Consider the following 128,620-nt stretch of genomic DNA (forward strand, 5'->3'; position numbering starts at 1 on the left):
TCGCCCCTCCAAGGATCAGGGAGTATCTTAAAAGGATGGGTGAATGAAAGTAAGAGCTAGAGGAAAGGGGAAAGAGCTGACTTCTGGGCACCTATGGCTGTTGTACTCTTAAACTCACTAGAGTTGTGATCACCTAGACAAGAGCTGGCCTGTCAACATCCTGTCATTGAGTGTGTGAAGCCTACGGAGGGTTTATATATCATTAATAATTGATGGTAAAGGAAAAGACTTTCATTAAAATTCTATTCTATGATTACTGTGTTTGGGTGCAGGTTCAAGACTGGTGTGGGTGCATGTGTGCCACTGTGCACACATGAAGATCAGAAGACAACTTTGTGGAGTTGGTTCTCTTCTTCTACCTCTATGTGGGTTCTAGGAATGGAGCTCATGTCCTCAGACTTATACAATAAGAAGCACTTACTGACTGAGGTATTTCACTGGCCCCAGGGCTTGAAGAAACACTTTCTTCAGTGGCATAGAATAGGGGCTCATGCTTCTTGTAATGGCTATTCCTGGTTGTCAACTTGACTATATCTGGAATGAACTACAATCCAGAAGTGGAGGGTTCACCTGTGATCCATATCTTGAGACTGAAAGACACAAGTTTCCAACCTGCACGGAGGAAGGAGATGGCATGGAGATCTTGAGGCATAGTACACACCTTTCATCCCAGGAGACTGAGGCAAGGAGATCTCTAAATCCAAGGACAGCCTGGGACAAAGCAAGTTCCAGATCTAGGCATGGTGGTACACGGATATGCCTTTAATCTGGGCAACACCTTCAGCTGGAGGCCTACATAAGGACACTGGATGAAGGAAGACTCACTCTTCTTTGACTGCTTACACTTACTTGCCTATACATTTATTGGAACCTACAGAAGACCAGTTGAAACAACCAGTCTTATGGTACTGAGAAACTACTAGATTCTTGGATTCTGATCCACAGCTGCCTATTGTTGGGTTAGTTGGACTACAGATTGTAAGTCATCACAAGAAATTCCTCAATATAGAAAGACATTCCATAAGTTCTGTGACTCTAGAGAACCCTGACTAATACACTTCTATAACTAACCCTAATAAAACTGATCAGATTACAAAAACAAACAAAACACTAGCCTAGAAGTGGAAGGGGGTTAGATGAGGAAAGAAAGAAGGAAATCAGTAAAAATGGGAGGAGGGAGGGCAACAGGTAATGGAGAAGGTGACAATGACAGCAATACATTAAACACATGTATACAAATGTCACAATGAAACCCATTATCATCTATGACTGACATGTGATAAAGTTTGAAAACAGGTGAAGAACCATAATTTTGACTATAGAAGTCAAGGAAGTCTTCATCAAGGAACATGTGTTTACACTGGGTTTAGAGGGCAGTATAGGAGTTTAGTGGGAATAAGTAGATGCAAAGCAGTAAAGTCATAAAAAGAGCAACATCTAGAGTCCGATGAGTGACAAAGGATAGGTACAAGCACCTTATTTAAGTATATTGCCCTTCCACTATTTCAAAGCAGTATGTCTACATAGCGGTACTCTAAACCAGAGGCCCTCAAAGTGTGAGCCATAAATAAGAGGGGGTAGGGGGAGGTGTCTCTGAAAGATCAAAGTTAGCTGGATAAGGTGGCCCAAGCTTAATTGCAAAACATGGGAGGTAGACGCCTGAAACTCGGCTGTTAAAGGTTAACTGAGGCTGAAATCTATAGAATTTTCTTTTTAAGATTTATTTTATATGTGCAAGTATTTTGCTCCCAGGTATGACTATGTGCCACATGAATACCTGATACAAGGCCTCATAGGCCATCCCGGAGCATCACATCTGCAGTTATGGACAGTTGTGAGCCACTATGTAGATGCTGGGAATAAAGCCAGGGTCCTCTGCAAGAGCAACAAGTGCTCTTAATAGTGGAGCCATCTCTTTGACTCCAGAGAAGTCTATTTTTTTTTTAAGTTCACAGTTATTTTTATTATAATGTCATTTTTTGTTCTTTTCATCTCCAGCTATTCAATGGTGATTATTAGAGACTACCTGGTATGTGATACCATAAGAGGAAGTATACCAGAAATTACCAGCTAGAGAGAAGCAGGATGGTTAGTAGAGCCCAGGAATTCCAGACCAGCCTGGGCAGCAGATAGTTGATTAATAATATAAAAGTCAAGCTGTCTTGTGTTAAATAGAAAATGGAAGAGAGGCAGAGATGCTCCAACACAATGGCATTCTTCCTATTGACATAGTCTAGAAAGTCACAGCTACTTTTCATTTTAAAATGTTCCTTATGTGAACATGTACATAGGCTATTGTTACTTTTAAATTAATATAAAGTAGTTGGTAGATGTCATATAAATAAATCAGGGTTGTTGTTGTTTTTCAGTTCTCAGTAATTTTTAGGAATATGCGGGGATTCTGAGAGAGGAAAGTTTGAGACCTGTGGCAGAAAGCATTAGAGGAAGCGAGATTGCAAGGTCGGTCAGGAAAATGCTTTTCTAAAGGCTGAAACCAAGCTCTGGGCACATTCTTCCCCTTCTAGCCCCATTTACATTAGAAGTGGCCATGCCCTTGAACTAGATTGAACTTGAAGATAAGCAGAATAGATTAACAGGCCCACAACTCTGCAAACTCCAGGCTTCAAAAGGAGTGGTTCATCTCCTTGCCTCTTGAATCTGGGTCAGTCTTGTGCTTCTGTCATAGGTGTTGACTTGTGTGAATTAGAAAAGTCTAATTCCCACCTAGAAGCTCTTTAACTTCCTTAGCTGAGGTGGGTCCACAAAATCAGTGAGGACTGGACCTCCTGTTAGAGCAGTGGGCTGTGTCTGTCATCGGGAGAGCAAAGCTGTTTCTATGCTCAGGGGGCATAAGAGGATCAATACCTTTGGTTCATTAAAGGTTAGGAGATAAGAGAAAAAGAAGGACAACAGACTCAGAGCTGGTATAAGTCCTTCCTCAGTTGGTCTCCATGGCTCACAACACTTGTTTCCACTTTAGTCAGACCCTTGGTCCTGTGCACTTACTCTGATATGTGGGCTCTGTGTTATTAATGCCCTAACAAGGTTTGTTAAGGAACAAGTTTCCATCGTTCAACTCATAGTCATAAGGTCCCAATACCAGCCCTTAAACTCTTCTCAAGGATTTGAGATGGACCCTTACTCAGGGGGCAAATGAGAGGACCTAATTCACCCATTTTAGAACAAGCAGCCATGTTAGGCTTTTCCCTAGAAAGACAATTTCCCAGAAGAACAGCCCAGGTTCCTCAGAAAAACCATAGCCAATCAGCAACTGCCAACATCTGGCCAGAGGCTTACAGTGGATACAAAAAAGTCCCTATAAGATAACCCTCTCTTCTTCGAGGTATGAGCCAATCAAAAGTATATAAATATCTCATACCCATAAGCTCAACCAATCCTGATGAAGGTGAACCACAGCAACTGGAAACCCCCCTAACTTGCTTTAAAAGGGGCCTGCGAGCTTCTCTCATGGTTGCCTTTGATTGGATGGTTGCTCCCCACATGCTGGCTGCTTCTGCAGAAATAACACTCTTTGTCTTTGCATACTATTTGAGTCTGGTGTCTTATTTCAGCAACTCTCCAACCCTTACACAACAGCAAACATAACCTTGAAGACTATATAACTCCACTGGTAAAGTGCTTACCTAGCATGTACAAAACCCTGTTTGACCACCAGCATCATATAAATTGGGCATTAGTACCCAGGCTTATACTCCCAGGATCAGAATCAGAAGTTCAAGATCATCCTTGGAATACAAGATGCCTTGTCTCAAAACAAAACAGCCTGACATAATCACACTTAAAAAGGAAAAATCTGAAAAGACATTTCTTTGAAGGAGTTAACAAATAAATCCATCACTATGTGAAAAGATACTGAGCATCATTACTCACTAGAGAAAGACAAAGCAAAGCTACAATAATATGATATCACTGCATACCAACCACTATGGCTAGAAAAGATTACAGAGAGTGTTGGCGAGCACGTGGAGACACTGAAATCGTTTTGCTGATACAAAGTGTAAAGGGGTTTGTGTGAATGAGGATAAACCAACAAAAAGGTACCTGTGCCAGTTTGAATGTGCTTGGCCCAGGGAGAGGCACAATTAAAAGATGTGGCCTTGTTGGAGGAATTATGTCACTGTGGGGTGGGCTTTGAGACCCTTCTCCTAGCTGCTGGAGGGACAGTCTGTTCCTGGCTTCATCCTTTGGATGGAGATGTAGAACTTTCAGCATCTCCAGCACCATGCCCGCTTAGATGCTGCTGTGCTTCCTGCCATGGCGATAAAGGACTGAAACGCTGAACCTATAAGTCAGCCTGAATTAAATGTTATCCTTTATAAGAGTTCCCTTGGTCATGGTGTCTGTTTACAGCAGTAAAACCCAAACTAAGACAGTGTCCTTGGTCAAGGTGTGCTGCAAAGAGACAAGTCATACAACAAATCTAACACAGGAAGTTTATTGGGGGACCGGGGAGTTCAAAAGGCCATCTCAGAAGGGGACATGAAGGAGAGGGAGAAAGAGAGAATGAACAAGACAGAGAGAGTGATCTGGGTGGTCAGGACCTTTTAAGAGCACACTTGTTGCTTTACAACTCCTAAGGACAGTGGCACTGTGCCACATCTGGGGGGATGGATAATTAATGACATTAGCCCAATGCTTGCTGAAAGGCAGGCTGGGCCTGATTTACAATAGTTTGGTCCTTATGGAAATCATCCCGCAAATCTTTACCTCCCCTCAGCTTCACCTAATCCAATCCCCCAGTCTCATCCCCAGTCCTGCAGCAGACCATGTGCTGTGCCGCCCCTCCCCCACCCTAGTGGATCTTTCCCTCCAAAAGTTCTTTTCTTGACTCATTGCTTTATCCCAGCCCCCAACTCTAATGGGCATTCCCTGGGAACCCTCAGGCAATTCCAGCTACAGAAACAGGTAGTTAACTACACAGCACTCCCAAACTTATGGGGCACTATGAAAAGCAAGTTCTTTGGGGAGAATGAGGAGGGGGCAGCATTTAGGATAAATAAATAAACAAGTAAATAAATAAAGCAAGTTCATAGCACTAAGTGCCTACATCAAAACAAAACAAAACAGAAACAAAACCCTGGAGAGATCTCATACTAGTAATTTAACAGCACACCTGAAATCTCTAGAACAAAAAGAAAAGAAAACACACACACACACACACACACACACACACACACACACTCAAAAGGAGATGGCAAGAAATAATCAAACTAAAGGATAAAATCAAAATTTTGAAAACCTGTACTCCACCAACTTGGGAAATCTAAAAGAAATGGATACTTTTCTAGATATATACCATTAACCAAAGTTAAATCAAGATCAGGTAAGCAATTAAAACAAATCTATAACCCCTAGTGAAAAAGCAGTAATAACTGAAAGCCTCACAAGCAAAGGAAATCCCTGAGCCAGATGATTTTTTTTTGTATAGAATTCTATCAGACTTTTAAAAAGGGGGCAAAAAGCAATACTTCTCAAATTATTCTGCAAAATAAAAACAGAAGAAACATTGCCATATTCATTTTATGATGTCACAGTCACTCTGACCTAAACTATAAATAGATTCAAAAAAGAGTTACATGTTGTATTCCATAGCTGCCTGCAGCTATATGAACTGGGTTGCTGGAACAGAAGCTGAGGGATAGATGGGGAAGGGGCGAAAAGAAAGAAGGCCAGGACAATATTTTACTGATCGAGAGGCCCCAACTTTAATGGTGGTCAGACCTTTTAACAGTTTGGGCAAGACCTTCCCCCCAGACTCCGGGTTGAGTTCCGGTTGTCTAGCTTCTCCTAGCCGGTCCTTGTCTCGGTCCTTGTCTCGACCGCTCTGGCAGCTGGGTGGGTCACCTGCTTAATTCAGGAATTCGTAGACCTGGAGGAACAATGAGCTTAACCTTCACTCTGAGCTTCTCCACCCTAGGATAAAAATTCCTGCTGTAACCTACTTCCCTGTAGTCATAATTTGTGCCAGAAGACAGGGATTGTCCTTGGCTAATGTCAAGTTCCTACCATGTGATATGACTCCCCAATATGGCTCTGTACAGTTACAGACCAATTTCCCTTATGAATATACATACAAAAATTCTCAATAAAAAGTTGTAAACTGCCTGGCGTGGTGGCGCACGCCTGTAATCCCAGCACTTGGGAGGCAGAGGCAGGTGGATTTCTGAGTTCGAGGCCAGCCTGATCTTAAGAGTAAGGTCTAGGACAGCCAGGGCTACACAGAGAAACCCTGTCTAGAAAAACAAACAAACAAACAAACAAAAAGTTGCAAACTGAATCCAAGAACACATCAAAAAGATCATCTACCATGATGAAGTAAGCTTCATCCCAGAGATGCAGGGATGGTTGAAGCTATGCAAGTTGATAAATGTAATCTACCTTATAAACAAACAGACAAAAGCCATATGAGCATCTCATTATATGCAGAAAAAGCCTTTGACAAAATCCAACATGGCCTCATGATAAAAGTCCTAGAGACTAGAGATACAAGGGACATCCCTCAAATAATAAAGGCAAATTACAGCACAACCATAGCCACCATCAACTTAAATGGAAAGAAACTCAAAACAATTACACTTATATCAGGAAGTTTGTCTACTCTCTCCACACCTATTCAATATAGCACTTGAAGTCTTAGCTATAGCAATAAGATGGCTAAGGGAGAGCAAAGGGATATAAGTTGGAAAGAAAGAAGATAAACCATCATTACGTGCAGATGCCATGATGTGCCTAAGTTACCCTAAAAGTTCCACTGGGGAACTCCCCCAGCTAAGAAATCCTGTAAGCAAAGTAGTAGCACACAGAATTATCTCAAAAAAAAGAGTAGTCTTCCTATAAACAAATGACAAACCAACTAAGAAAGAAATCAGGGAACCAACCCTTCACAATAGACTCAAATAATATGAAATATCTTGGGGTAACTCTAACCAATCAAGTTTGTATGATGAAAACTTTAAGATGTTGAAGAAAATTTCAGAATACAGAAAGATTTCTAATGTTCATGGAGCAGTAGGATTAATAGAAATAAATGGCCTGGTCTACAGAGCAAGTTCCAGAACAACCAAGGCTACACAGAGAAACCTTGTCTTGAAAAAGCAAATTATGTATATATGTGCTGGAGAGATGGCTCAGAGGTTAAGAGCACTGATTGCTCTTCCAGAGGTCCTGAGTTCAATTCCCAGCAACCACATGGTGGCTCACAACCATCTGTAATGGGATCTGATGCCCTCTTCTTGTGTGTCTGAAGACAGCTACAGTGTACTTACATATAAGAAATAAATAAATTAAATAAATAAATAAATAAATAAATGTATCAAAATTTTCATGTATGTATGTATTCATGTGTGTATATATGTATGTATGTATTCATGTGTGTATGTATGTATAGTGAAAATAGCCATCCTACCAAACATAATTTATAGATTCAATGTAATCATCATCATAATTTCAGTGCAATTCTTCACACATCTTGAAAGGACAATTTTCATCTTCAAACACAAGAAACTCAGGATAGGTAAAACAATCCTGAACAATTAAGAAACATCAAGACAAAAGTATCTCTTATTTCAATTTGTACTACAGAGCTATAGTAATAAAAACAGCATTGTATTGGCACAAAAAACGGACACAATGATTAGTAGAATCAAATTGAAGACAAGACATAAATCCATATGCTTATGAACACCTAATTTTTTGAGAAAGAAACCAGAAATATAAAATGGGAAAAAAACAGCTTCAACAGTTGGTGGTCAAACTGGATGGCTGCATGTAGAAGAATCCAAATAGCGCTATACTTATCATCCAAACTTATCACCCTGAACAAAACTCAACTCCAAATAGATCAAAGATCTCAACATAAAATCAAATGCACTGAGCCTGAAGGAAGAGAAAGTGGGGAATAGCTTTGAACAATTAGCACAGGAAATGCCTTTCTGAATAGACCACCATTAGCACAGGTACTGAGATCAACAATGAATGAATGAGACCTCACGAAACTGAAAAGTTTCTGTAAGGCAAAGGATGCCATCAATTGGACAAGGCAGTAACCTTGAGAATGGGAAATGATTTTTTCTTTTTATCAATCCACATCTGCTAGAATGTTAATATCCAAAATATATAAACAACTCAAGAAACTAAATATTGAGAAAATAACCCAATGAAATCTGGAGTACAGATCTTAACAGAGAATTCTCAAAAGAGGAAACTCAAATGGCTGAGAAACACTTAAAGAAATGTTCAACTTTCTTAGCCACTATGGAAACTCAAATCAAAGTTTCTTTGACATTTCATATTACATCTGTCAGAATAGCAAAGATTAATAAAACAAGTGACAGCTCGTGCTGGCAAGGACCTGGTGGGGACCTGTGGACTTTCCTAAAAAAAAAAAAGTGAAAATAATCTACCTCAAGATTCGGAAATACCACTCTTATGTATAAACCCAAAGGACTCTACATCCTATTATAGAAATAACTTATCATCCATATTCATTGCTGCTCTAATCATATTAACCAGAAATTTGAAGCAACCTCAATATCCCTCAACATATGAATGTATAAAGAAAATGTGGTACATTTGCACAACAAAGTATTACCCAGCCTTTACAAAAAAAAATGACACCATGAAATCTGCATGTAAATGGAAGAAAGTTGAAAAAAAAATCATCCAGAGTGAGACAAATTCACTTATATGTAGATATTAGCTGTTATGTCAAAGATAACCAAGCCACAAAGTATAGAACCAAAGAGGTTAGGTAAATAATAAGGGACTAGGGAAATAGATGCCATCAATGAAAGATAGACTAGATATGGAAAGGGGAGATGGAATGTGAGGATCAAGAGGAGAGGGAAAAGTGGGACAAGGGAGGGAATATGGGGAGCTAAAATGAAGGGATATTTGAGGGATAGTATGCAAACCTAGAACAGTATACATTTTTCATATATATGTGTGTGTGTATGTATATATGTATACATATGTACATACATATATACATACACACACATATATGAAGGTGATCTAAATGAAATCACTAAATAAAGGGGAGTCTGAGTTCAAATGGGACATCTCTTGTCACCAGATGAAGCTTCCAGTACTAGGACTGGGTTATATCCACTTGAGTTGGCCAAAGGGGTCTCATGGTGATCCTCATGAAACCCAGAACTACAGGTTGTTCTCTACAAACTTACAGCAAGGCCCCACTGCTAAAGACACCAACACAACTCATGGAGAAATTGAGATGGTGGCTACATAGAGCCTTCATCACTACATGCTTAGCAGTATCTTTGGTACAGAAAGGTACTTTGCACACTACTAAAAGAGAAACATAAGCACCAAGCCAGCCAAAACCCTCTAATGTAGAATGCTGTCTTACCTGCAAGATATGCTAGCGCAATGGTGGCACAAGATTTGTGGGAGTAACTGTCTTAGGTTATGCAAGACACCATGACCATCACGATGGCTCTTACAAAAGAAAATATTTAATTGCAGGGTGGCTAACAGGTTCAGAGCTTTAGTCCATTATCATCATGGGAGGAAGCATGATGTAGGCAAGCAGACATGGTACAAGATCGAGTAGGAGCTGAGGGTTCTACATCTGGATTGGCAGGCAGCAGGAAGAGAAAGAGAAAAACTAGGCTTTCATGAACATTTGAAACCCCAGAGCCCACCCCACAATGACATACTTTCTCCAACAAGGCCACACCTCCTGATAATGCCACTCCCAGGTGACCAAGAATTCAAACAGGAGTCTATGGGGGCCATTTTTATTCAAACCACCACAATAACCAACCAATACCTGACTTGACTAAAGTTCCCCACCACAAGATGGAATCCATAACTGACACTGTTTATTTGACCATGAACCTGTGATTAGATAGCCCACAGACCTAGAAACCCAAATACTACCATTCAAACAAACAACAAAGTAGCAATAAAATGACTCCTAATGACATTCTGCTATATTCACAGATCAGTGCCTTGCTCAGCCACCAGCAGAGAAGCTTCCTGCCATAACAAATACAGAGACCCACAAACAGACATTATGCAGAGAATGAAAGAACTTGGAACACTCAGTCAACATGGGATGCCAACGTCTCTCCAAATTCCTCCCTTCGGAGCTCAGGGAACTGTGTGGAAGAGGAGACAGAAAGAATGTAAGAGTCAGAGGGGATGGAGGACACCAAGAAAACAAGGTCCTCTAACAGCACAAACAAAGCTCATTTGAACTCATGTGACTGAGCTGCATGCACAGCATCCACATAGGTCAGCCATGGCTCCTTGCATATATATCAGGACTTCCAGTTTAGGGTGTTTATGGGATTCCTGAGTGTGTCAGCAGGTCTCTGATTCTTGCGCCTTTTCTTGGGCTATTTTCTTTCTGTTTGTTTGTTTAGTGTTTATCTTATTTTATTATATACTTTATTTTATTATCCCTTAAAGCCTGTTTGTTTTCTAATGAGAGACAGAAAGGGATGGATCTGGATGCAAGGGGAGATAGTAAGCAGGAGGAGTGGAAGGAGGGGAAACTGTAATTAAAATACATTATTTGAGAAAAAAAATCTAGTTTCAATAATAAGAAAAAAAATCTTACCATATGACCCATGAATTTTACTACTATGCTCAAGAGAAATGCATAGCAGGGTAGTGGAGACATATCTCTTTAATACCAACATTCTGCAGGCAGAGGCAGGTGGATCTCTGAACTTGAGAGGAACCTGGTTTCTAAAGAAAATTCCAGGACAGCCAGGGCTAAATGGAGGGAAACCCTGTCACAAAGGGAGAGAGAACTGGATATATGTTCCCAGTAAAACTTTTTAAAACATTTTAAGTGGCACTATTTATTTTGGTCCTGAATGGAAAGAAGCAACTCAAATGTCCATATGCCGACTAGTGGATAAATAAAAAGTGGTATATCAATACCATGAGATATTATGCATCGCCAAAAAGATATTCAGCACTGATACAAACATGAATGGACCTTGCAAACATCATCTGGAGTGAAAGCAGGCACATATCATGTTATGATTCTTTGTTTCTGAAATATCCAGAAAAGCAAAATAAATAAATAAATGAATAAAAATAAAAAAAAATAAGGACAGAAAGTAGGTTAGTAGTTGACTAAGAATGGAGTGTGGGAAATATTTGGAAAGAACGATTACATTACTTTTCATTGCTCTGCTCAAAATACATGACCCAAGAGCTCAAGAACAATGCCTTTAATTGACTCCTAGTTTCCGTGGGTTCAATTCCTGATGTCCTAACCCTGTGAACTGGAACTGAATGATGTGGTGGTGGGAACATGTGGCAGAGCTTCGTCCTCAGTGTGGGCACAAATCAGAGAAAGACATGAAGGGGGATAGAATGAGGGGTACCCTCAAGGACCTCCCACCTCTTCTACCACTTCTAGCTAGGCCCCTTCACCTAAATATTCTAGAACCTCCCAAAATGGAATTACCAGCTGGGGGAGCTGGGGACCTAATCCTAAGTCTATGAGCCTATGAGGAATACTGTACAGCCACATCGTAACAGGGAGTGACTCCTAATAGGCATATAATTTCTTTTTCTAGTGTCGTGTGTGTGTGTGTGTGTGTGTGTGTGTGTGTGTGTGTGTGTGTATGTATGTGTGTATGATAGAATGTTTCAGAATTGATTGTGGTGATATCTGCAAAATTACAAATGTGTCAAAAAGTGTTGGGTCATACCTTTTAAGCTAGCAAATTATATTAAGTCTCAATAAAATAATTAAAATGAAAATGAAAATGGGGGAGTTTCTAACAATAATATTCGTCCATATTAGGTAAATTTGGCACAAGTTGAGGAAAAACTGAAACGTGGATAATGGAATCGCTGTGACGAGAACATCTGAGCGCTCTGGTCTGGACCTGGACAGAGGATGAGGATGGGAAGGAAGGGGTAATACAAAAAGGCTGCTATGATCTGGGCACTGGCCATGGGCTTGATGCCACCATCATATTGTTTACTAGTATGTCAGGATGTTGTAAATGTGTACTGATCGCTACCTCTGGCTCCTCTTCCATGTGCAAATCATAGAGGGGCGTGCTTTTCTTATTCCTAGATCTCAGCACCCAAGACAAGTCGGAAGAAAGCCACATGTTTTTGTTTTTGTTTTGTTTTGTTGGAGACAGGGTTTCTCTGTGTAGTTCTGGCTGTCCTAGAACTCACTCTGTAGACCAGGCTGGCATCGAACTCAGAAGTCTGCCTGCCTCTGCCTCCCAAGTGCTGGGATTACAGGCATGCGCCACCATGCACGGCCTAGAAAGTCACATGTAATGGTCACTTTTAATCCTCCCAACAAGGAGCAGTGGTTCCCCAGTCTGTTACTTCTCTCAGTCTCTCAGAATGGATTTGGAATGGTCACATAAAGCCAGTTCCTGGAAATTCATAACAAATCTACATGATTAATAACTGTGTCAGGTGCCAATGTCAGTTCAATGACTAACCTGACAAGATCTGGAATAAAGACACACAAGATTCAAAAGGAAAAAAAGTCCTTAAAAACATGCTGAAAGACAGAAGAGATAGCTCATCAGGGAAAGACCCTTGCTGCCAAGCCAGTTTGAATTTCAGCACCAACATGATGGAAGGAGTAAACCAATCCAGCAAGTTGCTTCCTGATCTCCACACCACAAATACATATGTGTAGTTTTAATAATGAAAAGTGTTTTTCTCATATCCTTGCCCATTAAGGAAGGTCTTTTGCATATACTATTATATTAAATGCACCCAACTCTAACAAAGTTTCATTACCACTCCAATCAGGGTCTGTTTGCACTAAACTACATATCCTAAGATGGCTTCCATGTTGCTAAAACCAACAGTAAGGTCATCTGTACTTAGATGATTATTTCTATTGCTCTTACTTGGCTTTTGTTTGTTTGCTTTGCTTTGCTTTGCTTTTAGATACAGGGTTTCTCTGTGTAGCCCTAGCTGTCTTGGAACTCACTCTGTAGACCAGGCTGGCCTGAAACTCAGAAATCTGCCTGCCTCTGCCTTCCAAGCGCTGGGATTAAAGGCGTGCGCCACCATTGCTGGGCTTCTTACTTGGCTTTTAAATCCCAGGTTCGTTCATGGTTCTGCTTCCCCCTTGTGTTTGCCTTCTTTCTGCTATTGTCTGAGAACTCTCAAATCCAAGCCTAGGGCTCATCCATGTCTTTTCTCCAGTCATTTTTCCATATCACTCCCGTGACTTAACTACTATGTTCTGATGACCTAGGGACTCTCTCTGACTTCTCTGTGAACCCCACTGTCAAATATCCAACTACAACTTTCACTTTTCCACTTGGAAATGCAATGTCTGCAAAAATCAAAACCTCTGTCTTGCTTTATCTACCTCTCAGTTGCACAAGCCAAAACCCACTTTCACCCAATTCATCTTTCACTCCACATTCCACATAGAGTGAAAAAGTACCACCCTATCAGGAACACAGTTGGCTCTACCATTAAAATGTATCCCGAATCTGGTCTCTTCCTGTGGCCACCCGTGTTACCACCTGGGTGCAAGTCACCGTTATCTCTTTCATGGAGTCACACAGAACCTTCCATATAGAGGTTCTTGCCACTAACATTGGTGTTCTTGAGACTACTTTCAACACAGAATTATCCTTTAAAATCTATGGTGTTCCATGTTACTTTTCCATTTAAAAGCCCATGCTGGTCCCATTAACTTACAGCAAAAGCCACAGTAGTTAAACTACCTCACAGGTCCACCTGATTCACAACTTCTTCATCTTCCCAGATCCCAGGATCCACTAACATAAGCCTTTTCTATGTTTCCGGCTTGAGAATGGCGCTTATCAATCCCTCACACTGGAATCCCCACCAGGATAGTCTCACCACTCATTTTATTTAAACTTCCTCTTCCCCATGGGGCCTATCCTGACTACTGTGCTTGGTCCAACAGCCTTCAAGCCTCTGCTTATATAGTTACCTTCTCCATCTAGGTCACATATCACCTTATAATTCACAGCATTCAGATGTTTGCTATTAGGTTGATTGGCATGCCCTCCATTAGAATTACCTCTATAGAGGAGGGAAATCTTTACTTCACTCAGAAAACTTAGGACCTAGAAAGATTAGAGATGGCTCAATGCAGTAAGTCAAAAAGTGCCTGAGCAACAATTTACACTCTAGACAAAATTCTACATTCTTCTCATATAATTTTCCTTCCCAATGGCCCGAAACTAGTGAACCCTAAAAGAATTCCAGGCTGGAAAATAACTCCTGACACCTGCAGCATCTTTCTTTCAGCTGTTAGGATCCATCCACCCCTTCCTTCCCTTCCTTCCTCAGTTCTGAGTTTTCATTATTTACTAAAGAAAAGGTCAGTTTGACCTTTTAGGCCTGCCATATAACCCCAAACAGTCCCCAGTCTATCTTATAGCCTTGTCTCCACCATTACAGATCATCTTCTTGGGGCAAATTCCTCTTTATGTTTTAGCCCACTGTTTCTAAGTGTGTGTGTGTGTGTGTGTGTGTGTTTTGTTTTTGTTTTTGTACATACTATTGCCTGTCTGGGAACTCTATGTAGATCAGATAGGCCTTAAACTCACAGAGATCAACCTGCTTCTGCCTCCCTAGTGCTGGAATTAAAGGCCAAACCTTAAGATTTATTTGCAAGTGTAAAAGTGTTTTGACAGTTTTGAGCTAGCAGGGGGATGCTGGGCCAGCCCTAAATATAAATTCTGAAAGGAAGTTGAATGTGTCTCAAAAACACCTTTAGGCACTGGGTAGGGACCTTACATTCTGCTCTGATTTCACACAGCAGGCTTATCTTTATATTTATTTGGCCCTGGGTTTCACTATTAGCTCTAGCCAGCCTGGGACTTGCTATGTACACCAGGCTGAACTCGAACACACGGAGGTATATTTGTCTTTGCCTCTTCATGCTGGAAGTATAAAGGCCTAGGCCACCGCAGCTGAGCAGGCTTAGCTTTGGTGACTTATTTTAGAATATTCTGCCCCAGAAGCTTGTCTGTCACCTCACAAGAGCATTGTGTGTTTCTCCCAAGCCCTCTACAGGAACTCATCCTTTCGTTTTCCATGAAGTCATAAGAATTTTTCAAACGACACTTTCCTCAAAAAAATGCTACCTGACTTCCATCATGTCCTCTACTCTATCTCTTCATTCTACAGGACTACATAAAGCAGCCCAAAACACACATGGTCAGCTGTATCCTAATCTTGTGACCATGAGTCCCTATTACTGTAAAAATAGGGCAGTAATTTCAGGGAAATAGGTAAGGGGCACAGTGACCAAGATAAACACTTTAAAACACCAAAATTAATGCACAACCCCACGACTAACAAAATAACATAATTTCAAATAAAGACAGGATTCTAGGCACTCCTGTTTGGGCTGGAGAAATCTCTGGAGAGCTGCTCTCCGCACCATGCTTGCCAGCCCCCGACTTCTCCCGCACGACCTGTGCAGGGTTGCTGGACTAGAATCTACGCGCTTCCGCGAGAAGGTCCAGGGGGCTTCGCGAGCCCAGGCGTGTAGGTGTGCATTACACAAGCGAGCCCACACGCCTCAGGTCTCGTTCTCGGTAGACCGTGACTCAGGGCAGGGCGGAGTTCCGACCTTGCACTTTGCGCTGGCCCACCAGGTCTCCTAGGGGCCTGGACAACAGAAGCTCCATCTATGTCGTCTCTCAAACTATGCAGGTGGAGCACCAGCTCTTGACAGGGGTAGTCTCTCCGTGGGAGGCTGCAGAGCCCGGAGCTACGTCATCAGACACCCCCCCACCCCCAAGTCTGCACCGGACCCTCCTGGCCCTGAGGCGACGACAGAAAGCCAACCTAGCCCGCAGACCTCCCGGAGGCAGGGGCGTGGCCGAGGGCAAAGCAGCGCCTCTGTGCTACGCCCCTCAAATGCCTTGACCAATAATAGCACTCCCTGAGCTCAGGCCCCGCCCCCAAGCCGCCTCCCGGCCCGCGGCCCCGCCCGGGCCGGTCATAATTAGGCAGCGGGCTGGGACTGCCGCGTCAGCGCGCGTTGAGAGCCAATCGCGGGCGCTCCCTTGAGGTCGCGTCACAGGCCGAGCAGCCAAACAGAAAAGTTTAATAAACAGCGGACGGAGGGCCGGCGGCGGCGGGCCGGGAGCGAGTGGGGGTTCGGCGGCCTCACCTGTCCTCACTCAGCGGCGGCGAGAGGCGGCGGCGGCGGCAGCGCGTCCGGCGGAGAGGGCCGCCGCCAGGTGAGGAGTGCGGGCAGCGGTGGGCGCAGTCTCTGGGCGGCCTGGGAGCCGGAAGCGGCGGGCGGCGCAGCAGGTGGCCTCGCGGAGGCGAGCGGAGGGCGCGGTCCCGGTGGGGCGCGGTCCCGGGCTCCCCGGGCACGCGCTGAGCTCGGGGTCCGGGTGGGCGCGCCTGGGGCCAGTCCGGAGCAGCTACGGCACGCCGGGCTGCGTCCCCACGTCGCTTTTGTAGGTTGAGGCTAGAGAAAGCTCACTGGGAGTCTCCGGGATTCCGAGGGCTCTGCTCCTCTGAGAGCGTTTTCAAGTTTCTCACTGTTGATGCGTAAACAAGCTACACGGAGTGTGGCGTCTGAAGTCAATTTAACTCTATCAAAGCTCAGTGATTTGCCATCATCACCCTGAGTTGTCAGGCGTTTGTGGGAACTGGGGCCTTGGGGTCACCTCCAAGCCTTGCATGATAGCTAGCTTGGTAGTCAGCACCTAGTGAACGAAATTAAACGCCACCACTTTCAAACTATATTCCGAATTTATCTTTTTCCTAATTAAAATGCCACGAAGTATTTTATGGCAGTTGCTGATTTATATATTATCTCCAGGCCTGCAGAGGCATTTTTTTTTTTTTTTTTTGGTAAGCCATGAACATTTAAATGGAGACATTTAAATTAAGAGGTTGTCTTAATTTTACTTTTTTTTAAATTTTACATTAAAAAAAAAACATGTAAGAGGGGTAATAGGCACAGATAGGAAAATTTGGGGCTTGATTGCTGTATTCTGAGTGCAGCCATACCTTACTGTGTTAATTAATGTCAGAACTCAAGAGTTCTATCACAGAGTTTTTAAAGTAATGGTCAGTCCCTGGAGAGTACACAACACAGTGTACTATAAACAGAGAAAAACAAAGAAAATTTCAGACTCCTCACTACAAATCCAGAACTAGAACATTACCCAAACTTGTCTATGCTCCTGAGTTTCTTATCTGGCTTAACCCAGTTTACCGTTTCTTACTGAGGTAAACATTCTAGACTTGTTGCATTTATTTGATCATTCTCTGGCCTTTTTAAAATTAGTTTTGTCACACATTAATCTCTTCAAACAGTGTCATTTTAGGTTCCTTTCCCTTTGAATTTTGGACAGATAGTATATGGTTTGGTTCATACATTTCATTGTTTTTTAATGCCACGTTCCTCTCTTAACCCTGGTGTTTCTATAGTGTTTCTTGTTTTGCTTCTAACAAGTGTACCCTGGGAACTTTTCTTCTTGCAGCTGTTGTTGCACAAGTTGTCTGTCTAAAAGTAAATACTGTAGATCCTGGGAGAACGTTGTAGGCAATCAGTAGTAAAATAAAAATGAAAATGTTACGATTCTGCTTCCTCTAATCAGGAAGACTCATTGTTCTTGTGACTGGTTCCTAGTTGCTGTGTTTGCTTGAGGAACTAAGATTTCTGTTAATCTCTATACTGAATGCCTTCAAACCAGTTGTGGAAAGTCTGGCACTATTTGGTACTTTTCAGGGCAAAACCAGCAAGTGGGAGAAAACACTCCATGTTTTGTAAAGCCACCCTTTCTATTCTCAACCACTCCTCCCCTCCCTTCAGTCTCTGGCAGATTACTGAGGAGTCGGTCTTTGCCTTAAAACAGTCTTGCAAAACAAATTTGTAGTAAGCTTTCTCTGCCTAGTTGGAACAGGCTTTGTTGGAGGGAGAGTCTGTCAGAGGGCAGATCCTTGTCAACCATGTATTGAATTCTTTTTTAGATTTAAGAATGTTCCAGGGTTTGCTTCAGACAAATTACAAAGCAGTATTTTCTTAATTTCCCAAAGATGGTGTGTGTGTGTGTGTGTGTGTGTGTTTGGGTATGCTTTGAATAACTTGTTTTGTTAAAGGCATGAGAGAGGAACTTTTTAATTTTTTTAGATAGGGTCTCTCTATAAAGCCTAGAACTCTCTATATAGACCAGACTGGCCTGGAACTCATAGATTCTCCCACTCACTGCCCCCAATGAAGGATTAAAGGTGTGAGCTACCATATCTGTCTGAGGGGGCATTTTTGATGTTTGTAGTTTGCAGATGTTTTTATAGGGCAGTTGATTTTGCTTTTAAAACTTAGTATTTTATTATAATCGCAGTGGTAGAAAGTTAGGGGATTCCCCAACAGTTTGAAGATAAATAGGAACACAAATACTTCCACAGATAATCATTGTTAATTAACATTTTGTCAAGCATACCTGTGGTCTTCCTGTGTATTTTGTATCTCCTAAGATATTACATGTTTCTTTAGGATTCAGTCTTGATGTACAGATGCTGAGTCAAGCATATGAACATTCATTTTAAAGTCTTTATAAGCATTTCAAATTTTTTCTTAAAAATTTTATCAAAGTGTATATGTGTTTTTATGTGGAGTATGTGGTGTGTGTGTGTATGTGTGTTTATGCCACTGTAGTCCCAGCTATTCCAGAGACTGAGGCAGGATATTGTGAGCTGGCTCCACTTTCAAAACTTACTCCAAATGTAATGTCTCAACTCCTTTGTTTTATAGAAGATGATAAGAGCAGCCATTGTTACCCTTCCTTCACATTTTGCTCCGTATAGTCTGCTCTGGCTACACCAGTCCAGTGTGTAGATCTTTAAATGTGTGGTTTTGTTTTTTTTGTTTTTTTGTTTTTTTTTTTTTTTAGCTTCTCTCTGTCTCTGTCTCTCTCTCTTTCTCTCTCTCTCTCTCTCTCTCTCTCTCTCTCTCTCTCTCTGTGTGTGTGTGTGTGTGTGTGTGTGAGAGAGAGAGAGAGAGAGAGATGTGAAATGTAGGACAACTTTGTGAAGTAGTTTTGCCTTTCTATGTTTACATGGGTTCGTGGGATCAAACTAAGATCTCAGGCTTGCACAGCAAGAACTTTTACCCACTTAAGCCATCTTGCCAACCCTGAATGTGTTTATAGATTATGGTAGTCCTGGGCTCAAAGTCCTTCAGTGACTTTTCGATCCACGAGATAAAATTCAGACACAGTTTTACTGTGGTTTATATAACTTAAACTGGTTGAAATGAATGCAAATTGCTAATCAGAGCCATGTTAATTTAAAATTTTCTTGTGGCCATAGGACAAGGCAGTACTTTCAATATGTGATGAATGTGAGAGATTATTTGTGGGATAATTTGTACTTTTGGAGCTGATGTGTACCATCTACCTGCAGGGTGTCCTAGTTCAGATTGGCCATGATTCAGTGTTTATACTTGTAAGATCTTTTTTTTATTGTGCCTTTTATCTGTCTAGGATAGCAGTCTTTTGCTCTGTATTGCAAATATTTTTCCTGGCTCTTCATTTCTCTTGTATTTGCTTACAGGCCTTCTTCCTTTCTCTTCTCTCCTAACCCCTGTTTCCCTCATTGAATTTTTAAAATGTCTTGGTTAACACTTTTAAAAATTTATTTTGTTTGAAAAGTGTGTGTACAGGCAGTGAACAGTGGTTCCTTGGGGGTCCAGAAATGAGTATTGAACCCCTTGGAGCTGAAGTTATAGTCAAGTTGTAAACTGTGATATGGCTGTTGAGATCCAAAATCAGGTCCTCTTCGAGAGCAGTATGCATTCCTAGCCAATGACCCATCTCTCCAGCCCAATACTTATATTAAAAGAAGTTATTATCGCATGTATGTTGCAAGTGGTTGGTTAATTCGTGCATGCATGGTGTAAATTTTTGTGGAGGTCAGAACATGACTGTGGATCTGGGGCGTCAATCTCAGGCGATCAGGCTTATAGAGCCAGTGCAACATTTTTATGACTTCACTCTGCTTTTATGTTAAGGTGGTCTTGTACCCAGTTAATTTTCCATTCTTTTCAAGTATTTTTATTACATTTTGGGGGTGGGGCGTGGATGTGCATGAGTGCAAGGTGTCATTGGAGGCCAGAGGCATTGCGTTACCTGGAGCTGGAGTTAAAGGTGGTTATGAGCTGCCCAGTGTGGCCATGTATGCCAGAAACTGAACTCAGATCCTCTGTAAGAGCAGTACTGGCTCTTCACCTCTCAGTTCTCTCTCTAGCACTTCTTTAAGGTTTCATTTTTTTCATCCATATTTCTGTTGTTCTGAGATGTGTTAGTTACATAAATGTAAAAGTTGTCCTCTTACCTCTAGATGTGCCCTCTGGCACATGCACCCCCAATCCCAACTCCTTGTGGATGCTTTTGGATTTACACACAGACAAAAACTTTACATTTATCAACAATACCCCCACCCCTTTGTTTCTCTATAATAAAAACACTTTTATTTACATGCTAAAGTGAATACACACTTGATTTGGTTTTGTTTATTCAAAACTACTGTTTGATTTTTTTTTGGTGTTTGTTTGTTTGTTTGTTTGTTTGTTTGTTTTAGAGACAGGGTTTCTCTGTATAACTGTGGCTGTCCTGGAACTCACTTTGTAGACCAGGCTGGCCTCAAACTCAGAAATTTGCCTGCCTCTGCCTCCCAGAGTGCTGGGATTACAGGTGTGTGCCACCACCACCTGGCTCACTGGTTTGATTCTAATACTACCTCTCACTCCAAAAACTTGGTTGTTGGGTGTCAGGCTCTGGGTCTGACTCAGTGGGCAAAGGCTTTCCCTGGGCTTGCACCGAGCCCTGTGTTTAGAAAGTTCCTGTACTTGCATTTTTTCTCTTTCAACACTCTGAGCACCTGATATACACCAGACTTTAAGTGTTGAAGGTACTGCTATGACCAGGATATGTTCCTTGCTTTCCTGGAGTTTGTAAGTATAAGAACGATAGGCAATTAAAGCAACAGATAGGATGCTTTAGATTTTAAAGTGTTTAGAAAGAAAAATAATAGGTACTAATTGGGTACTTTTAGCTTGTATCACTACAGATGAAACAGTTGATCAGTGGTACCAGTCTGGCTTTGGTAGTTGCATAGTTTCATCAATATGATGGAACCTTTTAAAATTCTTGCTTTAAGACATACTCCCTGCTGTGGAACCCAGGTTGGACTCAAGTTTACAATCCCCCTGCCTCATCCTCTTGAGCCCTGGGTATGTATGGCCTAATCTTTCTCTTGGTTGTGTGGCTTATTCAGAGTAGGCATTTCTTTTCGACTCAGTTAGCAATTGGAGTCCATTAATCAAGCATAGTTCTAATGTCTGTTTCTTCCACCAGTGCTGTGCTTGCTGGTTTACTAACTACCAGCCCCTCTGGCTGTTTAAGCAGTTAAAATGACGTAAACTGCAGTCCCTCATTTATATTATTAATCACATTGTACATGCTCAGTAGCCATTGACTTACATTGGATAGGAGAGATAGGGAGTCTTTTGCATGAATAAAAATTAATCTTAATTTATAAGGGTGTGGCTTATGGCCACATTATTTTAATTAAAATAGCTATGCCTAGCAATGTGGCAAGTCAGAATTGAAATACAAAATTAGCCTTTGTTTTCAAACAAGAATGAAAGTTTAAAACAAAATGTGATGGTACATGGTTTTAATCCCTAGCACACCAAGGCACAGGCAGACAAATCTTTGCAAGGCCAGCCTGGTCTACATAGCAAGTTCTAGTACAGCTAGGACTACGTAGAGAGACTTGTCTACAAACAAACAAAAAAGTATGTATTGAATAATGATATATTTTACGAATGTAGTTACAATTTTTATATTTTAATCTTTGACTCAGAAAATTGGAAATGCATGCTCTAGTTAGTTTTCTTTGGACATGTTCTCACTCTTGACACAAGTTTCTAAAGAGGTAAAGACTGTTCATGTTGTTGCTCTTGGCATCCTTAGCAGGCAGTAGTTCCCAAGCTAATGTTCAGATAGTGGTGAGGCAGTAAGCTGACAGACAAGAGACTCTTTTTTAAAGATTTATTTTATTGTCTGATTATGTGTATATGCGTGCAGCAGGTGGGGAAGGGTGTTGTAAATGTGTGAGTGCAGGTACCCATGACTCTGGAAGAGGATGTTAGTTAGCGCCCCTGGAGCTGGAGTTACAGGCATTTGTGAGCCATCCAATTGTTGGTGCTGGAAACTGAATTTGGATCCTCACCAGAAGCAGGATATGTGACAAGAGACTTATCTGTTCAATTTCTACTTTTCAGAAATTAATTGTAAGATTGCTTTGTTTGTAGCAGTGATTTTTAAAAAGAGTCTTTTTTGATAGCTATCTGATAGATAATTAATCTTTGTCTTTTAATCTTTTACTTATATTTTTTGGTTTAGGCAACCAAGTAGGTACAAGGAAAAAAATCAGTTTCTTTTTCTCCATCTAGAAGTTTCATTTAAACCCATGGAACATTTATTTTTTGCATGTTTCTGTTTATTAAATAATGTTTGCCATTTGCATCTAACCTGGACAGTACATCTTTTCTTTCTTTTTTTGTGTGTGTGTTTTGTTTTTGTTTTTTTTGTTTTTTGTTTTTTGTTTTTTGTTTTTTTTTGGAGACAGGGTTTCTCTGTGTAGCCCTGGCTGTCCTGGAACTCACTCTGTAGACCAGGCTGACCTTGAACTCAGAAATCCCCCTGCCTCTGCCTCCCAAGTGCTGGGATTAAAGGCGTGCGCCCACTGCCTGGCTTGGACAGTACATCTTTTTTTTTTTTTAATTTTGTTTTATTGATATATTTTTTTATTTACATTTCAAATGATTTCCCCTTTTCTGGGTCCCCACTCCCCGCAAGTCCCATAAGCCTTCTTCCCTCCCCCTGTTCCTCCATCTACCCCTTCCTGCTTCCCTGTTCTGGAATTCCCCTATACTCTTGCACTGAGTCTTTCCAGAACCAGGGGCCACTCCTCCATTCTTTTTGGACATTATCTAATTTGTGGATTATGTCTTGGGTATTCAAAGTTTCTAGGCTAATATCCACTTATCAGTGAGTGCATTGGACAGTACATCTTAATGCATGAAGTTATGAATGCTTTTTCTAACATGTTGTCTTATTTTGATTCCTATTTAATTTGTGTTCATTGGTGACCTTGTTTAATCCTTTTACAGACCTAAAACAAAGCAGGTTAAACTCTTGTTAAAGAGTTTGTTTCTTTCAGCTTGGTTTATTCTTTCCTATCTGTAGTTTGCCTTTATTTTCTTAATGTTTCCTTTGTGTGCAGTGTATGGTTGAATGGGCCATGGCCAGTCTCTAAGCATATACACTGTGTGCTCTCCTCCACCCCTGGTAAGAAGATAAACCACACCAAGAGTTGCAAAGTAAAGCCCATCCCTCACTGCTGGAGGGTGTATTTGTCTGCCTGGGGAGTATGTTTTGAAAATTGTTTTTCTTATCATTTGGATAGTTGATTTTAGGCTCTATTCTCACTGATCCCAGTATGTTACACCTAAGACAAGAGTGGTCTTTTTTTTCCCCTGACTTTTTACATCACCAGCTCTGTCCAGAGAGAATGGAAGAATTGCTTTTGTAAGAACAACAATGAATACAATTCTTTTTAGGTTTGTTTGTTTTTGTTTTGCGACAATGTGTGTTGTAGTATAGACAGCCCTAACACTGTATATTAATAGCCAAGGATGACCACGAACTTCTGATCTTCCTATTTCCACCTTGTGAATGGTAGGATTATCAGCAAGTCTTGTCTATAGGGCTGGAAGTCAAATTCCTGAGATTCTGGGGATCAGTCCCAGGGCTTTGTACATAGTGAACAAGTACTTTCCAACTGTGCTTTTAGCCTCTCTCCACCCACCCCCAGCCCTGTGTAGGATTATGTTCATCAAAACAGGTGTGACCAAGTTGTTTATTTTGTTCTGTGGTGGCTTATTGTCTTTTTTTTTTTTTTTCTTGAGCTGGTTAGGTTTGGGAAAATGTCTGGACTCCTATAACGAATATACAGTATATTCTCTGACTACTTGATATTTAGAAAATGGCATGGTCACACAGAAAGCTTCTCAAGAGCTTCGTGCAGACTCTTTGTTCTAATCATGCAATATTGTTGTCATGTAGTTTAGACTATGTAGTTTCTGGGTTTAATATGGCTTCCTTGCACTTGTTTTTGTGACCATCTGCTTTTAGACCTAGCATAAAATACATTAATTTTAATCATGTACCTAAAATGGTGATTATCACCTGGATGTTTTTTCTCTCCTTGGTCACCAAGTCTACATTTCTCTTCCTTTTGTTTTTTGTGGTTTTGAGATAGAATCTTGGTATGTGGTCAAGGCTGGCATTACACTTGTGGTTATCCTCTTGCCTCAGCCTCCCTGGTGCTGGGAGCACAGGCATGTGTAACCCAGTTAGCTTATATCTCCCCTCTGTTATCTTGGTAATAGACTAGTGTTAGTATTAGTGCTGTGCTAACATATGATTAGTGTCTTTCTTACAAGTAATTCACTTTGAACTGAAATTGTCCCAGAGCAGTAGTTTGTGTGGTGCTCAATTAATTCCATTCTTGTCAATTTGTAAAAAAATAAATGAATCTTTATTTTATGTGCATATAAGTATATATCTTACTTTGTATGTATGGAGGCAGTATACTACTTGTAGGAGTCAGTTCTTTCCTTCCACTATGTAGGTTCTGGGGATCAGAAGGGCATCAGACTCTGGTGGTCAGTCTTGAGGGCATGTGCCTTTATTTGCTGAGCAATTTTACCAATCTGATCCTGCTTGCCAGTTTTTAACTTTTTTTCTTTCACTTGTAAAAGTTTTGGTTTGTCTTCCTCCATCTGCACTGTAAATGAAATGTTTTTTGTTTTTTGTTTTTTTTTTTTTTTCCTGATTGTTCCTGTACTTCTCTTCCAATGTTGTTTTGCAAAGGGTGTCCCTCACTAGGAAGAAAACCTGAACTTGACTCATGAAGTGCTAGGCATTCAAAGCAATGAGTTGTTGCAAAGGATCTTGGGACTAGGCCTCTGAATTGGCTCTTTCAGTTTGTCCACTTAAAGGGCATAATGGAATATGCAGCTGTTTGGGCTTTACCAGGGTATTGCTCCATATTCATGTCTAGTTGCAATTATGTGAATTTTCAGTTTGTTACAAAGACTTCTTTTTGTATTCAAAACAATTTTGTTGGCTTTCTGTTCTAACATACAATTTTTCTCTGAGGAAAAAATTGTCAGAATATTTTGAACTTTGAAAACTGCAGATTTAAATTTAAAATTCTTTACTGCATAAACTTATTGAAAGCCTTCTAAAACCCACTGTTGTAGCAGGCATGATGCTCCTTGCTCGCAATCCTGGCAGTCAGGAGAGAGGGAGGAAGAGGAGTTCAGGATCAGCTTTGCTCTTTCTCATAAAACAAATAAGAAATCAGAAAAACCCCTTCTAATAGGCCTTGTGTTTATATTATTTTTTACCAGCAATAGTTAAAGTAGTGGTAGAAGTGACAAAATGTATTTTACTGAACATCTTAAATGTTAGTTATTGGATTAGGTAATGCTTAAAATGTCAGAATAAAGTTTGGGCTAAGCTACTAAAATATAAATAATTCTAATTAAACCATAAAATACAGCAAATGTAGCCATGTATAAATGACAGTGGGTCTTTTTTCTGAAAAGTCAGAATCTCTATAGTGCATGTCTCCTAAGAGTCTAGTGAAAATACCATTACGAACAGCTTCTTGGATACTTTAAAGGGAGCACACATTTCATCTACATTTGGTAATAATAATTTCCTTCCTTCCCAGCACTTGGGAGTCTAAGGCAACCTCCTGCCTAGGAGGCAACATAGAGACTTCTGGGCCAGTCTGAGCTATATAGTAAGGACTCTGTTCCAAACAAACAAAAATAATTAAAAACAATACTGGAAAGGGGGTGATGTGAACCTCCCTGAACTTTCTCCCTGCAACTCATGGCAGGGGCTTGGCTAGCATGTTTCAGGCTCTGGGGTTAGGTCACAAACAGATAAACTTTGTTCCTGAATGTGCCAGTAGACAAATTGCCTAGTGTCTTTAGATCTCCTTTTGCGGTGAATGATCAGTTTTAACAGGAAATAGCAGTCTTTTGGGTCACTGAGGACTTCATAGTGTGTTGTGATAACCAACACTGTGTCAGTGAATTTGACAAACAGCTTAGAAGTGACTCTTAGCATTTAGGGTTTAGCTTACAAATGAGTGTTTAGCATTTAGGGTTTGTTTTTTAAATGCAGTTTCTTTTTTTAAGTTAATGGTCCTCTCACTATGTCTTAGAGAACACACAACTTGTTCTCAGCAAAATTTATAGTGGGTTTTTTGTAGATCTTTACCATTTTTCAGACGAAATGTGAACTCTTAAAAGGGAAAATCTGTTTAAAACATAACTTCCGTGGTTCTGTAAAAATGTCACGTTATTTATATTAAAAGTATATATCTTACATTGCTTATCTCCAAGTAAATGAAAGTTGCTTCTGTGAATTTTCATTGTACTTTAATCCAAACAAAAGAAAGCAAATTGCTTATGATGGGAAAACTGAAACATTACAGCCTGTTTCTTTAAGAAACCAGCTTATCCAGGGGTTTAGTCTGTTTAACCTAACCTGCTAGCAAGGAAAAGTTCTTTAAAATAATGGATATTAGTCGTATCCAATCACAGTTATCAGCCTCACTAACAGGGAGGAGATTTGACTCTCTGGCCACTAGAATTGCGGGAGGTGGAGCTTGGTATTCAGGTTTGGTTGCTGTGGAGTACAGCTTCAGTGAAGTTAATCTGAGGTGAAGCAAACAGAAAATTGTGGAGGTTTTGTTGGTAGGATTTTTGTTCTAATCTTTTAATAATCTTATATTTTGTACTTTGGCTCCTTTATGCTTCTGTGTATGCTCGGCTTTGTCACTGTTTCTGTTTTCTGATGCAAACTGAACATTAAAATTAAGCAGGCAAGCAGAACAAAAGGGCTGTTTGAACAGGAAATAGGTGCTCAGAGCATCAAACTTGACTTTATTATTATTTTTAGTTTAGAATGTGAGTGCCAATAAAAACCTTTGAATCAAAATCATCTTCACTAGCAGGCTTTTCGCTTGAATCAGATGTTGAAGCAGTCATTTGTCAGTTTTTATAAATGACATCCGAAGGAGGTCTATTTGATGTCATTTTCCTTACATCTAAATTGTTAATTTGCTAAAAGAATGAGAAATTTGTTCTTTTTAAAATATTAAAATGCCAAGTGTTTTTTTGTACTTAGTGTACCACTCCCCTTTAACTCCAGCTTATTTTAAATTTAGCAGTATGTTGACATTTTAGCATCTCACAATTTTAGCTTTATCTGTACAAAAGTCATTGATAGATGTTACGTATAGTAAAATAAAACTTTCTTTAGAATTCATTTTTTTGAAGGCTGAAGGGATTAGTGTCCCTTTAAAACAGGAAACGGATAGTATTTATTTTAGCAGCTATAGGTGGGCTATCACAACTTGAAAAAAATATCTGTGGATCTATTAACCTTTTTTACCTAAATAATTGGAAACACAACTCAGTACTTTTTCTTTCTTTTGTTCTTTTCTTTTCTTTTCTTTTTTCTTTCCTCTTGTGCCCTTTGCTCTCAGAAATCAAGGGATAAAAAGTTCCCTTTAATAATCATCACAGGTGCCAACCCAGCCCTCCCAGCCAGGGCATTTGTGTTTGCTATGCTGTTTGTTCCAGATCACTCGAAGCCTTTAAAATCCATGCTTTTCTCCTGTGTCTATTGCAAAAACAATACTGTAGTACAATCAGGAAGTCACATGTATGCACACAGTACAGTGCATGGCCTCATTTTCCCTCTACCTCTGTAGCTTATATTCCTGACAATATATTTGACAATAATTGTGAATAATTATGTACTGGACATCTGTTAAGTGTAGTCCTCTAGAGCTGGTATGGTGTTAATCTAGTCTTTTGTCTTTTTCTTTAGATTGTTCTTAATTTTTCATTATGTTAAGTGGTGCTGCGATGACTGTATATCTGTGCATGCTACAATGCTTTACTTTTTTGCAAAATAGTAATTTATTTAGGAAAAAGTCTCCTGCGGAGTAGGCTTACATAGATAATGGATGTCAACACTCACTGGCTAAATTGCTTTCCAGGAAGATTTTGCTTTTTTCTATTGCCGCCCACAGGACATCTTCAGAGTTCCCTGAGAATAGCCCCTTAATTTTTTTGTTATATTGTGCCTTTGGAGCTCTGAGTTGTTGGCTAGTTTTTGTCTAAGCAAATAGCCTATTTTAAACTCCATTTTTCGAGATATAGGTGAATCTAAACTCATTTTCTTGATATTAAAATTAGCTGAAAGAAATTGGGAACATTTTTACCCACTTTAGTGAGCAATTGTATATCTCTGTTGGCTGTTGTATTTATTTATTATGAGTATTGCTCTCAGCATGTTCAGAGCTTAATATTTTATACAGGCTTTGTTGGTGCCAGCTCTCCTGAGTATGTGCTGCTTCTGTAAGCTTATACCAAAAAGACCATTTTCTTCTAAGAAAATATACCAGGAGCATTTTTAGAGAAGGTCTTGAGGAGAGCACTTGTTACCTATTTCTGAACTATATAAGTAAATAACCTTTCTGTACTTGGAGGCTTTAAAAGTACACGTAAGAAGAACTGTACTGTATAGTTCCTGGTTTTAAAATAATGTATCAACACTTAACAGCATTTACAGGTTTTCAGTGAAAGGTAAAGAAGATAATTGTGCACACACAGTGGCCTCAGACATGCCTGTGCTTCGGGGCTGGCTTTGTTTTCGAATGGTGCTGATTCTTGCTGTCAGGAGCTGATCTCTAGTGTGATAAGTTGTATCTGCTTTAGGAGCTGGTGAACCAACATTGCAGAATAAAGAAGAAAGTTGTTATAAGGCAAAATTCAAAATTACTAACTTACTTAATAAAGATAATGGTAGCAGTACTTGAGCACATATATGCTCGATTTCATTTTGCATTGTAAATGAACTGATTTTTCTGTAAATTTTTCTTACAATTTACTGATGACTTAGTATCATTATTTTCACAGCTGCTAGTGGTATTCTTGTCTTGATGTTTGTTTTCAGGAAGGTAGAAGTGTGCTGGCATAGGGGTGGGGAGTGGGGGGACAAAGGTCAATGCCAACTTTTTTTGTTATGGTTGGTGAATAATTTTTCCCCTAGACAATTTTTATTTCTTCAGCTTTGCAATAGAAGAAAAAAAACTTATATTTCTATCATAAATATTTCCCTTATTCTGAACTAGAGAAAATGTTTGATTTTCTTAAGATTTAACCATACCACATTAAGTAGAGATGAACATAATTATATACATAATAATTTTACTAGCAGCCATTTAAGCACTGCCTGTTGATTGCATTTTAATAGTTATAAGGTAAGGATTTACTCGTTTATGTGCTCTGGGGAACACTGAAACTTTGACAAATGATTACCCTGAATAGTTTCTTAGTTTCTCTTCTGTTCCATTGGTCTCTGGTTGAAAAGCAGGGACTGCCCTCTTCATTCAGTAGCTTCAGAGGAAAAGTAAAATTCTGTGACTACAGAGAAGAGAATTCTTGCATTAACTTAGATGTTGGGGAAAGATCTAAAAAGCCAATAGTCATATTTTATTCTTTTAGGGTGGAAGGAAAAATTAAAAATGTAATAATTTTTTTCCTCAATGATATACGGAAAAATTTTAATGGGTAGTAAGTTAGTAAAACTTGAGGCAACTAGAAATTTGATAATTATGGGGTTTCTTTGTTAAGTATTGATTTTAGAGTTTTGAAATGCCTTTCCTGGGTGACTAAGTTTTAGGAGGTAAGCTTCTTGTTGGTAACATAGGATACATTTATTTATGAGCTGATAACTGAGTCTGTTTGTTGAATGTGATTTTCTTGGTGTGGCTGTATTAGTTCACTTGAAGCAGTTTTGTGGTTAGTGTTTGGTAGATGAGCGCAGATCCATCTGTTCCTCTCTGAATATTTCCTTTCTGCTCTACACAGGTACTTGGATCTATCTATTCCCTTCCTAGATTTTTACCTTCCTCAGTGACATTAGCACTTTGGACAGCTTTGAAAATCTTCCCATGAGTTTAATGAAACTATCTGGGCTATTTGTGTCCTTTGCAAATGCGACTCTTTGTAACCATCAAAGAGCTTCCTAGGATTCTTAATGTTTTAATCATTCTAGTCCCATGTCCTTTCTGTTGCTGGTTCCAAGACCTGAGTCTTAAAAAACTGTGTGTGCCCTTATGTGCATAAGTCTGTATAAAATACTTGAGGCCCCCTTGTCATCCAGCTCACCAAATGTACTACCTGTGCTAGATAGAACCTGGATTTCTTTCTGATCATTTGTTTTACCTAGTTAACTGACAAGTTTAACTGTAAACCTGTAGTTATCTCTAGGATTGGTTCACCTGTTTTTCTTACCTCTTTAACACAAGCCACATTGATTTTTGCATAAATTACTAGAACAACTACCTAGCCAACCTCTACATCATTCTTTGCAGTTAAAATATACTGTTGACTGTACAGTCTTGTCTAGCTGGGGATTTCTTCTTGCCTCTGGAGCTATAACTACCTAGGAATAATAATAACGCCAGATAATTCTGGGTTAAACATTCTCTCTGATAGTCTCTAAACAACCTTAAAAGCCATGGATATTAGAAAAGTTAGCTATTTTGTCCAAAGTTGCCTTAGTTAGTGAGTAGCTAGCACAATGGGATTAAAAACAAAATACTTTCCCACCACTAAGATGTGTTCTCTTGTTTTGACGTATGGTCTTATTGTAGCCCAGGGTATCTATGAACAGTCCTCCTCTCTTGGCCTCCAGAGTGCTTCTGGTTAGAGATGTGAGACACCATGCCCTGCTGAGTATCTCTTTCTAGAGCATGTAAGTGTACCTGTCCATACATTTTTCCTCACACTACTCCACTTTATTCTTTAACTAACTATTTACAGTTCTACCCTTTAGGAAAGGCTCAAAACATCCCAAGCCTAAAAATGCTTTAAAGAAAACAAACATTTTCAAAAAAAAAAAAAAAAAGCATTTCTGACATTTTTTTGGAGGAACAGTTCCGAAAAAAGACATGACACTTTAATATCTCCATGATATAAGACGAAGAAAGGGAAAAAAAGAGAGACGAGACGTAGGAAAGGTGTAAAGATAGTTTTCCATATGTGACCTGTTTTGAATTTGTAAACCATTTAATTCCTCACATTTAATAAAGGCTTAAAACCAAGCTGTGTTAAAGGAAGATTAGGCAGAGTGTGAAAGCCCTTTATCTGAGCTGTGGAATTGTTAATAACTGTTTCTGAAGCTGATAGACTGGGCCTTGTGTAAAGGTTTATTATGCACCCAGGTGTGCATAGTGTCGGCTTGGAAGCACAGGGCAAACAGCCTTCCTGGGTAACATACTGTGGGGTAGATGAGGCTTCCTACCAGTTTTTCTGTATCAAATAAGGCATTGCCACAAACAATATCACTTAAAAAAAATGGAGACAAACTCCAAACACATGGTATAATTTTCAGTTAAAATACTTCTTTTCCTTTCATCATACTGTGTCGTGTATGCTACAATGTATGTATTTAAAGCATAGGTCCAGTGAGGAACAACAAAGATTAGCTTTTCTCTTCTTAGTTTTGAAAGAAAAGGTAAGTGGCTAGTGCTTATTTCTTTTAAAGGAAGTGCTTTTTGATTATTATTAGAAATATAGTTACAGTAAATGGCCACTATAAAAGCCAAAAGGTATTTGCTTTTACTTACTCCTTAATTTTTTTTGAAACATAAACTACCATACTTCTCTCCAAAATTTTAAAATAGCATGTTTACTATCCAAAATAATGTTTAGCTAGTTTTTAATAGTAAAAAAAATGTTATAACAATATGACAGTATGTTATAATACATTTTGGTGTTATATAATAAAGTAATATGTAATTTTGAAAGAATTTTATGTAGGTAAGTTAAATACAGAACCTTTAGCCAGTTTCTTAAAGTTAGAGAATTTTGTAAAAAATATATTTTATAAGGAAAATTATTCTCAGACTATTATTAAAAAGGAAAACTTAATGCTGCTGCCTTGTTTTCCTCTGAGTGATGCGATTGCAAGCTGCCCCACAATGCTCTCAGTAGCAGAGTTGACTGAGTAGTTCCCAGAGATCTTAGGTTGTCACACTGCTCACATGCCTTGTGACTGTTATATCAATTTGCCACTGTCCAGTTTTAGGGAATCTCCCCTTTCTTACAGTTTGACATACAAATTAAATGCTCTATTTCACCTGTAAAAGAGTGACCCTAAATGGATAAAAGAATAGATTGTGTTTTGGAAAAAAAAGACCAAAAACTTGTTTTAGCTTATCCCATCTAAAGTCTTGTTGATTAGTAGATGCCATCTGTATAACACTGGCCCAGTAGCTTGTCTCCTCAAGCAGTTCCTGGCGCTGGAAGAAGATCCTGGGGTCCTAGGGTAACTGATGGCGTGAGCCATAGTGAGCTGTGAGAGCTTCCATGCAGGAAAGTAGTAAAAAAGGATTAGGATTGGTTCAGTGACTGCAACTCCCCTATTGAACACTGAAACAGACACTGTTGTGTTTTTGCATGCTGCTAATCTAACCACAAGGCTTTGGGCCTGCAGCAGGTAAGTTCTCTACCACTACCTACATGACCAGCTAGCCTCTGAATCTCTCTTTTTAATTTAATTTAAATTTTTTTTAATTTAATTTTTAAATGTGTTTACTTTTCTTTTCTTTTTTTTTTTTTTAAAGAATACACTGTAGCTGTCTTCAGACAAACCAGAAGAGGGCATCAGATCCCATTACATATGGTTGGTGGTTTCTGGGATTTGAACTCAGGACCTCTGGAAGAGTAGTCAGTGCTCTTAACTGCTGAGCCATCTTTTCCCAGCCCAATTTAATTTAATTTTCTGTGTGTTTTGCCTGAATGTATATGTGATATGTGTGCCTGTTGCCTGAGGAGTTCAGAAAAGGGCATCAGATTTCTTAGAACTAAAGTTGCACATGAAGCGACCTTGTGGGTGCTGGGAACCAATCCAGATCAGATCCTCTTTAAGTATTATTAGCATTTAATTGCTAACAGCAAGGACTGTTAACCACAAAACCTTCTCTCTAGCTACTTGCATTAAGTCTTCATGTGTATGGCTTGTTCTTTGTTTTTACAATTGGAATTGCTTGGTCATATGATAACTCAGTGAGAAATTATTAAACTGTTTTTCTTTCACTTGCATTAGTAATTCATTGAAATTGTTTCTCCTCATCAGTACTTGGTATAATCAGATTTAAATTTTTAATCATCCTAGTGGATAGAGAGCAGATAATTCATTGTGATGCTAATTTTATATTTTTCTATTAGCAATATTCATAGCAAATGCTACTACCCTACCTCTGGCTGGGTATCTTCTCCTGTCTTTCCAGTTCTCATTTTACTGAGACTCAAGACTTCTTGCCTCATCTTTTCCTTTAGCTTCTGATTGCATCTTGAATCCCATTTCTTAACAGTTTTCTTGGTTTGTAAGGCCTGCGACTAGTTCTGCAGTCTACTCTGCTTCTAAACCTCAGCTCACAGAGGAAATTTGCATGTTTATGGTTTTTTACATAGCTATAATTTTTCTGTAATTTTGCAAAATTTTACTCAAGGTAAAACTTTCCTTTTTGATTTTATTTCAGACTTTTATGCAGAAGTTTTCAGGATCTCTGCTGGCCCTACTCTGCCCTTATGTTCTGTCCTCTGTTCCAGTTTGGCTTGCTGTTTCATACTCAGTGTGTGTGCACATGGAAATCATTTCTCAGCAAGTTAAGAGACATGTATCCCAAGAACTTTGTGCTTCCTTTGAACAGCATATTCTCTTAGTGAGTGAGATTACGCTATCAAAATCCATGAGTTGGTGTTTGTGAATAGTTTCACCTAATTTCTCCCTACTCAGCTTTGTCAAGTATCCCAACAATATCTTTTATAACTTACTTACTTAATTTACTTACTTATTTATTTATTTATTTATTTACTTATTTACTTGCTGTGGATCTGAAAGTAGGAAGAAGAAATATCGGGAATAAGAACGCATCTAAAGAGGGGAATAAGATTTTGACCAGAGAGAGATGTTGGGACATTTTGGCCAAAATATATGTGTGTGTGAAACGGCCAAAGAACAAATAAAAGTTACACTGTGAACTTTATAATTCACATCTCATCTTTGGTCCTGCTCTTTCCGTCCTACTGTGTGACTTATTTAAGCTTTTGCTGCTTTGAAAGACTTTGACCATATCTCTCATTTCATAGTTACTGTCCGAATTATCACTGGTTTTTTCTCACCTTTCTGACCTTGCCTTCCTAATTCAATACCTGTACCTTATCTTCATCCCTTTCATGATGGGAGAAACCCATTCCTATTGGCTAAGGAAATTACATGTACAATAGGCCAGTGTTATTTAACACTGTAAGTAATGATAGCTTAAATATAAATTAATTAAAAGTAAGTGAAATTAAAAATCTTCAAAACTCCAATTGGGTTATTGATAACTGTATTTGATAACGTGTGTCTAAGTTCCTTTATTGCCTAACATTTAAAGGATTTTGTAAAAGCTGCCCCTTTTTTTTGTAAAAGTCTTGGGCTTTTTCATCTATTGTCTTCATGTGTCAAACTCTGTGTGAATGTGTGTGTGTGTGCATGTGTGCATGTGTGCATGTGTGCATGTGTGCGTGCGTGCGTGCGTGCGTATGCATGCATGCATGCATGTTATATTTTGGTCATTGAATTACATACATGCTTTCCAGATAGCCTGTCTCTTGCCTTAATCACCTTTACATAGTTCTGCTTGGTATAAATAGACCTTCCTGACAGGAAGATACTCAGATTTACAGCTTCTTTTCTTCACTCATCATACAGGATGGTGGTAATTCAATACTTTGCCTTTATTCTAAATCACAGTACAGTAGGGACTATGTAGTACCTATATTTGTCCCGTCATATTTCACATTCAAACATGTTGAATTGAAATTAGTCTCTAGGTGTTTTCTTTGGGTTTATATGCCATTTGTATAGCGTGGAAGTGACTAGTTCCCTGTAGCCGCTGGAACTCTGCTCTTTACCTAGTCTCCTTTTGACTAATTTGAATTCTAGATGCTGATGTCTGTGTAAAGGCTTGAACTGTGTCTTATTACTTTTTTGGCCAGCTAGAACCTAGCATGTAGGTATTTATATATCAGGAGTAGCAGGCCACTGTGGCTCTGCTTACACGCAGTTGAATCATAGCATTGTATGTTCTTAAGCCCAGTATGTCTGTTTTGGTTTAACATACTAAGCAGGCAACATCCATCATAAACAAAGTAATCCTCTCCTGCGACATAGCAAATGTTCTGTAGCTTTCCTTCCTTGGTTAGGTTTATGGGTTTGTTTGTTTGCTTGATCTGTTTTTGTTTTTTGGTATTGTATTGCGGTTTGCTAACTTACTTTCTTTTTCTTTCTTTCTTTCTTTCTTTCTTTCTTTCTTTCTTTCTTTCTTTCTTTTTTTCTTTCCTTCCTTCCTTCCTTTCCTTTCCTTTCCTTTCCTTCCTTCCTTCCTTCCTTCCTTCCTTCCTTCCTTTTTTTTTTTTTTTCCCTCCCCGAGACAGGGTTTCTCTGTATAGCCCTGGCTGTCCTGGAACTCACTCTGTAGACCAGGCTGGTCTCAAACTCAGAAATCTGCCTGCCTCTGCCTCCCAGAGTGCTGGGATTACAGGCGTGCACCACCACCGCCTGACAAACTTTCTTATCAGAAGGTAATTGTGGCTATTTCTTACTCAAGTCTGGAATTTTTTTTTTTTTTTTTTTTTTTTTGGTTTCTTATATATTACCTGGTAGAGCAAGAATTAGAACCACTGCTTGTGTGCACACATGCTCAGTGTTTGTGTGTGTGTGTGTGTGTGTGTGTGTGTGTGTGTATCTACAAGCAACCCAGGTATGTTTAATATTTGCTCTTGAGTAAAATGTCTCTTGAAATCATGGTTAGCAAGTAGTGACCATGATTCATGCATCAGAATCTGTGTGTCGTTATGTAGTTGCTTGGCCATTTGGATGGAGTCTTTGTGTTCAGATCATTGCATCACCCCTGTAGTGGTTGGACCATTGCTTGAGTTAGAGGTTCAAATATGAGAAACTTAAGTTACCATACTGAAAAGTGTTTAAATTCTTTGGAAATGAGGGCTTTGTACAAAGTAATTGGGTCACTAAGGTCATAATTAGGTCAGAAGGGAATGAATTGGTCCGTGGGAGGGTGAGTCTCTGAGGGTGGTAGTTATAAAAGAGCAACCATGGCTTCATAATCTGGCTTCCTGTTTCATCATGTGACTTTTTTCTGCATGGCTCCTGCCAATTGCTATGCCATCTGCCCTGAGGCCTTCACCAGAGGTCAAACCTCTGGGGTCACCCACTCTTGGACTGTTGGACTCAAAACAACAAGCTGAGTAGCCTCTATATAAAGTGTGCATGTATTTTGTTACAGGGACAGAAAACAGACTACTGCAGTGACTTGCCAGCTGAGTGAAGTGATCCAGTTCTATGATTTCTCTAATTTCCTCACCTGTGAGGTTTCAACCTCCAAAGGACATTGGGAAATTAGAGGGGACAATTCAGGCAAAGCATTTCTCATGAAAGTCCTCTTCTGTTCTAATCTTGCCCTGCTGTGAGTCCACTGGCAACTTCTTCAGTCTGTTCTACCCCATTGTCTCTTTACTGGTAGAGGCAATAAGATACCTAAGTGAATTTCCAGTAGTTTTGCAGCGAGAACCCAGACAGACAGACATGGAGATACATCTGTAATTTTAGTATTGGTGTTATGTAGTGAAAGACCTTCTCTCAACCTCACCTCGCAGCCTCCCCCTAAAAGAATCTGGAGAAAGGTCTTAATAAAGCTGTATTGGAGAGATTTATTAAGTCCTTTCTCCATTAGAATACTGAAATCAGAGTATGGGAGCAAAAATGACAAATAGCAGGTAAATGGGGGAAGGGGCATTTGATTTTTTTTTTTTTTCTAGGAGCTGTATCTCTTTGGACAGCAGAGTCTTGTTTGTTTATGTATATGACTGCTTTGCTTTTATATATGTTTGTGTAATGTGTGTACCTGATGTCAAGGTCAGAAAAAGGCATTGGATCCCCTGGATCTGCCATGTGGGTGCTGAGAATTGTGGGTGCAAGAGCCTTATGTGCTCTTAACCTCTGAACCATCTCTCCAGTTCTAGACAGTATGTCTTCTTTTTTCTTTTTTCTTTTTTTTTTTTTAATTTTTGAAACACTTAGAAATACCTTTTTTTTTTCTTTTTTCTTTCCACATTCATAAAATATAAAAGCCATGTATTCCTGGAGCAGTACCCAACTCCTTTGCTAGACCTGTCAATGGTAGCAAGAAGTAAAGACAGCTGCTCCCTGCTGCCTATGGCAGTCTGAATTGTTTGTTGGTTTGTTTATTTGTTTTCTTGGTTTTGGGGTTTTTTTGTTGTTGTTTTTCAACATAATATTTTTTTATCAATTATCTGGGAATTGTATACCATGCACCCTAATCACATTCACTTCCCAGTCCTTTCATGTCCTTCTCCTACCTTTGTGACCTTCTCCTCAAAAAGTAAATGGGGGGGGGGGCGGAAGAGAGAGAAGGGGGGAAAGTAAGTTCAATTGTGTTATTTGTATACCCACTGGTCAAACTCCATCAGATTGCCCCTATAATAGAACTGAGGTCCTCCCCCACCCTTTACCCCTGCCAGATGCCATCAGTTCTGAGTTCTATTCATATACCATTCAGGTAAGGTTGGATCCTTGACTGTAGTAAGAAATTTGAGGATGGACTAATAATGAGGCTGGTGGAGTTTATTAAAAGGATTTTTTTTTAAATGTGATTTTAAGTGCAGAGAAAGAGAGACACTCAGGGAACGGATAAATCACACCCAAGTATATGTATGAGCCTCTCAAAGTAAAGCTGTGCTTTACTTTGGTCACAGTAATCATACATGTGACTCTTGAGTTTCAGAGCTGTGGTCTTCAAAGGGTTGCTTAGAAATGGAAATGAGGGGCCAGATGGCAGAGGTGCTTCTTGCCAAGGCCACTGATCTGATTTTGCTTTTCAGGACCCACGTGGTAGAAATTGAACTGACTCCTCTGACTTACACACCAAATAAATGTAATACCTACATACAGGAAAATTCCTGAGGTAAAACACAGGATTAGAGTCGATAAGGTCACATTCTAGATCATGAATGTTAGAAGTTCAGCAATCTTCACTATAAACAAAAGTTAATAGTCTTTGTGAGAGTCCCAAAAACTATCCATGATTATTCTTGATATCCTAAATTCCCAGACTTTAAGTCTGGCTCTGTGATTATTGCTTTAACATTTGAAAATATGTCTGTGTAAAATGCATGTTTGCACAGCAAATTTTGTTCTGCGTGCTGGAGTTATTGATTCTCAGCTTACAATAGACTTCATATAGTCTCTGGAATGAGGGACTCCTTTTCTTTCCCTTATCTTCATAATTCTCCTGTGCCTTCTGCCCTACCTCTAATGCACTACTGAGTTTTTGGATTTCCACTGAGTTTTTGGGTTTCCACTGAAGTATTCTTTGATGTTAGGTTACACTTCAGTAGGTTTTGATTTAGGTGTTCTTATCATATCTCTGACTCCATTTGGCAAGCTGAAGTGAGATAGTTTACTTGAGTCCAGGAGTTCAAGGATGAGATGGGCATAGACCCTACTTCAGGGGTTGGGGATAGGCTCAGAAGAATTTCACTATGGAATGTTAATGCTGTCCGAAGTGTCAGGTGATTTTGTGTCAGAGAAGGGTGAGGTGTAAGATGCTGCATATGCTTAGAAAAAGAAGGCGCTCACTGTAGGTGCTTAATGACCTGCATTTTGTTATAACAATTGAAATAGTTTTCTTAGAGTAATCAAAAGTCCCTTAAAAGGACATTTTTAAGGACATAGGTTACCAGGACCTTTTTGTCTATTTGTTTTTAAGCATTCCATTTAGATAAAATGTTTTTATATGCAAAACATTGAAGCTGCGTATAACATGTTAGTTAAGGGTATACCTATCTTACCTACTTTCTATTTACCTGGAACATTATTTAATAATCTTTTATCTCCTTTACTATGTTTAAGGTCCTAACAAATTGCAGGCAGTATCTAATGTTTTCACTTGCAGTAGTACAATATCATCTTTCCTCTTTTTATCAATCAACATTATCGGTTAACATGCAAAGGTTCTGGCCAGTATGAAATGCTCTTCCGACCATAACTTATTTTAAGAAATACTATAAATCTAGATTAAATGACCACACAGTAGTGAGCTGTATAACGCAGTTACTTTGAAAATCAAGTGAAATATTTTAGATAAATTAACATTTAAGGTTACTTATTTGTCTTTAATGTTTGATTCATTCTTCTTAATAAGAAAAATTCTAATGTTAATGCATATTTAATTACATCCTCAGTATAACCATTAATATTAGCAACTGATTGAATTCCTGGGTTTGAAAGTTTGTTTTTCATAATGTAGAAATCTTCTCAGACTACAAGTAAATCATTTACAGAGACTATTTAGTTGACAGATTAGAAACTATTATGCATTTTCAGCACCTTAACTTTTTCAGAGATAGCACTAAATAATTTAGAGTTCTTGTTAGTACAGCTCACTACTGTGTGGTCATTTAATCTAGATTTATAGTATTTCTTAAAATAAGTTATGGTCGGAAGAGCATTTCATACTGGCCAGAACCTTTGCATGTTAACCGATAATGTTGATTGATAAAAAGAGGAAAGATGATATTGTACTACTGCAAGTGAAAACATTAGATACTGCCTGCAATTTGTTAGGACCTTAAACATAGTAAAGGAGATAAAAGATTATTAAATAATGTTCCAGGTAAATAGAAAGTAGGTAAGATAGGTATACCCTTAACTAACATGTTATACGCAGCTCAGCATTTCTATCTTTTTGGATGTTTGTGGATGGAACCCAGGGACTTGTACATGCTGAAGAAGTACTGTGCCACTGATTCACTTCTCCAGCTAAACTGAGAATTTTTCTAAAATCATGATCTCAAGAAATCTAGTTATTTCATCATGTGTTGGCTAGTTATTGTGTCAATTTAACACAAGCTAGAGTCATCTGAAAGGAGGGAGCCTCAACTGAGAAAATAGTCTCCGTAAGTTCAGACTATATAGGCAAGCAAGGCTTGAGGACATTCTTTAAATTAGTGATTGTTGTGGGAAGACCTGTCTATTGTGGGTGATGCTACCCTTGGCCGAGTGCTGTAAGAAGCAGGCTGAGAAAGCCATGGAGAGCAAACCTGGGAGCAGCACCCTCCAGGGCCTCTGTATGAGCTCCTGACTCCTTTTTGAGTTTCTGCCCTGACTTCAGTGGTGAACAGTGATGTGAAATCACAAGCCAAATCAACCCTTTCCTCTGCACCTTGCTTTTGGTCATGGTGTTCATCACATTAGTAAAGCCCTGACTGAGACATATTCTTTACATCCTTTACTTGATCTGAAGTGATTTCTGACTGGGGCAAGCAAACTTCTGATGACTTCATGGGAGTTGATTTTAAAGTTGAGAAAGACAAAAAGCAGTACAAGAAGTGACATAAACATAGAGGTTCTCATTTCTGCAAAGTGTGAATGTCTTGAAATAAATAATCTGAGCACAGTCCTTTTGTAACTTTGTTCTGTAAAATTCTGACTCCTTATGCCAACCAAAGGCAGATCTAGGAAAGTGGAGTACCCATGAGGCTCCCAGCCTCAGACTGCCTACTCATTGTAGCAGACCTGTCTGGGCTCCTCTCCCAGTGTGGGAGAGGTAGGGGTGTATGGTGTGTGTGTGTGTGTGTGTGTGTATCTTAGTGGAGCAAAAGTGGAGTTAAGCCAGAGAGTACTGGCTTTGCTGGTTATGTTACACAATGGACATTTTCGTAAGTGCAGTGAACTAAATATGGACCCAAGACTTAAATGTGGCATGATGAAAACTGTGATTCTTCAAACTTTAGGTGATTTTGAGAAGTTTTCCAGGTGTTTTGTTATTCTACCTTTACAGAGGAGGCTTTCAGAAACAGTTATTCTGTATTTTCACTAAAAGTGCTGCCTACCTCCTCCTGGGCAGCTGATTTCACAATAGTGCTATTTGCAGGAGAATCATCTCTTTTATAGTTGGTAACAGTTTCTTGGAAATCTTCTTACTTGCTCCATCTATTTTGCCCAGAAATCTTAACTTTTGTTTGTTCTTTAAGTCCTTTCATGTGAGGAGAGCAGGGTAAACTGGAGGCCTAAGTTTTCTCTATACAAACTAAAATTTTTATGGATTGGAAAGGAAAAAGCACTTCCTGCACAAGCAGGAGAAGCAGAAATCTTATGTCTAAGCACCACATAAAATTACAGGGTGCAGCAGCCACCTGTAGCCTCAGTGCTCTAGAGACAGATGCAGTCCCTGAGGTAAGCTGACTAGTCAGACTACCCAAATAGGCAAGCCCTAGATTTTACCTTAATACTAAGATGGAAAATGATCAAGGGAAGCATTCAATGTCAGGCTTTGGCCTCCATGTGTGATGTGTACACAAATGCACACATGTGTATTCATACCCAAACATGCACATGAACCAACACTTGCACATATACCACATATATACACATCCCAAGGGGGTGGAGGGACTTTGTTTTATTTATTTTTTGGCAACTTCTGAGTGTCTGTGGAAATGGCTTACACTATTTTAGGCACCTTTCTGCTCAGTCATTGGCTTACATTTGGCTTTTCTTCCTTTTGCAAAGTTATTTGCCATCCTTTTCCCTAATCATGCATCATGTACATGAATATATATGTTTATGAAGACAAAGCTTGTGCTATTGTTCTGTGTAGCATGTATGTGGAGGCCAGAGGCCAGCTTTGTGGAATTGATTCTATTCCTCCATCCTTTTTTTTTTCCACATTTATTTTTTATTAGATATTTCCTTTATTTTCATTTCAAATGTTAACCTCTTTCCTCATTTCCCCTCAAGAAACCCCTTATTCGATCCCCCCACCCCTGTTCCACCAACCCACCTACTCCGGCTTCCCTGACCTGGCATTCCCCTACATTGGGGCATCGAGCCTTCACAGGACCAAGGGCCTCTCTCTCATTGAAATCCAACAAGGCCATCCTCTGCTACATATACATCTGGAGCCATGGGTTCCTCCATGTGTACTCTTTGGCTGGTGATTTAGTCCTGGGAACTCTGGGACTACTGGTTGTTTTATATTGTTCCTCCTGTGGGGCTGCAAACCCCTTCAGCTCCTTGGGACCTTTCTCTAGCTCCTTCATTGGGGGCCCTGCCCTCAATCCAATGGGTGACTGTGAGCACCCACCTCTGTATTTGTCAGGCACTGGCAAAGCTGCTCAGGAGACAGTTCTATTGGGCTCCTGTCAGCAAGTACTTGTATCCACAATAGTGTCTGGGTTTGTTGACTGGATCCCCAGATAGGACAGTCTCTGCCTCTATCCCTCCATCTTTACTTGGGTTCTGGGGATCACAGCCAGGCTACACTGTCACTGGCTCTCATACTTTTTGTTTGTCTTGTTACATGAGTTTAAAATATGTTAGTGTTACATAGTTGTACAATTAGGTTTCATGTGAAAATATAAATTGTGGCTATTTTTCTTTTATCTTGATTCTGTGAGTTTTGAGAGCAACATTTTCCTCTATAGTATTGAAATTAGAAGTCCATGTACCCTTTTTATTGGATGTTACAATAAATGTCTAGCAGTTTAGAACAAAAGGTAAGAAATGGACCATTATCACATAGCAAGAGAGTACTACTGCACTAGTTCAGGATAGCCCATCTTGATAACTTCTTCATATGTGCTTTAATCTTCACCTCCTTGATTTATTACCTAATTTCCCCTTAAATTTGAATATTGTTAATTTAAGCATTACCATAAAAATGTTGTTATCCTTCTAAATAGTAAGATGGTGATAAATACTACTTGGTTCCTACTGGCTGTTGATAACTAATCAATAACCATAGTTTTCAAGGTAGACTCTTAGGTGCCCTCAGACTGGTTGTCTAGCCTAGGATTGACTTTGAGCTTTTGGTCCTCCCCCCAAGTACCAGGGTTTCAAGTGTGTGTTTTGCTTGGGGTTGAGCTCAAGGCTTCATGTCTGCTGGTAAGACACTTTACCATTTGAGCTACATCCCAGCCCCAGCACACTTTGTTATATTTACCAAACCAAAAGCATTTATTAGTACTAAAATTGCAAATACTGTTTTTCTAACGTTTACAATGGGATTCCCTTCCCCCTTTTACAGAATCTTTTGGGAATGTGATAACTCAAAACTCAAAGAGACAAGTCTTAAAAATAAAAGCTGGCACTAGCTAAGCATGGTAATTGCATCCCTATCGCGGTACTCTGAAGACATAGTGGTTTAGCAGTTCAAGGCCACTCTATGGTACTTAGTGAGACATATCAAAAAATGAAAAGTTGGAGTTTTCCTGAATCACAAAATGTGGGTTTCTTCCACTCTTTCTTCTTGTGTTTGTTTTTGTTTTTAAGACAGAATTTTACTATGTAGCCCAAGCTGGCCACAAACTTTAACCAACCCAACATCCTGCCTTAGTCTAGCCTCCCTAAGGTGAGTCAACATTCAGCAAAGATCAGTTTTTGTATATCTATATAAGTATGTTTGGTTTATATTTTTTATTACTTTGTGTGTGATGTGCGTAAGGGTGGGTGCCCAAATGCCATGTGTGTGGAGGCAGAAGAGAACTCTCAAAAGGTAGTCAGTTCTCTCTGTCTACCAAACTTGCATCCTCAGACTTGTACAATGAATGCTTTTACACAGTGAACCACTACTCTGTTCCTATATTGTTCCTCAAAGGATTAAAAATAAGGATTACCAAAGGAATAAGTTCCTGTATTAATGTTTCTTAAACTAAGATTATAGCATAGAAGGATATCTTTTGAAGGTGTACTCTTTGGCCTGTTTGTAGACTAAGATATTTTGAAGTTAACACCTTTACAATAATTTAAAACCATTTTCATTTTCTACTGTAAAGGGAAAGGTAAACATTACCTTTTGATTCTGGACTTTTGAGACACCCACCTCAAGGTCACATAGCAAAAGATAGTCAGTGAGCATTGCAGAAGATTCCTGGTGTTCTAAATTTTATCTCTTGTACCTTTGACTCCTAATCTAATTTAAATAATTTGTTTTTCACTTATTTATTGGTGGGCAACTGTGTGTGTAGAGGTCAAGAAACCTTTTGGAAGTTGGTTCTTGACTACCTTCTTGAAGCAGTCTCTCTTGTTTCTGCCACTCTATACTCCAGGCTAGCTGGCCCATAAACTTCCATAGGAGTGTGGGGACTGAAGGTATATACTATCATATCCAACATTTAAATGTGAGTTTCAGGGATTGATCTCAGTCTTGAGACTTGTGCAGGAAACACTTTTACCCACTATTTAATCTTTGGTTCTGGTCAATTTAAAGGTAGGCCTTGGGGACTTTAACTTCCTTGTATTTAGGCCAATGCTAGAGTCCATTGTATTTCAACTTTAAGACCAATAAAGAGCTATTACTTGGGCCCTGTGCTAGAGAAGTGGAAATTGGGTTCTAGCTTACTTGAGAAAGCACAGTACCTAGCAGCTCATTTTGTGGCTTTTCAAACCACAAACAAATCAAAGAGAAAAGTCTGGGTTTGGGGTGACAAAGTTAGACATGTCTGGTCTTCCTCCTTCAGGAACTTGAGTTATCAAGGTTGTGGCCATGCAGTATAGAGGTCAGGTCAGTTTAGATCAGTCTGATTGATTGTTAATTAGTTTCAGAATGTGTTTCTACTTTTTCTCCTGGTTTTGAAATTGATAAAAAGTGGTAATGACTTTAGCATTAAAAATAGTGAAAATACACACATTGTGCATTGTAATGGGTTGGGAAAGAGAGACTGTCTTGTCCCCACTTGTAATTTTTGTTGATTTCTTTTCTTAAATGGCTTTTGGGTACCATTAAATTCTTAAAGAGAATATAGACCAGACAATCTTGCCAATCAAAGACTTATCATGTACTGTACTACATTTAGACTATCATGGTTTACCTTTCTGCTGGTTATACTTAGTGACCCAGAAAGAAGAAAGGAGCTAACTTTGACCAGGTCAAAGTTAGCTCCTGTAATTTTGTACAGTTAGTGAGATACTGTCTCACTGACTGTACAAAAATTAGTGGTAGGAAAGACATTGTTAAAGTTTTGTGAGCGTGATTGTGTTTGGTGTACTTGGTGTGTAAAGGGAAAGAATGTAAATTAAGTATTACTCTGTCACACAAGCCCTCCCATATGTCTGTTAAAACGCCTGTTTTAAACTGATAGTCTAGAAGTGCTACACAATGATGAACAAGACAGAGGGTAGTTGGTTGAATTGCATAGAGTAGAATACAGCCTATTGACCACTGCCTTCTTTTTGAGAAATGTCTACGATTCCATGTGTAGTTTTCTCCACATATATTTATCCCACTAGCAGTGCATAGCATTTATGAGATAACTGTCAGCTAGGATGAATGGTCAGAGAGACTTAGAAGTAAAGAAAAGTTTAGTAATTGTTGAAAACTTTTAAGAAACCCGACCATGGTGTTTAAGAGCTTTGTTACTGCCTTTGTTGCTGTTAGGTGAGTGGTAGAGTTTAAAATTTATGTGGTGTTCTAACTGGCTAAGACTCGGGGGAGGGGGGTTATTGTTCACACAGCTGGATTTACCTTGCAGTTTATTTACTTCAAGACTGCACATCTTACATAATGAGTGATTTGTTTTCAGAAAGGTGATGGACCTGGTATGTATGGTGTCTGGGCAATACTAATATTTATAACTCAGAGCAGAGAATAATTTTTAGAGTGGAAGACCTAGTCTTTTAAAAACGAACTGTTGCAATATTTTAATCTCTTGCTTTTAACCATTTGCAGTGTTCTGTGTATAAGTCACATTTTGAACTTTTTAAAAGCTAAAATAACAATTTTTTTAAGATTCAAGCATAACAGTAAAATACAAGAATGCAAAATTCAGTTTGTTTCATATAAAAAGATGGAGTAACCTAGTGAAACACGTATCATTACTCCTTTCAAATATATCTTCTAAGAAACAATCTCAGTTTCTTTTCTCAGAAAATCGTATTTTGAAATTTGAAATATGAATACTATATTTGCATATTTCCCTCCTCTTCCTCTGATTTTTCTGCTCCTTCCTCAAATTCATGGCTTCTTATTCTTTGGTCATTATTGTAATCTACACATATATTTATAAATATAACCTGCTGGGTTCATTTAGTGTTTAGCTCATGTATATGTGTTTTGGACTGATGTGTTCGGAATAGATCTGCTGTCAAAGACTTGTCCCTTGAGCAGACTAGGTCTCTCTCAGTCCTTAATTACCTGTAGCTTTTCAGTTAGGAGTAGGGACTTGTGGGATTTCTCCCATCCACACTGGCAAAACGCCCTGTTTGTAAAGTTTAGTCTTAAAGATAAAACAACCTTCTCATTTAGAAATGAAGACCTTCTCCTTTAGAAAGTAAAACACTTGATTAGTAAAGTCCTATCTCCCCAATTTTATACTTTGTTTTTAATTGTAAATTCATAAGAACAGAGCTTGTCATAGCATTAAAATCTCACAGACAATTTATAAGTACACAATTTTATTTTGATAAAATATTTTCTTCCTAAATATAAACTTACTAATAAAATGATACAGCAAACCAACATATCTCTTGTGAAAGAGATATGTTTTAGTATGGCGATTTATTTTTGTTTTTTCCCTTTTATAAAGTACTTCAGCAAAAAGACTAAGGCTTTTGTTACTGAAAAATTGATTCCTTCACTCCAGTTCCTTATTTTAAATAGAAAATCATTAGTTTGCTAGAATTTTGGCTGTTGGAACAAGCCACAGAAGTGCCCTAATATCCTCAAGAGTTTTCTTGAGACAGGAGGCAGATACCTTTAGGTGTGCCAGTCTGAGACATTCCTCAATGAGCTGTATCTCCGCAGTCTTCAGAGTAAAGACAGGGTGTGGGTGTGGAAATGGCTTATTTCTAGGTAGAAGCTCAACCTGCAGGACTCTGTAGCATTCTGCATGCAGTACTCTTACTCTCTACACTCCTGAGAGAGACCTTCATCTCCAGGTTGGCTCCCAGCTTACCAGCCTCTTGCCTTAGCCTCTTAGTGCTTTGGATATACAGCTATGGACCTTCATACCTGGGGAGAGAAACTCCATGTGTGTGTGTGTGTGTGTGTGTGTGTGTGTGTGTACACTTATATTTCTTAAATCTGGTCTTTTGGGCTTAAAATAGCTTAAATTTTAGGTTCGAATTGGTCTGGGTTTTTTTGTTTCTTTGGGGTTTTTTTTTTTTGTTTTGTTTTTTTTGTTTTTTTCTGAGATAGGGTTTCTCTGTATAGCCCTGGCTGTCCTGGAACTCACTGGCCTTGAACTCAAAAATCTGCCTCCTTCTGCCTCCCAAGTGCTGGGATTAAAGGTGTGCGCGCCACCATCGCCAGGCTGGTCTGGTTTTATTTGTGGTGTATTTTATTCTCTGATTGTTTTAAGAGGACATTATCTACCTGCTGCATTCAAGGAAGTGATCATTAAATTTAGATCTTAGAGAAAAAATATAAAAGCTGATAGAGGTCTGGAGATAGAGGATTTAACCTGCTTTTACTGCCTGGGATAGGAAGAGAAGACAGGGATTAGGATAGGAATAAAAAAAGTTTTGCTATTGAGTATTCTGTAAGAACTGGTAATGTTGTCTGCACTGGACACATTAGATCACAGCTGTCCTGTTATAGACCTGTGTAAAAGAAGGCATAACATAGCTGTAAAGCATAGGCCTGAAAGCAGCTGAGGGTAGATACCCTTGTCCTAGACGGCTGGTGAAAGCTGGATCCAGTTTAACCCAAGAAGCTGAATGCTTCCCATTCTTGTTAGCCAAGTGAGCTCCAGTTCCTGCCTCACCTTCTTCTATGAAACAGAGCAGGGTACAAAATTTACCACGCTCATGTCTGCTGTGTTGGTTGTGAGATTTTCCAAGTACAGAGACTGCTATTTTAGGCCTCTTACAGCAAGCAGCAGTTGGTCATACATACTGTCTTTGGTGCTGAGGATTGAATCAGCAGTTTGGCAAAGCAGTGCTCCACCACTGGGCTACACCACCCACCCTACCCTCCTTTACTTTCACTTTTCCTTTTATGTCACTGAAATGGTGGTGATGTGTCACTAGTGTTTTGATGTCAATGATTAGCATTCTTTGTCTTCTCTGTAGTGAATGTGTGTTCCTCAGTCCTTGCTGGTATCACACAGTATTGTTAGGTGGAACGTATGTCTTGGTATTTTCCATTGGTGCTGTTGCTTTGGTTCTTTCTGCCTTGATACCTGGCAAAACCAGAAATTAACTGAATTTGGAGTTTTTAGCAAGGAGACATGTTTGTAGATTATGAAAGGCAGCACACTGGTAGAGAGGTTTACCTCTTGAACTGTGAAGTGTGGGGAAGGTTGCACCAGTACAGGAAAGGAAGGGAGGGATATTTCAAATCTGCATCATTATGTGGTATGTGTCAGTAAGCACTCATCTGTGGTGATCTGTCAGCCCATTTCCTGTAATTCGCTGTTACAGGGTAGGACTGGGGTTTTTTTGGTTTTGGAATTTTTTTTTTCCGCTTTTTAGTTTTTTGGTTTTTTGGACTTGGTTTTTTCGAGACAGGGTTTCTCTGTATAGCCCTGGCTGTCCTGGAACTCACTCTGTAGACTAGGCTGGCCTCAAACTCAGAAATCTGCCTACCTCTGCCTCTTCCTCCCAGAGTGCTGGGATTACAGGCGGGCGTCACCACCGCCCGGCGTAGGACTAGTTTTGTTTTAGTAGATGCTTGGGATCATTAGAATATCTGTTTCTAATAGTTTTTAAATATTCTGAAGTTTAAGATTATAGAAAGTTACAGCAACCTTGTCAATAATTGCTGTGTACTACTTAGCAGTGTCTGACCTCCAAATATTTTGTCTAAAATATTATTGTATTAGTTTAGTCAGAATGTTCTTTGATTCTGGTTATTGTTTTTTATGGTTGTGTATGCTGAACTTGTGTGTGTGTGTGTGTAAACCAGGAGACAACATCAGAAGTCGTTTCTTACAAGACATCCACCTTGTTGTCTAAGGCAAGATGGTTTCCCTCACTTCAAGGCCAGCCCAATAAAGGAGGCTGTCGGGCCAGAGAAGCCTAGGGGTCCTCCTGTCTGGCTTCCCAGCACTGTGTTCCACTCTTTCCTGTTATGTATGGTTTGGGGATGCTTGCTTGCTTGCTTGCTTGCTTGCTTGCTTGCTTGCTTGCTTGCTTGCTTGCTTGGTTTGCATGGATTATAGGGTCTAACTCAAATCCTGTTCTTGCACAGCAAGTATTTTACCAACAATTAGTGTTTTTCCTAACCTGAGAATTGACTTATGTGCATCATTTTGTATTCTTTTACTGTGTATTCTTTTAGCATATGAATATTATCATAAACACCTAAAACAAGGCTGTTGTATTTTATAAGAACTTTACTGTTACCAAATTAAGAAAACATAAAACCAATATTTTCTAACTGCTTTTACTGGTTTTCTCAATACTGTTTATTTTGGGTTTTCTTGTTGTTGTTGGTTTGTTTGTTTGTTTGCTTGCTTGCTTGCTTGCTTGCTTGTTTTATTTTGTTTTTTGGTACCATGTCTCACTCTTAAGCACAGACTGGCTTGAAACTCATGACAGTTGCACGCCTCCATGCAAACAAACAACAAAGTACCCCAAAACCAAAAATAATAAGAGACAGTGGAACACAGTGCTGGAGCCTGGGAAGCCAGACAGGAGGATCCCCTAGGCTTCTCTGGCCAGGCAGCCCCCTTTAATGGACTGACCGTCAGGGAAACCAACGTACCCCAGAAGATAAAGTGGATGTCTTCTAAAGAATGATTTCTGAAATGTTTCCTGGTCTTTCACATATGTCTACATATATATTCACTTGTGCACCCCATACAACCTAGATGCTAGCTAGATGTATAGGTATGGACCCCATATTCTCAGCTCCAGTCAATGCTCATTAGCCTGTCTATTTCAGTCCAGGAAATCTAACCATGTGACATTTTCTGCCACATTTCTTTGTCCTCACTAATGTTCTTAGTTCTTAATTTTTATTTGTTTTTACAGACATTGTGTTTAAAGTGAGTGGCAAACATTTTGTAGAATATCCATCAGATTGGGCTCATCAGTGTGTTCATGACTGAGGTTAGGAAATATCTCTCTGTGGTATGAGTGCCTCATTGTACCCTATCAGGAGGCATGTGTCCACCTGTGTCGTTGACAGGAATAAAGTGTTATTGTCTGATTAGTATGAGATCTGCTGGAGTCCTCTTCAAAGTTCTGCTAAGTCACCTGTGGAGATGCACCTGATACTTGGTGGATAGCAGCCCTCATGTAACCTTCATCCATGAGCTTTAACCCTCTCTGATAATTTCTCCTGAATCATTGTAGTGACTCGGGTGATTAGTCTTAAGTCTTTAATTGTGTGAGTTTGAAACTGCAAGAGGGAACCTGTTGCTTTAAAGAGTTTAGTGTTGGACAAGAAGCTGTCAATAAACTTGTAGTTTGTTTTTAAGCACTTTTGCACCCTCTGAGATAAACCTGATCTTTTCCTCTTTAACATTACTTCAGTTGTCTTCCTTTCCCCCCCTTTCTTGAAGTTGCCTGTTTCCCATAATTGTTATTCCAAAGAGATAGCTTTCTGAATTTATAGCCATCTTGTCATGTTCCTGATAAAGCTAATTTACTTACCAGTGTTGTACTTGACTGTATGATACTCAGTTCCAGAAATGGCTTGCTGTAAATACAGTGGATCACTGTGGGCTGTCATCTAATCAAGCCTGAGGCTCAAGAGTACTGAGTTAGGAGACAGAGGAAGATCCAAAGTTACATTCTGAAAAGAGTGTGTAATGTATAAATGCATGTAGGAAGGAGGGTGGAGTGTATCTGTAAAACTCTTGTGTAAAAGGTTTTCTAGGAAGTTACAAACTTTGTGAAATGTTGGATTATTTCTCAGATATTTTGTGTTTATATATGTAGATTATAAATATTTGTTTTGAATAAACTCATTTAGTCCTTTTTATGGTATAGCATAGTAATATTTCAGCATTAGATAATGTAAAGTATTTGAAATAATTGTATTTATCTTATATTCATGAAATAGTAAAACTTGTCCTAAACTTTACTATAGATGAGAACAGTATTGAAGCCTGTGTGCATATAGAAGAAAGATACTTATCTGGATTTTCAAAGACAATTTTATTGAAATTTATTTTACTTAAAGTTTATTGCCAGTAAGAAAGAAAAGCATTGAGCCATCTAAGCCTAAAGTCTGCCCATGTGTGTAACTCTCTGTTAAAGCCAGAAATTTTTTTTTTAGTACTATAATTACCAATTTTTTATTTTATTTTTTAATTCAATTTACATCCTGGTCACAGCCCCACCCACCCACCCTTCTCTCTTCCCAGTCCCACCCTTGCAAATCCCTTTCCCCATTGCCTCCTCTTCACTTTAGAGAAGGGAACCCCCACTTGGGTACCACCCTGTCCTGGGAGTCTGGTCTCTGCAGGACTGGACATATCCTCTCCCACTGAGGCCCAACCAAGCGGTCCAGGTAGGGGAAAAAGGATTCAGTGGTAGGAACTGAGGCAGAGACAACCCCAGCTCCACTTGTTAGGGGACCAGCTACATGCAGACCAAGTTGCACATTAGCTACAAATGTGCAGGGTCTAGCTCCAGCATGCTCCCTGCTGGCATATTCTATTAGCCCCGCCCCCATGGTCCCAGGGTAGGTCTTCTTGTGAAGTCCTTGACTCCCAGTTTACCCAGTTCCATCTATCTCCTACTCTTCCAGAGCCTGATGTTTGGCTGTGGGTCTCTGCATCTGCCTCCATGCCCTGCTGGATGAAGAGTAAGGCTAGAATTTAAAAAAAAATATATAAAGATATGGGCAATAATACCACTTAAGAGCATTCCTCTTCAGTTTTCTTACACTCATTTATTTATTGTGGGGAACATGGGTGGAAGAGGGTTATACATATGTCACAGGCATGTTGGAGGTCCAAGGACAACTTGAATCAGTTCTTTCAATCACTGAGTTCTGGGGATCAAACTCAAGTCTTCAGGCTTGACTACAAGAACCCCTAACCAGATGATTCATCTTACTAGTCGCTGCATCAAAATTTAAAGTAATGCCATTTTTATCTAGGAGAATGGTTTTTTTTTTAAATGAAATCTTTTAACTGAAATATTTCTATTTGTTTTTGCAGTGTAAGTTGTCATTATGATTGCCTATGTATACATTGATGAAATGGAGATAGATTTTATCTTAGCTGTAATTACCTCCTAATTTGTAAATATTGTGATTTTCTTGTGTTTATTTTAACATTCTACTATTTAATAGTAGAATGACTAGGATTCTGTATTTCTTACAGAAATACAATCTTATTTTCTAGGGAAGCCCTCTCCTTATTTGTCCACAGCAGTGGTGGTACTGTAGGATAGGAACTGGGGCCTGTGCTGCAGGTCTTCATGGCACATGTCAGACAGAAAGGTAGTAACTCCTGCTGTGAGAATAAGACTGGGACTTCTGTGTCATAAGAGCTGTTACAGAGCTGTCCTTGCAGCACTGAAGACCCTTGACCACTTGTAAAGATATGGCAGTTATTTTAAACATACTGATGTGGCAGTTATTCTAAAATTGCTAAGCTTCAGAAAAATTGAAGAATACTGAGTTTAACTTTGGGTCCAATGATTATACAAAGTAACTCTCGCTCACATAGCCTATGGCCCTGTGTAAAAGAATTGTTAGGTTATAGTTATGTATTAACTATATTCTTTAATTAGTGTCAACACCCCCTTTTGTGTCCCTGAAATAATGAGAGCATTCCTTTAACTTTTAAATGATTAAATGTTAATTTACATTATAAGTTTTAACTGTCTCAACTCTGTTTCATGTTAAATGTGTTACAGGAATGAATCTGAAGTCTGCTGCAGTAAAACACTGAAGGCTTTAAAATGTTTTCTTGCATAAAAGTCAAACTTTAAGTAGCTGCTTATGAGGATAGGGAAGGCAGGAAGCTAATGTCTGTCTCAAGACACAGGACAGCTGTTTGCTCATCAACCTCAACTGTGTGAGTAGAGACCTAAGCCTGTAACCTATGTAAGTGGACATAAAACTTAATTAAAGAAAATCTAAAGTTTGTGAAGATACACCTAAGTCAGCATGATAACACTTCAAGGCCTCTTATTTCTGGTGGGTAGGATTTGAGGGGCGGAGTGGGCAGTAGGTATTTAGTCATAAGATACTATTAGCAGTAACGCAATGCTAGTAACCATACATCTTTAAGAAATTATCCTCACTTAGCATCTGCATGATTAATTTTCTTGTGAAGAGAAAGGTGATTTTTTTTTTTTTTGGATTTACAGTTAATTTCAGCCAACTATAAAATTTATTTTAGGAATTAAGTGGTGTTAATATGGAGCTTTTTCCTTATAATTTAGTAATATAGAGAGAGCATTACCTAAAACTAAAGGAATGCTTATTTCTTAAATGCAATTTGAAATGATTTAATGTATTTTATTATTAAAGTACTTGGACAAGTTAAATTCATAGCAATGGGGAAAAGGGGGTTTTCTCTCTTTTGCTAAGTTATCACCTCAAGAATCCTCTTAGGAAGACACCTTTTTCCTGCTTCAGTTTTTGTTGATTTTAGGATGAGGTTCTAATTTGGATTTCCCTCTCTGCAGAAGAATGTGTGGTGTGTGTGGATGGGTTTCTGGAAATATGCAGGGACTGAGCAGGGTTCTCAGCCTGTCCATAGACTCGGTGTTTACCTGTGGGTGAGGCGAAGAGCATCAGCAGTTGCTTGCTCAGTGTATTTGTATCTAAGATGAGTCATTTTCTCTTTAATGTCACAAATGGACTATCCTTCAAAACAGTGAACAAGAAGACAGACACAGAAAGGGGTGATGAGTACATAATGAATATGGATAATTCCTTTGGAAAAAACAAAGGTTTCTGTTTGCTGATTCTCTTTTTTTATTGGTTGGTCGGGTGATACACAGATGTGTGTGTGTCTGAGAAGCTTCAAAGGAGTGATAAAATCCCTTGTTTAAGAATGACAGGCCTCACTGTCTCGATGCTCTGGCCTATTAAATGGGCAATTTAACTCTTCAGCCAGGTGTTTGACACTTCACTGGAAGAGCTAACATAAATTATTTGGTGGTACACTTTTAAAAGAAAAAGTGGAGGATGGGAGGTTCAGGAATGTAACCCCTTTTCCTCTCTTTTTAGAGTCAAAAATAAAGAAAATTCAAGGTGAAAGAAGTCTTTGGGGCACAATCTCTAAAGTCAGACTGGGGAGAAAGGAGAACCAGTAGGAAAGCCTCATAACTAGAAAGCGTGTCAGAACAAAGTAACTAGGTCAGTGGGTGGCAGGTTTGCTCTGGCTTCTGCCACTCTGGAGTGAGTCTCTGTTCCTAGTTCTCTTATCAAGAGCATGCAGGGCAGAGCTAAGGAGCCGTAAGGTCTATTTCAACCAAAGGTCTGTGCAGATGACATGTGCATCCTTCTCTGTCTCCCCTGCCCTGCCCTTTACCTTACCAGGAAGGTGTTATAGGCTTGTAGATCCTGGTCTCTCCTACCCAGACTTATTTGCTTTTGCATATGTAAAGTAGTATGATTACGATGGAGTTCTGGCTAACATGTGAACGAGTGTTCATTGTTAAGTGTCAAGACTATAGAGTCAGGCTGTCCTGGTTTCACATCCGAGGTGTCACTTTTAACAGCCAGATGATACTGAGGAATCACTTAACCTCTCTCTCCATGCCTCTGTAAAACACAGTGATAATTTTCCACCTCACACAGTGGTCAAGTTCAGTGATTCACAGCACGTGCAAATGATTACCATCAATTCTATGAAGCCTCTCTTTCTTCTTTGAGAGGAATAATACTAGGAAATATGAATCCTCAAAGCAATAGTTTAGTTTTCTTTGGCTTTTGTCATGCTGAGTATTGAATCTGGAGTATCATTCATGCTAGGCATGTACTTTTTGCAGCTACATTCCCAGCCCCCAAATAATAGACTTTGGAGTGTGTGTGTGTGTGTGTGTGTGTAAGGGGGAATGTGAATGTGTGTTTCTACAGATCTAACTCAGGTTGGCTGCAAGCTCCTTTATTCACTGAGACATCATCTCTCATTAACCCAATATTAAGAATTCAGAAAGGATGAACATATTCAACTAAGATACCGTAAGAAACACCCCAAGCACAGTGACCTTTACTTATTTATCCTCCCATTCCGAACTGCTACCAGTATCCACCCATTTGACATTCTCAAGAGCCACACAAAGACTAGTGACTTACTGTTTCAGACAGTGCTGTTGTATAGGGTAACACTGGGTACAGTGTTCATATAAAGTCTGATGTTTATAGATGATGCCATTCTGTTTGTCTTGCCTGATGTGGGTGCTGGAAACTGAACTTGGTCCTCTGCAAAAGCAGTACCCCAATGCTTATAACTTCTGAGCCATCTCTCCAGCCCTGCAGTAATAGTTTTTAAATATGAAATTGGTAGGAGAGGAAGCATTAGTACAGCTACTGAGGTATGGTAGTGACTACATTTTGGATTAAGGTTCACCACTTGACTTCTTTGTGGTATGAAGACAACATCCAGGTTGGGTCTTGGGGACATAGAATAGTGTTTCCAAATGTACTTTAGCCATTTGAACTCCTTTGTTCAAATACAGTCACTCCTAGAAATAGGACATTGTGAAAATACTGAAAAGGAACTGTTGGAGTAGATTTGTGCTTCCCTCTGCCTGCCCCCTCAGTATTCTTTTTCTGCACCCTTTTCCTCCAGCCATGTACTTGATGGAACAAAATATACTTAGATCACATAAACCTGAGGAAGAATTGCCTAAATGATAAAATTCACAAAATCTATGCACATTGTTGTGTTTTTATTAATTTTTCAGTTTGTAACTCTGGCCTCTGAGTAGATGGGCTATTATTATCTGAAGCTAAAGATGATACTGTAGATATGAAATTGAAAAAATGATATCAGAAAACAAGCATTGAGTTCTGTGTTTCATTTTATAGATGTTGTTGGCCATATCATATTTTTTTCTACTTTATAGGCTGTATGAAGTCTCCTGTGTTAACTGGGTGAAGGTTAAAATTTGTTCCTCCTAAGTAATTTGTTTAGAATATTGTGCCTATTAAGAATTCAAATACTGTTTTATTAGTTGTACTAACTGGTGGGAGGAATAATACCAATTAGTTTCAAATTAGCATGCAGATCATATTGACATACTTCATTTTATTTAGTGACAGTGTATTGGTTGCTTTCCTCATTTCTGTGGGGAGGGGAAAAAAATCCATGGGCAGCTGTGATTGCTTAGCAGATAAAGACACTTGCTGTCAAGCCTGACAACCTAGGTTTGATCTCCAGGATTCACATGGTAGAGTGTGTCCTGACCTCCACACTTGTGCTATGGCTCATGCTACTCTCTCAGCAAATCCACCAATACTGTCCTAGTTAGGGTTCCTATTACTGTGATGAAACACCATGACCATGGCAACTCTTACAAAAGATAGTACTTAATTGGGGCTTGCTTACATTTGGAGCATTAGTTCATTGTTGTCATAGTGGACGCATGGCAGCATGCAGGCAGACATGGTACTGGAGAGGTAGCTGAGAGTTCTACATCCTGATGGGCAGGCAGCAGGAAGACACTAGGCTGGCTTGAACATTTGAAGTCCAAAGCCCACTCCCAGTGACATACTTCCTTCAATGAAGCCACACCTCCTAATAATGCCACTCTCTATGAGCCTTTGGGGGCTATCTTCATTCAGACCACCACAAATACATTTTAATATTTTAGGAAAGTAAGTTATCAAATCTTCCCATACTCCCTCCCTTCCAATTTCTTCCATCCTCCATAACTATTCCCTCCGATTTCAGGTGCCCTGCCAGTGATTTATTTTTAAGTGTGTGTATGGGGAGGGGGTATAGGAATGTGTATGTGCTCACAGGTACCTAGGAACCACAAGAGAGTATTACAGTCCCTGGAACTGGAGTTACAGGCAGTAGCTGTCTGAAGTAGCTGCTAGGAACTGATTAGAAGAACAGTGCATGCTTTTAATGATGAGCCATCTCTCCCTTGTACCTGGGATTTTTTTTATAAACTCAATGAGTCTACCTAGTACCGCCTGTGTGTGTGTGTGTGTGTGTGTGTGTGTGTATGTGTGTCTCCTTTTAGGGGCTATACACATGGTAGGAATGGATGTTATGTTCTATAAATTCACAAAAGCAATTTTAGGGTCTATTTTGGCCTACAGTACAAGCATACAGTTATGATGGCAGGAGTGAAGTGCAGCTATTGCATTGCATCCATAGTAGGTAAGCAGAGAGCCAGTAGTGCTGATTCTCTGTTGTTTTGTTTTGTTTGTTTTTTATTTTGTTTATTTTTGGTTTTATTTTTTTCCTCTTTTTATGCAGTCCAGAATACCAGCCCATGTGATGGCTCATTTTCATGGTACATCTTCCTTCTATTGAAAACACTCTCATAGGTACACTGAGAAGTGTATGTATGCATGTATGTATGTATGTATGTATATGTGTGTGTGTGTGTGTGTGTGTGTGTGTGTCTGTGTGTGTGTATCCAGGGTGATTCTAAATCTAATCAAGTTAACAATGAGGTTTAACCACCACAGACTTTTATCTCTGTCTTCATTTTTGATAGCCATTTTTATTTACTTTTGATGTCATGCAACATTCATTTTTATCCCTGTGAGCTCTCTTCAAAGCAATATGAAATATGTAAGTTAAATGGCAGTATGTAGTGAGCAATACTTTTTAGGGCTCCTTCCAATTATAAGTTGGGAGAATTCCCTGTCTCCTGATCATTTTACTGCAAACTCCTCCTTGGCATGGGTAATAAGCTTTTCACAGTGTTACCTTATTCTGTTTCTAAAATTATTTCCAGCTTTTGATATTCCAATTGCATAGAATTCTTTCCCAGAAAGAATACAGTCGTGCATTTATTAACCATGGACACAATGAGCATATACTAGTGAAAACTGAGACAGCGATGGGATTGCCAGGCTATATAACCTATGGAACTACTGGCCATTTCCTGAAATGCCATTGTGTGGAGTGTGTCTGTACTTGTTTTATCCTTCTGCAATGGCAAATGCTCGCTATAATCAATTAGTTTGTATTAGCAAAATAACTGACACATTATTTTATGAGTTTTAGTTGTAAACCATTCCCTGATACTGCTGACTGAGAAAGTAGTATCTCAGGTAGAGGTGAAGCATTTTCAACTAATTCCTAACTAGTGATCTATTATGGTGAGCAGGCCTTTGAGGCAGTGTCCTTGTTGAACCATAGGCTGCAGACAAGTTATCTTGGAGTAACGACTGCACCTCTCCCTCAATTATGAACTGCAGCTTCTGACTTAAAAGTCACCCAATTCTAATGTGAGTTTTGTACTGCTTTCTTTATGTTGCAGTGTGTGTGTTTTCATAGCCATCATCTAATGAGCTCTTCCTGAGAATCCTGTGTGGTAGGTAGAAAAGACAGGTATCACACCTACATCTGTGTGGGGATTGGACTAAGCACTAAGAAGACAAGTGTCATAATCAAAGCTGGTTTTAGAATTAAGCCAAGCCCATTGTTCATTTCACTGTGTTGCCTTGTACGTAAAGTGGACCCTTTATGTATATTGCTCTGCTGTGAACAGTAGTCAGGTGTCTCTTAGGATGTTTGTTATCTCTTACTTCAAGTGACTGCACCTTCACAGAAGAAAAATCAGCCTCTGGAATGCCTTGCACTTTGTTTTGCCTGATTGTTTTGTGGTGCAAGGGACCAAATCCAAGGCCTTGTGCATGTTAACAGGAACTCTACTACTCTTTTCAGCCACTGATCTTCATTTTGGTCTTAAAAGAGAAAAAACTTTGAATTTAGAATGATTATATTTCTAAATTTTGTTGAGTCCTTGTTAGCGCTTTGTGGTTTTATAGTTGTTTTGTTTTGAAGGTAGATGGCTATGTCTCTGTAGTTACATGAAAATCAGACATTTGTGTTGTGTCCTTGTACCTATGAGATTGAATCCATGCCAACCATATGATCTACTAGAGCTACACTCTCAGCTCCCTACATTGACTCTTGCAAGCAGAATCTGTGGCATAAAACTTCTATTATAGTAACCAGCAGAACAGTAGGCAGCACAGGTCAGAGGATCATCCTTGAATAAAGCTGTAACAACAGAAAAACTGATTTGCAGTCAAGAAGTCTTGCTGTGTTTTTCCTAATAACATTTCTAACTAAAGAAGTGTTGAAAGCATTCATGTATTCATCTGGCTTTTTCTTGAGTACCCAAGTGCGCTGAACCTGAAGCAGGAATTGGCAAAACCTGGCCCACTAACCCAATCCTTCTCAGTCACCTTTTATTATAAGCACACTTCGTTTGTTAACATTTATGTGTGGTTTCTTTTCATTACCAAGGTAAAACATGAGAGTTCCCATAGAGACTGTGTAGCTCACAAAGCCCAATATTTATTATTGGTGCTTAGAGGAAAGGTTTGCCAATCCCATTCTAGAATAATTGAAAATACAACTCTGAGAAGAAAAGAAAATGCTTTGTGTATTAAATCTGATTTTTCTCTTTTTTTGTCCTCAAAGACAGGTTATTTGTCCATCATTCATCTTTCAATTGATCCTTAAAGCACTGCTGCTGATTACAGACAGCTGTAGCTATAATAATCTGCCTCTGGGTGTGTAGGAGTCTGTTTCCTTAGAAAGCAGGCCTGTTCTCTGAAATGAGAGCCATGAACCTTAACTCTGTCCAAAGGGACTTCCTTTGGTATCATGTGGACAGGAAACTGTGATGAAGAAGGCTTTGTTTCAGGGTGCTGTTACCCCAGAAAGAATCAAAGAGGAATGAACTATGGCAGAATCTGCAGCAAGATTTGATAAAGTTAATAATTTTAATGTTTCATTAGGAACTTCTGTTTGGGGATAGATCCGAAAGCTCAGTGGTAAAGAGAACTTGCTGTTCTTGCAGAAGACTCAGAATCAGTTCCTAGCACCCACATGGCAGCTATCCTAGATACTGTTGTATTGTTATGAAGAGACACTATGGCCAAGGCACTACTAAAAAAAATAAAGCATTTCATTGGGAGCTTCCTTACACTTTCCAAGGTTTACTGCATTGTCATGGTGGGGAGCATGGAGGCATAAAGGTATTCATGGTACTACAGGAGTAGCTGATCCAAAGTCTGAGAAAGATAGAGACAGACAGACCATCATCCCCAGTAGCACACTTCTTTCCACCTCCTAATAATACTTCTAATCCTTTTAAATAATCCATTCCCTGGTGCTTAAGCATTCAAATATGAGCCAATGGGGGTGATTCACACTTAAACCACCACAGTGACTCACAGCCATCTTGAACTCTAGTTCCAGGAGATCCAGCATTCTCTTCTGATATATGTATGATTTCAGGACTAATCATTTTGTATCCAGTAGTCAGTTGGTGTGTTTTGCCCTGGGGAAGACTATTAGTCCTGCTGTCACTATTTCTTAGTTGAGAACTAACACAAAAGAGCACAAAGTAGTTCTTTGTGTAGGAATTAAGGCCTTATGGGCTTTTTCCCATTCATGTTGGAGAGACTTTATGGATTTAGGTTTTAATATTGCTAGGTGACAGGACAACATCCATGATCCTCTAGGTCTTACAGTCTTTCTGCGTTCTCTTCTACAATACTCCTTGAGCCTTAGGTGCAGGAATGTTTTGTAGATATATCCAGTGGGACTCCATGACTCTGCATTTTGATTGGTTATGGTTTTCTGTAATGGTTTCCATCTGAGCAACATGCTCACATAGCTACCCATATCTCTAGCCTCGATTAACTTTTATGAAGAGATAAAGATCCTTCCTACAAGTTTTAGAGCTAGCCAAGTTGGTAGAGTGATTGCCCAGTATGCATGAAGGCCCAGGGTTCCATCCCCAGCAACAGTTTGTAAGTGGGAGCTCATGTAATCCTAGCACTTGGGAGGTAGGGGGTAACAAGATTAAAAAATTTAGCCAAATAGCTATATGAGGCCTTAAAAATATAAAATGAATTTTTCAAGAAGAACTCCTGTCATTCATGTTAAGAGTATAGTGATAAAGTCTATTATAACAACTTCGGACACAATTCAGTGTTATCTCTAAGATGTCAGCTGTTTTATCCTCTCTTTTATGCTGCCAACTTATATTCCAACAGATTGAAAAAGACAAGTTCTTTGTTGTTTTATTTTTTGAGGCAAGGTCTTACTGTGTAGCACTGGCCATCCTGGAACTTGCTGTCTGATCTTCTTGCCCTAGTCTTCCCAGTACCATAATTCTGTCTTTGTGCTTCTGCACTGGGTGCTTTTTTGAAGTGGGGGTTTCACTATATTGTGTAGGGTGGCTTTGAACTTCGGTGGAAGTGATTCTCTTGCTTCAGCCTTCCAGTATCTAGAAGTACAGGTACATGATAGGGCTATAAATTGTTATTGTCTTGAAAGAAGTTTTAATCTCCTTAAACTCAGAAAGGGTCTCAGGGACTTCCCCCATGCTCCACAGCTAGGCTTTGCATACTTGGTTTAGCCAATAGCTTGAGAGATTAGGTTGAATCCTAAGTATTTTTATCTGTAATAAAATATATAAAATTCATTGTACAAAATTCTGAGAAGTTTAGAGAAAGGTGTTACTGAACTGAAGAACTTAAGCAAGGCAGTCATTCACAAAAGTGGTAAACTAAATTAGAGATTTACTTAAAATGGTGTCAGAGTTGAAGGAGGTGAAGGGATCTCCTTAAAGATATATAGAAGGAGGAGATGAAGCCACCAGTGCGCTAAATGGCTACATGGAAGTTGGATGGTTAGAACCTTTAAGGTCAAAGAGGAAATGAAAGGGTATGGATCTTGTGTAGTACAAGCCATACTTCTATATTTTGGATTTTGTGGGGCAAGGATGTTTTGAGAAACAGATAAAAATCTACGAATGAGGCAGCCACTGGGGAGCTCTGACTTTTGTGTAAGAGAAGATATTGAGTGACTTTATGTAGGTAAGCACTGATTTATTTTTGAAGACAATTGTTATGAATCTGTTTTGAGAGCATGGAGCTAGCTGTTGAATGGAGCTCTCAGCTGCCTCTCAGTGAGCCTGTCTTTATGACTCAGCAGCGAGCTTCCCCAGTAACAAGCATATGGATAGACATCATGGCCTGCAGTGAGCAATCAGTGGTCTTTGGGTTAATTATAAATGAGAAAAACATGAATCTTAATCTTGCATTATTCCACATTTTTTTTAAAAAAAATGTTAAATCCAGATAAATTGCCAGTGAAGAACAAAATAACCACGTCTAGAAGTATAAAATAATATCTTCATGACCTTGGAATAGCTGGTGGCTTATTAAATAGCATCTAAGTTAACTTAGTATCACTATGATGAGATATCTGGTAGACAAACTTTCAGAAAGAAAATTTATTTTGGCTCACAGTTTCAGGGTACCTCAGTCCATCATGGTAGGGAAGTTCATGGGATTAGAGTGTGTTATAGGTCCCTCAAATCACAGTGGACCAGGAAGCAAAAACTATAAGCCTGAAACCAGGGGCTTGGTATCACCTTCAAATGCCTGTCCCCAAGGAACCATTTCTCCAGCTAGGCCCTATTTCCTAAAGGTTCTACAGCGTCCCAAAACAGTGTCACCTGACAGGCCAGGGAACACATATTTAAAGCATCAGCTTGTAGAATCAAACTACACTTAAGGCACATAGAAAAGACAAGGCACATATAGGGGAAAATATATGCAAAAAAGTAATACAACAGAAAACAGGCAGTGAAGACAGAAGAGGATGCCCAGTAGCCAGTCAGAGCATGCAGTGATGGTGATGCTATAAGGTGGCTCTGAGATAAGACACAGAATATTTAAATAGAAGGGTTAATTTCTCAGGGGTTCTGAAGCCAGCTAATACAGTCCAGGTAGTAAAAAGCAAAGAGTACCATTGTCTTGATTTTAGAGTCCGGAAATCAGAAATGAGGTTATTGCTGAACATCCCAAAGCTTGCTAAGCCTCTGTCTTTTAAGGCTCACCTGATTGATCCAGGGTGAGATCTCCTCAGATTCTTAATCTGTTTCAGAAAATACTTAGAGATTCAGGGAATAGGGTATGGACATCTTTATACTGGACATACAGCTTAATTTAAGAAAGACAGTATTGAGGATAGGTAAGCTCAGGAATATCCAGGGGCTTTTACTTCCAGGAAAGTGTAAAGATGTGTAACTGCTTTGGGAAACCGTTTAGTGTTCTTTGCTGAAGTTGAAAGTCCGCATCCCTATGATAAGATATTCCCACTCTTAGGTATATACTCAGACTTAAGTACGGACACATTTTAACCAGAAGCTACATAAATAATATTCCCAACAGCTGTGTTTCTAGAAGATCTAGACAAGAAAGTTTTAAAATCCCCATCAATATTAGATAGTCCTTTACACCATGAAATATTCTGTATAGGGATAAGAATACACCAAAATTACATAAAGAGCATAGTTGAATTTCACAGTATTAGGTGTTATATAATTCCTTTTCAGAAGTTTAAGAGCCAGAAAAGCTACTAAGTATAGCATGTATTCAGGCACGAGCACACACATACACTGGACACTTCCCCACCTTGCCCCTTACTGTTGGCCTTGAACTTGCAGAGCTGGGAATAGAGGTATGTATCATGTCCAACTACAGTGGCCCTTGTGATGAGATTTATCATCCCTGCTTATAGAAACTTCCCTGTAGCAGTAGCTGGGTAAGTGCGGGTTATACTAGAACATGTCTAGCATTGATGTAATTATATGTAGGAATGCTGTGCTTTATATTTGCTAGGAAAATATCCCCAGAGATCTTATCCATATGTTAGGTAGATTCAATGGCCTTTTTGTTTTTCAGTGCAAGCAACAGCAGGAAAGACAACTCGACTTAGGGATCTGGGGACTGCTATGCAGAGAGTTATCAAGTCTACAGTACAGTAGGAACTTTAACCTAAGCCCCTGTTCTTTCATCTGAGTGAGCAGCTTTCTTCCCAAGTGCTTTCTGTCAAGGTGTGTTTTCCATTTGATTTGTCACCTTCCTGGTTATCCTGCAGACTATCTCAACAAATCTCTGTCTCTCTCTGTCTGATTTTCTCTCTCTCTCTCTCTCTCTCTCTCTGTGTGTGTGTGTGTGTGTGTGTGTGTGTGTGTGATTCTCTTGTTTTCTCTTGTTCATTCTCACATGGATATGGAGATCCTGATGCTCAGAACTCTTAGAATTACTATGTGTCACATACCGTTAATTTTTATAGTAAGGGGTACCTTAGATTCTATTTTGCTATCTCCTGGAAACCTTTTTTTTTTTTTTTTAAATACAATAACAGAGAACTAGCCAACTCTGGGTGGTTAGCTTTCTAGTGACTAAAGAGACAGCTGGGCATGGTGGTACACACCTTTAATTCCAACACTCAGGCAGAGGAAAATGGATTTCTATGAGTTTAAGGCCAACCTGGTTTACTTACTGAGTTCCAGGCCAGCCAGAGCTACTGTAAAGACAGATAGGAGGGACTTTCTCAGAGTTTGTACTAGACCAGTAGCACACTACAATTGACATTTTTATTTAATTTGCTACATTATATATGCCCCCCCACATGCCTAACTTATTTTTAAATTACTAGTAAAGGTTCCAAAGTCAGAAAACCAAATTCAGGTTCAAAAACTCTGGTCAGTGCTCAAGAGATGACTCTGATTCAAAAGCCTCCAGGTCGGTTCCTAACACCCATGTGGCAGCTCAAAGCCATCTGTAACCCCAGGTCCAGGGGATCCAATGCCCTTCTGGCCTCTACAAGCACCAGGCACACACCACATGTCTTAACGTGTGTGTGTGTGTGTGTGTGTGTGTGTGTGTGTGTGTGTGTGTGTGTCTGTCTGTCTGTCTGTCTGTCTGTCTGTCTGTCTGTCTGTCATTTTTTTAAAACTACTGCTAGGAGAGGAAGGGTCCAAAGAGTATGTATATAGCATCTGGTGAGTTGAGCATGCACCAGTGGATTGAATGGTCATACATCCAAGATTGTTTGGCCAGCACAAATTGGTGTTGATAAGGGTAGGGAGTAACTCAAAGTTGAGTGGAGTGGAGTTGGGGAAGGTGGGTGAATCAAAAACACTCTGTACAAAATTCTCAAAAGAACAAGTGTGTGTGTGTGTGTGTGTGTGTGTGTGTGTGTGTGTGTGTGTGTGTTTTAATGTGTTGGATAGGTAAAACATGTATTCTCAGAGCATCAATCCCAGGGTAGGTTAGTGACATGTCCAAATTCTTTCAAACAAGAAAAGGGCAAGGTCGTGAATTGTGCTGTTGCTAACTTACTCCAAAAGTATTCTCAGTTTTACCCAGTATACTTTGTGTGGAAAGTAGGCTAAGCTGGGTATGTTATACAGAACATGAATGATTGGTTAAGATTATATACACATATAATATATATATTCTGACAAACAATAAGACTGAGCCAGTAGGCCGACATATAGAGGCCATCCTAAAGAGGTAAGCCTGCCTAGAGAGCTTCAATTTTGAGAACATGAGCTCACTCTGTGAGGTCTTCTTATTTCACTTGGAAACCTGGAATTTTTATGTGACATTCACTAAGTTTTGAAGATTAATAGCTACATAATTTTAATATCTGCTGGCCAACCAGACAGGGCTGAGTAAGAGTAAATTGGCATTTTACAGGTTTTCTGGACTGACTCCTCACTATAAACTATTTTTTCCTTGTTTCCTTTAGATCAAGGCAGGAAAACAGTAGGGGTATGTATGCATGCATGCATTTTATAACCAATTTAAGCTGCTAGGCATCTGTTCTGAATAACATTTCCATATTACTTTCACAATAATAAGATGTGGCTAGTCAATAAATATTTCATAAGATTCATATGGGTGTAAAAGGGCTATGAACAAGCTTCATGCAGCTGGGATGTGAATTGCTGGGTTGCCTATGGTAAGATTTAAGCATCCTAAAGAGTGCCACAAGCAGCTTTCTAAGGAATGCAAGAGAGGCTGATTTCCTGAAATAGATAGGACTGTTGGACAGAGTGCCACAGCAGACAACATCTACAGGAAAGGAGAAGCAAGAGCTAGGAATGAGCAGTCTGGATGGAGCAAAGGACTGGCCCTTCTGAGTTGGAGCAGTGATGGAGCTTTAGCTGTGTGGTTGGCACTGTATGCATCATTTAATGTGTTGGATAGGTAATGCTTGTATTCTTAGAGCATCAACCCTAGAGTAGGCTAGTGATATGTCTAAACTCCTACAAACAAGAATAGGGCAAAGTTGGGAATTGAGCTGTTGCTGACTCCAAGAGTATTCTTATTTTACACAGTATACTTTCTGTGGAGAGTAGGCTAAGCTGGGTAAGTTATGCAGAACGTGAGTGGTTGAGTACTCTTCAAGGGCAGTTACTGTACAATAATAACTCAGCGTAGGTGTGCCAGGAGAGCTGACGTCTGTAGACCTGAGAGCAAGATAGTAAAACAAACTAGTGCAGTCGTTGTGTTCGTAGAACTTAAGCTCCAGGCTCCTCATCCCTACCTACTTGAAGGGACGAAAATCAGCATTGGAATGGGAAGTAAAATAGCATGAGATTCCTAGATGAAATCACTGGAACTGGTGAGTTCACTGTATGAAATGGAGCAAAGACATGTCTTAGAATTAATTGTCTCTTTGTTCATTGCTGTTCTTTTGTAGGAATTTTAATTTGTAATGAATTTTCTTGGCATTCTCAGATTATGCAATCTTGAATTTTTATATAGATAAGGACTTTGTTAGGGGGAAAGACAAAACGGAAAAATTAATTATTTTGAGTACAGTAGGTTGTAGCTAAAATTATCTAAGACTGAACAATTGAGTAAAGTTTAAACTAATTTTAAGTGCAAATAATAAAAATTCACGAATGTCTCAAAATTAGGTTTATTTTAAATACAACAGTCTATCATCTTTCTAATTGTTTAATATGAAAAAACTGATAAGTGGATATTAGTTCAGAAGCTCTGAGTACCCAAGACACAATTCATGTATCAAATGACTCCCAAGAAGGAAGGAAGGAAAGGTCCCTGGTCCTGGAAAGGCTTGATCTAGCATTGTAGGGGAGTGCCAAAACAGAGAAGTAGGAGGGGGTTGATTGGAGAACGGGCAGATGGAAGAGAGCTTATGGGACTTTTAGGGAGGGGGGAACCGGAAAAGGGAAAATCATTTGGAATATAAACAAAGAATATAGAAAATAAAAAATTAAAAGAAAAATATTAAGAGATTGATTTGTGGGCTAAAGAGATGGCTCAGTGATTTAAGAGCACTGGCTGTTCTTCCAGAGGTCCTGAGTTCAATTCCCAGCAACCACATGGTGGCTCACAACCATCTATAATGGGATTTGATGCCCTCTCTGACCACTCACTGGGGTCTCATAATAACATCTTGCAGAGTTGTTTAGAAATAAATGGCATAAGGACAAAACAACAGTCCCACAGTAAGTTCTGAGTAACTGTGACTTATTAGCAAGCATAGATTATGATTTTTGACTGTGACAAGTCTGTTCAACCCTTTGGATTCAGTTCATGAGCTGTTTTATTACTGTACTGTGTGTGCTAGGCAGTGTTCACTCAGGGGTCACTGGTCTTCTCCTTGGATTTGCAGCTGCAGAGTCCCACAGTGCATAAGTAGGAAGAATTGATCTGCCTTCTTCTACCCATTTTACTCCCAGTCATTTCAGTGCCAGATTTATGCCCTGCAAGTTGTTCACCTACCAGAAAAGGCAAAGGAGTGAAGAAGGGCTGACCTGGGGTTTTTCCACAGTACCCTTGCTGTGCCACTGCCTTCACAGAAATTGTTACACTTTATGATTTTTTTTAATCATTTTGAATCTTTACCAAAGGTACTTTTTCAGTGTTTTAAAAATGAATAGGTGTGGTTGAATCTTTTTATAAGTAATTCCTACTGTGTCTCCCGAATTCTGAAAAATTACTGCCTGCTACTGTGAAGGACAGCTTGGCTTAGGAAATAGCTAGAGTTAGATGGCATTGCATTTCAGTGTTGGCTTTGAAGAGTGACAGAAAAGTCTAGTCATATTACTTTTATCTGTTTACCTAAGTATAGAAATATATCTCTCTCTTTTCAGGGCATTATAGCTTTCAGTTATATGCTTATCTATATCAGAAGGAAAAACTCCTTTATTATATCTTACTTTAATCTCTTCCTTAGTGACATGGTATAGTAACACTTTGGACCTGTGTTTTTACATTGTGTTTTCTCTATTATACATCTCAGGGAATCTTGTTAGGTACTCTTCCCACCCCCAAGCATAAAATTTTAAGTCCAGAGATAGTGCTGTATAAGTCAGTTTTGTGCCTCTTTTTACACACACTGTCTGTTAGCCCCCTTGAAGTGCTGTGCCTGTGTTGAAAAATGTACATTTAATAGCAATGAATTCTCAGAATGTTGGTTCCAGAATCTTTTCTTTTTTACCTCTGTGGGATAGTTGATCCTGAACATGGGGGGGGGGGGGGGGGGGGGGGGAGGCGGCGAGCTGGTCCCAGACCTTTCCAAATTCACCGCATTTCTTTGCCTAGGATTCTTACCTGTCCAAGGACAGGGAACAAAAAACATGCCTTTGTAGGAGGATTGGTTCCAGAATCTTAATGCTTTCTAAAATCAATGAGTATCATGAAAGTATCATGAAGAGATTTTGTTTTAAATATTATATTTAGTGCTATTTAGCATATGACAGCTAAAACTGAGGGGAAAATTTAATACTAACTCATTGTAAATGTTTTAATGGAAAGTGCACCAACCTCTCCTTACACAATTCTTAGTGATAAAAGGCTTATTAATAAAACAAGATTTTAGTGGTTGCATTGAATTTAATATACACAGTGCCATAAAGAAAATCTGGGCTCTTATAGTTGAAAAAAGAATGTTTTAATAACCTTTCTAGATGATAAAAGATGGTGTTCTCTGATACTTCACCAAAACTTGACAGTTCATAGTTTCTTCAGGGATGATTGCAGCTTAGAGTCTGGTAGCATATAAAACCTCTTTGTCTTCTTGTTGGCATGCCTTTCCATGAATGACTCTTTTGTTCATGAGTGATTTGGTACTGATATACATGGGGTACTTGGTTCACTGACTTAAGGAGGTCTTTAAATGTTGGATCAGTATCATTCAGTTGATGCCACTAATCTTACTAAAACACTCAAAATATTGGAGACTTATTTAAGCCCTTTTCCGTCTGAATGCTTGAATGCTATCCTTGGTAGTGGCTACTTACAGTTGTTTGTTTGAATAACAGGCACACTCACTTTGTTTTTAGAAAATGTCTGCCATATACTCAAGTCTTTATGGAGTCATTCTTTTAAATAAAGTTGTCCATTAAAAGGGTAATTCAGTCACCACAATTCAAATAGTTACACAACTACTTTTTCTTTAGACGTATTTCTCCAAAAGGTAGAAATACTTTATAGGTGACCCTCACCCCAGTTGGTCACACAAAATATTAAAAAGGTGTAGCGGCACATGCTTGTGACTCCAGAAAAATCCATTCTTTTTTTTAAAAAAAAAAAAAGTGTGTTGCTTAGGGGAGATTTAACAAATAAATTGATTTTGCTTTCATTGCATTTGGGGGTAGCCCATGAAAGGTACTGGCTGAAACACCGCTCACTGCTTTTGCACCACTGCAGAAGGATCATTGACAGCATGTGTTGTGTTGTGTTTTAAGGCAGGTAACTTGTTAATGTTTTTTGAGGACAGTGTTGACCTCCATACAAGCTCATGGACTTTTAAAACCTGGACTTTGCTATAGCCAGGCTATCTGGAAGAATCCCAGCTCCATTCCTTCCCTTTATCATGGTGAGCAGTCATCCTGATTTTTAAAAACTAGGCAAACACAAAGATCACAGGGCTATGGAGATGGTTCAGTGGTTCAGTGGGCGATGGTAGAGTGTTTGGTACACAAGCATGAGGATCTGGTGAGATCCCCTGCAGTCGCATAAAAAGCACAAAGGGAAAATGCATCCTGTGTAAGCCCAGTGCTAGGAACGCACAGACAGAAGAATCCCCGGCACTGACAAGCCATCCTGTCTAGCTGTGTCGGAACCCCAGGTTCTGTGGAGCTGTTTCTAAGGATAGGGTTGAAAGTGACTGAGGAGAACACCGTTCTAGTTTAACCTCTGGCATCAACATAGTTGTGCATGCAGAATGAGCATGCACCTACACACATATATTAACACATACACACTCAAAAGAGAATAGACCAGTGTCCCTCAGGGACACCTACCCATCAAACAGCTTCTCTACATTGTAATTGTCTTTTAATTTGACATGAATATACAGGACTGCAGAAGAGAGATGACTGATACAACAGGTAATATTCTCTGTCTCTGTCTCTCTTCTTCCCCCCTTCTGTCTCTGTCTCTCCGTCTTGCCCCACCTCCACCCCAGTCACTCTGACAAGGATGGGATTCTGAAAGAACCAGTCAGGGAATGAAAAATAAGCTTGTCAGAATCTCAGGTTATATTCCCAGCTCAAGGTGTAAAATAGCATCCCTTAACAGTTGAGACCTTTTCTATTATTTGCTTTTGTTTTTCTGGTTTTAGGCAGAGTCACCCTAGGTAGCCCAGGCTGGCCTGGAACTCCTTGTACTTCAGATGAGTGACTAGGAATCCTCTAGATTCAGCCTTCCAAGTGCTGTCATTACAGGTATGCATTACCTTGTCCACACACAGCTAGGTCATTTCTTCTTTTCTTTCCTTTCCTTTTTTTTTCTTCATTTGTTTGTCTTGAGACAGGGTCTCCGTGTGTAACACTGACTGGCTAGAACTTGCTATGTAGACCAGGCTAGACAGTATCTCACAAAGATCTGCCTGTTTCTGCCTCTGAGTGCTGTGATTAAAGGAGTGCTCTACCATGGGAATCCTGGGACATTGCTTTCAATGGTAGATACTAAATCTGCAGCTTCTTCTTGTAATCCAGACAAAGGGCCTTGTGGTTATTGGTTATTATTAAACTTGATACATCTTTACCCTGAACAATCTTCAAAACATTCAGATGGAGAAAGCTAGTTCCTGTGAACAGTGAGTGCTTTCCTTAGGTGTTTACCAAGTCAAGGCAATTTCAGTGACAATGCTTTTCTATTTTTGAGTATCCCTTTTCAGCCTGTAATAACCTTCCTTTAGAAGGAGTTCTTTTTAATAAGCCTGCTATTACTGTTTTCTGCCATGGGTTGTTTGTGCCAAGTCACCAGTTGCTTTCTGGAAGAAATAGCTTGTGAAATTCTTCCATCTGCTTTGATTGATCATTACCTTCAAGTGGTTCCCAAATACTTCCCGGGTCCCAGCATGCAGTGACTAGTGTTTCTGTCCTAGTCGATTTTAGGTTTACTCTTTAAAATTATAAATGCTTTAAAAAGTAAACATTTTTCTTAATTAGGCAAATAGTATCTTCACAATTGAGAAAAATATTAAAGTAAGGCATGTATCAGAAAGCTTAGAATTGCTATTCTTGGATGTATTTTCTACTGCTCTTTTATAATTAATAACTGTTCTGTTAGCACTATTTAACAACATACACAGTTCACTGTGTACATTTTTTCCCTGAGAAACTCATTTAAAATGTTAGTGATTCTGGAATTTTTTGTCAATAATATTAGTATTTTATTTTAATGTTGGACATTCAGGGTGTTTTCAGTTTTCCTACATTATAAATATGGCATGAGATATCTTCATGTATTCTTTGTTCTTTTTCTGATTATACAATAGATATTCTATAGATTATCAAGCTTAAGGAAAAAAAAAAGGCTGGTTTAGAGTATTTGTCTTCTACAGGACTCTTGAGGTGAATTGCTAAATTATCTTCCAAAATGATTAAATCCCATTTCTCATTTCACCAACATTCTGCCTAGTTCTCCATATTCCAAAGAACAAAAATTACATTAGGTGGTAATCTTTAAACATAATAAATCACACGTTAATACAGACTTGAACAAAACTTTAAATAGCTAGAAATTAAATCGTATAACTTATAGCAAAATTTAAAGTGTTGCTCATTATTTTAAAAGTCCAAACTAAAGTTAATGTTTGGGTGGTACAAAATCTTCAGAAAGAGGTTGCTTCCTCTGGGGAAGTTTTATACTTTCTGAGCCAGCACAGACCTGCTTAGAGAGAGTAGCTTGAAGGAGGAGTTCCCCAAGCGTCCTTTGTTCTTTACCTCGCCCTGTGTTTAGGGACCGTGTAGCGTAGTTAGGGAAAGAGCATATAGGTGGGCTTCTATTCATTATAGAGAGCAGATTTGGATAATGTAACACTGAAGTCTTGTGTTGGAATTCTTTACAAATTGTTTGAAAATTTCAGGTGTGCAACAGAAGAACATGGCTCAAGAAACTAATCACAGCCAAGCACCTATGCTTTGCTCCACTGGCTGCGGATTTTATGGAAACCCTCGTACAAATGGCATGTGTTCAGTATGCTATAAAGAACATCTTCAAAGACAGAACAGTAGCAATGGTAGAATAAGCCCACCTGGTAAGTAATCCAGTTGAAGCACAGTAGTGCTCCTGACAACACACGGGGTATATGCACTACCTCCTTTCACTTTCTGTCATATATACAGTGCTATATTCATATCACTAAAACAGAATTTAAAAAACTAAGCAAAACAGGTCAGGGATACTAAAGAAGGGAAACCTATACAGTATGTTTCATGGGGAATTGATCTTCCTTTTTTTTTTGATCAGGCCTTGGGCTATTAGAATACTAACCTGCAATGTGGTTATGTTGCAGCAGCTTCTGTCAGCAGTCTGTCTGAATCCTTACCAGTACAGTGCGCAGACGGCAGTGTCCCAGACGCTCAGTCAGCGCTAGAGTCTACGTCTTCATCTATGCAGCCAGGGTAAGGTGACTTTCTGAAAGAGTATTGACCTTACGATAGTTTTTAATCACTTCACTGAGGGATGCTTTAAAGCTTCTGCAGGATTTCCTGGCCTAGAATTCTATCGACTACTTGCTACTCACTAGTTACAAGATGCTTTGTACTGTTCTTTGTTGAAGGAGAACTCTTTCAAGTCCTCAGTCCCTTTTTCAGACAACTTTTCCTTTATTCTTCACACTGCGTACTGATCTGCTGCTGATGTTCCTCTAAAGTTAGTTCTTCACACTGTAGTCCTTGGTCTACAGGTATTGGTGTCTTGACTCAGAAGAGACTTGGCTCAGATTCTTTTTTTTTATCATGAGGCACTACTAATTTTTCTGTTTTATAATTTATTTTTGCTTTTAGCTCTGAAGTTAAGAGATAGAGGGATACATATAGAAATACATGTTTTAACTTCTGAAAGTCATGTTGCATGCCCATATAATCAGACTTGAGAAACAGAGGCAAGAAGACTGGGAGTTCAAGGCTAGGCCAAACTATACAGATAGTTTAAGGCTTCTCCTGTGCATGGTAGGAAGGAGGGAAGAAATTACTTTTTTCCATCTTATTCTGTTATAAACTAGGCTATTAAGTTTTTTGCATTGTGCTTCCTTTTTAAAAATTCATCATAGATGCTCATTAACAACTTTTTTAATGTTTCTAAAGCAAGGCTGCATTGTGCTAGTTTTCCTTTAGAGTTTTCATGTGATATTTGGGAAATAAATAAATAAATGAATGAATGAATGAATGAATGAATGAATGAATGAATGCACTGTTGCTTTGGTTTCCAAAGAAAGCATCAGCTTCTAGCCCTAATCAGGTGGTTTCCAAGCCCCATGATCATGTGAGGTTACAGGTGTCTCTGTGTTCTACAGGAAGCGGTATTACTGTGTCCTTTTACTTTGTATGGATGTTTAGAAGATGATCTTTTCAAACTGAAATAATGTTGAGTGCAACAGCACTTACCTGAAGGAGTCAAGAAGAGGTTTTCGTGAGCCCAGGGCTTTAATACCATCCTAGGCAACAAAACAAGCCCCTGTCTCTAAATTTAGAAAACTAATTTTAAAAAACTTTATATTAAAAAATTAAAAATATCTTTTGCTTTTCTAGCCCTGTATCAAATCAGTCACTTTTATCAGAATCTGTAGCACCTTCCCAAGTGGACAGTACATCTGTGGACAAAGCAGTATCCGAGACAGAAGACCTGCAAGGTTTGTATATGATAGCATGTGTGTGTTTAACATTTGAGTTCTGTAGGCCAGGTACTAGCCTAGATGTGGGTATTTATAACAGTAGCTGCTTATTGTATATGCTTTGTTAGTTTTGTTATGAGAAGAGTACTTTATATTCTCAAATATTTATTTGACTAGAATGTTGGGAATCTATTTTCCACTTATAATTAGATCAGAGTAAAGAGAAGGTTCAAATCTGATATAATTAGAGTGAGCAATAGAAGTATTATACTATTATGTTCTGTTGTGTTAAGACAGTTAAATACCAAACACTCCTCTCCACTGGGACTGCTGGCTTGCAGGAACCTTGCTGATTTTGGTTTTGACTGATTCTCAGAGAGGCTTTTCTTCTTAGTTCCCAGGTGCTTCTCTCCCCCGTGTGAACTACAGTGCAGTGATCATATCCAGCTCCTTGCACTTGTAGTGTGGCACCCCAAGGTCTCACTCTGGTTCCATGGATTCAAGTGACCCAAGAACTCTGAGAAACTTATCTGAAGGCATTTGCAGTGGGGAGGCATTTAGGTTTCTAATCTCTGCTAGGCTGTTTCTAATCCAGCTAAGGGAGCATACTGTGCAAAGATAAGGTTCTATGATACCATGGCAGGGTTTAAGGAGGCAGCACACTGACTCTACATCATGTATGGTATAGGTATCCTGGTAACAGATGATCTGGAATATTCACTTTGTTGATTATATTAAACAATATAGATATCCTTTATTTCCGGTCAGTACTGGACCAGATTTACCTATTTTGCAGATTTTGCAGCAGGAAGTAAATATACTATGTAACCAACATAAATATTTTAATCTAACCCACATATTACTATAAATTCATAGAGTATAATTAGTGAAAAATATTTTTGTAAATAGAAAAGTTTAAGGAAAGTAAGGATGATGGTGGGTTATGTGAGATACAGAAAAGGGGAAGTGTTGAGTTATAAAAACAAACAGGGCTACCAAAGCTTAGCTTTATTACAGTGACAGTGATGTTATTGCTTTTGACAGGGAGGCTAAGAGAAAGGTATTAATTATAGAAAAGTTTTTTTTTTAATATATAAGTTTATGTGTATGTATCTGTGTATGACCATGGCATGTGAGTACCAGAGGCCTCTGATCTCCCAGAGCTGAAGTTACATACAGCTGTCAGCTGCTCATGGTGGGTGCTGGAAATTGAACGTGGGTCCTCTGCAGGAGCAGGGTGTGCTTCTGAATGCTGAGCCATCTCTCTAGCCTGTTACAGAAAAATGATGTTGAGTGAGACAAAAGTGATAAATGTAAAATTTGAGAGAATATTTGGAAGGTGTAGATAGGTAAAAGAAAAGTGATGAGAATTGTTCCTGAATTTTAGACGGTCTGGTATAGGCTGCTAAAGTAAGAATAGAGTTTGAAAGCAAAGCGGGAAGGAAAGGAACAAGAAAACAGCCATCTGATCCTGATTAGTTTCAGGCCATAAACACCACCAACCAAGATCCCAGGAAAAAAAGAGCAAAGCTGCCACTCACTCAGGAGAGTGCCTTAAACAGAACATGTTTAAATTTCTGTGTGTGAAAAGAATTTGTAAAAACTAAAGGGTGTGATGGCACATGCCCTTGATCCCTGCAGCGGCAGGCAGATTTCTGTGAATTCAAGACCAGTCTGTTCTGCATGGTAAGTTCCAGGATAGCAAAGGTTACATAGTGAGACCTTGGCTCAGAAAAGGAAAATAACCAATATGAACAAACAAAAAGATTAAAGATGCAATTGAGAGTTGAACAGTTTGATAAAGAAAGGTATGTAAGCTAATAACACAACAATGTAGGTGCTTTACACCATTTTGATGTATGGAGAATACCAAAGTTTCTTCCAGCTCACCCTGAGTACATTAACCAAGAAAGTAGTTCATATTAGGAAGACTGCAAAATGTTTTTAAAAGTTAGACACTCTTCAAAAAGTGTGCTTTGAATGACATTTAGATAATACAAGTATAAACTTTCAAGTTCATTAATGACTTAGCATTCTTAATTTCAGCATAACAGAATCTTCGACAAATCAAATGTAAAATTCAGTTTCACCCAAGTTTAGGAAGGAGTTAATTTTCACCTTGTAAAGTATCTCAGTAGCATCCTTTGTGTGTGTGTGTGTGTGTGTGTGTGTGTGTGTGTGTGTGTGTGCGCGCGCGCTGATATATGTGTGGAAGCTGGAGCATAGGCTGTTTGTCTGTCAGATTCTGAGAGACTAATTAATGTTTACAGAATAAGCACTTTACAGACAGCTATCTCCTACCCTAAACAGCCTCCTTTAAAAACAAAAACAAAAACAAAAAAACATTTAACTTTTTTTTTTCTGAGGCAGGGTTTCTCTGTGTAGCCCTGGCTGTCCTGGAACTCACTCTGTAGACCAGGCTGGCCTCAAACTCAGAAATCCACCTGCCTCTGCCTCCCAAGTACTGGAATTAAAGGTATTCACCACCACTGCCTGGCCATTTAACTTATTTTTGAATTTAAAATATTTTGTTTTGTCAACACAAATGTAAATATGCTTCTTTATACATAGGTACTTAAAAGTAGACACACTTCCCCTATACATAACTTGCCTGCTGAACAAATCAGAGAATGATGCTTCATCGGTTCATCTATTGAGTGACAAATTGAGTGACAAAAAAGAGACAGAAAAGGCCTCTGCAGCACAGATACATGGTATAGGGAGCTGGGAACCTGGCACCAACTCTGTGTTCCCTCCACACAATAGTGTGATGCTTGTGAGCTGGGGTCTACTGTGTGCATCTGGCTGGCATGTCCAGTCCCCTTTCTTCCCCCAAGTAGGTAGGATGGGTTGGTTAGGCAAGCTACCTGGTATCCATGAGTATTCCACTATCACCTGGGCTTTCAGAATAGCATGTCCTCTGTATATAATGTCTATTCTGGTAGGATGCTTTCTGGTAAGTGGTGATGCATTCATTGGGCATGCTTACATGAAAATTTAGCCTATTGCTGTATGTTATTTAATTAACCTGTTTTTAAAAAGAAACCGTCTTAAAAAGATAGCAATAATTCCTCAAATTCTTAAAAATATAAGACTTCCTATTCACAAAAACTAGCTTAAAGACAAAATATATGTACATTTTGTATATTCAACAATACTGAACTAGACTGCCTTGCAGACAGAACTGAACTTCGGTCTTGGGTGATGCAAACCGAAAGAAGATGGGGCTTAGATATCTGAGCTACTGGTTTCATATCTTCCTGCTTCCCTGATAGTTTGGTGCTGCGATCTCATTAGTTTTCAGTTATGTCCACCTTATAAGAAATTTAGAATTATTCAGACCATAGATACAAACTAATTTGTACAAACAATAAAGGATATTTTTGTTTTGTATATTGCCCTATTGATTTGGGAGTTAAAGGAGACTTAGGATAGAAGATGGCTAAACCTTTTCAGTGTAGAATGAGTCAGCTTTTGGGAGGGTTGGACTGTCAAGGCAGGGAACCAGGATTCTTAGGGAGTGTTGTTAGGTCAGTAGCTCATGACAGCCAGAGGAGCTTTTGGCTAAAATTATTGGAGAGTTATTTAGGAAACTTTACATGCGGTAGAAATCAGGGATTTCATCTGATTTTGAAGAATGGGTAAAAACAGCCAAGATAGTTTTGAAAAAGTTACTATACTTAACAGTTCCCAGCTTCAAACTTTATTAAAAGATACAATAATGTAGACTCAAGTGCTGTTGTGAAGGTACTCATACAGATCAGTAGAATAGTATTGATAGTCCAGAAATACACTCAAAAGCTTAAGGGCAGTTTATATTAAACAAAAGTCTAGGGTCATCTAGTAAAAAAATGAAAGTCTGGCCATTTGCACTAAGGAGCCAGGTAACTTCACAGCCTTCAATGCACAGCCTGCCAGGAGAGAGTGATCTCCAGCAGTGCTTTCACTTCTGAGAGAGGTGGTAAGGTCTCCACCTTCTCTCTGGAAGGGACCAGCTGGGAGTGCATGTGGCGGACAATCAGTGGAACAGGTGGGACAGAGGTCTTCGGACTGCAATTTCCATCAGGGAGCCAAGCGGCTCCACAGCTTTCTATGCACAGATCCTGCCAGAAGAGAGTTGGTTTTCCAGGAGTACAGACACAGGCTTACAAGCCCAGAGGGGGGACAAGCTCCAGCCAGAGACAGCAAGACCAACTAACACCAGAGATAACCAAATGGTGAAAGGTAAGCACAAGAACCCCACCAACAGAAACCAAGGAAGGCTACTTGGCAACATCAGAACCCAGTTCTCCCACGACAGCAAGTCCCAGATACCCCAACACACTGGAAAAACAAGAATTGGATTTAAAATCATATCTCATGATGCTGATAGAGGGCTTCAAGAATGACTTAAATAACTCCCTTAAAGAAATACAGGAGAACATGGGTCAACAGGTAAAAGCCCTTAAAGAGGAAACACAAAAATCCCTTAAAGAAGTACAAGAGAACAGAAGCCCTTAAAAAGAATTACAGGAAAACACAAACAATCAAGTGAAGGAACTGAACAAAGCCATCCAGGATCTAAAAGTGGAAGTAGAAACAATGAAGAAATCACAAAGTGAAACAACTCTGGAGATAGAAAACTTTGGAAAGTCATAGATGCAAGCATCAACAACAGAATACAAGAGATAGAAGAAAGAATCTCAGGTGATGAAGATACCATAGAAAACATTGACTCAATAGTCAAAGGAAATGCAAAAAGCTTATAATCCAAAACATCCAGGAAATCCAGGACACAATGAGAAGACCAAATCTAATGATTATAGGTATAGAAGAGAGTGAAGATTTACAACTTAAAGGGCCAATAAATATCTTCAAAAAATCATAGAAGAAAACTTACCTAACTGTATGCCCATGAGCATACAAGAAGCCTGCAGAACTCCAAACAGATTGGACCAGACCAGAAAGTCCTCCCAGCACATAATAATCAAAACACCAAATGCACTAAACAAAGAATATTAAAAGCAGTAAGGGAAAAAGGGCAAGTAACTTATAAAGCAGACCTATCAGAATTACATCAGACTTCTCACCAGAGACCATGAAAGGTAGAAGATCCTGGGCAGATCTAATACAGACCCTAAGAGAATACAAATACCAGGCCAGACTACTATACCCAGCAAAACTCTCAATCACCATTGATGTAGAAACCAAGATATTCCATGATAAAACCAAATTTACAGCAGTATCTTTCCACAAATCCAGCCCTACAAAGGATAATAGATGGAAAACGCCAACACAAGGAGGGAAACAACAGCCTAGAAAAAGCAAGAAAGTAATCTTCCAACAAACTCAAAAGAAGATAACCACACAAACATAAAAATAACATCAAAAATATAGGAAGCAGCAATCACTATTCCTTAATATCTCTTAATATCAATGGACTCAGTTCCCTAATAAAAAGACAGACTAACGGAAATATTTTTCATGTAAATCTTCAATTTTATCAGAAAATGTTTGTAATTCCCCTTTCAATTAATTTATTAATTTTTTTATGTCTACCATTTTATCTGCATTATTTTTCATGATAATCTTCAATTTTAACGTTTACTATACATTTCTTCTATTTTATCAGAAATGTTTTCCATGTAAATCTCTTATTTTAGCACAAAGGTTTTTAATTCCCCCTTCAATTAAATTAGAAAGGTTTTTTATGTTTACCATTTTATCTGTATAATTTTCCATGAAATAGTAAATTTTAAAGTGTTTTTTTATATATTTCTTGAATTTTATCAGAAGTATTTTCCATGTAAATCTTCAGTTTTACCTGAAAATGTTTATAATTCCACTTTCAATCAACTTAAGAATTATTTTTATGCCTACCATTTTATCTGTATAATTTTCCATGATAATCTTCAATTTTAACATGTTTTTCTATATTTTTCTACAGTTTTATCAGAAATATTTTTCACGTAAATCTTCAATTCTATCATAAAATGTTTCTACTTCCTTTTTTTTAATTCGATATATTTTTTATTTACTTTTCAAATGATTTCCCCTTTTCAGGCCCCCCCCCCCCCGACTCCCCGAAAGTCACATAAGCTCCCTTCCCTCCCCTGTTCACCCATCCACCCCTTCCCACTTCCCTGTTCTGGTTTCGCCCTAACTGCTACACTGAGTCCTTCCAGAACCAGGGGCCACTCCTCCATTCTTCTTGTACCTCATTTGATGTGTGGGATTATGTTTTGGGTATTCCAATTTTCTAGGCTAATATCCACTTATTAGTGAGTGCATACCATGATTGATCTTTTGAGACTAGGTTACCTCACTTAGTAAGATGTTCTCCAGCTCCATCCATTTGCCTAAGAATTTCATGAATTCATTGTTTCTAATGGATGAATAGTACTCCATTGTGTATATATACATTTTTTGCATCCACTCTTCTGTTGAGGGATACCTGGGTTCTTTCCAGCTTCTGGCTATTATAAATAGGGCTGCTATGAACATATATCCTTATTACATGCTGGAGAATCCTCTGGATATATGCCCAGGAGTGGTATAGCAGGATCCTCCGGAAGTGATGTGCCCAGTTTTCTGAGGAACCACCAGACTGATATCCAGAGTGGTTGTACCAGTTTGCAACCCCACCAGCAGTGGAGGAGTGTTCCTCTTTCTCCACATCCTCGCCAATACCTGCTGTCTCCTGAATTTTTAATCTTAGCCATTCTGACTGGTGTAAGGTGAAATCTCAGGGTTGTTTTGATTTGTATTTCCCTAATGACTAGAGAAGTTGAACATTTCTTAAGATGCTTCTCAGCCATCCGAAGTTCTTCAGGTGAAAATTCTTTGTTTAGCTCTGTACCCCATTTTTAATAGGGTTATTTGGTTTTCTGGTTATTTCTAACTTCTTGAGTTCTTTGTATATATTGGATATTAGCCCTCTATCTGATGTAGGGTTGGTGAAGATCTTTTCCCAGTTTGTTGGTTGCCGATTTGTCCTTTTGATGGTGTCCTTTGCCTTACAGAAACTTTGTAATTTTATGAGGTCTCTACTTCCTTTTTTAATTAATTCAGCAATGTTTTTATGTCTACCATTTTACTCTTTAATTTTCCATGAAAATTGCCAATTTTAACATATTTCTCTATAGATCTCTTCTATTTTATCAGGAATATTTTCCATGTAAATCTTCAGTCTTATCATAAAATGTTTTTACTTTCTTTTTCAATAAAAGAACATGCGTTTCAAAAAAATGAAAGTCTGATCAAAAATTGAAGTTATTAAAAAATGTGAAAAATCATAAACAGTGTATCCAAAACCTATATAAGAGCTGAGACTGTAAAAACTCTCAAGGCAAGTGTAAATTTTGTGGCTTTAGATAGGAAGTTTCATAGATAAGACTCCTAAAGCAACAGCAGCCGAAGAGGATAGATAGATGACTTTTTTGCTTTCATGAAAGGAATGAAAAAGCAGCACAGAGGATGTTTTACATCCTCTGTGTAATAAGGGCGGATGAAGAAATAAAACTTCCTGCTGGAGATATAGCTCGGTGGTAAAGCATTTGGACAGCATGCGTGGGATCCTAGTTTAAGCCCATGGTAGCTATAACAATCAGGAGAGAAAGAGTGAAAGAAAGCAGAATAAGGCAATCCAATGAAAAAATGGTTCAGTTCCCAGCATCCACATGGCAACTGTCCATAATTCCAGTTCTAGCTGGAACAGCACAAACATGCACATGGTACACATGACACATGCAGGCAAAATACTCACATGAATTGTATGAATCTTAAGAAAATGTATGAATCTTTAATAGAGTTTTTGGAAATTCTCAAAGAATGAATAAGATGTCTTTAAAGAAAAGAAAAATAGGCAAAGGGTCTGAATAGATTATTTTTCCAGAGGTGTACAAACAGACTGTCAGCAAATAAAACAATGACCTGCATCAGTAGTCACCAAGGAACTGCAATACCAAACCATAATGAATGAACACGGCCCCCAGCAGAGTGCTGCAAGCAGTAGCAATAACAGGTGTTGTTCAGGTGTGTGAAAATCAGGACACTTGCACATTATGGGAGTTGATAATACTGAAAATGATTTGGAAAGCAATCGAGTTTCTCAAAAACATAAGAATAATTATCAAGTGAACTAGTATCTTGACTTGTAATTCTAAAGAGAATGAAACCATGTCCTTGCTTGCTAGAGTTGTTCTTGCCTTTCATTGTGTAGCTTTTAGGGATTGGACTTGGGGTATCAGGTGTGACAGCAAGAGCCTTACCTGCTGACCTGTCTTGCCAGGCCTAGGATTAATGATATAGAAAATAATAAATGTGGCACTTGTTTCTTTTGAATGCTAATGCAATTTTCTCATGGAAGTTAATTTTTCTCTCATTTTACATAGAATTTTTAAACTAGGAAGAGCTTACATGTTACTTAATTTAAACCCACATCTAAGAAAATGAGGTCTAGATTGAAAAATTAAATTCATTTCAGTTATGAATGGTTATAACTCTCTGCATTGACTGTCTGGGGGCATAAGCCCTCTGTCTTCTCTAGGTGCATAGCAGCAGTAAGCAGAATAATTTGAGCTCCTCAGAAACTATTCTGATCCTTCACTTGGTTGAACTCCGTGGTAGAGTTCTCCTACATGTTTGGGTTCTGATGCCAAAAGGGTTTTGTCTACGCTTCTTGAGAATTGCCAAGATTGTCTGAGGAAAAATACATCATATTATATAGAGATACTATATCTGCTACCAAGAGAAGGGAGATGTATTTAGATAGTGTTTAATTACCTATCAATGTCATTTTAATGTCAGTTCAGTTTAGTTTTTCACTGTTTATGAGTATACCCCAAGTGTTTAAATTGTATTATGTACTTATTATTACATTTTTTTTTTCTGTTTACAGGACCCAGAGCAGAGGGCCTTGTTCCTCTTGAATGTGATCCTCCATGTGGGTAGTAAAACCACTCTTAACTGTCCAGTGCATTTGTGAAGTATTGTAACAGTAATGGCCAGTAGACCGTGTCTAGCTAGGATTCCAGTTAGCAGTCAGCTAGGAAGCATACTACAGTTTATTTTGCCTCTTATGTTGTTACATTGGCCTCCCTCCCCACAGACCCCGCATGGCCAGTGGGTATTGACTACACAGTCATGTGTTCTTGGTTACTAACAGTTGGTATCATGTGTCTAATTCTCATTTTCCTATATGAAAACCCATCTAGTTCTAAAGAGACTGCCCTTACTTAGGCTTTAAACTCAGAAAGGCTGTGGTTCTTTGGCTTCTTTGCTTCTACATAGCTCTCTTTGTGGTTGAACAGTTCCTTTAATGTAAAGAATTGGATAAGGCAGTCTGTGGTCTTACATCTTAAGTACAACCTGAGGAAACATAATTTCTTGGAATCAGTCCTCCATAGATCCCTAGAGTCTGGCCTGTGAATTTATTTAAACTCAAGCTGTTGATTGTTTAAGGTTGGGCTGAGAGCTGGGTTTGAGCAGATGTTCCCATCTGTCGTCGCAGTATCTAGTACTCAGCAGTCTAAATGCGAGCTCTAGCTCTGAGCATTTCACACAGCGGTCCAGTCTTTAAAGTTGCATTCTCCACTGGTGATTTGTCTTAGGTCTTCAGGCTAAATGGCAAATTTACTACTGTTGAGGTGTGTGACACCACTTGGGTTCAGAGTAAGAACGTGAATTTTTATTCTTCTCCATTTCCAAATACTTCTCAGAATTTGTCTCAGTAGTTAAACCAGTTTTGTTTAGAATCTGCCATTCTGTAACTGACATTTAAGAATTAATTTTTATGACTACCACGTATTTTAGAGAACAGGTTAGATATTTTGGCTTACAAATTTTAAAGACAATATTCGGGCTTATTTCTGAATACAGTTTAAATATTTTTGAGTTCCCTTCACAGAGTCTAGCCTTACCTTATATTTTTTCTAGAGGTAGGGACTTAAGCATGATACTCACTCCTTGTCCATAGTAAGCCCACATTCTAGGAATACTTATTTATAGAAAATAAAAAAAGTTTGTGTTTCTATTTTGTTTGAAAAATACAATATAGCCAGATGTAGCTCACACCTGTAATCCAAGCACTTGTTTGAGGCAGGAAGATTACTGTGAATTTGAGGCCAGCCTGGGCTGCAGAATTAAACCCTGCCTCAGAATTCCTAAGTAAGAAATAAGGATGTATATTAATAGAAAGTTCTCTGGTTGGTTTAGCTTGTCTAGTAGAGACTTTGTATGCAGATTTCTTCATTACCGTTCATTCACTTTTAATTTATGGTGTTTGTATCATTTTTAAGTATTAGCTGAGTTAGCATAAGCAGGTTACAATCCACTCACTTATTTGCGTATCTGCTGTAAGTAGCTTTTCTAAGGGGAGCTGTACTCTGGCTATGGGAATGTCCTCCATAGATATAGTAGGTAAGTGATTTAATTCAGATCCACTAGCAGTTTTTCCTTGAGTGGCAGTAGCAGCAGGATAGGCTCCGTTAACAAGAATGATGAGACAGGTTCCTGCCTTCAAAGAATCCAGTTAGCCAAGTTAAGTCACATAGATATAGGAGCTTAGAAAGTACCCTAGGAGCTCAGGAGAGGGTTTCCTATTCTGAAACTGCAGGTTACATCAGTGTAAACAGGAAAGACAAGATGGAGTTAGTAGCTAAAGATCACACACAGCAAGGACCTTACAAGAGCTTACAGGTGAGAGAGAGGGGGGGTGTATCATAGGAACTCCCTCTCCCCACCTCCCCATCCCCACCCCCCTGTGGCTCAAGCATATGGCAATTTAGGAATGATGCAATGTTGCCAGAGAGAGTGACAGGAATGGTAAAAGTCCCTGGACCTTAAATTGGGGATGGTGGGGAGCCATGGGAATGTTCTGTTTGCTTTTCACCTACAGCAGACAAACAGACTGAGGGTCGGGTTGGTGCCAATATCAGGGTAATAGAGTACAAAGCTGAGTGTTACTGAGGGAAGAACACACATGGCTGAAATGGAAAAACCTTCTGGCTGGCAGAATTACGCCAGAAGGATGTTCCCAGTGTAGTCCGAAGAGCAGTCACTCCTGGGAGAGGCTCTGGTTGTGACAAGGTGGGCAAGTTGAACTTAAACCATGACAGGCTTTTACTATTTTCAAGTACGTTGCAGACTCTGTCTCTGGGGCACTCAGGAGGGCCAGGGTGACAAGTAAGAGGGAAGGGCACATTTACAGGGTTTAGTAGCAGCCATTCAACCTGAGTCTCAGTGTATCTGCTCTTGATTTTAGGATAAAAGTACATCAATTTTAATTTTCATCTTCATTACATCATTTTAAAGTTTCCATGTATCTGATTCTTTTTCTTAGCATCTTAAGTACTTTTGGGAGTAAGGGTAGTGTTGAGAAAGATTTTCATTTTGTTGCTTTGGCTGAACTTTTACTTATTCTGTAAACAAGACTCAAACAGCAATCCTCTGGGTACTGGATTATAGGCATGTGCCACAACACTTGGCTTAAGTGATTTCACACAAAAATGTGAAGCAGTTCTGAGAATATTAGTATTCTTGTTTTCTGAGAAGTCTATTTAGATCAGACTTGCTGGGTGTCAGGCAGTGTCTTTCTCTGTCTCTCCCTTCCCACTACAGATAGCAAAAGGAAAAAAATTGGTGAATGTTTAGAAGCATCATTTTTCTATTACAGGATACCTTCTACCTGTTTGTACACATATATTTAATGAACAGAGGGTCATGTTTTATAAATAGTGGAAATTTATGATTATAAATCAGTTCCACAGATAGTCTTTAGATTACAGATGTGTGGGATAATATGGAATGAGGATCAGCCACCACCCAAACACCAAATCTTATTAACTAATTAAATTTGCCACCCTCTTGTTTTTGTCAGCTTCAGTATCAGATACGACACAGCAGCCATCTGAAGAGCAAAGCAAGTCTCTTGAAAAACCAAAACAAAAAAAGAATCGCTGTTTCATGTGCAGGAAGAAAGTGGGACTTACTGGTAAGGGCCTCCTTGAATGGTTTAAAGTTAAGATCTTGTTTTGGAATGACTTATGCTCACTATTATTGACCAGTTAAGATTGCTGCTGCCTCTGTGAGCATTGGTATGGGTACATGTCAGGTTTGGTTTTTTGTTGTTGTTTTTGTTTTTGTTTTTGTTATTTTTTTCCGCTTTTAAATTTTTATTTCAGTAGAATTTTTTGACAAGTATTTTGACAAGAATATTTGACAAGTAAGACTATTGTGGTGAATGCTGAAAAAGGGCGAAGATGTGTCTCTTGCCTTCAAGGAGATGGTATGGGGGGGGTGCTTTGGTGAACTGTGAGGTGTTTTCTATAAAATGGTGCTGATCATACACTACACGAGGTCAATGAGCTATAAGCAACACAGCCTGGTGCTGTGTAGAAGACACCACTAGTATTACTGGTCTGTAACTCAGCTGTCAATTGTAAAAGGGGAACTATTCAGAAGTATTTAGCAAAGAATTAAGCACAGTCAGACTGCCCTGGACATTCATGGACAGGACTTCTGTGGTCAGTTTATATAAACAAAGGGAAGTAGAGGCCTGTCAAGGGCAGTGCAGCCCCCACTCTGACAACGGAGCGATGGATTAGACCCGGGCAAGCCAGGTACTGGGATTCACTGGAAAGTGGTGCAGCTACAAATAATTTTGCTGATAGTTTATTTAGATATAGTGCCAAATACTTGTATAAAAATCAGGAGTATAAACAGAGTACAGTAAAATTTTGAGTGAAAATTGTGCTTCAGAGTTGGACATAACAGCACATGCTCATAATCCCAGCACTTGGGGAATGGGGAGAGAAGGATCAAGGGGTTCAGGGCCAGGGTGTGCTACACGAGAGCCTATCTCCAAAAAATAGAAAAGAAAATGATACCTTAGGACCTACATCTTGCTGAAAATGGGTTGACATTGAAGGAAGAGATTGAACTATGATGTCAAAGGTAACCTAAACTCTGCCCCATTCCCCCAACTTAGATTTAACTGAAAGTGGACATAGTTAATATCAAACACATCCTTTAGAAGTTTCATGAAGTTTCAGACTTCCTGACTATAAGGCTAGAACTTAGTTTTCATCTAATTTAGCTATTGTTTGCTTCGATTTTCTATTTGTTTTTTGTTTTTTTGAGACAGGGTTTCTCTGTGTAGCCCTGGCTGTCCTGGAACTCACTCTGTAGACCAGGCTGGCCTCAAACTCAGAAATCCACCTGCCTCTGCCTCCCAAGTGCTAGGATTAAAGGTGTGCGCCACCACCACCCGGCTGCTTTGATTTTCTGTTACATAACGTTTCAGAATATGTTTTTAAAGTTAGAATGTGGTAAATAAAGAAAGTGAATGCCAGTTGATGACTAGAGTATTGATTATTCCTGAGTTCTGTTTTCCCATATCCATAATAACATAAAGGCCTGACTTGGAGGAGTGACACTGTCACTCTGATTGCAGCTCTATTTGAGTTTCAACTCAAAGGCCATAGCCCTAAAATTAAATAGCTTTTATTGGATGGTTTTTGTATATTGGACACTCACCCGATCCTTAGAGTAATTCATGACACCTTAAAAAGTGCATATGTGAGACTCAAGCTTAGTGAATTGTCTCTGATTACTGAGGTATTGACCAGTGGAAACCTGCTTCAAGGGTCATGGTCTCCCAGGCAGAACCATCCACCTGTCCTGTAAGCTTAGTGGAGGGGGATTAAAGGTGTCCTGTTGTCACTAGGCAGCAGCTCTTCTGGCCTCACGGGTCTGCTCTTAATTGTTACCGTTACCTTCTGACGGTAGGCTGTTTTCTACACTGTGTTTTCAGTTTAGCAACCTTTCCTAGAAAGAAATTGTGAGCATATCACAAGTAAGGAAACCAGCTCAGAGGAGCAATCAGGGCTTTCCCTATACAATAAGTATATGTAGATGGAGCAAGAAAGGAAGCTCTGATAATGAGTTGAGAATGAAGCTCTTGGAACTAAGTATTCTTCATAGACTTAAAGACAGGGTTACTGAGTATTAACTATGGGAAGAACTTAACACCTCACCCTCCTGTCTAACCCAGGCTGTACACATATTCATCCATTTCCAGGGTTTGAATGCCGGTGTGGAAATGTTTACTGTGGTGTGCACCGTTACTCAGATGTTCACAATTGCTCTTACAATTACAAAGCTGATGCTGCTGAGAAAATCAGAAAAGAAAATCCAGTAGTTGTTGGTGAAAAGATCCAGAAGATTTGAACTCCTGCTGGAATACAAAATCCTTTGACTATCTGCAAACTAAAAATTGACTTGAGGTTTTTTTTCCTAGTCCTTGGGAATGTAGAGCACCATATCTTGCATAGACCCTTGAATCATGCATGTCATCAGAAGAATAGATTTTTGTTTTTGTTTTGAAAATGACTCTGAACATTTATTTCCATTGCAGTTTCTGTGGCTGAAAAGAAGTATTATACTTTTAAGATCATTTTAATTTTAGTTGAGTGCAGAGGGCTTTTATAACAAATGTGGAGAAATTCTGGAGGGCTGTGATTTTTCCAGTATTAAACATGCATGCGTTGATCTTGCAGTTTATTTCTCATTGTGTATGTATATATAGCTTTTCTCTGCAGCACGATTCCCTTTTGATAAGGCCCTTCTGGGCACAACTAGTTATCAGTAACTGAATGTATCTTAATCATTACGGCTGCTTCTGTTTGTTTTGTTTTCATTAACAAAGGTTATACATACGTTAGCGTATAGTTTCTTTGCACCCACTATTTATGTCTGAATCATTTGTCACAGGAGAATATGTGCTGACGAGATTCTAAATTTGTGGTTTTTGGTTCTTCTTCTTTTTTTTTTTTTTTTTTTTTTTTTTTTAAAGCAAGGGACAGAAAAGCTGAGTGCATTTCACTGTTGACTGCAAGTTTCTTTGAGATTACTGTTCATTGGTCTGTGTGTGCACAATATGAAGAATGATCTGGTCATTGTGCGGTATTTATGTTTATTCACCAGCCTTTGATTAAATAAAAAGGAAAACTTGAAAAAAAATGCTACGTTTCCTTCTTTCTGGTAATTCATTTTGTCCTGTTAAATCTTTTAGGGCTTTGCTTTTTTTATGTTGTAAGAGCACCACTATTATTTGTTTCGCCTCTAGTTGTAGCTAATTTGTTATGACAAATTATATTCCTATGAGTTGAAGACCTTAGAATTTTTTCAAAACCAAGTTACTGAGATGTGTGATACATTCTGGCTCTCATCTGACTGCCCTGCACTCTTTTAAAATCTAATGGGGCTTCTTTACTCCATAGGATTAGAGGCATTCACATTATGCCAGTGGGAGAATTATACTAGGAAGACCCTGCAAAGACTTATTTGTCCTCTGATTTCTAAACTTTTCTAGAAGGTAGCCTGTTTAAAAATGACAATGGCTGTACTCTACAGAACAAATTTCTTGATAGAAACATGTTTAATTTTAATCAATAATGTACATAATATGGTTTAATGTTAAAATTATAGATTTAACTGATCACATGAATACATTTAAATGAGTATTAACCACTGTGTGTCTCAGTAGATTCAGATAGAGTAATGCAGGCATAGTGGTGTGTTCCTCTAATTCCAACACTTACCAGACAGATCACTGCAAGCTCGAGGCTAATCAGGTCTATATAATAAGCTCCAGACCAGACCTATATATAGTGAGAATTTATCCTGAAAGGGGCAAAAAGAGCTTATTCATAATTAACAAAATAACAGGATTAGGATGAGATTGATTAGCTGCTTGGTGGCCCAGGCCTTTAATTCCAGCACTTGCGAGGCAGAGGCAGGTAGATCTCTGAGTTCAAGGCCAGCCTGGTCTACAGAGTGACTTCCAGGAAATCCAGGGCTACACAGAGAAAACCAGTATCAAAAACCAAAGGGGGCAGGGGTCTAATAGTGTCATGTATCCCAGTCTTGGATTTAATATATAGCTGAGGACAACTGTCACCATGCTTTAATTTATGCAGATATGGGAAATGCTGTAGATGGGGTCCAGACTGCTTGCTAAGGAAGCTCTCCACAGACCAATACCCTCAGACTTACATCTAGGCAGAAATTTTGGGGGCCAGTAAGATAGCTAAGTGTGTGGAAGTTCTTGCCACAAAAGCCTGATTTTAGAACCAAACTCCAGAGTTGTACTCTAACCTTTACACACACACACACACACACACACAAGCATAATTAAGAAACAAAACTATAGGGGGCTGGAGAGATGGCTCAGCGGGTAAGAGCACCGACTGCTCTTCTGAAGGTCATGAGTTCAAATCCCAGCATCCACATGATGGCTCACAACCATCCGTAAAGAGATCTGACACCCTATTCTGGTGTCTGAAGACAACTACAGTGTACTTATATATAATAAATAAATTTTAAAAAAAGAAACAAAACTATAGAAAGAAATGTCTTTAAGCTGATATGTTTTAAAAAACTCTGTCATTCCAAAAAAAAAAAAAAAAAAAAAAAAAAAGTCTACCAGAAAGTGGAGACTGTTAGTGAGGAACAGTCAAGCTGTCCCATTTTACTGCTTATATTTAGAATGATGCTGTTCTAAATCCTAGCCACCAGAGTAAGACACCCTTAAGCCAGAAGCAGCACTCAATATTTGAACATTTTATGATTTGTTTTTAAAAAATGGCAAACCTTAATAAATCCAGAAAGAGATCACTAGATACAATAAAGGTGGCAAGATAATGCCAGTTGTCACAGTTTTACTGGAATTAACTAGAATACCAGAATTTATCTTCCTGCAATAATGTCTCAACCTTGAGATTGCAATGGGATGCACTAGATTGCTAGATAAGGACCAAAGTGAACTTTGATGTCAGCTAATGATAGTGTGTTGCTTCCAGGAAAGGAGACAAATAGAGCTGCATTGAACATTTGGTTATAGAAAAAGGAAAATCTTTTTACACTATAGTGGAAAATGTTAATGTAAAGCAATATTCTAGAAACAGAAAGTAAGATGAATTCTTAAACCATCTAACCGACCTCAGATGTTTATCATCAGGAAATATGGGAAGACAGGTTACATAGTGGAACTATCTACAATGCAAATCAAGATCACAAAGAAATAATGACTTTATACCCAACCACTTCCCCCCAATAATAGAAGCCTCTCAGTAGCAGTTGTTTGTGAACAGTGGTTTGACTCTTGAAAGTTTGTGGGGTACCTTTTTTTAAAGTTGTGCTTTTAATACATCCTATATTCCAGAAGTTTCACTACACACACAAGAAAACCTTACATATGCGTTAAAATAAAACTTAAAACCTAGAAAGAACCCAAAGTCGTCACTGAAGAGGGGTGGTGGGTAGAATGGGAGACCCATTCAAAGTGCGGACTATAAACCAGCTCAGTGGAGAGAATGCTTAGGAGCATGTGCGGGGCTTTGGGGTCATTACTCTGCAGTGCAGCAGGGAGAGGTATGAAAATGCATCTCTTATAAACAGTAATAAAGTTTATCTGTAGAGAAGGGTGCCAGTGCGAAAATGAAACACTGTTCTTAGATGAGAGGCAGCAGGGTCTGGTGAGTGACAGCGATGGCCACACAGCCCCAGCTTTTGGACTAGTAGGTACAAGATACTCAAACAAAAAGCAAAGGCAGGCTTTTTGAACCAGTGCAGAGTATCGTGAGTGCCAGTGATTATGATTAATCCAGTTTTGTTTCCCTGAAACTGAGTAGTCAAAAGGAAAATGTTAATTATAAAGCTGTTTGATGACCTCCATTTTGAAACTGGGTGATGCATGAAAATCTCCTGAACTAGCGTGTTAATTTTATTTTCAATAAAATTCTAGTCCTCCAACTTCACAGTGCTAAATAGTAAGACTTAAATTACTTCTGCTATTTCTTGTCCTTCCTGTGCTGATGTGCAGTTTCTGTGTCCCTTAATTTTTTTGAGCTGTTCACTTGTATTGCCTGAAATGTTCCCTTTACTCCAAGCATACAATGCAAGGGCCCCATTTTCCTGATGTAGAGATAATTTATACAAATTTGCTAATGGATAGAATTTTCTTTTTAACTGAGTATTCTTTGGATTTTTAGGGAAGGATCCATGTACACTGATCCTTGTTTTTCATACTAGCTTCTTAGCTTTATGCTTTTGCTCTTTTAATGTGTGAACATTAAGATTATTCAGAAAGGTGGGGCAATGACTCAGCAGTTAAGAGTATTTGTTACTTTTGAAGATCCAGGTTCTGCTCCCAGATCTTACACGGTGTCTCTGTAATTCCCAGGTACACATTCACATATACAAAATCAGTCTTTTAATGTTTTTAAGAGAGCAAGTGGAATGAGGCTGTGGAAATGAGATGAGTAGAATACAATCGCTGAAAGACTTTTACAACTAGAAATCGCTAAGGAACCCCAGTGATCACTAATATCTGTACTGATAAAAGGGGGAAGTGGTTGCTGTGAGGAGGGAAGAAGGGCCATCAGTATAGATAACAGGAGCATGGAAAGATATTTAAAAACAAAATATTATGGGTCATTCTCTGCCCACAAAATTGGATAAATTTAGATGACGGGTCAGTTCCTTAAAGGCCCCTTTCCTGGTTTGTTTCCTATTGCGATGAACACCATGACCAAAGGCAACTTGGGGCTGGGTGTGCTTGGCCTACAAGTCCCAGATCATAGTCCATCACTGATTGAGGGAAGCCAGGTTAGAAACAGAAGAAACAATGAAGGAGCTGTCTTGTTCCCAATGAATTGCTTGGTTCATTTTTCATCTATAACCCAAGACCATCTGCCCAAGGGTGGCACTGACCACAGTGTGATGGGGGGCTGGGATCTCCTACATCATTAACTAAGAAAATGTCACACAGACTTTCCTACTGGCTAATCTGATGGAGACATTTTCTCAACTGAGGATCCCTCTCCCAAAATGATGCTGTTGTGTGTCAAGTTGATGAAAACTCAGCCACAGGAACAAACTCTTAAGGCTCATAGATAGAACAGGGTTTATACATTAAAGAGAATGTATAATTACCTTTCAGGAAAAGAAAAAAGTCAGTAGTAAGTAAGGTATTGAATCTAAACACTTAAGAAATTATTATTTTTTTTTGACAATCTCTTAAACAATGTAATGGCAGAGAACGAGAGCTCTTTTTTTCTTTTTTGGAAGATTTAAAAATTACTACTGTGAACAGACACCATGACCAAGATAACTCTTACAAGGACAACATTTAATTGGGGCTGGCTTACAGGTTCAGAGATTCAATCCAGAATCATCAAGGTGGGAGCATGACATTGGCCATGGCCGGCATGGTGCAGGCTGACCTGAGAGTTGTATATCTTCATCTGAAGGCTGCTAGCAGAATACTGGCTTCCAGGTAGCTAGGATGAGGGTATTAAAACCCACACCCACAGTGACACACCTTCTAATAGTGGCCCTCGCTGGGCCCAGCACGTACAAACTGTAACCACCTCATGCCAGTCTATTTCCTGCAGAGGTCAGAGGAGGGTATCAGATCCTCTGGAACTAGAATTACAGGGAACCAAATTCAGGTTCTGTTTAAGAGCAGTAAGTGTTCTTATCCACTGACACATCTCTCCAGCCCTGAAGAAATGCTTTCTAAATGTATTCTATCAAATACATTGTGAGATATCAGACAAATGCCAGTGCAAAAGTCCTTAACAAAAATTTGAACCTAAAAATGTATTTTAAGAACATATACCATAATCAGGTAGAATTTATTCTTGGTCTACAGGGCTAATTGTATGTCTGATACCACATCTAAGAAAATCATTATACTGATATAGACAGAAAAAAATCCAACAGCCATTCAAGATTAAAAAAAAAAAAAACTAGGAATATAAGAAACATTATAGATTAAAAGGAAAGGAAAAGTAAATCCAAAAACTACCTAATATATTAAGTGATGAAAAATGGATACTCAACCCCTGAGCACAGTGAGGTGCTGCCATACTATTTTATATTGCTCGTTTTTTATACTAAGAAAACCTACTCTGATTGGGAAGGAGGAGAGAGCCTGCATTCATTTGCATTTTCATGCCATCTATCTAGAAAATCTAAAAGAATTAGTAACTAGGAGCAACTATGTTAAGATTATATAAACGTGTCAATATTCATACCAGCATGGACATTTTGAATAAGCAATTAAGTTTGCTTTACCTTCAAAAACAAGATACTTAAATGTAGGCCTAAATAAAGTAAATGCAAGATTTATGTCAGGAAAAACTAAAAAGCTTAATGGGAAATCAAAGATGACTGGAACAGGAGAGCTGGTCCACATTCAGTGACTGGGAGACTCAGTCTGTTCTCCACTCTGGTTGGTAAATTCAGTGCAATCCCAGTAACCCCAGCAAGTTATATTTTGGATCAGTATGATTACAAAGGTCCAGAATTACTAATACTTTTTTTTTTTTAGCTGCAAGGTGAAAATTGACACAGACTCCAAACTTTAACCCTACAGATTCCATAATGAAGACTGACACTGGTGGAAGACTGTATCTGCAGCAGAACAATTCAGAAATACACCAACGTAACATAATAGACTGGCCTCACAGAGAAGAGAAAGACCCTTTGATGAAAGGCCTTCTCAACCAAAAGTGAGAGGTCACTGGGCATTCAAACAGCAAAAATGAGAGACCTAAACCTTGAGCCTTTCATAAAACAAAGCAGACTTACAGATGAAACTTGTAGAATCTGGTAGGGTAATTTTGTGTTGATGGGCAGACAACATAGTTCAGTTGATAGACCACTTGCCCTTTCTTTCCTTGCACCACATTCCCAGACCTGATGGTATATACCCATAATCTCAAAATTCAGAAGGTGGAGTTAGGAGGATCAAGAACTCAAGATAACCTGCAGATACATAGTAAGTTTGAGGCCAGCCAGTAAGAATTCCACGAGACTGCCATACACATATGCCCACGGGGCTTGGTGGGGGCAGGGGGGTAGGTAAAATTCTGGGTGACGGTTTGAAAAGCTCACAAGTGAAGAATGATGTCTTCAGGGAGTATGCAGACAACCAGATGAAGGAAGGAAATGTTCTCAGGTCCTGGAGAAGAGTCATCAACAGAGGTGAGAAAGTAAGCAAAATGGATGGGAAATTCAGCAAGGGAATTGAGGGGTTTGTTTTGAGAGAACCTCACTATGTAGCCATGACTGGCCTGGAACTCACAACATAAAGCAAGCTGATTTCAAACTCACAGAGATCCATCTGCCTCTATGTCCCAAGTGCTGGGATTAAAGCCATGCTTAGGGGAAAAAAAAAGCAAAAGTAAAAGCTTGACAGGACTTACAAGAACTCTGGTAAATAGGAGACCAAATCTAGGACTCCATGGGGTGGAAGGATCTGAAGTAAGTAAAAATAACAGAGAATGTGCTTAATGAAGTTGCAGGAAAAAAAAAATTGATACTATAGAAAAAAACAAATGCAAGGGGTATTTAGAACTCCCTCCCCACCTCCCAAACTGGCCAGAGATCTTCATTATACACTGTACAAAAGTACAAAAGAAACAACACTGAAAGAAGTAAGAAAAAAGTATCAAGTCACAAAAACAAAGGTATCAGAATAGCATCAGATCCTCTCAACAGAAACCCTGAAAGTCAGAAAAGCATGGAATGATAGATTTCAAGTCCTGGAGTTAAATAACTGCCAACCTATCAAAACTATCTTTTAAAACTGATGGAAGAATACCATCACTTCAAACAAGGACAAATAATAGCAATTAATGACTACTAAACCAAGCAGCACTACAGAGTATACTTGGAGAATCCTGATCACAGAGTGAAGATAGACTCAGCCAAGCAAACACGGTAAAACTCAAGAAGTTTGAGTTCAGTTTAGATGAAACCACCTAGCAAACACCGCCAGAGTATTCCATCTGTATTCATTACTACTCTCATTGCTGTGACCAAATACTCGACAAGAATTTAAGGGTGGAAACATTATCGTTTATAGTTTGAGGAGATGCAGCCCACAATACTAGGGAAGGGTCCTAGGAGAGCATGGCACAGGGTTGGGGAGAAGGCTGCTCACACCGCCTCGACAGTCTGGAAGCAGAAAAAGATGAATACTGCTCTCCAGATCCAGGCTCCTTTCATCTATTCAAGACCTCCAGCCCAAGAGGTGATGCTGGCCACTCATTTAACCTTTTGCCCTTTTGCAAACACAGACGCGTGAAGGTGTGTTTCCATGGTGATTCTAAATCTGATAGTTAGGTTGACACTATTAAACATTACACCCTCCAACACCCTGAAAGTACAAATTCTCAACAGAGCTTTCTCTAAAATAGAACACAGTTTAGGCCGTTAAGGCACGTCTCTCTCCACAATACAAAAGAATTCAAATCATCCCTTTTTATTTGATCAGATTGCGTTTCTGAAGCATTTGCACCTGCACGGTCACAGTCTGCGGGGGTGCTCCCATGAGACCTCACTTTATCGTGGACGCCCATGTTTCTAGTCAGTGATTAGCCATACTTCTAACATCTCTGTCCCCAAGAGGCCATAGGTTTTCCTCCCTCCCGCTCTTTCATTTGGAAGTCAACTAACATTAACTAATTGAATTCTTGTTTCTACTGTGAAGTGAACCGTCCCCCCAACCCCCCACTAGTACTGTATGGAAGAAAGCAGAGGCTGAAGAATCCCAAGACGTTAACACAGGCGCGTCACACTTTTTCAGATGCTGGCTCCAACTCCAGCTTTCTCCAGTGCTCAGGGGAAGGTCTCTGGACGCTGAGCAAGGCTACACAGGCAGATGAACTGCGGACAAAGCCTCTACAGTATCCAGTGACACCTCAGGAGCAGGAGGCAGCCCCAGACAAAAGAATGGGGTCACTGGGTGGATCCCAAATTGAATTCTGAAGGTGGGGTTAGGGAGAAAGCAGGGCTCATAAGGGAGGCTGGGCAGTTTTACAAAAGGGAGAGACCTCAGAGATTAAGGAAATAAAGCACCTACAGGACCAAAACCTAGAGGGGCGAGGTTTTGGGTCTTGGGCATTTTAGGTGAGACCAATACCTGGACTCAGGTGCTGGACCCGGAAGGGGGAGGTTTAGACATAGGGGCGGAGCAGTCCGACAGTTCCGGGATGGAGATAGGGGTGGCGTGAGGGGGGAGGACCAAGGCGGGGCGTGGACAAGACGGGACCTCGGGGGCGGGGTGAGGGCGGGGTGACCCCAGGACTCCGGTCACATCTGGGGCGGGGCGAAGGCGGGACGATCCCAGGGCTCCCGGCACATCTAGGGCGGATGAGGAGGACTGTCTTGTATATCCGGACCGATGCAGTAGTCCTGGAATCGTAGAGGCCGCAGGAGAAGAAAATGGGATGGTCCCAGGGCTGGTGCCTGGTGGTTCCGGGACAGGAGCTGGCTAGGAAGGATACGGGGCAGTCGAGGGGCGTGGGAATGGGCTGGTCCCGGGGCGGGTGCTAAAAGAATCCTTAGGACAGGGAGGCGGTCCCAGGGGGGCGGGTAGGGGTGTGTGCCGGGTGGTACCGGGTATTGGCCGGGGGAAGGGCAGTCCCGAGTTCGGGGCGGTCTCTGAATCTAAAGGCCCTCGGCTGCTCTGGTCCTTACCCTAAGCATAGTCCCGCTAGCCAACCCCTACCCGCCCTGTGCTCTGCTGCCCAGTGCTCGTCAGCATGTCCTTTATTCCAGTGGCCGAGGACTCCGACTTTCCCATCCAAAACCTGCCCTATGGTGTTTTCTCCACTCAAAGCAACGTGAGCATCGACATTTGGGCTCGGGAGCCGGGAGGTGGGAGTTCTGGTTGGTTTCTCCCAAATCTTGGCGGAGGGTGCCTGTGGCCCTAGTACCCACCCATAGCTGTGCACTTACCAAAATTCAGTCTCGGTATATGTGGACCTGTGCAAGAATCAGATGTATAGAGAAATGGGAGCTATCAGCCCTGCCTGGACAGCAGGCCTACGTGATTGTGACCCAAAAACGGACGCATAATTTCGTAGGCCATTTTCTTACAAAACGTGGGTAGTCTGGTCGTTCACTTCCCTGCTTAGTCCTTGACCCTGTAACCTCGAAAGTAACAGCTTTTCCCCATAAAAAATTTCCCACAATTTTGAGCAACTCCTCTGAGCACTTCCCCGCCTAGAAACTTCAGTCTAAGTCACCGGTTTCTTTTACCTCTAGCCTAAATTCTTTCTGCTCTAGAGTGAGCATTCACTGAACTAATCACAAGTCTCACGGGGCAGAAGAAATGAACTTTGACTTGTACACATAGTCTGACTTGAAAGAAATCTTTGCAAATGGTTTAGTGGAGCTGAGTTATCAGCAAATATATAAATGGGTCCTTGAGTAGGAAATGCACATCTCTCTGAAATGTTTGCCGTTATTTTCTGCTTGAGGTTTTTTTTGGGGAGGGGGGGAGTTATTTGTTTGTTTTTGTTTTTTATTTTGTTTACAGTGTTGATTCAGCTTTGTATGTGGGAACTGCTTGCAACTAACAAGAGTCTGAATATCTTTACCAGGACAGACAGGGAGCATTGTGGTAAAGTACTTAGCTGGCATGCACCAGCAAAAGGAAGAAAGAAAGGAAGTGGTTCCTGGCAGTTGATACCTTTCTCCACATCTGCTGTCCTTTTGTATCCTGCCTGTGCTGAATGCCTTGGTCAGAAGAGTCAAGTGGTGGTTTCACAACCACCAGGCATGACTAGATGTTGCAAGGATACAGAGTTAACTTGTTGTCTTTTCCATGTATGAGGTGTGTGGAGTCTTAACCTGAGCCAGCCAACCACCTTCTGGAAGCAGACTACGCCCTCTGGCCTCTTCTGATACTTTGCCCTCAGCAGGCTGCACTCAGCCTTTTCTGGGAATACCCGTGGCTTAGGCAGGGACATCTATGCAGGGAGGCACATTGTGAGGACTAGACTAGGTAGTAAGTGGTTGCTTTCCCAGGGGCATCTGGAGTCACTGTCCTTATATGTGTGGCTAGAGGATTTTTAGACACCAGACATCATCGTCATTAGTATCTTGGTTTTGTTTGGGGGGAGTTGTTGTTGGTGGTGGGTTTTGGAATTTTTGTTGTTGTTTTTGAGACAGGGTTTTCCTGTGTAACCCTGGTTGTCATGGAACGAAATCTGTAGACCAGGTTGACCTTGAACTCAGAGATTGCCTGCCTCTGTATCCTAAGTGCTGGGATTAAAGGTGTGTGCCACCATGTCCAGCTTCTTTCTTATTAGTAATAATTTAAATTTGGGGATCATTTCGTACACAAACACTGCATCTATATCATTCCTACTCCTCCCTCTCATCTTTCCGACTTCTCTCTTTCCTCTCCCAAATTCATGATCTTGGCTTTAATCATTACTCTTACATATTCATGTGGTATGTACAACCTACTGAATGCATATGAGCAATTAGCTTTGCTCATATGTGTATACGTGCAGGGTTGACCACTTGGGATTGGACTACCGATGTGGATGCTTGTCCCTGGAGGTAATCACTAACTTCCTGTGGTTCATCATCTAGTGGTGGGACCACGTGGAATTTCCCATCAGCAGTGGCAGGCCAGCTGGTGTCATTGTGCTGGGCTTGTTCAGGCAGCTATATTATTAAGAGTTTCTAGGTATGTTTTCCTGGTCATATCTAGGGAAAATGATCTATCAACAGGTGTCCTGGCCGTCTGGCTCTTAGATTTTTTTCTGTTACCCCCTGGGTGATTTTTCCTGAGCTTTAGAAGTATTACAGATGTGTCTTGGGGCTGGGTACCCCATGATGAGTTGTTTTCTACATTTTGACATGATAGCTTCTATCTGTTACCCCCCCTCTCCAAATTTCTTTGATGGGTGAGAGATACACTTACCTGTGAGTATAAGGATACATATTTAGAATGCACTTAGATATTTTATTGGTTTAAGAAAATGGCAGTAGTAGGTTCTCCTCTTGGGTCTGTGATCTCTCCAACAATGGGCAGTTGGCTAGGTTTTTACAATAACAGACATGAATTCCCTCCTGTTGAACACAGGCCTTAAGTCCAATTAAACAGCTGTTGGTTACCCTCAGAATATAAGTGACACTATTACGCATTGTGGATATCTTGCTATTCCAGTGATTGTCGGGATTCATAGGTGGTAGAGCTGGGTAAGACTACTGATTACTCTCCTCCCTTGGCAGCTTATAAAGCACTAAAATGACGTAGTCCAATTGCTAGGCCTCATTCACATATGACTAGGCAGGTAATGCTTACCATCAGGTCATAGAGGACTCAATGAGAGAGGTTCCTCCTTGACTTCAGCAAGGCATAGGTTGGTTGCGTTTGGGTCTTTCCTGAACATCACCTGAGCAGACTTGGATCCACTCAGCTTTTTGATTTTTAAAGCAGAATGGAGAGACTGGGGCCCAGTGAATTACAGAGCTGAGAACACACAGGTTCTCCAGGGAAGTTTCTAAGGGTTATGTGGCCTTGGTCTATCCCTAACCCCTGACAGCTGCCATGAAGCTACTTCTACTAGCCCACTGAAAGGAGCAGGCACTGAAGGCAGACACAGCCAAGAATTCCACCTCTCAGCTCTCATGGATCTCCTAGAATATGGCAGCACTGCTGCTTCAGGTGCCAAGGAAACCTGGCTTAGGACAGAGTTCCAGGAGGTGAAATCTTCCAACATGCTCAGTGCTGTGAGATCAGAGACCAGTCTTAATAAAATATTTGGGCCTCTGTAATTATCTGAACCCATGCAGAGCTCTTACAGGGCATAAGAGAAATTAATTCATGTGGTCTGAGCACTGTGGCTTCTTCAGTTCTGTACAACCTGAGCTCTGCTGTGTTCAAGCTACCACAGAGCTGATCCCCCAAGTTGCTGCATGTGGGGCACCACTGCTCTGCTTCATAAGAGAACGGCCCTGGTCTCAGCATGAAAAGGGATTCAGGTTCTTGGTAAAGTCATGAGCAACTCATGACTGAAGATCGCGGCTCTGCTTTCTTTCCTGTTCTGAATCCCCATCCCCTGTCCACTCTTTGTAAGGGTCGTCTCAAAGGAACCCATGAGCTCCTAAGTATTTGCTGTCATAGTGAATGTGCTGTGCCTGTAGAACTGACTGTCATTCTTCTCCTAGCCAAAGCCACGGATTGGTGTGGCCATTGGTGACCAGATCTTGGACCTGAGTGTCATCAAACACCTCTTTACAGGACCTGTCCTCTCCAAACACCAGCATGTCTTCGATGAGGTGGGACACTGTGTCATGGATTGTCTCTGTTTCACCATATACTGCAAATGAGGTTGTACTTTCTTAGTCACCAGTTATCCCTGCGTGAGCTGGAGCTGTTCTGAGACACATAGGTGGCAGGAGGTAGCCTTGACACCTTAGGGCGACCTCATAGCAGAATATGAGCTCCTGAATCCATTGGGTATCTCCATGTTGCCTATGAGGAGAGAATGCTCCGTTACCCTGGTTCCTTTATAGACGGGGATGTTCATGCTTTGAGCTTTTGAGGTCCAGGAAAACCTTGAGGAAAAGGAGCCTGTGGTCTAGATTGGGGTTCAGCTTGAGACACTCATCCTGGTCTCCATGCCCACGGGAGATGGCTTCAAGGGTACACATTCCTGCTAGTGTGTCTGTGTAAGATGGCTACCCTGTCATCCAGGTATGCAGTTGTGCCTGGTGGGCAGCTGGCTTGTCTACCATGTCTGTGTGGTATGGATGTAACTTTCCTCCCTTGTCATAGCTCAGGTCTTAGGATCTCCTTTTTCCTGAAATGCAGACAGAGACAGTTGTGGTATTTACCAAGTACCTCTTTTGTTCAGGAGTTTTGCACACATCCCTTCTGCTAGCCCTCCTGGCCGCCCTCTGCCACCGAGTCAGTATTGTTGCTAGATAAGTGGAGCTTGCACAGTTCATGACTTGCTGTCTGTATAATAGCTTGTGAGCATTGGTTGTGAGATGCATATCCAGGAGTGGGTGGGACCTCAAGGAAGGTGACAGCTTTCTCTATGCAGAGAGGAAAAAATGTAAACAAAGGGCCCAACTTGTAAATGGATGGAGAGAAGTCAGGCTGGCAGGAGGGATGGCTCGGGGATTTTCTCAGGCACAACCTCCTCTATTCCTGTTTTGGTCTTAGACAACTCTCAACAGCTTTATGGGCCTGGGTCAAGCCGCGTGGAAGGAGGCAAGAGCATCCTTACAGAACTTACTGTCTGCCAGCCAAGCCCGGCTCAGAGATGACAAAGAGCTTCGGCAGCGGTGAGAATGCTTGGGGAAAGAGTGTCATGTCAGGGGAGATTAGGTCTGGGCACTTGGCAGTGCCTTTCCATATGATGGCTTGGCCGCCTGGCTGCCCTGTCCTGGTACAGTCAGGCCAACTTCATCCATCTCCACAGCTGGGTTGCATGTTGGTGGGAGGTGTCTGGGCCTGGAAGACTGGGTGGAGCCCCTGATTCTGTGTTTCAGTGCATTCACCTCCCAGGCTTCTGCCACGATGCACCTTCCTGCTACCATAGGTGAGTCCTCTTTCCCTGCTGTGCCGACCTGAGTAGTTTAATGGGCCTAGAGGTCTAGACAGATGCATTGGAACCCCACTGGAGAAAAAAACCGGTCGAGAATTCTAGCATTGCCAGCTGATCCCAACATGACCAAGCTTGTCTGATAGTGAGCTTAGGCTCAGTTGTCACAAGCCTGCTCTCCCAGTGCAGTGGCCTAAGTCTGTGACTAGCTACATGGATACCTGTACAGCAATCCGCTTCATCTCCCCAGAAGATTATGAGGACAGCACTTTGAGCTGTCAGGAGGGAGGGTATTTTGAGGAATGCCACAGGACCCTGCAGGGACCATACGCATTTGGCCAAGTATTTGGTTTGACTGAATCAGCAGGTTGCTGTCAGTACAGCTTCATAGCCTGAAGCAGGCATAGGCTGCTAGTGGCCAGCAGCTAGGTGGAAGGTGGGTTTGGGCATAGGACGGCTGTGTGTTTTTATGGCAAACCAGTTGTTTTCTAGGGATCCCTCATCCTTTCCAGCTAACTGATGCTGCGACTTCTTGTTTTTACTGTTAGGGATATGATTATACTTGTGATAAGTAGCTTCACTGCTACCTCTGTCCACAGGACTGAAGGTGGGAAGCAGTAAGTGCAGCTCAGGCTGTCCACATGCTTCGCTGGCTCCGACTGTTTCCTCTCCTTAGCCTGCTACTTCTACTTCTAGTCCAAGCGCTGGGGTTGGAGTACTCAGCTTTGCGCTGTGGGTGGATGCAGAAGGTTTAGGAAGATGAGTAAGCAAACTGAGTGACTTACGTATGAGAGAGGAGAGATCTGCTGTTCATGAACCTCCATGTTCCACTCATCAAAATCAACAGACACTGACAAGTTCAAGTACAAAGACAAGATGCTTTGTTCTTGGTGCTAAGGGTCAGTCACATGACATGAGGGCTGAGCCGGGACTGTCCGGGATGGTGGCAATTGCACAAAAGTCTTCACACATGGAACCAGAACACAGTGAGGCCCACTCCAAAGAAGGGTTCAGTAATGGGGCCTTAGACTTGCCAGGATTTAAGCCGACAGAGATATGAGAGAAGTGAGGCTATGGAGCAGGCTTGTGTTAAGCAAAGGTGTGGCAAGGATTGTCATGTGAGGTTCACAGCTCAGGGCCACAGTCTGTCCTATCCACCCACCTTAAGCAGGAGCCCGGAGACCAGCCCAGCCTGCTGTGTCCTGCAAGTCTGATGCTTTTGTCCATTTTTCTGGACATCTATGATATGTGGTACAGATTGGGAGGGGGGTAGTGGCAGATACTTCATATTTAAATCTGACCGTCTGATTCAGAGAGTGTGGGCTTACTTTCCCCCCTGTGTTAAGGGGTCCTTGAATCTTGAAAAATGGTTTGAGCCCCCGCTTTGGGCCCGGACTTCCTCCATTTGGTCACTGGCTGTTTTGGGTGTTTCCTCTGCAGGAGACTACACGGACTTCTACTCCTCTCGGCAGCATGCCACCAATGTCGGCATCATGTTCAGGGGCAAGGAGAATGCCCTGTTGCCCAATTGGTGAGTCCTAGACCAGATGCTGGGATAAATTCAAAGTCAGATCTTCCCAGCAGCAAAGACCCTGTTTGGTCAAAGTAGCCTAGGGAAAAAAACAGAACTGAAGGTGTTGAGGCCTCTAGAAAGAGCAGGCCTAGCTTTTGGTTCCCTCAGCATGACTTTAGGGGTCCTGGGCTATCCACGCTGTGACGGCCCTGTGGAATTGTCCTTTCATCTCTTCTCTGGAGAACAGACATGGGGATTCAACACCTCCCACCCCACCACCACCTACCCCCACCCCCCCACCCCCCATGAGGCTGGATCCTCTAGATCCTTTTGTTGGCAGCCTGCCTATTATTACTGTTCTGTTACTATTGCTCTAGCACTCAGAAAAAAAGATCAGAAATCTAAATTATGTTCAAGCATTTTAGAGTTCAGGTATTATCTCTGTAATAAAGAACATGTGCACAGGGAAACAAAAGGTAGCACTGTGTACCACTCTGATGCTAAGGAAATCCAGGCCAAAGGACGAGGCCCCTGAGTTTGGTTCAGACGAGGGTAGGGACCCATCTCCTCACCCAGCCTTGCCCCTCACATTCTGACCCCTGGCATTTGGCTAAAGGAGTTCTAGTATCCTGATGACAGCCAGCTCCTTTAAGGCTAGACAGTCTGCTGGGTCATTTTTCCTGAAGTCATGCAAACAGTTTCTGATTGGCTGGGGGTAAACCCAGCCTGAACCTGTGCAGCACAACAGTCTGTCATATCCACCCACCTTATCCATCCTCCAGCAGAAGCCTGGAGACTTGCCCAGCCTGCAGTGTCCAGCAAGTGTGACCCTATTGTCCATTTTTCTGGTGCCATGGACAGTCCTTGTGGCTGTATCACTCCCATCTGTCTCTATCTTCACGTGGCTGTCTCCTCCATGTGTTCTACCTTGTACAAGGGCACTCTGGGACATAGGGATGCTCAGATGATCCAGGGCTATTAGTTACATCTAAAAAGACTATTTCTACATCTTCTCACGGGTTGGGGTTTAGACAGATCTTTTGTGGACTTGCCACTCACTGCACTGCAGACCTAACCTCTTGCTTTGTTCAGATAACCATAGGTATTCATCACAGGCTATCTGCTCACCTACACAGTTCTGTGTGTTCACCTAAGAGCAACCCTAGCCCCACCTTAATTGTTTCCATATTGGGAAAAAAAACCCCTCTTTTATTTCCTCTCCATATTCTTATTTTACAAGTATCTTCTAACAGTTTTCCCCAGCCTTGGATAGCTATTTGCTCGGAGCCTTATGATTTATTCCCAGTGTTCCCTTTTATTGGAGATGGGCAGAGTCCACAAAGGCAGCAGCGGAGGACTGTATGTGATCAAAGAAACTGCGATCTTACTGCCCCTCCTCCTCTTCTTCTTCCTCCTCTTCCTCCTCGTCTTCCTCTTCCTACTCTTCCTCTTCTTCCTCCTCCTTCTGTTCCTCCTCCTCCTCTCTGAATATCTAGCTCTGGCTGGCCTGGAACTTACACTGTGCAGGAAGCTGGCCTCAAGCTGGTGGTACTCCTCCTGCCTCTGTCTTCTGAGTGCTGGGATTCCAGGCATGGCCTGCTCCCTTTTCATCTTAAAGCTGAATCATTTTCCCCCACCCCACCCCACCCCACCCCACCCCACCCCACCCCCATGTGATATGCCACATTTGTTTTCTCCATTCATCTATCAGTAGACACTTGGGACATGCTTTTAATTTTTGAATAATGAGTGTATGTCAACTCTGTTTCTTTCTGAAGTGTAGTGGTTTGGGTACCCATGTCCTATCACCACCCTCCTTTATCAGGCTCCACTTACCCGTGGGATACCATGGCCGAGCATCCTCTGTTGTGGTATCTGGCACCCCGATTCGAAGACCCATGGGACAGATGAGACCTGATAACTGTGAGTGACTCCAGAACCCTAGCTCTACTTTCTGTTGCTATGAGCTCTGTAGCCTGGTATTGATGGCTGCTTTTATCTGCCGTCTTTGCAGCAAAGCCTCCCGTGTATGGTGCCTGCAGACTCTTAGACATGGAGTTGGAAATGGTGAGTTATGTGTGGAGTTTTGTTGAGTGGGATCCACAAAGCCCTGCGGCAGTGTAGTGACTGGTTTTGTGTCAACCAGTTTTGATACAGGCTGGAGTTATCACAGAGAAAGAAGCTTCAGGTGAGGAAATGCCTCCATGAGATCCAGCTGTAAGGCATTTTCTCAGTTGGTGATCAAGAGTGAGAGGGCCCATGGTGGGTGGTGCCATCCCTGAGTTGGTAGTCTTGGGTTCTATAAGAGAGCAGGTTGAGCAAGCCAGAGGAAGCAAGCCAGTAAGTAACCTGGCCTCTGCATCAGCTCCTACTTCCTGGCCTGCTTGAGTTTCAGTCCTGACTTCCTTTGGTGATGAACAACTGTGTAGATGAAAGTGTAAACTGAATAAACCCTTTCCTCCCCAATTTGCTTCTTGGTCCTGATGTTTGTGCAGGAATAGAAACCCTGACTAAGACAGGCAGTAAAGCTCTCTTTCTCAGGCAGCACGTCACACCTGTCTGGCCACAAATAGCAGCTCCGTGTCCCCATGTGACCACTGAATGCAGTTGATGTTCTTTCTTCAGATCCTGTGTTTGTGAATTCTCCCACTTGCTGAAACTTATTTGCAACCCAAATATTAACACAAGTCATTGCCACACAGAGAAGTGGAAAATTTGAGTCTGCTGATACACACACTTGTCCCCAGTTGAGGTCACATCAGGCTCCCTGTCTTCTTAGTTCAGGTCTCATGCTATAAAACATGCTATTTTTTGGTCTGTTTTTTCCATATTTTCCGCATTCGTATGTGATTTGAGCTGCTTTTATTGCTCATAACACCTCCCAAGTGGAGGTCTGTTGCAGTCCCCTAACTGCAGGAGGGCAGATGCCCCTTACAACGGCATGTGTTAGAAAAAGCCTCCCTCATACCTATGCTGCAGCTGTTGAGGGGGGATGCAATGTTGATGAGCCAATGCTACGTCAACTATCTTTAACACAAAGAGGTGAAATACGGTTAGATAAAATGACTTCCTGTTCATTTGGTGAGTGTGGTAGCCAGAGGCTATGAAAACCCAGCGTGCTGCATCTAGTGGGAGCATCGGTCCCCCTTGTCCATCACATTCGTGGTGATTTTATACAAGGTCTCATGAACAGCAAGCTTAGAATAAATGGACACATCCACCTTGTTGTGCCGGTGGCAGGGCCTGCAACACTTTAGAAAGGCTTACTCCGAGGCGCCATTCTTTATTTAAATTAAGCACTTTATTTTGAGAGTGCTAAAGACTCATATGTGATTGTGAGAAAACAGGTGGGGATCCCCAGAACTTGAAAGAGATGGGGTCCTCCATGCCTCAGTGCCCTGGACTCTTTTGTTCTGTGTATCTTGATGAAGATTTTGCACTGTTTAAACCCTATCTCGGGGGACAAATCAAACAGTGACCCTAGTTGCACGAATGTCCTGTGCTCTTCCAGGAACCCCCTCTCCCCGGAAGTTAGATTCCCTTAGACATGATTGGTGGATGGTCTCTTGGCCCGTGGCTATTGTACAGATGCCATTCCTTTGGGGACAGGTTGGAATGTGACGTCAACTTGCCAACTCTTCTGGCATAAGGACGCATGATGTTTTCATTCTTTACAAGTGTCAGATATTAGGGAAAGGGGTGTGGGATACAGAGGAAGGAGCAGAGAGGCCTGGGGTGCCCTGACAGTCGGGAAGAAATTGTCATGAGGCTGGTGGGGATAAACGGACACACATGAGTACAGTTCCCATCTTAGAGACCCGGTGAATTAATGCCAGGTCCTCAGGCAGCCCTGGTCCCTGGTTGAACTTTGAAAATATTTTCCCCTCGCTCTGTAAACCACAGTGACCCAGAGCAACAGGCCAGCTAGATTCTAACTAACTCTCTCCATGGCAGGCTTTCTTCGTAGGCCCTGGGAACAGATTCGGAGAGCCAATCCCCATTTCCAAAGCCCACGAACACATTTTCGGGATGGTCCTCATGAACGACTGGAGTGGTAATGCCCGGTGACCCAGCTTCCTCCGATGTTCCGTTCTGAGGGGCACACAAGGGAGTTCTGAATGGGATAGGAGGCCTAAGTACTGCGGGGGGTGGTACCATGCAGACCTCTGACTGACTCTGTGGCTGTGGGCCAGTCTCGGCGTCCCCTGAGTAGCTTTCTCATACGTCTTCGGTGACAGAACCTAAAGCTTTATCAAGCCCTATACACTCTATCCACTGTTACCACCACCATCATCTGCTGATGAAGAACTGAATGTAGAAGGATTTTAGGCAGTGACTCAGTTGAGACTTACTATTCATCAGCCCAACTTCTGAGTCCCAGATCGGCACCCTGATACCATGTGTAAGAGGAAGTGGGTTCAGAAATCCCGGGAGAGGGCCTTCCCCCACTCGGGCCCTTTACAGGGATTGTCCTGTTACCCTTCACTGTACCCTAGCACAGTGCCTCCAAGGACCTCTGTCTTCATACGGAACACCCTTCTGTTTGTTCCCTGGGAGCTCTGGTTGGCCAGAGCCATGTAGAGAGGTCCATGAAAGCCAAGGGCAGGAAGCAGCTTGGAGTGAGTCTGTAAGCCACTGTGAGGCCTAAGCTTGCTGTCTTCTCGTAGCACGAGACATCCAGCAATGGGAGTACGTCCCCCTTGGGCCGTTCCTGGGGAAAAGCTTCGGAACGACCATCTCCCCATGGGTGGTGCCTATGGATGCCCTCATGCCCTTTGTGGTGCCAAACCCGAAGCAGGTAAGCCCCTTCCTGCTGAAAGCCCTGCTCTGAGTCCCTGCTTCTGCTCTTTCCTGTTGCCCACTGATACTGAGGCATGGTGGAGCTTGGAGGATCCTGGCGCAGTGTCCAGGCAGCCATGGATCCAGGGGATTTCTTCTTCCAACGCAGTTCATAGAGAAAAACATAATTTTGTAGTTATCAGGGTTCAGGGGAACCGCAAAGCTGCGCCTTCGCGCTATTTTGCTTTGTGCAATGGCTCCCTCTAGAGTCTAATTTGCAGAATGCATTCTGTAATAGAGCCCATAAAGGGAAAAGTGTGATTGTGTCCAACAGGGTTCCCAGAACGCTATCCCACGTCTTCACTCCAGTCACCCTGCCCTTGGGGCCAAAGCCTTGAAGGCTCTAACTTCTCTCAAACATGGCTCCGGCAAATGACCTATCTGCTCCTTCCGTATCTCTGGACCTAACTCTCCTCCAGAGGGTTCCGCTCTGCTCCTGGCTCTCTACCTTCCCGCCCCACACTCGGCTTGGATTGTCTCACCAGCCTGTGTACCACTGCCCTTTCTGCCCCACTTGTCCATGTTCGATTGATACTTGAACACTTTGGGGACTTTTCCCTACAAATTGGTTCTTCATAAAAGGCCCCCCAAGGTTTTCGCTCTGTCTCCTTGGATCTTCCCCAGTTGCTCCCACCCACCTCTCCCCTCTGGTGGTCTCCCTCCCCTTTGTCTCTCTCCCTCCACTGTCCTTCTCGTCTTCAGCCCATGCTGGGCCGTTGTGCCCCTGCTCTTAAGGCCTCCTTCACCGTCCTTCCCCCAGGTCTATCTTCACAGGGATGTCTGGATGCCAACTGCCTCCCAAGTACTGTTTATGTACAACTGTCACCACTCCTGTCCCTTCCCAACTCATCAGCAGTTTTTCCCCCTAAAGCAGTTTCTAATTTAACCCTTCATGCACTGGGAAGGAGCTGTGTTCCCCACAAGCACTGCTGGTCACACAGTTACCATTAAAAATGCACAGCTCTTCAGACTACCCAGAGTGATCTTATATCCTGCTAAATGATTTTTGTGTTGTATTTTGGGACAATGCTGTTCATCCAATGTGCAGCACTCTGCCTTCCCAGCTGTCCCAGCACAAACATAGCTGCCAGTTTCACTGCTGCCAGGCACTGTGCCTTCCAGGGCATCCACCTTGCCCTCACTTTTGTCTTAGCCTTTCCTACAGGTTCTGTGGTCCATCTCTGACCTCCCATTGTCCCCCTCCCAAGTCTATCCTCCCCCAGATTCCTGAAGCATTGTTACTTCCTGTTACTTCTAACCTACTTCTGTGCATGAGCACACACACACACACACACACACACACCTCAGCTTATTTTCTCAAGTGTGGCACATGTGACCTCCTGACTTTCACTGTCAAAGACAGTGTGCAGGGACTTGGTCCCTGGAGAAGAAAGACTGTTACCACAGGACATGCTCTGTATTGGAGAGCAGAGGCTGCTGGGAACTCAGCCCTCCCAACAGACGCCACAGTTTTGATGTGCTCTTGCCTTTTAGGACCCCAAGCCCTTGCCATATCTCTGCCACAGCCAGCCCTACACATTCGATATCAACTTATCTGTTGCTTTGAAAGGTAAGTAATGGGGTGAGTGGTGTTGCATAGGCTCAGCAGGTAGGCATGGCAAGGCCCCATTGCCCCAATGGCTCCTGAGCTTTTCTGGGTGGTCCTAGAGGCTCCTGCTCCAGCCCGGAGGCTATGTGGAGCCCTTGTGAAGAAAGAAGAGTATGAGGGCCATCCTCCAGTTGGGGTGCATTGTCCTATGCTAGTGGCCTTGTCCTCCACACTGTGGCAGACTCTGCAGCCTTCTAGGCAGTGTCTACTGAGTCTGTTTACATCGGTCACTGCCACCTACTTACCTGTTTAAAAGCCTGATCTCACAGACTCTTGGGACTGAGAAGCAGGGCTCGGTCCTGAGCTGTATTCTGGGCAGCCCAGGGAGCCATGGTGATGGCCTGCCTCCACTGAGCTGGTCTGCAGTTAAGCTGTGTGAGGGGCTGGCACTACAGGCCAAGCTGTAATGTGATGGCCTATCGTGCAGGATGCGGCGGAGGTCTCAGCTCTACTCTTGTCCCACTTTGGAGCTTGGGCAAGTACCAAACAATGCCCTAACTTGTCACCCGTGAAACAGGGGAACTATAGCCCTGAATTTATAGGTGGTGATGATGAGTAAGGAAACGGGTCCTGAACAGAACCTGTAACTAGAAGAGGCAGGGGTCATGTTCACGTTCAGGGTGGAAGAACACTTGCCTGGGGGACACACTTAGAGACATTAGGTTCCCTAAGGCCAAACTCTAGCTAGCCTCTTATTCTCTCCATTTTTCTCCTTTTGTCTGGGATCACACACAAGCTCTGCTGTGTCCTTATGGCCAGTTCCTGGGTTTCACGAGTGGCAGACGACTTGGTTTCTTAAGGATGAAGTAGCAGGATGCCCCGCCTAGGAAAGATCTAAGAACCATTGTACCTGTCCCATCCTTTCAGGTTTCTGGTCACAAAGCTAAGGCTTTGAGAGAAATGATTACCCCAAGCCACTGAGATCGCTAGGGCCAGGGTGGAGCTAAGTGCCAGGGCTGTAAATTCCAAGCTAGTGCCTTCACTCATAGACTAGCCTTGGAGCGCCTTCCCATCTTGCTCTTGTTCTGAACATTTCCCTCTGTGTTAGTGAAGGGTTCCAATGGGGAGGGACAGGATGGCAGTGCTGAAGTGACAGTTCTGAGATTCCAAGCTGGCACCAGAATAACAGGGTTGGAAAAGCAGCGATGTGGGCACCCCAACCTCGCGTGGGACTGCAGAGCACACGTCCTCTTAAAGAGGGGCAGCAAGCACAAAGGGGAGAGCTGGGTATGCAGGGCGGAAGCACTTTCTAGTGGTTCATACTGTTCCAGAACACAGCAGCATTCGCTGAACTCTTGCATGGGGAAAAGACTGCTGGCATCAATGGTGAACTACTGCACTGTCTGTCATTACAGAAGTGTAGCAGGTAGACCAGATATCCCAAGGGTAGCAGGCTGTGCTTGATCAAGGTCGCATTTAGGTTTCAACCAATACTGTCTTCATTGGCCTGGTGGATATTAGGAGCATTGTAAAAAGTACTTTGAAGCCATGTCTAGATTCAGAGGCACACCCACCTCTGACAGCTAGTGATGCTTGCTATGGTTGTGGGAGAAGGAACTGATGGCATGGGTGCACATCTTTGCCCTTCCTCGACTAGATGGCTTCAGTGGGCATACCCCAACTCTGACACCCTCTAAGCTTACTGTTCCGGACTACATGAACTCATAATAGGGAGCAGGACCAAATCTGCATAAGTATTACTTCTCAATTTCTGACAGGAGAAGGAATGAGCCAGGCAGCTACCATCTGCAGGTCCAACTTTAAGGTGAGTTTGGAGGCCATCTGACTGCTTTGTGAGGGGAAGAATGTGACAGGAACAGGAGATATTCTGTTCCCCTGGGAGTGGAATGACACGTCAGCCTGGAAGCCTGCTTCACAGAGTCCCCTCACGATGGAAGCTGCTGCAAGAGGTAGCCAAAGTTTTCTGGATGCATTTCCCATACTATAAAGGCCAAGCCTCTGTCCTGATAGTCTAGGTTGAGGACAGTGCCCTCTGTATGCACATGGGGGCCCTGAGGTTGACAGTGGTGTTTTCCTTAGCCACTCTCCACCTTATTTTTGAAACAAGGTCTCTCATTGAATCTGGGGATCACTGATTGACTAGGGTATCTGTCCAGGGATCGTCTCCACCTCCTTAGTGCCGAGATTACAGGCACACACCGCACTCAGATTTTTATGGGGGCCCTTGTGTCTGTGCAGCAAATTTTACTAACAGAGACATCATGGCAGCCCACTTATTTTTTTAAGCAAACATTTTTCAAATATTTATTAGTTTTTAAATTGTGTTTGCATGTGTGCACATACCATACGTGCATGGGTAAACACCTATGGAGTCCAAAAAAGACTGATTCCTGCAGTTGATGTGATGGGGCATTGTGAGGCACCTGGCACAGGTGTTGACAAACTACCTTGGGTTCTCTGCTAGAGAAGTATATATTCTTAAATGTGGGGCCATCAAAAGGCAGACTTTTTATTGAATCAACAGCACACACATGTGCAGATCCAGTACAGATTTGCAAATGCCAAAACCATACATGAGGGCACTGAGGAGTTTTCACAAAGAAAGCACACCTCTGCATCCAGTCTGACTCCTGTCAGAAAGAGGGACTCCCAGCCCTCAGTAGGCTGCTGCCTCTTTTCAGCCATGCCTTCATTCCCCTAATGTAGGCCATATCTCCTTGCTTCTGCTGCTATACGCTGACTTTGTCTATGTATTAGTTTTATATGGAATTGTTATTGTTTGTATCTAGTCTGCTGGGCTTCATTGTTGCAATGCTGGGTTTGTGAGGTTGATCCACATTGTTTGCAGTGAAAGCTTGTTTGTCTCACTGCTTATAGGATACTACACTGTCAACTCCACAATGGGTGATGGCCTTGGGTTGCTTCCATATTTTGGCTGTCCTTGAATTACTGTCAGCATTCTAGAACACATCTCTTGGAGTATATGTGTACACATTTCTGCTGGGTTTCTATCCAGGAGTAGCACTGCTGTGTCATAACACACACACACACACACACACACACAGAGCGAGAGAAAGAGAGACAGAGAGACAGACACAGACAGAGAGACAGACACAGAGAGACACAGGGACACAGGGATGCACACAGAGAGAGAGAGAGAGAGACAGAGACAGAGAGACAGAGAGACAGAGAGTGACGGGGGGGGTGCACATGCACATGTGTACATTCACAAATATACACACCACAAAGCAGAGTGAATAATCAACCTAGGAATACTTTTGAATAACTTTCTAAAACGTTTATCCAAGTGGGTTGATTTGGTTACTTTTCTGTTGCTGCTATAAAATATCATGGCGAAAGCAATGTACGGGTTGATTTGTGCTCACAGTTTAAATCTGAGTCAGCAGCAGGGGCTTGAAGCAGCTGGTCACATCACAGCCACCGTCAAGAAACAGAACGAAATCTTTATGCTCAGTCCCTCTCACCTTGCATCCCATCCAGGACCCAGCCCGTGAAATGCTTTCCTCCAAATTTAGGGAGTGTCCTTCTACCTCCATTAACCTAATCAGAGAATCCCTCACAGGCGTGACCACAGGCCGACTGAATCTGGACCGTCCTACATAGTGGCTTCTTCCTCGGTGGTCATATCAAGTTGGCAACTGAGATTAGCCAGCACATGGGCACGCCACGGGTGACATCTAAGAAGTTTTGCTGCTTCATGTGTAGACAACATGTACTGTTTGCCTTTTCAACGCAGCCATTCGGGCTGTTGTGACCTCTCTTGTATTTTCCTACTGGCTAATGAGGCTGGGGACCTCTTCTAATGTTCACTGGCCACAATAGCATAGCATTCCTTCTAGATTAAAGAAGTAAAGGGCTGAGGAGGATCTGAGGGAAGAACCCACTTCTGAGGGCTGGTTGCCTGCCTGCATGACTATAGAAGGGAGACCCAGGGCCTTGTGTCATGGTGGAGGCTTGGGCTTCTGAGTGCTTGAGGAACAGGAGCATTGGCCTCACCTCCAGCCCTCTCAAGATGTCGATGTCATCTTGCTCTGACATTCTGCTCAAATCAATTCAGCTTTCATGACTGGGGTCAGTTCTAAGGCCTAGGCTGGAGGATGGTCAGCCAGTCCTTGGTACCCCCACAGAAAGGACAGTCCACCAGGGATGCCGCTGAGAACTCCCAGGCTTGAGGAGGCCATGAACATAGAGGCCTGAGGGCTGAGCAGGCCCAGATTTCAGGCATCTTGGAAAAGATGGTGGAGAGCTGAGGTTCCAGAGGAAATGAGGTTAGAGCTGGTGGACAAGGTGGTCTGCAACCTCAGCAGGTGGGCAGCAGGTCATCTCAAGGGACTAGAAAAGGCAAAATCTCAATTACAATGAGGCAAGCATAAATTACAAGTATGTGTGGAGTGGGAGGGCAGGAAAGGCATGCAGCAGGCTGACTAAGCCCTTCACAGAAAGCAGGCTGCCCACACGCGCCCTACTGTGTTCCTCCCCCAGCATATGTACTGGACCATGCTACAGCAGCTCACTCACCACTCTGTTAATGGATGCAATCTGAAACCTGGGGACCTCTTGGCTTCTGGAACCATCAGTGGATCAGTGAGTCTCAAAAGACCCATGTGGGTCACCAAGCCAAAGATAGGCAGTCGGTCACTAAGCCAATTGGGCAATCGGTGGGGGTAGGGGGTTAGAGTGCTTTCCTGTTACACACAGACCAAGAGAGACCTGTGTGAGAACCCGAGCTTGACTCTGTCTCCCCAGAAAGCAGCCACTCTATCTAATCCTCTGCTCCCCACCCCCAGGATGGAGACATGACACAGCTGCATCCTTCTCCTCTGCCCCTGAACTACCATGACCCTGGGAGGGGTGCCCAACTTTGGAAACAGTGGTGTTGGGGGAAGGAGGTGATGAATAGGTTAGCTTCACTGAGAGTCCCTAGCCATGTTGACTGGGAGGTGACAGTCTCTTGCCAGTGCTAGAATGTGGAACATGACACTGTCTGGGGTTGTGAGCTGCAGTCTATGGATTAAGAGGGCACAGTGAAGTGGGCCTCTGGTACACTATAGGTACAGGACCCTGAATAGATAGCATACTTATAGGAAGAATGAAGGCATAGCCTGTCACCAGGATATGTCCAAAGTGGCCTCAAAGGTTTTATGGGTTCCCAGTTCGCATTGTACTATCCACACTAGAGCTGACATATCACCAAGATAAAAATACATGCCAGCTTCCCCCTTTCTTCTTATAAAGGAACCTGAAAGCTTTGGCTCCATGTTGGAACTGTCCTGGAAGGGAACAAAGGCCATCGATGTGGGACAGGGGCAGACCAGGACTTTCCTGCTGGATGGCGATGAAGTCATTATAACAGGTATAAACTACCAAGCCCCACAGGCCAAGAGTACCCATTGACAATGGAACAATCTGTCTCCTTTGTAATTACAGGCCTCCCTGGATTCTGTGTTTGTATGTCTTGGACTAGAGCCTGGGCTCCTGGGGACTTCAAGTCTTAGTGTCCACATAGGGGAAATACTGTGAGAATCTATTTTGTATCCCTCCTGGCTGCCTCCAGTAATTACCCATTAATAGTTGAGCCTTTGCTTTCTGGACTATGTCTGAAATGATGGTCAGAGTTTGACCTGGAACTGGGGTCAGGGAGGGCATGAGGTAGTGCCTGAAGGTCTTGGCAGCCCCTTTCCAGGAGGTTTGGGACCTTGTATCTTTTGTTGCCACTCTGCCTTCCACACACTTATTAATAGCAAGGAAGGCACTGTCTTGGTCAGAAGACCACTTCTTAGAGTCAGAAACATTCCAGTGACCTCTCAGGGATTCACCCACTGGGTGACCATTGTGGTACTCAACCATTCTGAGACTCAGTTGGTCTCATCTTAATAAGGCCAAGTTGGTAATACATCTATAGGATTATGCCAACAGTTTTGCCCTTGATAGATGTGCACTGGGACGCCGCCCATGGAGGGCATCCTGGGACTCCAGAGATGAGGATACTGGCTCACATTGCTACATCATTTGTGTACAGGGTACACAGTGAGATTGGCCCTTCAGACAATGAATAAGGAAGTCTGAATTCCCCTGTAGGCAATTAATCTGTATAGTCTCAATTCTTTTCATCAGGGCATCTAAAGCCTAGAGAGTACATGTTTCAGCTAAAATACTTGGATTAGTGATGATGTGAACCCAGGTCTTCATCCCTCTGTTGTTTTACACAGCTGTTTCCAGAGAGACCAGCATCTTGACCTTTCTTTGATTGGATCCTCCCCGAGGGGCATTCCTCTGTAGACCTTATAACCATCTCCTACATTCCCACCTGCTCTGCTCTCAGCCCACCACCACCCATTTCCTCTTGTGTATCTTCTCGGCTCCCATACTTCCTTGATGCTGTCCTGGTACCAATAGTCTGACCTGTGAACTGGAACCTTGGACCCATTTCCTTCTCGTCTGATGGATATCTCTATGCAGTTGGCATATTCTGCATATCCCACCGATGCACAGCTCACAAAGCCTCCGAGGTCGACCCATCAGCCTGTTCACAGGGTTCTTAGGCCTGCTCCACACTGCTCCTATTCTGCCCAAGATCCTCTCGTGGTTGCCTCATATAAACTATCCACTTGGCCTGCCATTCTGTGTGGCCCCACTCAGCCTCCTACCTCAGACCCTCTGCTATCATAGGGCCACATTCCTTAGAGCCTGTGAACCCTTGGCCTCAGCCTGGCATGGCCTAGTTCAGCCTTCTCTGCCACACAGGCAGTTCTCTGTTCTCTGCCAGCAGCTCTCTCAGTGACATTCTAGTCAGCAGCCTGCCTGTCAGCTCCCATACCTAGCCAAGGGCTCCTGTTCATTTCCTGTTATGCTCTGATAAGGGCTTATGAGCTCAGTGGTCTTCTAATACAGTTCTGGGAGGCAGAAATCTGATATACAGGCAGTGAGGAGGGCTGCACTCCCTCCAGAGGCCCCAGAGAAAGGCCCATTTGCTTTAGGCATTATAAGTCACACGTAGATGATTGCAAGTATTGGGACCCTGTGTGTGGGCCATCTGCAAACTGCTCAGAGGCTTCCTCTGGAGATGCCAACAGCTGACTGTAGTTATTAAATGTCTGCACAGCACAGCTGTGTTGGAGGTATTTCTATTTCCACTTCATTTTTTTACTTACCCAAGCCTTTTGGAAATGTGTCATTGCCCCAGTTTTGCAAAATAGAAAGAAAGAAAGGAAAGAAAGAAAGGAAAGAAAGGAAGGAAGGAAGGAAGGAAGGAAGGAAGGAAGGAAGAAAGAAAGAAAGAAAGAAAGAAAGAAAGAAAGAAAGAAAGAAAGAAAGAAAGAAAGAAAGAAAGAAAGAAAGAAAGAAGGGAAGAAAGAAGGAAAGAAAGAAATATAGGAGAGAATAAGGGAGGTAAATCATGGCAGATCACACAGCTGGCAAAGGCAGGATATAGTTCCTGTTGTGAACTGCTCTCTCCAAAGCTAGACCTCTGTGTGCCAAGCATGTATTCCAACTGCTGCATGTCAATTTGGTCTGGTATTGCCTCAGTGCCTGCCAGCAAACCGAGGTTCCTGCTGTGGTCTTGTGGATTGGGTGAGAGAACCTTTTGAATTGTTGATGTGGAAACAAGGAAAGAGGCTGGAGATGGATTGGCTCTTTAATGTCAGTGTGACAGGGCCTGAATAAACTTCATCTCACAATATAGTCCCATCCAGGCAGCTGTCAGGCCTGGGAAAAGGGACCCTGGGGCTGAGGCAGACAGCCTCCTGGTGTTCTTGATAGTTTACCACAGAGGGTGAGGAGAATCCTTTTCTGGGTGGTTGTGGGAAGCAGAATTCACATGTGCCCTGGTTAGTCCTCCCCTGGCCATGGGGCACTGTGTACTGCCACAGGGCCTGTACACTGCCTTCTAGCTTGACCTGCTCTGCTCTATCCTGTCATTTTCCTGCTTTCTGCCTTCTCAATGGGAAGGCAAATCCCCGCATCAGGCTGAGTATGTAGTAGCTTCTCCTGTAGTTCATGTGATGCTCTGTGCAAAGTTGTCATGGGTTCCCACAGAGACCATGACTTGAAATCTGCACTCTTAATCAGTGTCAACAGAGACAGGTACAAGCAGAGCCAGGACTCCAACCTGGGTCCCTGCCCAAGTGTGGCTCCTGTCTGTGAGGGGGCGGCGTAGGAGAAGAAGGTAAACCAAACACTTTCAGCTTAAGCAGCTGGCTGCAGGCATCAGGCCCCAGCCTTGCCCTCTGTCCTAATTTGACATTCTACTCTGGGCCCTTCTATGCCTTCTGCCCTTCAGCTCACAGTTCATTGAGACCTCTGTCTTGTCATCTGAAGCACTGTGACACCAACCAGTTTCCTTTCCCACAGCCATGTGGTAGTGACTTCTCTTCTCACCTGCCTTAGTGCCTGTTATTCTTCACCACACAAATGTGCTGCCCCTCTGTTCCAGGGAACCACTGGGCTTCTTGGCCTCCTGTCTTCTTGTAGCATGCCTGTGTTCTCTTCTACTGGCTGCTGGGGTTTTACACCTCTCCATTTCTTCTTTCTCACATTGAATAGGAGGCACAGCTCCAGGGAAGGGACCTGAATCCAGGTTGGGGGTGTGTAATGAGTAAAGTGAAAGGTAAAGCCACAGGTTGTTGTCTATCCTACGCAATGCCACCATTGTCTTCATGCTGCCCAAGTCCACCCTCTGGCCTCCATGTGCCTCAGGCCCTAAAGAAGAAACTCTGTTGAAAGAATTTTAAAAATCTGTATTAACTTGATTCTGTCGCTACCTTACTGAAAACTTCTGCCTGTCCATTTTCACCAAGACTAAGACTCAACTCCTTAGGATGGCTTCTTGGAGGCCTTTGTAACTGTCTTCTCATGGTGTCTCATGACAGCCTTATAGAGCAGACCTAACCAATGCCATGCCTATTTGGTGACCTCCTTCTCACTCATCAAAGCCTGGCTCACATGTTCCTTCCTCAATGCACCCATCCCACCATGCCCCTCTGCCAACAGACATCTATCCCCCGTGTCTTGTCTGGTCCTGATGCTCCCATGATATAAGCCTTCCTTTAAGACAGGGACAGGCTTCTCCCTACCTTAGCCTTGCACCTGTTGAGGAAGAACGGAATAGATGAAATAATAGTTGAGGATCTTTACTTTAAATGTTTTTTTATTATATATTTTTATTTTCTATATTCTTTGTTTACATTCTAAATCGAATCCAACCCTCATGACCATAGAGGATGGACTGCCATTCCTCTTTGCAGGGCAAACTGAGTTCTGAGGAAACACATTGCTCTACCATCTGGGTAACACTGAGAGGGTCCTCACACAGACCAACCCTGTCCTCAGAGTTTTCTACACACATCATCTTTGCAGCAAGCCTGTGCAACAAGGTGGACATTAGATCCAGTCACAGATGAGGAATCTGAGATCTCAAGGGATGCAGGGTCACAGAGCCAGTGGATGGAGAAGCTAGGCTTTAAAACTCAGGGAGTTTGACCCTGGACTCATTTATAGATATAGTCCTTGAATCTAGACCCTGGTGGACAGCTGAGAACCCCCAGAAAGGCTTGGGAGTGTGGCAAATTTTCTGGTGATCCATAACTGTGTGGTGGGCCTGGGCTCCGGTTTGTGTGCTCCTGCATTGTTCATGTGTGTATATCATGCTGACATACCTGCCTACCTATGGCCTGATCAGCATCCCATGATATCTAGTCCTGCAGCTACCTGAGGCATATCCAGGAAGCGTCTATTGATGTGGCTGATCCCACCCACACTGTGTTTCAGGTCACTGCCAGGGGGATGGCTACCGTGTTGGTTTCGGCCAGTGTGCTGGGAAAGTGCTGCCTGCCCTCTCACCAGTCTGAAGCTCCAGAAACCACAGGATACAGCCTTGCCTTATGAGGATCATGCTACAGCCGCATCAGTCAGGAATTAATAAAGCTACTTTGATTGTGGAAAGTGCCACAGAGTCCTCTGTTCTTGGTTGGGGCTGTGTATGCTGCTCCCAAGGAGGCCGTCATTAGTTCATCTTTTTTTCAGGCGAGAGGTTGAAGGCCCTGGAATGTGGGAAAAGAATGGCTCCTGAAGTACTAAGCACCCCAAGGGAGATACAACCGGTTCTCTCTCTCTCTCTCTCTCTCTCTCTCTCTCTCTCTCTCTCTCTCTCTGTGTGTGTGTGTGTGTGTGTGTGTGTGTGTGTCTGTGTGTGTGTGTGTGTGTGTGTCTGTGTGTGTGTGTGTGTGTGTGTGTGTGTCTGTGTGTCTGTGTGTGTGCATGGGCATGGGCATGAGGAGAAAGACACACAGATATAAACACACACCCAAAGAAAGAAAAAAGAAAGGAAGGAAGAAAGAAAGAAAAAAGAAAAGGAAAGAAAGGAAGAAAAAGAAAGAAAGAAAGAAAGAAAGAAAGAAAGAAAGAAAGAAAGAAAGAAAGAAAGAAAGAAAGAAGAGAAAGAAAGGAAGAAAGAAAGGTGGATGGATGGATGGATGGATAGATGGATGGATGGGTAGGTGGGTTTGTGGGCAGGTGGATAGATAGATAGATAGATAGACAGACAGACAGACAGATAGATAGACAGACTATTCTAGAGACTTCAAGATCCTAATCTGTTGTGTAGGACATCTGGTAAATTTTTCTCTGTGGCTGCCACCATGTAACTAAGTCCTAAGTGCACACCCGGGCTAAGGGTAGGATGGGCAAGGGTCCCCTTCCTCACCTCTCTCCTTCATACCTGTTGGAGCCTGAGGTCTTTTGTCCTCATCTGCTCTACACTATAGCCCTGGCCCCATTTCTGGGTGATCACAGGGTACTAGATATCCATGACTCTTCCTAGGCTAGAGAAGGAAATACAAGCATGCAAATAATTAATGCCTTCCTTGTTCATCCATGAGCTCTGTGCCTTTCTCACTTTCCTGAGCTTCTTGTTTTGCTTGCTTCTTGAGTCTCATAACCCTCACCCTGCCTTCTTTTTGGAGGAAATAGCTACACAATCCTGCACCCCTTTCTCTGCCCCTCTTCTCTCTTCTGAAGTGTTCCTTGAGTCTTAGAGAGGTTGTCTGATTGTCTTGTCCCATTTGTATCTTAGGATCGGGCCACTATATCACAGCAAGAGTCAAGTATGCTCCAGTTTGGCCCATTGTGAGACTCTATACTAATCCCTGCCTGCTATGAAAAAGATGTTTTCTCCATGATGGAAGTTGATAGTTGTAGTGATCTGAGAATATGTGCACAAATGTTTAGGATTTGATAGGCACATATTTCTCCTTAACAAACAATAGTAGCCACTTTCCCAATTACAGGGATTTGTCCTGGTAAACGGTTTTAAATATAGGTTCCCTCTTGTACAATAGGCCTTAAATCTGATCAGAATGTGGTTGACTGTATCTCCAGCAGTCAGTTCACTATTGTACCATGCCAGTAGGCACATCTTTCCTGCTATGTTGTTTGCATGACACCAGGTCAATAACTAAGGAGGACTCTCAGTGAAATTTTTCCTCTGAGAGTCTTTATACCATTTCCTGGCTCTATAAAACCTGCTCATAGAAGGATCCTCTAGCTCAATCTCACAATGCCTCCAGGTCCTGTAGTCAAAGCGTGTGATACTTTCAGCAATACAGACCGAATATCCACTTCCGGCATGCAACCAACAGCAGAGGCTATAGATTTTATGAGTTGTAGTGCCCTAGTCACTTCTATGACGAGCAACATGTAGGGCATGCAGCAGCTATAGTCTCCCTCCCAGAGGACATCTCTCCATCTGCCTTGCTCCCCAGAAACAACTGGTACAACTGTAACACAGAATGGACTTTGAAAGGCTTAGCTGCAGTGACTGACCTACAAAATAAGCAGTATCTACCCCTTTTCTATTTTATTTATTTTGTAAAATTGATACACAAATTGTACATACGTATAGTATGTGGTATTATGATATGTGTGTATATCGTTCAGAACCAACTCCAGGTAGCCCTGTATATCACCTAAAACATTACTTCTTTGTGGTAGAAGCAATCAGAATCCTTTCTCCTAGTGCCTTTGAATCTGCAGCATAGTAACACAATGGAACTTATTTCTTTAACTGTAATGTAGGATTCAGTGATCAGATTTCCTCCTCCTGGCTTCCCCAGAGTCTCTGGTAATCACCATTCTCCTCTCAGCTTCTGGGAAAGCAACCTTTTTAAAATTCTGTCTGTGACACCACAGGTACTTGTTTTTCTGTGCTTGGCTCATTTCACGAAATGACCTTCAATTCCATCCATGTCCCAATGACAAGATTTTATACTTTCTGTAGATGAATCAGGTTTCACTGTGCTTAGGTACCACATTTTCTTCATTGGCTCATCCGTTGATGAATATTTATAAATATTCCAGCTTTTGTCTGGAGTATATGGTGCTGTGATTAACGTGGAAGTGGAGTCCTTCGAAATGCTTCATTTTGAATGTAAACAAAGAATACTGAAAATAAAAATTTTAAAAAAAGAACTAAAGATGGCAAAAAATGAAATGCTGATTTTATTTCCTTTAGATATACCCCAATGTGAGCTCATACAGCATGTCTAGTTTTAAGTTTGTGAGGAACCCTATGCTGTTTCTACCATGGCTGTGTTAGCATGTCTTCCTGCCAGTACTGTGTGACTCATTGAATTGAGTGGCCCATCCTTATAATTGTTATATTGTTCTAATTGTTATAAGTGTTCTGGATTGGGAATCAGAATGAATGCCTCTACTAGCAAGCATGGTGAGAGTCTGATACATTGGAAGAGGGCTTTGTGCCGTTTGGAGATTATTGGATGGACCAGTGTGCAGAAAGAGAGATTGCTGCATTGTCAGGCAATTTCCCCATATTCCAAGAGCTATGGAATTACTGCTCCCTCACAGGGGCAAAGAAGACCCACTCTGGATCCCAAGGGTTCATTGGGACACTCAGTACATCTGGTGCCCTGTGTCCCCATTCTGGAAGTCTAGGGTTCAAATTCCTAATGAGCTATGTAGAGACTCTGATACTCTTCAACTTGGGACTGAAGTTTCAAGCTCCTCTCCAGGGAGTTCTAAAGTGCCTCCAGCTAGACCTGCAAGGCTTCTTCCTAAATTCTTTGGGCAAGTGTTAACTCAATAAAGACAGGTCAGGAACTTGTCACCACTTTGGATGAGGTAAAATGCCCCCCACAGCTGAGGACTCTTCAGGGAATGTGGGGTAGGAGAGGAAAAACCAAGACTGCTGTCCACACCAGGCCTTGTGTCCACTACAGAGGAAGCTGTGCTGGCCTCTCTGCCTTGTGCTGGCTACATTCTAGTGTAAGGGCTATCTGGGAATAGGACACCATTGACATTATCTGGGGCAATATGGTGTCCACAGGACTGTTTCCTTAGGATCCGTGTTTGCTTCCCCATCCTAGCAGGGTTTGTGATGGATGCCGGGAGTGCATGATGGATGCTGGGTGTTGCTTGGGGATGGGATGTAACTGCTCATTTTTCAGTTGCTCCAGTGTGCTGACACATATAGACCCTATTACTCAGCAACCCCACCATTTAGTATCTATTATTTTTGGTCAGTAGGAGACCTAGAAAGGAGGCAAAGGGTCTTTTCAACTCTCAACTGCTCTAAAATTGTACAAGGATTTTTTTCTGGATCCGGGGACTTAACCCAGAATCTCAAGCATCTTAGGCAGGTACCCTACCACTGAGCTACAGTCTAGCAGTAGGCAAGCATATTAGATGTACCTGTGGCACAGCTCCTTTTGTCTGATTCCATCATGCAACAACTTCTGCTGGGGTCTGTTGTCCTTCCTTGTGTCTTCAGGCCTAGATAAGTCTGCCTCACTGAGTGCTCTCTTTGGTATCTGTTATTCTGTTTTCCTGAACACCCAAACTCTGTGAACATACTTTCTTTAACTCTATTAATATTTTAAGAGTGCCCCCTCTCTCTTCTTAGCCACTGACAGATACAGACAGTGTTCCGTAGGGGGAAAGAGGGAAGGTCTTAGCGGATGCCAAGGATGTATGAAATCAGTACAGGCCAGCAGAAGTGGGTGTGGTGGAGGTTGTCCGTCTTCTGGACAGAGACAACCTATATCTGTGCTAGAGCTGATGTGGGGACCTCAGTGTGGGCACTTCTCAACAGCCCGGGCCATCAGCTATAGACTATTATGAATATTATTCAGCCTACATGGCGGGACCAGTCCTCCACAGCAAGGCCATGGGACAGGCACCCACTTTTGTGAAAACTAGGCTTTGCAATTATTTCCACTTGGTGCTTGAAAGTCAGATGGATCTCTTTTGGAAACCTCTGGGAACCTGGGAAAACTTTATTGGGTGAAGAGATGTGTGTTTTCATTCCAGCAAGATATGTGGGGTTAGGGACAAATATCAATGACAGAGTGCTGGCCTCATATGTACACGGTCATGAGTTCCATACCTAAAAACTCCACCAACATAAAACAAAGCATGTGGATATTTGGAAATTAATTGGAAAAGTAAAATGGCAGTGATAGCCATTGATCAGTCACTCTGGGGCAGCTGGGTCCCAACGCCTGGGTCAACCAGACCCTGATCTTGCCGGAACCACCTTCCTTCTGATGTCTATCAGTTGCCTTTCCTGTTTCTGAAAATTTTTGTCGCCCATTTGTCTCTAGGAAAATTGGGCCCTTTCTGTAGCCATGACACAGATGGCCCCACTGCTGCAATTACACAGCCACAAAAGGACTGAGCATCAGCCTTGCTGGAAGCTGGGGTAACAGGGAGGAACCTCCACACAGAGCATTGCTGGCAGCAGCCTGATCCCAGCCACTTGTGTGGAGACAGTCATGTACTCTCTGCCATAGAGAGTTGCCTTCTCCCCTGCCTTTGGCTGACTCTATAGCTATCCCTTCTCCAGCGTCTCTTCATTTCCTCTCTGCCGACTTCCACCCTTCAGCACTGGCAGTTTGTCGAGGTGTTTTCCTTCCGTGCAGTCTTTCTCTCAGCTAACAGAAACTTGAGGGTGCTATGGTGGCAAAGGACCACATCCTCCATCCTTCAGAATGGAAGGCATGAGAGAAGAAAAACTTGGGATTCTTCTTTCTCCCTTTTGCACCTTCACATGATCAACCGACAGAGGTGGAGATGCCCCCTTTCTTCTTGTGTGTCTCTGAGAAGGGGTGTGCTATAAATCTGCCTTCTCTCCTCTCCTGAGCAAGCCCCAGGACCAGCACAGCCACTTCTATATATTTCTTCTTAGCACATATATAATGGGAAAATAAAAACAGCATAAAAAGTATTTTGTATAGTGGTCTGCAGTGTCATGCACATGGATGAGGGGACCCTTTAAAAAAAAAACCTTAAAAATGTTAAAAGGGGTGGGAAATCATCGCTCTGTAGGCAGATGCTTGCTGTGCAAGTGTGAGGACCTGAGCTTTCATTCCCCAGAACTTTTGCAAAAGTGAGTGAGTGCAGAAGGGCGCCTTGGTGATTCCAGTGTGCCTGTGAGAGAAGGCAGCCAGAGAGAGGAGAATCCCTGGGGGTCTGGGAGCCTGGTGGGGGAGGAAGGGGGAGGGGACAGCTAGGCTGGGGAGTGGTGAGCAGCAAGGAAGGTGAGAACCAGCACTCAAGGTTGTCAACTGACCTCCAAACATGCACTGTGGCAAGTGCATGCTCACACTAATATACTAGGACATGTGCAGACCCACATCACACACACACACACACACACACACACACAGATACAAACAAGGAGCAACAGTGTGAAAAGCTGCTTGGGAAGTGATCTAGTGGGATGAGAATCTGAAGATACACAAGCAATGGTACTAATGGGTGAAGGATTTTGGGCACCATTGGAGGACTTTGAGGTTAGGTGGAGGACTTTCAGCAGCAGGATGAGGAAGGGGCTAAATAGGGGGAGTATAGGGGTTAGGTGAGTGTGGCTAGGCGGCATGGGGGAAGGTGTCCAGGCGGGCCCTTACCTGGGCACCTCTGCCCCTGAGGGACCACACACACAGACATGGTATAGAATAGAGTTTATTCAGAGTAGGGGATGGGAGTTAGTGGTAGAGAGAGGTAGAGAGAGAGAGAGGAGAGAGAGAGGAGAGAGAGAGAGAGAGAGTGAGAGAGAGAGTGGAGGCCGGCCATGACCACGTGGAGTGGGGGGAAGAGCCCCAGGGGCAGAGAGGTGAGAGAGTATGGGAGAGCAGAGAGCAAAGAGAGAGAGGAGGGGCAAGTAGCCCCTTTTATAGTGGGCCAGATCTCTGGGGCGGGGCATACCTGGCCATTGCCAGGTAGGTGTGGGGTGGAGCTTAGACAAAACCCCAACAATGGGCAAGTATGGCTCCTAAGAGGATGCGAATGAGAAGCAGAGTGTGGGAACATATAGAAACCACTGCTCTGTTGCCTTGTTAGAAGCTTGACTCTGGGGAAAGGGGCTTGGAACCTTCTCTTTTCTCAAATGTTATTTCCCCAGCACGAACCAGCACAAAGAAAATACTAAGGGCTGTAGGTGTGGGGCCTTGTCTGAGTCCAGAGGTCCTGGGAGGGCCTCTCAAACAGGGATGTACTGCCACCCAGGGGTCTGGCTAACACAGCTGACTGACCTTGGATGCCCAGTGTGATTCTGTAGGTCTGGGGAGGACATGAGCTGCTTCTGGCAGGTTCTTCACCTGCAGGTGTGGTTTGCCCTTCAGCAGGCAGTGTGAGGAGCACAGCCTGGGGCATCCAGTTTTTCCTCCCGAGAGCTTCAAAAGGCATCCACAGGAGGCCTTCAGAGCTCTTTTGATCTCTCCTTCCTGCTATTCTGTCATTAACATCTGGGAACAGCCCCCCTCCCCCAATTGACTTTGTAAACCCATTCTAACAGGTTCTCACAGAAGAACATGCTGTTTCTGAAGTAGGTTTCTGAGAAAGGCTGGGCTGGAAGTGATGCCTCGGGGCCAGATTGGAGCCTATGCCATCTGTTCCTTTGTGCATCCAACAGACTCGGGGTGTGTGTGTGTGTGTGCAAGAGACAGACACACAGACACACACAGACACACACATGCACACAGGCAAACACACACACATGCACATAGGCACACACACACACACACCATACCCTAGAAAGCCACCTTGATGCCGTCTGTCCACTTTCAGGGGGCATGTAGTATAATAATGCTTTGGAAACCCATTTCTCGTTTAGCCTAAGATGCATGGGGACCCATGACTCAAGTGTGGGTGATGGAGGAGGTCTCAGGTCTACAGCACAGGTCTCTTTTGACAGGGTAGCAGGTCCTAGAAGGACATGATAGGTACACCTCACATATGTGAAAATAAATGACAATAGCGACAACGATATGATCCCGTATGCCTTGGTGTCATGTGTAGACACTGTGTCTACACCCCCATGTGCCTTGGTGTTGGGTATAGGTCACTGTGAATGCTCTGCTGCCCACTGTGAATGTGGCACTGGTTGGGAGGTCTGGCTCTTAGAGGCAGGGAGGGTTCTTTTCCTAGGATGAGAGACTCAGGAAAGAACATCCCTGTTTGCTCATGCTCTCCCATTTTATCTCCACGACAACCTTGTGAGGTAGATGTTACACCCCCATTTTATAGATGACGAAATTGGAGCTCACAGGTGCTGATTTATTTAGGGGGTCATATAATAAGGACACAGGAGTTGAAGTGGGGTGGGGAGGGTTGTGGGCTCTGACTTAGAATCCTTGCAGCAAGGTCATAGACTAAGGTGACAGTGTGCGAGAAAATAGGATGAAGGAAAGACAACAGAAGAGTAGTCATCAGTAACATAGACTCTTGTAACATGGCTGCCTTCACAAACAGACAGTCAGACAGACAGACTTCTTCCTGTCTTAGAATGAGGAAATGGAGGCACCAAGAGGTGAGGAGACTTTTTTTTTTACAGCCTTTGAGTAGCTGAAGCAGGACTAGAACCCACATCTTGCCTGGAGCTCCTGGGATGCAGAGCTTCTGAAGGATCCTGGGTGAAGTGATTTGTGTGAGCACATTGTAGAAAGTTGAAC

The 128,620-nt window shown here is 41.4% G+C and overlaps 2 protein-coding genes and 1 non-coding gene across 8 annotated transcripts; 2 read left to right on the plus strand and 1 right to left on the minus strand.

Annotated features, from left to right (window-relative positions):
• The first annotated feature begins 16,058 nt into the window (after positions 1–16,058).
• Zfand6 (zinc finger AN1-type containing 6) lies at positions 16,059–89,129 on the plus strand. 5 transcript variants are annotated; one of them, XM_052159276.1, is made up of 8 exons: positions 16,062–16,232; positions 53,088–53,248; positions 72,557–72,727; positions 72,986–73,094; positions 74,223–74,323; positions 83,184–83,228; positions 86,163–86,276; positions 88,365–89,129. In XM_052159276.1, exons 3-8 carry the CDS (start codon positions 72,574–72,576, stop codon positions 88,511–88,513), a joined length of 672 nt encoding a protein of 223 aa, XP_052015236.1. In that variant the 5' UTR covers positions 16,062–16,232; positions 53,088–53,248; positions 72,557–72,573; the 3' UTR covers positions 88,514–89,129. The 5 variants fall into 5 exon arrangements, with proteins under 5 accessions (XP_052015258.1, XP_052015236.1, XP_052015240.1 ...); XM_052159280.1 differs by lacking the exon at positions 53,088–53,248 and adding an exon at positions 70,805–70,907; XM_052159298.1 differs by lacking the exon at positions 53,088–53,248 and having other exon boundaries at positions 16,059–16,232; positions 72,989–73,094.
• LOC127676538 (small nucleolar RNA SNORA38) lies at positions 68,678–68,833 on the minus strand. The gene has a single exon (XR_007976009.1). It is a non-coding gene; the product is annotated as a small nucleolar RNA SNORA38 (small nucleolar RNA).
• Positions 89,130–97,473: 8,344 nt separating the features above from the next.
• Positions 97,474–120,602, plus strand: Fah (fumarylacetoacetate hydrolase). 2 transcript variants are annotated; one of them, XM_052159312.1, is made up of 14 exons: positions 97,476–97,983; positions 101,330–101,440; positions 102,333–102,454; positions 102,662–102,711; positions 104,155–104,245; positions 106,053–106,150; positions 106,242–106,294; positions 108,182–108,281; positions 108,895–109,025; positions 110,561–110,636; positions 112,394–112,440; positions 115,140–115,241; positions 115,893–116,010; positions 120,426–120,602. In XM_052159312.1, the coding sequence occupies exons 1-14, from the start codon at positions 97,903–97,905 to the stop codon at positions 120,503–120,505; spliced, it is 1,260 nt and encodes a 419-aa protein (XP_052015272.1). In that variant the 5' UTR covers positions 97,476–97,902; the 3' UTR covers positions 120,506–120,602. The 2 variants fall into 2 exon arrangements, with proteins under 2 accessions (XP_052015283.1, XP_052015272.1); XM_052159323.1 differs by lacking the exons at positions 115,140–115,241; positions 115,893–116,010 and having other exon boundaries at positions 97,474–97,983.
• Positions 120,603–128,620: the final 8,018 nt, after the last annotated feature.

This window comes from Apodemus sylvaticus, chromosome 1, assembly GCF_947179515.1.
Source record: "Apodemus sylvaticus chromosome 1, mApoSyl1.1, whole genome shotgun sequence".
NCBI classification, from domain to species: domain Eukaryota; kingdom Metazoa; phylum Chordata; class Mammalia; order Rodentia; family Muridae; genus Apodemus; species Apodemus sylvaticus.

What these genes read in the sequence shown, in the direction of transcription:
- Zfand6 (XM_052159276.1), top strand. Translation starts at nt 72,574, where the DNA reads ATGGCTCAAGAAACTAATCACAGCCAAGCACCTATGCTTTGCTCCACT. An exon ending in TGGTAGAATAAGCCCACCTG is followed by an intron (nt 72,728 to 72,985) that starts GTAAGTAATCCA and finishes GTTATGTTGCAG; the next exon opens with CAGCTTCTGTCAGCAGTCTG. An exon ending in TCTTCATCTATGCAGCCAGG is followed by an intron (nt 73,095 to 74,222) that starts GTAAGGTGACTT and finishes TTGCTTTTCTAG; the next exon opens with CCCTGTATCAAATCAGTCAC.
- Fah (XM_052159312.1), top strand. Translation starts at nt 97,903, where the DNA reads ATGTCCTTTATTCCAGTGGCCGAGGACTCCGACTTTCCCATCCAAAAC. An exon ending in ACCAGCATGTCTTCGATGAG is followed by an intron (nt 101,441 to 102,332) that starts GTGGGACACTGT and finishes TTTTGGTCTTAG; the next exon opens with ACAACTCTCAACAGCTTTAT. An exon ending in CCTCATGAACGACTGGAGTG is followed by an intron (nt 108,282 to 108,894) that starts GTAATGCCCGGT and finishes GTCTTCTCGTAG; the next exon opens with CACGAGACATCCAGCAATGG.